This window comes from Camellia sinensis, chromosome 4, assembly GCF_055761805.1.
Source record: "Camellia sinensis isolate YWXY chromosome 4, ASM5576180v1, whole genome shotgun sequence".
In the NCBI taxonomy this organism is placed as follows: Eukaryota; Viridiplantae; Streptophyta; class Magnoliopsida; order Ericales; family Theaceae; genus Camellia; species Camellia sinensis.
In genome coordinates this window covers 209,503,647-209,647,825 of record NC_138964.1, presented here as the reverse complement: position 1 = coordinate 209,647,825, position 144,179 = coordinate 209,503,647, and the positions used below count along the sequence as shown (strand labels likewise).

General features: G+C 37.0%; 6 protein-coding genes across 13 annotated transcripts; 2 read left to right on the top strand and 4 right to left on the bottom strand.

Moving 5' to 3' along the window:
• Positions 1 to 7,280: 7,280 nt before the first annotated feature.
• Positions 7,281 to 25,299, bottom strand: LOC114276355 (GDSL esterase/lipase 7). The gene is made up of 5 exons (XM_028218148.2): positions 24,930 to 25,299; positions 23,802 to 23,923; positions 11,122 to 11,367; positions 8,401 to 8,656; positions 7,281 to 7,732 (listed from the first exon to the last, which is right to left on the bottom strand). Exons 1-5 carry the CDS (start codon positions 25,177 to 25,179, stop codon positions 7,518 to 7,520), a joined length of 1,089 nt encoding a protein of 362 aa, XP_028073949.2. The 5' UTR covers positions 25,180 to 25,299; the 3' UTR covers positions 7,281 to 7,517.
• Positions 25,300 to 53,857: 28,558 nt separating this feature from the next.
• LOC145823546 (uncharacterized) lies at positions 53,858 to 55,410 on the bottom strand. The gene is made up of 3 exons (XM_082923035.1): positions 54,815 to 55,410; positions 54,634 to 54,732; positions 53,858 to 54,425 (listed from the first exon to the last, which is right to left on the bottom strand). The coding sequence occupies exons 1-3, from the start codon at positions 55,223 to 55,225 to the stop codon at positions 54,009 to 54,011; spliced, it is 927 nt and encodes a 308-aa protein (XP_082779161.1). The 5' UTR covers positions 55,226 to 55,410; the 3' UTR covers positions 53,858 to 54,008.
• Positions 55,411 to 85,993: 30,583 nt separating this feature from the next.
• CRLK2 (Protein kinase superfamily protein) lies at positions 85,994 to 93,225 on the top strand. Of its 2 annotated transcripts, none has more exons than XM_028218149.2 (8): positions 85,994 to 86,260; positions 88,070 to 88,484; positions 90,246 to 90,399; positions 90,814 to 90,940; positions 91,225 to 91,310; positions 91,390 to 91,461; positions 92,353 to 92,556; positions 92,653 to 93,225. In XM_028218149.2, the coding sequence occupies exons 2-8, from the start codon at positions 88,159 to 88,161 to the stop codon at positions 92,947 to 92,949; spliced, it is 1,266 nt and encodes a 421-aa protein (XP_028073950.2). In that variant the 5' UTR covers positions 85,994 to 86,260; positions 88,070 to 88,158; the 3' UTR covers positions 92,950 to 93,225. The 2 variants fall into 2 exon arrangements, with proteins under 2 accessions (XP_028073950.2, XP_028073951.2); XM_028218150.2 differs by having other exon boundaries at positions 86,018 to 86,260; positions 88,093 to 88,484.
• Positions 93,226 to 93,991: 766 nt separating this feature from the next.
• Positions 93,992 to 97,441, bottom strand: LOC114276358 (phosphatidylinositol 4-kinase gamma 7). 3 transcript variants are annotated; one of them, XM_028218152.2, is made up of 2 exons: positions 97,205 to 97,441; positions 93,992 to 96,458 (listed from the first exon to the last, which is right to left on the bottom strand). In XM_028218152.2, exon 2 carries the CDS (start codon positions 96,180 to 96,182, stop codon positions 94,320 to 94,322), a length of 1,863 nt encoding a protein of 620 aa, XP_028073953.1. In that variant the 5' UTR covers positions 96,183 to 96,458; positions 97,205 to 97,441; the 3' UTR covers positions 93,992 to 94,319. The 3 variants fall into 3 exon arrangements, with proteins under 3 accessions (XP_028073953.1, XP_028073952.1, XP_082723567.1); XM_028218151.2 differs by having other exon boundaries at positions 93,992 to 96,467; positions 97,205 to 97,416; XM_082867441.1 differs by having other exon boundaries at positions 93,992 to 97,087; positions 97,205 to 97,333.
• A 1,966-nt stretch (positions 97,442 to 99,407) lies between these two features.
• On the top strand, positions 99,408 to 106,219 carry LOC114276370 (transcription factor BIM3). 4 transcript variants are annotated; one of them, XR_014328329.1, is made up of 9 exons: positions 99,408 to 99,730; positions 99,846 to 99,962; positions 100,042 to 100,138; positions 102,621 to 102,690; positions 102,791 to 102,886; positions 103,672 to 104,084; positions 104,886 to 105,015; positions 105,267 to 105,585; positions 105,687 to 106,219. XR_014328329.1 is itself a non-coding variant. In XM_082867440.1 (9 exons), exons 2-8 carry the CDS (start codon positions 99,872 to 99,874, stop codon positions 105,294 to 105,296), a joined length of 927 nt encoding a protein of 308 aa, XP_082723566.1. In that variant the 5' UTR covers positions 99,408 to 99,730; positions 99,846 to 99,871; the 3' UTR covers positions 105,297 to 105,324; positions 105,687 to 106,219. The 4 variants fall into 4 exon arrangements, 3 of the variants coding, with proteins under 3 accessions (XP_082723566.1, XP_028073974.2, XP_082723565.1); XM_082867440.1 differs by having other exon boundaries at positions 105,267 to 105,324; XM_028218173.2 differs by lacking the exon at positions 105,267 to 105,585.
• A 1,937-nt stretch (positions 106,220 to 108,156) lies between these two features.
• LOC114276359 (rhamnogalacturonan I rhamnosyltransferase 1) lies at positions 108,157 to 112,281 on the bottom strand. 2 transcript variants are annotated; one of them, XM_028218155.2, is made up of 9 exons: positions 111,931 to 112,281; positions 111,290 to 111,591; positions 110,687 to 110,754; positions 110,500 to 110,588; positions 110,204 to 110,369; positions 109,801 to 110,090; positions 109,498 to 109,702; positions 109,256 to 109,413; positions 108,157 to 108,698 (listed from the first exon to the last, which is right to left on the bottom strand). In XM_028218155.2, the coding sequence occupies exons 2-9, from the start codon at positions 111,543 to 111,545 to the stop codon at positions 108,470 to 108,472; spliced, it is 1,461 nt and encodes a 486-aa protein (XP_028073956.1). In that variant the 5' UTR covers positions 111,546 to 111,591; positions 111,931 to 112,281; the 3' UTR covers positions 108,157 to 108,469. The 2 variants fall into 2 exon arrangements, with proteins under 2 accessions (XP_028073956.1, XP_028073955.1); XM_028218154.2 differs by having other exon boundaries at positions 111,290 to 112,264.
• Positions 112,282 to 144,179: the final 31,898 nt, after the last annotated feature.

Here is a 144,179-nt window from a genome sequence, read left to right as displayed (position 1 = left end):
ATATATACAGTCCGAATATAAACAAATTCCTAATTAATTAACAAATTAACTAAGAAAGCTATAAAAACTGGCATGCAAGCCAGGGACTGTCTTGATTCCATTCTAGATGATGAATGATGCATGCCCGGGTTGCCTTTGCGCGGAAATCCATGACGATGCCCCAATTAGCCTCTGTTTGCACCTGTTCTTGAAATGCGTGCCAAGCCTCGGAAGACCGCCGATGCTTGATTTGCTGCAACGGAGAACAGGAAAGGGGCATAGCAATGTATTTTCACAAATGTATGCATGCCTCGATCCTCGTGCCACCAATCACGCATCTCGATGCATGATGGCCGAAGAGTCGAATTACACAATTTACTATGAAATGAATGCACATGAAAACACAACAAGACCTAACTCCATCATGGGTGATCCGGAGTGTCGGTGACTGGGAATTGAGACACGTTTCGTCACTCGGAGTACGAAACGCACCTCGTTTCCCGTGCCCGGGCTAACTCCTATCCCGAACACGATGCAATATGCATGACATGCATGAAATGCAACTAAGATACAATCCTAACATACACAATGTTATGGAATGGCATACACGCTGCACGAGGTAATACACAACCGAGCATGCACAATGCTATGGATGAAATGGCATACGCAATGCAATAATGGGCTTACACCAACATGAGAGAGCCTCAGCCACACTCACATAGGAGGCCATCAGATGAAAACAAGACAACTCGAAATGCATGCACGCGTGCACGCAAACCGAGGACCGACCCTCAGGCACCGAAATGCCACTCTAATGAGACATGGCAAAGACACGGAATATGATATGCAAACATGCAAAAATCAGTAGCAAAATGAGGGGCAAAACAGCCCCGAAACAAGGCGAAATGACACCCGATGCATGGAATTTCTCCCGAAATACAAAACTAGGTACATGATATGGCTTACAGCTATACAAAGCATGCATAATTGGTACATGGAATGAAAAGACAGAAGCAAGGCAGCCCCAAAATAAGCATTTTTACAGTTCAAAGAATGGCCAAACAGCAAGCACAAATGAGAGTTAGGCCAAGTTTGGCTAAACTAAAAAAGTGCACTTATTTCATCTTTTTATCTTTTTTGAGTCACATCAATCAACATCTCCTCTCTAATTTTTCTACACATAATACAAGAAAATTCAAAAAGTGCACTTATTTAGTCTTTCTAAACTTGGCCTAAATTATCATACAAAAATGGCTCCGCAAGGGAGGCAATGAAGCAAGTGGTAGATGCAAAACCCAAACAGAAAAAGACTCTTCTACAACACTGAAGAGGGACCAAAAATATGACTACTTACAGTTTATGGAAACCCCCAAAACAATATACAAGTATGCTCAAAATGCCATGCAAGGTAGGGCCCAAAAGAGGTCAAAACACAAAGTATACAAAACATTCATCAAAAAGTCAAAGACCCTTAATGAAACATGACAAGGGGGTCAAAATATGGCCACTTTCAGTTCGGACCAAGGTCCGAAAACAGAGACACAATAGGCTAATAAATCATGCAAAAATGGGGACCAAAGAGGGGTATAATGACAAGTGGCACATGGAGGTCCCAAACAGTAATGAGCCCTTCTTCAATGTTGAAGAAGGGCTCAAAATAAGCTCACTTACAGTTTACATCATGCTCCAAAACAGATCAGACATAGGCCAAAAATACTATGCAAGATTATGGCATACAAAGGGGTAATGAAGCAAGTGCAAGATGGGGACCTCAAATGACAAAATTCCCTTAATGAATCATGAAATAGAGCTCAAATAAAAGGTACTTTCAGTTTTGGTCGGAGCTCAAAACAGCAAGCAAAATAGCTAGAAAAATGTTACAAAATTAAGCTCAAAAAGAGGGAATTGACATTTACCCTTGAAGACCAACCCTTGGTTGCCTCTTGGCTTGAGAAGTGATGCCTCCTAGCTGCTGGAAAGCCCCCCAAGCTGCTGGAAATGGAGTAGTGGTGGTGATGCTAGGTGGTGATGAAGAAAAGGGTAGAACTTGGTTGTTTTAGCTTGAAAGAGAGAGATGGAGGGAGAATTGATGCAAGGCTCTCAAAACCAATTTTTTTCCAACCCTTGGACCAATGCTGGAGGCCAGTTATATAGACCAAAGAGGGGGAGAAATGGAGGGAAAAAGTGGGGGGAAAACAAGCCAAGTTTCCCCCCAAAAGTTGTCCCCCCCGGATACAGATTTTTTGGGGGAAAAAAGTATACAGCTGGAATGTACACACCCTGAGGATCATGGCCGGCCAACTTTTGGAGCTGCAGGTGGCCGGCCGGCCACCCCCCATGGCCGGCCGGCCAAGGGTCAAAAGGGCCAAGGTGAATTAATGGCCGGCCACCACAAATTTGTGTCCTCCCAGGTGCCCTCAACACAACCCTGTGGTTCAAAATTGTCAAATGTAAAACAAGAGAGAGAATAGGCCATTTTTAGGAAGGGTTCAAAAGGGTCAGGTGGAATTACTGGCCGGCCACCAACTTTTGGTGTCCTCCCATGTGTGTATAACACAAATATGTGGTTAGAAGTTCAAGAAAATGGTCCAAGGGTGGTCAACATTGGCTTGGAAGTGAGAAAAACGGGCGTTGGAGGGCGTCAGAGGAATATAACTGGTCGCTGAAACAATTGCTGGCCTCCCACCCTTCTACGGCCTTCCTGGTGATGAAACAGAGGTACCTGCCAAAAACGAACGAAAACCGATGCAAAACGAATGTTCGGGGGCCAGAACGCGCAGTTTGGGGCTCCGAAAATTGCCTATTAAGCACCAAAAGTGGCATTCGACCACGAAGTGGGTCTCTTAGACCTCAGTGTCCCTCAAAAGGGAATAAATAAGATGCATGCCAAAAACCGGAGCAAATAGAGGTGGTTAAGCGGTCCCGAACCGAGCCACACGGCCTGACGGCTCCGAAAAACCGGAAACCGAACTCCAAACGGGCAAAATGGCCTATGACCACAAAACGTAGCCTACGGCCACTGAGAGATAATCTACGAGACCTCTCCCTCCCTTCGCGAAGAGAAAACAGAGAAAACCGAGCCTGGTTCGCAAACCGAGGCAAAGCACAAAAGAGTCCGAAAGTCCGGAGGCAAGGCTCATGGCCAAGACTCTGAAACTTCTGAATGAGCACATTATGCAATATCACCAAGCGCTCAACTGGTGACGTCTAAGTCTCAAGGTCGGTCAAAAATGGGGTATCTACAGAGATACATCAAATGGATGTTAAAATAGTCTTTTTGAATGGCGAGTTAGATGAAGAAATCTATATGGACCAATCAGAAGGGTTTCAAGTTCTCGGCCAAGAGAAAAATGTTTGTAAACTTGTCAAATCCTTTTATGGATTAAAACAAGCTCCGATACAATGGCATGAAAAATTTGATCACGCCATGATTTCGGATGGCTTTAAGATAAATGAATGTGACAAATGCGTCTATGTTAAAAGCACAGATAAAGGCTATGTTATAATTTGTCTTTATTTGGATGACATACTTATTATTGGAAGCAATAATGACATAATTAAATCCACAAAGAAAATGTTGAACAAAATGTTTGACATGAAAGATCTAGGAGTAGCAGATGTAATTTTAGGAATAAAAATTATTAGAACATCTGAAGGATATGCTTTATCTCAGTCTCACTATGTTGAGAAGATTCTGAAGAAATTTGGAAAACATGACGTCCGTCCTACTAAAACACCTGTTGACATTAGTCTTTATTTGTCAAAAAATACAGTGTAGGCATATCACAATTAGAGTACTGTCGGATAATTAGAAGTTTGATGTACTTAATGAATTGCACTAGGCCAGATATAGCCTATGTTGTAAGCAAATTGAGTAGGTATACAAGTAATCCAAGGTCTGATCATTGGAAAGCAATAATTAGGGTACTTAGGTATCTAAGATATACCCAGAATTATGGCTTACATTATACCAAATATCCAGCAATACTTGAGGGGTACAACGATACAAATTGGATATCGGATACTAAAGACTCAAAATCCACTAGTAGATACGTCCTTACTATGGGAGGTGCTGCAGTCTCTTGGAAATCTTCCAAGCAGACATGCATAGCAAGGTTGACAATGAAATTTGATTTTATCGCATTAGATAAAACAAGAGAAGAAATAGAATGACTTCGTAATTTCTTAGAAGACAATTCAATGTGGCCTAAACCTGTGCCAACTATATGCATTCACTGTGATAGTGAAGCAACTATAGGACGACTACAGAATTATATGTATAACGATAAGTCTCGACACATTCGTCGAAGACATAATACCGTTAGACATTTGCTCTCATATGGAATAATTTCCATAGAATATGTAAAGTCAAGAGAGAATATTGCAGATCCATTGACTAAAGGGCTAACCAGAAAGCAAATGTACCATTTATCAAGAAGAATGAGATTAAAGCCTATTATTTAAAAGTCTCCATAATAGCAATCCAACCTAGTTGACTGGAGATTTCAAGATCTAGGTTCAAAAGGACAATCGAATTATGGATGACTTCACGTATCACTAAGGAGGTTTTCTCTTACCCATTTCTATGATAAGAAGAGTGATACCTACAACGTTTGTAGGATAAGCTTTGCTTTTAATAATTCTTATAGCTTGGACATCTAAGTGGGGTATGGTAGGATACTCTTAATAAGAAGTCACCTATATGTGTGTAAATTGGGCCGGTTCTGTGAGAATTGAGAAGGCTAAATTCTCTAAAGCACTCATGAATTATTAGGCGTTGTTCAGGGCTAAAATGAACACAACCGTAAGAACCAAACTGTGTCCGCAGATACACTATGCGTAGTCTATTGTCTTGGCTTACACAAACAGCTGAGCAACTCAGGGCATCGCGTCCACTGGTTAGATAGTAAGTTCGATAGGCTTTCACTAGAGGAGGTTCAAAGCCAAAAAATACTTATCTTGATGTGGTGTATCTTCTTAATGTACTCTTTCTTTGCCTGCATCTTGTTGCATGTCCGTTATAGTGAATTCCATTCATGTGGAGGATTGTTGGAAAATGACTTTTGTATAACTTTATTTTTTGGTAACTTTGAGCATTAATTAAGGTGAGACCCAAGCGTTATTTTTAACATTTCTAATTGGGTTCATGTTTAATGCCGCATAGTGAATAACATTGTGTATTTGGTTGCTCAAAACCATTTCCGGATGAATGAGAATTTAACGCGTGTTTTCGGGTTCGTGGAAATGGCTTTAGGTGGGTTTCCTACACATTTGTGAAATGTGTTTGTCCCACATTGGAAATGCTTATGGATTTGTATGGGTTTATATACTCTAGCTTGGGATACTTTGGATGGACCCCAAGGGGTACCCAAGTTTGTGGAAGGGTGAGGTTATGGATAAAATGGGCTAGACCCATTGGACCCAAAACAAAAACCACACACGCGCTCCGCCGTCTGTCCAAGTGGGCTGGTCTGGGCTAGGCTGGGCTTGGGCACGGGTGCGAGGTGTAAGGTTGGGTTGGGCTTGTCTGGCTCAATACTTATCTTTTTTGGCCAAAAACATTTGTAATTTATTTATTTATTTTTAATTTTGGTTTTCAAAATTCAAAATAAAATTGGTCCAGTTTTTTCCTTCACCCAAACAAATCCCTAACGGGTTCATATCCACCCGAATAGGTTCAAAAGGTTCAAAATAGGTTCATACCTATTAAATTCAAACTGAATCTGTCCAAACAGTTTCTATCTGTTTGGCACCTGTTCGATATAAGCCACCATTTCTCCTATAAATAGTTAGCCATCCAACATTCATTTCAATCGAAATTTTTTCAAAACTCTTTCCTTTCTTCTTCTGTTCATCCTCTTGTTGCTCATGCATCTGTTTACATTTAGTCTCTAGGAAAAGAAAGAGAAAGAGTTATAGCATAGTTTGGTTTGCAAGACTTGTTTTGTAATGCTGCAAATCAAGTAGTAGTCGTTGCATCATGGGAAGTAGACACTATTAATACTCGAAGCACCGGAGCGAGGGTGAAATCTACTTTAAGGAGATTGTGTCCAATACAAGCCTCAACGTTTAAAGTTTCTATAAACAATTAATTCAGAATTTAATTTATATAATTATTTTCTTAATTATATTTTTTATTATTTATTTTAATTATACATTTAATTTACATACACACGCCACTGTGGAAATGACAGGCAATTGCTTAAGTCTAGAGGCAGAGATATGGGTCATCTATAAAGGACTCACCATACTCTTCTCAAAAGGCACCAAAGATGTTTAAATAGAATCTGACTCTGAACAAGCTATCAATCAAATCTTGCATGGACCAGTTCAACTCTCTAATTTTCATATGAATCCAAAAAAAAAAAAGAAAAAAAAAATTGTCTAACAAAAACAAGGGGTGGTTATGTCCATATGAATAAAAAAATGAAGTCTTCAAAAACATCATAATTAATTTTTATTGTACCCTTACATTCCCCATACAAGACCAAGATATTAAAATTCATTTATTACTTTATTAACTTGTGCCCTTGAGGCCCATATTAACAAAAACTTTTTTTTATTAATAGGACTTGCTGATAATTATTCCTTTAACTAATATGTAATATGTTATCATTACATTACTAAATGATTCACAAACATTGTTGTGGCGTTTTGTATAAACAAATAAATTTGTATTTTTGTCTTTAATTTATTTCAAATCAATGCACCCACAATTGTGGCACATAATTTAAAAATATTATTTTATATGTTTTGTTTAAATATTCATTTGTATGAAATTTTTCATAACTAATTTAACAAATTATTTTTAGAGACATAACGCCAGTATATTCACCTCAATTTGTGCCCTATTTGAAACTAAAGTGGGCGGGGTGGCGACCTCATCTTAAGATAACGTCTAGACAATAAGACTGTAAGTGCACTTGAATCTTGTTGTATGTATCACACATGGTGTGAGTTGAAAAAAATCAGTGAAATTCATCTATTCACAACAAAAAATTAAAGTTTTAGAAACCAAAATTTAGAAATAAATTTATTTTTTAGGGACAAAATATTTTTGTTACGAAAAAGCCATAATTATATTTTTAATAACGAAAATTGAACATTAGTGATGAATTATTATCTTTTGGGGACTAATTTTTTTGTCAAAAGAAAAGAAAAAAATAAGAACGAGAACTCTAATAATTTATTTGAATGATTAAAGAAGTGAGAAATAGTAAGAAATGTTAAATAAAAAGACTCTCTTAAAAATCATTCTCACCAAAATTAGTGAGATTTGATAAGAAATCAAAATTACTATATAAATTTTTAAAAATATCTAAATTGCCCATCTAACTACAATACATTGAAAATAAAAATAGCACATACATCCTCTTTTCTTAATTGTTCATCCAAAAAAAAAAAAAAAGATACAATTATTATTTTTCTTTCCTCACCTAAATGACAGAAGAACAAAGAAAAATCATATTCTTACCATTTTTATTTCACACCTTGTTTACCAAATGGATTACAAATACTATATATATATATATATATCTTCAAATTTGTGTGAGCATTTTGAGATTTGTTGGAATGCAAACAGAGTCACCATTGAAACACTGTGATGCAATGACTGAATACACAGCTTCAGTAGGATGAAAACCATCCCAGAAGAAGTGTTCATTTGGGTTGGCGCATGGTGCTATCTCAGGGATGCATGCTGATGTCCCATTTAACCAGGTTGTGCAGCATGGATCACTTGTGTCTGTTAGCCCTAAGACAAGTATATAACAACCAAAATTTAGTAAATCTAGTTACTCAGAAAAAGCGACAATAAGTTTTATTGAGAATTTTAAAATGTGGCTCAGATTGAATTTGTGTATTGAGAAATTTATACATAGAATGAATCTGAATCAGAGGCGAATATTTCTAAGTTGAATTATAGGTAGATTTTTTGAATGTGTAGTATTAGTGATGAAAATTAGTATGACTTTTGTTAACTTAAAATGGCCAATTAGGAAGGATATGTGTGTATATATATTGGAGTAAAATACAAAATCATCCCTGATGTCTCCATGTTTGGTTGAGTTTTCAAAAGTATCGAAAAATGTCAACATCTAATGAGGTCTAGAATCAATCTGAATATTCTGAATTTCTTGATTGCTTAGAGAAGGGGAGGTAAATCTTAAATAGTACTGATGAAGCGTCATTTTTAATGCATCTAAATCTTTAATAAGCATGCATCACATCCATAGAAATTCAATGAATAAAAATAGACATCTTTAATGAGCAATCAAAAAGCTCGAAGAAGCCAAATCTACGTGAAAGACCTAACAGTTTATGATTGATTAGAACTTGAGTTCAAAACTCATCAAATTTTGAGGGGTGTTTCTATATTTTAATTTTCTTATTTTTTTTTCAAGTTAAAAAAATTAATTTTACCATAGGTAGAGGGATTTCTGATAGCGTCATAGGTGAGCCCGTAATCATGGCCAAGGATGAAAGCCGAGCCAGGGAGAGTAGATGTCAATTTGGATAGCACAGTAGCAAGTTGATCATTGAATAATGAAACAAGGTTGTTGATCTCTTCAACACACTGTCCATATTTGTGCATATATTGCCTTGAAATTGATGGTTGACACCCAATTGGTCCTATTTCAAATGTTATTACTTTTCTGGCTCCTAATTTGTATAGTCTCTGCAGGTAAAAAAATAAAAATCAAATCAAGTTAGTGTATTTCTTCAGAGAAAATCACTAACAAATTAGCAACAGATAAAGCATATTATACTAAAAAAGGTAATATCACTTTGGTCCATGGCCCTATATGATTCACAAATAAGGTGGAATAGGATTATTTTAGTTTGAGAAAAAAATTATTTTGTATTTTGAAGCATATTTTGTGATTTGAGATAACTTATTATGAAATTATTCAATCGTGCATACACGGGATAATTATATCTCAAAAAAAGTAGGATAACTTATTAGAAAAGATAAATTTTACACAAAATAACCAAAATTTTCTTATCAAAATAAATCATTTCTGAATAATTTAACTCTCCTTATACTATCCGTGATCCAAATAAGGTCTATGTTTGATGTAATAAAAGTCATATATAAGAGAGAAAGAGAGAGAGGTGTTAATTTAAGCTTTTTTTATCTGGTAAGTTAGGGAATTTTTCATGTAATCCATAGCTTTTTTATATGGTAAGATAGGAATTTTTTCAAAACAATCAAAATACCCTCATCGGAATAAGTCATCTTTGGATAAAATTTATATCTATATGGGAGAGAAAATGGGGGGAGGGGGGCTAACTTATTAGGGAAGGTTTTTTATAGGTGGACCATCATATAAGAATTTTATCAGTAGATAACTAAAATACAATTATTAGAATAACTCATTTTTGAATAATTTATTTCGTTTTATCTTACCTGCGAATCAAACAAGGATTATGTTGGTGCAAATCGAATATTTTAATATGAAAAATAATATTTTGTAAATAAAATATTATGTAAAAAATTATGTTTAAATAAAACAAATATAATAATAATAGTAGAACTTGGTAGATTTCATGTAAAGACAAAGAAATAGGGAGAAGGATGGAGAAGACGAGATATTTGTAATATTAAAATATGAGTAAATTATAAATACACTTTGAGATTTGCTTAAAATATAGATTGCCCTCTATGGTTTGAAAAATTATAAATACTCTCTTATTAGAATTTTTTATTTAACAGAATTAACTAAAAAAATAAAATTCATAATTGCTCTCCTATACAATAATAAAATTACCTAAATTATTAATTGAAACATATTTTTAACATCATTAAAAGCTGTTAATTGATTTGATGATTTATTAATAAAATGAACGATTTGTTATGAAATTAAAAACTTCAAATGGTGAAATATAATTTTCAAAACTATAAGAGACAATTCATATTTTAATCAAATTTCAAGAATGTATTTGTAATTTACCCTTAAAATAATAATCTTCAAGTAGATTGAATAGCCCTAGAATTGCCCGTGTTGCTTCTTCTTACCGACTTGGTGAAGTCGGTTAGCCCTCATTTGGCAATTGGGTTAATTTGATTTTTTTTTTCCTGGATTAAATTAGTTATAAAAAAATAAAATAATTTTAAAAATTAATAGCATAAAATGTCATATTTAAATCATAATTATTTTATTTTAATTTCTCATAAAAATTAAAAAAAGGTCAAAAAAATCAATCCAACCAATTTTTTTTAGCTCAGACTAAAATCGTAAAAAAAAAAAAAAATCAAAATGTTAAAAAATTAATCCAACTTTCCAGACGAAGCCATGTATTGATGTGGTCTCTTGTTGAGCAAATATGGAGTATGGAGCATGGAGCATGGAGCATGGGATTTAGGCCAAGTTTGGCATGAGGCAAAAAAGACAAAAAGTCAAAAAGTCACTATCCTATTTAAGTCACATCATCTTATTTAAGTCACATCACCTCTCTAACACATCACTTCAAACCCAACCCAAACCCAACCCATATTTCATAAAAAGTCAAAAAGTGCACTTATTTAGTCTTCCCAAACTAGGCCTTAGTGTCTCTCTCCGCCAATGATTTATATTTATTATGATTATTATTGTTTTGTGTTGTGTTTTAAAATAATTTGTAAGAGCTTTTTGTGGTAAAGTTTTGAATTTTACTTTCTATATAGATATGGTTTAATCAATATGATGTATTGTCGGGTTGGCTGTTGTATTCTAAAAAAGACAAGTCAGAGATGATCTGCTGCATCAGACGATTTTAAAGGATTTGCTAACCGTAGGATCTTAAATCAGTCAGAAATGATCTGCTGCATCAGATGATTTTGAAAGATTTGCCAACCAAAGGGACTTAAATCTCTTTAAATCTAATGAGATTATCGCGTTACAGTCCACTTTATAAAACTATTTATTTTTTATAACCATTATTATTTTAGTGATAGTGAATTATGCATAATCACATAATTTAATATGGTGGACAAAAGGGTAATACTCGTAGACGTAGGCTAAGTTAGTTGAATCATGTTAAATTTGGTGTCTATTCTGGCTCAATATTTTATTTTTGGTCCTAATTTAATTTAAATTTAATAAATACCTCAGCAATCATGTTTAATGTAATAAAAAGTCATTTAAGAGAGAGAGGGTTTACCTCAAGTTTTTGGGATAGAGATTGTGTGAGAAGTTGGGCAAAGGAGAGAGGAGAGTAAAGTCTGCTTGAATAGCTATTGGGTTGGAGGTAGTTGCCGCTGTAGTCGTTAGACCCTGTAGCTATGAGAAAGATTGACTTTGACAAGTACTCTAATAGCCCTTCTGTGTTTTTGAAGAGCTTTGGTAAATCCTCTCTAACTGTTTTTTCAAACAAATCAATTTGCTCATCCAAATTCAAGCATTTTCCCTGCAAACAAACAGCCCACAAGAATGGTATATAATTAAGAAGAGAATAAAGTTACACGTACTAATTAATATATTAATTAGTGTACTAATAAATAATATGACATAATTTTAAAATTTTTGTAATTTGTATGTTTTTTCAAACAAATCAATTTGCTCATCCAAATTTAAGCATTTTCCCTGCAAACAAACAGGCAACAACAATGGTATATACCATTAAGAAAAGAATAAAGTTATACACATCAATTGATATATTAATTAGTATACTAATGGATGATGCGGTATAATTTTAAAAGTTTTGAATGTGGTCTAAAATTTTGAAGTGACAATATCATAACATATGTTGGTATACTAATTGATATACCAATTGGTGCATGTAATACAAGGAAAATGTTTGAGGGCCACAATTTTTGTGGCCACAATGGCTCAAAACTGCCAAAATGACGTCATTTTGGGTGCAAAACATGCCAAAATGACGTCGTTTTGACAGTTTTGAGCCATTGTGGCCACAAAAATTGTAACCCTCTAGCGTTGTCGGTAATACAAATGTTAAGAAAATATTCATGTAAGGTCACTAATTTTGAATTATGGGCTTAATTAGTTATTGGCTTAATATGGATTTATAAACTTGTATCTAAAAAAATAGTAACCAACAAAAAATAAAAATTTGAAAAAGTCCAACCCCGCCTTCTTTATTTTTGACTTATATAAAATGTCGAGTGGATTATACTGTTCAATTTACTTAAAGGCCATGTTTGTTTGGGTGGACATGAGCTTGGGATTGGACTAATAGTCCAATAAAATTATTAATCCGATATTTGGTTAAACAATTGAAGTACGGATTAATTATTTTAAACTTGACTATTAGTTAAGATATGATACATAATCCAACGGATTCGTAGTCTTAGGACTATTAGTCATGGGAATGCTAATCCAGTCCGTCCAAACAAACATGGCCAAAATGTCGAATGGATTAGTAGCCTGTTAAGTCCATTTGAGAAAAGTTCACAATTTTCAAGTATAAAAAGCATGTCAAGTGATGATTGGCACCCATGATGATGTTAATATACCAAAGGATAGCAATCATACCTAAAAATGTCATTCTATTCTAGCAATTGCTACTATAAAAATTTAATATTCATAATTTCAGGGACTACAACTCGGCCAACCTTAACCGGGGTAACTTGAGCTCTATTTGCAAATTTGACAGTTTGGGCAGTATGATTTTAAACCTAATCATGATCTAAGTTAAAAATTTTCCACTCAAATTAAATTTGCTCATGTTCATTTATTTTTCTTTAATTCTATAGGTTCTTTAGTTAGGGATTTTAATCCTTGTAAAAAAAATATTGTAATATTATTTTGGACAAATTATACCTAAAGTCTCTCTTTTTTTTCAATATTTTTTTTGGGGTATTAATTTGGTCATATTTCTGTTTGGGATCTTCCAAATAAATCTATTCTTGTTTCAATTTTTTTAGTCTTTGGTGACTTTTTTAAAAACTATGTCAATTTTTTTTTTTTTTCTCTTCCATTCCTTTTGTATTGATGAATCTAAAAAATAATTTTTTTTGAAAAGTTTCAAAATAAAAAGAAAAATCCAAAATAAGCAACAAAAAAAAGAAAAAAGAGTTATTTTTTTGCTTATTTTTGTCTTTTCAAATTTTGAAAAATTTTCCAGTTTGTTCGTCGAGTAGAATCTAAAAACATAAAACTTTTTGAAATTTAAAAAAAAAAAAAAAAAAAAAGGAAGAAGAAGTTAATTAAAGACAAACACAAACCAACAATAAACCTACCAAAAAAGCAAACCCCGAACTATGAGTGGACAAACATTTGGCTAGGCTGGTAATATACAATACGAATATGCTTATCATCCCAAATCTGGCCCAGCTCGATATTGGGCCTAATCTTTCCATCTCAAGCTTTTAGTTTTAAGAATGTATAAATCTCAAAGATGTCCACTTAACTCAATATGAATTATTAATTTTTTTCCTCTTAAAAAACTATTAAATTATTTAAAATTTTTAATAATTATTTGAATTTAAATATTAATAAAACTCAATTATAAAATAAATATAACCATTCAAGAAGTGATTTAATTTCCCTTATATTTGTACTTTTCTTTATCATTTATTATTTTTTTAATTTATTTTATAACTAGCTAATATAAAAAATTAAAATTAATATTTTCTAGATGTGCAGCCAGGTCAAGTTGGGCTAAAACTCTTTATTTCAAACCAAACCAAACCAAACCAAGCCAAGCCAAGCCAAGTCTTAAGTTTTATTAAATGCGGTCAGTTATATGAATCATTCTTCTCTATTCGACTCTATCTAAGGTTATTTCATTAGTCAAATTAAAGAGGTTCATATCTCTATTTACTAAACTATCACATATCAATCTAGATCTACCTCTTCCCCTAACACTTCCATTTACTGTCACTGTATCGCATCTGTTCATTACTGCCTCTGTTGACCTCCGTTGTATATGAGCAAACCATCTCAATCTATTCTCTCTCAATTTATCTCTTATCGATACTACTCATAACTATTCTCGAATATACTCATTCTTAACTTTATCTTTTCTAGTCTTGCCACACATCCACCTTAGCATTCTTATCTCAACAACGCTCATCTTATGTACATGTTGTTTCTTGGTTGTCCAATATTCAGATCATACAGCTTCGCTTGTCTAAAAGCCGTTCTACAAAACTTCTTTTTTAGTCTAGTGGGTGCTTGTTTGTCGCACAATACCCTAGATGCACTCCTCCACTTAAGCCACCCCGCTTTAATTCTATGGACCGCATCCGCTTCAATCTCCCTAGTTGCTGTGATAATCGATCTTAAATAACAAAAATGTTCACTTTTAGGTAGTTTTTGGTTCTGAATCTTCACTTCTCCTTTGATTCCATTATTACTTTTACCAAAATTACACTCCATGTACTCTACCTTAGTTCTACTTATCCTAAATCCTTTAGATTCATGTGTTTCTCTACAAGTCTCCAACCTAGTGTTAACTCATTTTATAGTCTCAACTACTAACACGATATCATCTGCAAAAAGTATATACCATGGCATATCATCTTGAATATTTCTCATCAACTCATTTATAACTAAATCAAAAAGATAAGGATTTAATGTTGATCCTTGGTATAACCTTACAGTAATTGAAAATTCATTTTTTTCTCCAGCAGGTGATCTAATAGTGGTCACTACACCTTCATACATATCCCTAATCATGCTCTAGACCTATACCAAAAATTTCACTGGACTTATACTAGAAATTTCTCTGGCCCTATACCAGAGAATTTGAAGGACTTGCTAAAATTTCTCTACACCGATAACAAGTATAATCAGAATTTTTCTTCATAGAGAAATTTGTGTAAAATTTCACTATACCTATACCAGAGAAATTTCATTAGACCTATATCTAAAATTTCTCTGTTATGTTGATTTTCTTTGGTCATCACACACTTGCAATCTGAAATTTCACTAGACCTATATTTGAAATTTATCTGTCATGTTGATTTTCTTTGAAATTTCGTTGCAAATGTAATTAGAAAAATTTACTTACACGTTGATTTTCTCTAATAGATTTAATTTTCTCTAAAATTTATCTGCAAATGCAGTCAGAGAATATAATAACCCAAAAATTTAAATTGTCCCTTAAATTTTATATTCGTATTATTTAATTATAAATGAGAAAAACCCTCAATGTTTAATTAAAGATTCCGTAAAAGTAAAATAAAATATTGAATATTATGGGTGTATGAGATAAAGTGTAATTAAATTAGAGATTATATATTATCGAAATAAAAATGGTATATAATTAGTTTAAAATTTGGGCCACAATAGAATTGATCCTAAAGTTAAGTATTTTAGATAAATATTATTAGATAAGTATGAATTAATGGCAAGTGAATGGGACTTAGACACGCGGACAGCCTTGTGGCTTGTTGCCCACGGCTATCTCTCCACAAATTGGAGGTATTGCTCAGGATTGCTAAGAGGAAAGAGAAGGGAAATAAACTAAGAAAAGGAAAAAAAAAATAATGGAAGTCGTGAGGGTCTTTGGTAGTGGGAAGAAAGCATGAGGTATTAAAGTTAAGGTGAGTTATATTATACCTTGAGTCAACACAATATATTTTACTTATGTTTTGAATTACCATAATTTATTTTATACAATTTGTGTTTTATAAATTATATTAGCATTTTTAATTGGTGAACCTTATTTTATATAATAAGGAAAACCTATGGATATAACTGTTTATTAAAATGTATTTTGAGTAATTATTTTATTGGTACCACCACGGAAGTCCCATACCTTGGGAGACTTAAATAAGCATTGGCTCTCTGATTAGTCACTTTGTGACCCTCTGTCTGTCATGGATCCACTGACAATCTGATTTCTAGTGTGGAGCAAAGTGCTATACGAAACTAAGTGCTACACTATTGTGGGAGTCACCTCTAGAGTTCGTACGAGTCACCTCTTGAGTCCATACATCTGTTCTGTTCTGTACTGTGGTTGTGATTTCTGATGTGGAGCAAAGTGTTGTATGGAGCTAAGTGCTACACTACGATATGAGACACCTCTAAAATTCGTACGAGCCACCTCTTGAGTCCATACATCTGTTTTATTTTGTTCTGTACCGTGGTTATGGTTATTTTGTTTATATGATTTCTGTATATATGTCAAATGATTTCCGTATTATATACTCTGTATTTTAATATCAAGCCCTGTTTAGCTAATAATTATCCATGGTGAATTTTATGCCCTTATACTCATAGTATAATATTTCTCACTCTGCCATGTGCTTATCGTTGTTTACCAATTTTCAGGAAACAACGCAATTCAGAAATAATTTTTGGAGAGTCTTAAATGCGGAGCTGCAGAATAGACACACATAACACTTTCATAGTACTTATAATTCTAATTTTCATATGTAAATATTGGCCTTTTTAGTCAATAAATTTTGCTATAAAAATATAAACTCCAATGATTATTTTGGTACCATCACTTAAATATTTTTTCGCTCGTGTTTGGTAATTTATTTAAGAATTGGCTGGAGGTAATTTCAGTTATTGGCCATCACGATACTTAACCCTTGGGTACGCGGAGCGGGTCGTGACAGAGAAATTGACTTGCATATTGATTTTCTTTAACACATTTGGTTTTCTCTAAAATTTCTCTGCAAATGTAATCAAAAAAATTTACTTTCATGTCGATTTCTAACTCAGTGAAATTTTGTCAAATTTTTTTTTTCTTGAATTTCATATTTTATGGATCTTGGTTGATAGATTTGGACGAGAGCATTAAAAAAAATATAATTTTTGTTAAAAATGGACATTTAAATAAAAAATTATTGAATTTTTAAGTTTTAAAAAATTTCAAAAAGTGAAAAACGTAAGACTGAATGTAAAACACAATGATATTTGTAGCCTTTTGTCACTCTTTTCTTCTCCAACACTCACCAGATTATATCTTGAGGCACTCTATCATAAGTTTTCTCAAGATCGATAAAAATCATATGAATGTCTCTCTTTTTTTTTTCTCTTTTCTTTTTTTCCTTCTATATTTCTCTATCACTCTCCTCAAAAGATAGATCGCTTCCATTGCTGATCTACCAGGCATAAACCTAAATTAATTCTTTAACACCTCTGTTATATTTCGTAATTGACGTTCCATCACTTTTTCCCACTCTTTCATTATATATCACATTAGCTTGATTCCTCTATAAATGTTGCAATTCTGGACATATCCTTTATTCTTATAGATTGACACTAGAATACTCTTCCTCCGCTCCACTAGTATTTTCCTAGTCAACAGAATCTTGTTAAATAATTTAGTCAACCATGCAACCCCGTTCTTACCCAAACATTTCTAAGCTTCAATAAAAATATCATCGGTTTCTAAAGCCTTATTCAATTTCATCTTCTTAAGTTTAATCTCCACTTCAAAGTTCCTAATCCTATAATAGAACCTATAGTCTTGGTTTTCCTTATTGCTGCCTACTACCTCTCTTTTTGACCTATCTCTATATTCCTCATGTAACAACTTCTGAAAATAGTTTTCCCTCTTTAATCTCTTTATCCTTCACCAACACCTTAAAGTCCTCACTCTTGATATACTTAACTTGATTAAAATCTCTTATTCTTCTCTGTCTTATCTTAGTAAGTTTGTGTATCATCTTCTCTCTCTCTCTCTCTCTCTTTACTATCTAGTCTAGCGTATATGTCATTATAGGCTTTCAACTTGGTCTCCTTTACTACTTTTTGACCTTTATATTAACCAATCTGTAACTCTTAAGGTTTTTCTTAGTTCTATCATTCTACAACTTTTTAAGTAGTCTTTTTTCGTCTTTACTACAGTTTGAACCTCTTCTGTCCACTACCAGGTTTCCCAAGAGTTAGGTCCCTTTCCTTTTGACTCTCCAAGAACTACCCTTGAGATTCTCCTCATAAAATTGGGCATCGAGTTCCACATAGTGTTAGCATCATCTTCCAAGTCCCAAGTACCTTCTTTATCCATTCTATTCTTAAATATTTCTAATTTATCCCCTTTTAAGTCCCACTATCTTGTCTTACGACCCCCACTATCATTCTTAGCTTGGTATTGCCCTTTAAAATATAAATCTGATACCAAAATCCTATGTTGAGACATCAAATTCTCTTCAGGAATCACGTTATAGTCACTGCATTTTAAATAGTCCACTTTTCTTTATTCCAAACCCAATCCAAAAATTAATTGGTTTCAAAAAATTTGTCTAGCCTAGCCTTATAAGCTAAATATTTTTTCAAAATCCTAAAAATATCGAACTAGGCATGGTGGTTGGGCGGGCCATCGGGCTGATGGCCACCCCTATCCCAAACATCTTAATAAGTTTTGCTTAAGTTCTTAACAGATTGGTATCCTCACCATTATATGATTGTAATTGTAATAGAAATTTCCATTATCATCCAAGGGTTGTGAAATAATCATAAAAATTTATCACTATTTTAAATTTAGAAATAATTATTACAAACCTCTAGATAATGTAATGAAGATCTTTCATTACAATTGTAGAATGGAAAAGGTCACAATCCTTACTTTATGAGGTCATCAATTGTACTAAATTGACACAACATGAAAAATTAAGAAGCAAAATTGAAATCACTAAAATCAAATTACTATAAAAGACAAATTAAATAAACAATCAATATAATTTGTCTTATTGTTTTTAATGATCCCAATATCTATATATATAAGAATAGCTTTGGCCAAAGATGCTTGTATTTTTTTTCCCATTTTGCCCTTATCTGTTGATAATATTTACCAGTATTGCAGTACTAATTTCGATGAAGATTTTTTTTTCGTAATTATGCAAAATAACTTGATTAGTTATGAAATATAAATATTTTATTTTTGGAAATAGCTTCGGTCAAAGCGGCTTGTATTTTTTTTCCCATTTTGCCCTTTTTTTTGGTAATACTTACCAATATTGCTAGTACTAATTTAGATGAATGTTTTTTTCGTAGTTAATACAGAAAATTTTGGTCAATTATGAAACATGAATATTTTATTTTTAGATAAATTAAAAATACACTCATGAGATTTGCTCAAAATATGAATTTTTCTTACAATACTAGAAATTACAACTTCAACAAAAATAAATAAATAATTACTTTCTTATACAACAATAAAATTATCAAAATTATTCATTGAAAGATATTTTTTATATCATTAAAAACTATTAATTGACTTAATAATTTATTTATTTATGCTCTCATAAAAACTATTAATTGACCTAATCATTAAAAGTTAAGTTGTTTATGCTCTCATAAAAGAGAGTACACAAGTAATCAACTTAAATAATTTAATTAATTTATATTTTTTCATACAAATTTTTGCATTTTAACATTTGACTCGTACCCACAGATCATGTGATGAAAAAAAAAATTAAGAGTTGGGATTTTGTATAGTTATTTTCTTGGGAAATGCTATAATACACATCCCTTTAGAGGTGCATATTATATGCATCTTACCACACACACAAAAAAAAAAAGTAACTTTACCATAAAATTTCATAACATCAATCATAATATGCATAATTTCGCTACAAATTGGTGTAACAAAGAATATTATAACTAAGTCACAATTTTTTGCAATATCAAATACCAAATTTTGAATATTTTATTATGCTAATTTGTTGCGAAATTACTCTTTTTGTAGTTGATATTACAAATTTTTATAGTAAAGTTACACATTTTATGACACGATGCACATTTTGCAGTAAGTTACACTATAACATTTCTGCATTTTCTTTTAAAATGATTTTAGAGTGATTGTTTGTATGTGTATTATATTCTCAACTTTTGACTATAGGACGTTAAGCTTTGTAAAATTAAATATTAGTTATTCCAAAAATAAATAAATAAATAAAGCTCATGGCACATGTTATTACCCCTAAAAAGGAAGGAAAAAAAAAAAGAAAAGAAAAGTTACACATTAATATCTCGTGCAACTAACTTGTGCCTTGCATTGGGCTTGCTTTATTAATATTAGCGGCACATGATATGTGTGCAAATTAAAAAAAAGTTATATTATGTAATTTATATATATATATATATATATGTGTGTGAGGACATAATTTTTGAATGACAACACGTGGTCGAGGTGGCACTGAAGTGTTAGCCGAGGTGCCACGTGTCCTAGTCATGACGCCGAGATAATCTCAGTTAGGCTAAGGTTATCTCGAAAATACTGAAATTCAGGATAAGCGGATAAGGGACAAGAGTCCTAAATTGGGAGAGGACTTCAGTCTGGATAAAGATAAGACTCTTAGAAAGTTTATCCAATCTAACTGGGAGTCCAAGATTAGCATTGAGTTAGAAGGTGTTGGAGGTAGGCTTTTATTGGGATTATGACAGTGTTTTATTGGGATTATGACAGTGTTGGCTATAAAAGAGAGGCTCCCTCGTGGGTTTAAGGTATGCTTTTTGCATCCTGAATAGTGAGTTAAGCACTTTTGTTATATTTGAGAGATAATTGACTTGATCGTCGGGGTGCCCCGGGTGGACGAACCACCGCTGGAATATCTTCTTTCTGTGACAGGTCGTTCGAGTTTAATCTATTCTGTCAGCATTCTCTAGCTAAGCATTTGTTTGACAGTGTGATCAGAAATCGATTCACACAATATATATATATATTGTAATTTATATGTGTTTTTTTTAAGGGGAAGACATGGTTTTAAACGTTGTCCAAGTTATGAAAAACCAAAAGATGATGTATGGAGAAATTTTTTAAAACGTGTTTTGATATATACATATGCATACATTTCTGTATTTGATACTGTAAACTATATTGCTTGCTCCAGTATCCAGTTTAATGGTGCACTTTTTTTCGGCTCATTCTATCTTTTTTTTCTTTGGCATTACATTGTTTGGTTTTCTGTCTTCTTGCCAATATACAACTGTTTTTAGCAAAATTCTTTCTGAATCTTGTCATTTTAATGTAGGATATTTTTGTTGCTATCGGATTATTTGGAGATCATAGTCAGTCCATAGGCGGTAATGGTAAGCAAATTTACTTGCATATTCTGATTAAATACAAAACATAAACCAAAAAATAATAATAATAATAATTTTTTTTGACTAAATAATTACAAAATTTATACTTCAAAAATAAACAAACACTGATAGAATACTTACAGAAAAAAGCCAATTACATTTATAATTTCTAAATTAAAAATAAGTGGTAAAAAGTCATCACGTAGGCTATTAATTGAGTTGTTGATTACAATTTTTATGACACATCATAATAAAGTAATAAAATTTTTAAAAAAAATTGAGAAAAATTAAAAAAAAAGAGTTTTAGATAAAAAGAAATTTAAAAATTGAAAGAAGATTTTTTTTTTTTTTTTTATGATACTCAATCTGTATTTTATTTATGAATAATATAAAAATAAATTGCATGAAAAAAATTGTTAGGTTTTATTCTTGGCAACCCCGTTTGACAAAACTCCTTTCAGTTGTATTTATTTTCGCACTTTTATTTTAGTGAGGCTATGAGTGTTTAGATGCGAATCCAACCCGAATTGTGCCTTTTAGAGGAGTTTGTGATGCTAATGCTTTCAAGATTGCCACTTCGCTGATTATGACGGGGATCGAGCTGCCCGGTCAGCTCGCGGGGGTCGAGGGGGCAGCGCCCCTTGGCGGGTCCAGGGCAGTGCCACGGCGGGGTTGAGGGGCAGCGCCCCTGAAGCAAAATGCAAAAATGCATTCCAAGTTGCCTGTCCGCTCGAGCGGAGAATCCCTGGTTTCAGAAGTTTTGGTCGCCTGTAAAAGTACTGAGCTGTGTGATTTCGCGCTTGAGCGGGTTCTCTTGCACTCGAGCGGACCTCTGTTATATCACACGCATATTTTGCTGAAGCCGCTCGAGCAGGCTGTTGGGCGCTCGAGCGGAGATCACGGCACAGATTCTATAAATTCGCGTGTTGGGTCAGATTTTAGGATTACTACTCCAGATCTTCTTTTTGGGTTCTAGAGTTTATATCTGGGGATACTTTGTGAGTTTTCTTTGATGTTTTATTGAGTATTCAACTCATGGTTTAAAGAGAGTATATCAAAGGTTTTGTTTGCTATACAAAAGAGAGAGTTGTTCTTCGGTGGATTCTAAAGAATTCGAGCCTGAAGTTTTGGTGGATTCCGGGGTGGCTCATCGTAAAGACAATTCCGAGGTGAAGACGGGTTGGAAGAGGCACATAGAGGTTGGTTCAATTAGGCGTGGATTCGCTAGGTAATTGAGAGTATACCTGTGTAATTCCTTTAAATCTTCTTAGTGGATTGTTTTGTGGCTGTTGCCCGTGATTTTTTATCACAGTTGGAGGTATTCAATTGTGATTTTTTTCACGTAAAATCGTTGTGTCTCTTTATCTTGATTGTTTGATTGGGATTGTTATATTCTGCTTAAAATTGATATATAATCACAAATCAACATCTAAAAAATATCTAAATTTTTCAAAAATTATATATTTACTTGATGAATAATTGCTTCTAAAATTAACAAAACGGTTTACATTAAAAATGCAAACAATAATAATTTGATTAAGAAAATTAAAGTGAGTAACTTTAGTAAGGAAAGGACAATAGAAATGTGCAAACCTGTCAATGATTTGATGGGAAGGAAATTTTTGAAAAGTTTGTGAAACTGTGGAACAATAAAACGAAAGTGAGGGAATAGAATGTGTGGTGCAGGGGTAGGGTTGGAATGATGTAAAATAAAAGTACGGAAATAAAACGTGTAGGTGTGGGGATGAAGTATTTTAAAAAAACAAAATAGCCTCCGTTTGGGAAGTGGGTTGGCTTTTTGGCTTTTTGGTTTTTTTGGCTATTTTAGCCTGGGCTAAAAAGCTTGGTTTGGGAAGGGCTTTTTGGCTTTTTGACTTTTTGACTTTTTTTTTGTGAGAGAAGAGTGTAATGATTATGGGTTGGATGTGATGTTTTGTTTGTTGTGACTAAAATAGCCTGTTTTGTCTTTTGTGGCTATTTTAGCCCCAACCCACTTGCCAAACACCACCTAAATCTACTTGGACAATTAAATGAAAAAAGTTGTACGGTTAAATGAGAGAAGTTGTAGGTGTGAAGCAATAAAAGGTGAGGGTTCAAAACGTGACAGTTCAACAGTGCAAGTGTTTCTTCTTTTTTTTTTTTCTTTTTTTTTTTAATTATATAATTTCCAAGTGATAAAAGTTCCAAGAGACTATTTTAGAGCTTCGCTAAATAGTATATATATATATATATATGCACCTCTTTCAAGGGAAATGAGTTATAGGGAAATATTACATAAGGTATAACTTAATATTTTTGTATCATAATTAAAATTATGTTATAATCAATATCATACTAATTTATATATAATATCAAAATATGTATAATTAACTCATAACTAACATGACAATAGATTATATAAAAAAGATTACAAATGTCGTAACTATATATAGAGGTATGAAAGGGAAGGGAGTAATCTATGGCCTATTTTGGCAACACGGTTAAAAAGTCAATTTTTGGGCTTTTTAGTTTTTTTAAATTATATTATCTCTTTATTTTTTTGCATATTTTTTCAAAAAAAGCAAAAATTAATAAAAAATAAAAAATTAACTTTTAACATACTTCTCAAAAATAAGCCTTCTTAGAGCATCATTATCAAGCTCATTAGAGCCTTCTTTTGGCCATTTTATGATACAAAACTATAGAAATACACACCATCAAACTCAATTATTGGCTAACTATTTTAATTGAATATCAAACTACTAGTTACATGTAGTTAGAAAAAAGAGGTTAACAAATGAAATAAAGAATAGAAGGTTTGTTGAGAATGTATTTGAAAAAATGGTTGGTTAAAATTTAACCAAAAAAAAAAAAATTTAATTAAAACTTTGACTATTTTAATAGAAATGCTCTTACAGCAGAGGTTCCAGTTTCCGGAAGAATGCCGCAAGTGCTAGATGCATAATTCAATCCCGTCGACGTTTCCAATCGCCGGAAACTCAAGTACGGCGGAGACAATGGCAGCCCAAGAAACTCAGCTAAATAACCAAAAAATAAAATCAAAAGCATTAAAAAATAATAGATGCTGAATATAATTAATGATCAAGATAATTAACAATAGTAGCCCATTTGTTTTTTGCAAAAAAATAATTCAATCTCTCTCTCTCTCTCTGCAATTCAATTGTCATTGATATGTGAACAAATTATACCTGTGATCCTTGCAATTCCAATTGTATCAATTTTGTTCTTTTAATTTTTCATATTATGATAGTAATTTTTGTTAAAAAATAAAGCAAAATGAAAGAGAATTGACTATTTCAAATTAGACGTCGATATTTTATCACTTTTAGAACAGTGTATGAACTATTTTGCTTCTTCATTTCAGTTCAATTTCTAAAAAATCGTTATCAATTGAATTGAATTGACCAAATATAAAAAATTAAAAGATAAAGTTGATGCAATTAATATTATAAAAATCAAATTGACACAAGTTACAAGAATTACCAGTATAATTTGATGTTTGTTAATGTATAACATGGTAAGGCAAAGAATACCAAGAACTTAACCTATAACTCTGATACCATGTTATACGTTAACATGGTTGAAGTTTTAAGTAAACTAATAAACATTGCAATTTTTTTTTTCCATTTTAATGATGAAGAACTTTAACGGACACATTATATTATTTAGGTTAAACCCGAGTATTTTGTATTCCGTGAGAGTCAAACAAGGGTAATTATTCAGTAGTTTCGGAATATAGACACGTGGTATTCAATAATATTGTGATTGATGGAGAATGTGGATAGATGAGGTATTGTGTTGAATGACTGAGAAACATAAAAGGTATATTAAATGATAATTGATTAAGAAATATAAATACACGATTCTCCGAAAACATTGAATAATTTCCAGTCAAACATGGACTTCTGAAAATTATTCCATAATGGCTCATATGCTCAACTCCTCAATTGTTGGGGTAATTGTGAGTGCTCTGTCATTCATTTATGAGTGCAGTATTAAAATGAACATTGCATGGTTCCATACCTAAAAAATCAGCAACAGTTCTACCATTGGTGAATCTCCCGGTAGCTCCTCCGGGGAAATCAACACCGTAAGGCTTGAAGTTTGCCCTAGCTAAAGTTGGCAACAGATTGTTGTTGCCACTGTCCAGCAAAGAATCCCCAAAGACATAAAAAGCTGGTGCGAGTTGAGGATTTGAGTTCACTAAGGGAAGAAAATGAGAGAAAACAATCAAACAAAAGAGTACCAACATCATATGATTCTCCCCCCTCATCGTTTTTCCCTACAGTTTATTGACAAGAAAATTGAAGAGAATTGAGTTTGGATAAGTAGAAAATGGGGTAGGAAGGTTTCCTGAAAAAAGAGAGTCATGGGCATGAAGAAAACCAAAGGTTTGTTGAACTTAAATAATAAAGTTATACGCACCAATTAGTAAACGGATGATGTAATATAATTTTAGAGACTTTGCGTCTTTGTAATTTATATAATATTTTAGAGACTTTGCGTCTTTGTAATTTATATAATTGGTTGGGTTCATTAACATATGTTGGTATGCTAGTATACCAATTGGTGCGTGTAGCACTACTAAAACTTAAATGTACAATGACACATAAACAGAATATGTATGAAATATTTTAATACATATTTTAAAAAAACTGTAGAGCTTACATGACATCAGAAACATATACCAAACCAAACCAAGCCCTAAGTCCCATCAAATAAGGTCGGCTACATGAATCCTTCTTCTTCACGCGGCCCTATCAAAGGCCATATTATTAGTCAAATTAAGTAGATTCATATCTCTATTTATAACGCTAGTCAACGTTAATCTAAGCCTATCCCGTCCCCTAACACTTCCATCTACCGTTACAGTATCGCATCTCTTCACTACTGCCTCTGTTGGTCTCCGTTGAATATGACCAAACCATCTCAAACGATTCTCTCTCAACTTATCTTATATCGGTGCTACTCCTACCCATTCTCGAATACATTCATTTCTAATCCTGTCTTGTCTAGTCTTACCACACATCCACCGTAGCATCCTCATCTCAGCCACACTCATCTTATCTACATGTTGTTTCTTAGTTACCCAACACTCCGTCCCAAACAACATAGCTGGTCTAATAGCCGTTCTATAAAACTTACCTTTTAGTCTAGTGGGTATTCGTTTATCGCACAATACTTCAGACGCACTTCTCCACTTACACCATCTCGCCTTAATCCGATGGGCCATATCTGCATCAATCTCTTCCACTGTTGTGATAATCGACCCTAAATAACGAAAATATTCACTCTTAGACAGTTTTTGAAAAGTCAATTAAATAACATTTTTTGTCTTTTTAAAAAAAAATTTCTTCTTATTTTGGGATGTTTGCACATCTTGCAGGTATTAATTCTCTTGTTTGTGACCGCACACAAGATCATTGAAAGCTAATAACTATAAAGAAAACTCTTTTCATATAAAAAAATTTATATACAATACACCAAAATAAATATATTATTTTAAATAAAAATTATTTTCATAGGTTTTTAAAAAAATAAATAAATAATCCATATTAAGCCATATCATTTATACAGAAATTCTGTACACTTTCTAATTTCAATAACGCCACATATCAAGAAAATATATATTTATTTTATACTATTAACAATGGCTGCACTCACATACATTTTTTAAAAAAAGTTCTTTAAAAAAACATAATTAATGTGGTTATTTAATAGGGCTGGCCAGTTGGTACGAACACCTTGGAATTAATTCTCATATATATATATATATATATATATATATAATAAATTTAAGAAATTAAAATTTCTCAATACAAATTAATTCAATTTTAGAAAAAAAACAAATATTGAGGGCTTCCATTGATAAGCATGTCTTTGGCATGAAAATCTGATTTGACAAAAGAAAAATAATCAAAAAATGATAATAATAAATTGTTAAACATGTGCTCATATTAAAAAATAAAAATAAAAATATATATTCTATGTACAAGTGCGTGTAATAATGTATAATTGTTTAAAATTTTTGTGAATTCAAAAAAATAAAAATAAAAATCAACATTATAAAATGGGAATTGGGGTCATTGCTGTGCCTTTGGCACAGCAGTGAGTGTTGTACCTCATTTTGAGATTCATTATGGGTTTATTTTTATGATCTGAATCGTTTATTTTGTAAGATTTGTTGAGTACTTCATGACTATCAAAAATCATGTTAATCGGGTATAAAAAAACTATATGATCGAATTGTATATTTTTATACTATTTTTCAAAAGAAAAACTTCTTGTTTATTTTTTTGGTTATCAATCATATAGTTATTGATATCCGATTAATATAACTTTTCGTAAGCATGAAGTATTCAACAAACCCTACAACATAAACGGTTCAGATTATAAAAATAAATTCATAATGAAGCACAAAATGAAGCACAACAGTCACTGCTGTGCCTATAAAATGTGGGTGAGTTTTAGCATTAATTGCATGCAAAATTAGAAATACCTCACCATCAAGGTAGGACAGACCAAGGATACCTGGCCTTTTATTTATTTATTTTGTTTTGGAAATTATTATTATGATGGTTGTTAGGTATGTGCTTTAAAACCCAACAATTTGCCGTTGAAGTGGTTTTTTTTTTTTGGCTTTAACATTGAAGTGGTTAAGAACTCAAAATTTAAAGAACCCAATTATGTCCCCTGTTGTTCTTAAGGCCAAGTTTGGGAAAACTAAATAAGTGCATTTTTTGATTTTTTTTGTATTATGTGTAGAAAAAGTAGAGAGGAGATGTTGATTGATGTGACCTAAAAAAGATAAAAAGATGAAATAAGTGCACTTTTTTAAATTAGTCAAACTTGATCTAAATCATTTATTTTCGATCATTCAATATAAGTAGTAAGTCTCATTTTTTTTCCATCAATTATAACACACTTAAAACACTATGTGGTCGTGCCTCAGAATCACAAATTTCCTGGCATTTACGTCGTACTTGGGAACTCAATTTTTTTATTAGTTTTATTAATTTCTTAATTAATTTACATTTTTTTTTAACCTTTTTAGCTTTTTAGTCAAAAAAAAAATCAATAGTCAAATGAGCCCTTAAAATTGACCCCTCTAGTGCATAAATTATTGTGTGAGTAAGAAAGATCACGCCACATTGTATGAGTTAGGAAGATAACGTGATTATGTATGTATTTTTATTTTTCCACCATTTTCTTGATTTTAAGCTTATATAACTATTAGACCCCTTATTATTAGTTGCGCACGCCGCCAACATAAAATTTTCAAAATTACTCCCTGCAATGGTTTTACAAAATTATTATTCGAAAGGGACTCACCGAGTGGCCCATCATCCTTTATGGCATTATAAATAGAGGCTTTTCCCAAATTAATTAGGCCTAGGTACTAAATTATTTTCCAAACTAAGCTTAGTTTGGCCGAATTTTTCAAAATAAGCTGAAGTGTGTTTACAAAACACGCTTTCAGCATGTTTTTGGTTTAGGCGGACAAAATAAACAAAATCCTAAAAGCGTGGTTGGAAAACACAACTTTAAATAAGAAAATGTTGTTGTTGTTAGCGTTTTCAGCTTAAATAATAGCGCAATTTCTAACTATGCTTTTAACAGAAAGCGTGATTTCTAATCACGCTTTTAGCAAAAAGCCATTATAAAATGGCCCACCCTCCTTCATTTGCAACCACGCTTTTAAACACTTCTCTTTCTTTTCCCCCAAAACCTGAACCAATTCTCCCCCTCTCTGTTGCTCTCTGCTCTCTCTCTTTCTCTCTCTCTCTTTGTGGGTCGATCTCTGCTCTCTCTCTCTGGGTCACTCGCTCACTCTCTCTCTCTCTTTCTCTGTTAGAATTTTATTTATGTTAATTTTGTTTGTGAAAATGTTAATGTGGGTAAATAACAATGTGGGGTTTTGTGAATTCAAATTGAGGAAGTTTGGAAGATAGAATAGTTTGAATATAGTTCGGAAGATAGAATAGTTTTGTGAATTGAAATTGTTTTGTGAATTCAAATTGATACCAATGTGGGTAGAATAGGGTTCTGTGAATTGAAATTGCGGTTTTGAATTCATAGAACCCTAGCCCTAACCCAATTTTGTTAGGGCTAGGGTTTTGTGAATTCAAATTTTGGTTATTATATGCATTTGTGTTTGTTTGTGAATTCAAATTTTGATTAGTTATGAGTTGCACCAATCTCTGTGTTTGTTTGTGAATTCAATTTTTGTCTAGATAGGTCAATCTAGATAGAATCCATGTCCTAAAACCGTAGGAGACACAAATAAATTAAATTTTTTTGTTGCAAATAAAATTATGGATAAACCCAAAATGATATTTGTCATTTTCTTTTATCTTATATCTACTAGTTGGCTCCCCACGCAAGGAGTCGTGGTATAGTTTCAATATAAATATTTTTAAATTATGTTTGGTTTATGAATTTAAAAAGTGAAATGTAATTATATTTTATATTAATTTATTTATCTTCTGTTTTTCTCTTTGCAAATTAATAGCAATATGAACATAGCTATCTGTCATATTAGATGTAACTATATTTTCACATTTGTAGTAAAAAATAATATTTTTGATAACAAAATCAACAAAACTATAGAGAAGAGCACTATATTTACCTACTAATAGAAAAATAATTCATCTACGTAATTTCTCTGAATAACCTGCCAAGTCAAATTTAAAAAACTAAATTCAAATATCCGTGCAAACTTTCCTTATATGTATTTTGGGAAGAAACTGTATAGTTATAACATTATTATCGACAATAAGTATTCAATACGATCTTATCCGGATGTTATGTACAAACATATTAATGTTGATGATTTGATAATAATATGCATACCGTATACATCTTGTAACATACATTTAACCCAAAAAAATTTGGCAAAAAAAAAATGTTCACTATATCATTCCATGCCGTGACTTGTTTTTATAACATTATACATTATAGTAGAAATATAGTGAAGATTTGTTTACAAAAGATAAGAAGAAGAAGAAGTACTCTGTGTTAGTGTGATTATGTACAATGTGTATAGATACATTTTTGTTTTTCTTGATATACAATATTTTAATCTTTCATATTTTATACAGATGGAGGCAGAATACATTCTTTAATCTTATGGGTTGAAAACCAAGACCTGACTCCTATTTTTCAATTATTTATTCTTTTTAAATTGAAGAGCTATTAATAATTGCTTTTATAATATATGTATTTTTTAAATATATAATCTCTTACTAATTTTCTTTTATATATAAATATATATTTAGTTCTATAAATATTTTCTTAATCTTTTTATTGATTTGAACAAACTATCAACCTGATGTTCAAGTTTGTTTGGGACATGGATTCTGTGTTTGTTTGGTACAAATGGATTCAAGTTTGTAAGAGTCTCTAGCGTTGCGTTTGATTAAGCTTATCAAGTGTTAACCTGTTCAATTTTATGTTATCTATACATTTTTTGTATGTCATGGGAAAACAGAATTGGGTTAGGGCAAGGATTTTGTGAATTCAAATTGTGATTTTGAGAGGGGTAGAGCTAGGGTTCTGTGAATTCAAATTTGGAACATTGAATTAATAATAAGTAAAATTGTAATAGTATCTAAGCCATATCAAATTTGGAATTTTTTAAAAAAAAATCTTCAAATGCTAAGTTAAACATGGAATTTGATTCATATTTAATTAAAAAAAAACTATCTATTATATCTATAGTAATATGTATCTATCTATCTGTAAGAAAATAATCAGTTCCATTTTAGTAAATAATGATGACCATACTCTTTTTAAGAATCTACAAAAATAATTTAAATTTTGTACCAAAAAAAAAAAAATTATACTAGTAAATTATAAAATTATCCTTATGATAAATTATCGTTATTATTACATTTCATCGGAATGGCAGGCCACATCCAAATAATTCGGTCAAAAAATGAAATCTAGTTTATTCTATATCTAAAAGACTAGTTTTAGTATTATAAACAAAATAGTATTTAGTTAGTTTCATTTCTCTCCCAATCTCTCCACTCTAGAGATTCAAAATAGGTATTTATTCTCATTTCTCTCCTATTTGGTAATTCAAACAAGTGATTGAAATCTATTTCTCTCCATTTCATTTCTTTTCTCTCCAAATCACTGAAACCAAATTCCGATAAAAAAATACCCAACAACAGAGGTGTCAATACTAAACACAAGCCCAACAGAGATACAATACCCAATTAAAGTGCCTATAGCTATTAGGGCACAATCTTATGCAAAAGCATTCAAAATAAGTTGGGACATATAACTTCAAATAAAAGCTTATAATATTTGCATCGCTTATAATGTATTTTGACAATACTTTAACAATTGCTCTTGCTGAAATGAAAATTTCAAAATTAAAATTATTAAAATTATTATTGAGAGCAATTATGTTAGAAGAAAAATTAAATAGATTTACCATAATATTAATTGAGAAGGATATTAAAAAAATATATAAATATTATTTTAAAAAAAATATTAACTCCTATCTAAAAAAATCCCGGATTAACTAACACATAATAATCAAATTAAAATCCGAATAGAATCAAAATTTGAGATAACATATGCAAATTACATGTCAATTTTCTAGACTTTTCCTTCTTCTTTTCTTTTTTATTTATTTATTTATTTATTTTTTCACTTTTAGCCTTTAAAATTACTAATCTAAATCTGTATTAGCCAATATCGAAGCGTCAAGTATATTCTAGATTGCAAAAAAAAAACTAAAATAGCTAAGTTATTGTTCATGCTGTCCAGAACAACCCCCAAATAGCCCCCAAATAGTCCTACATCACGAAGTTATATCCTCAATTAGGCTTTAGTTAATTATGTACTAGCTAATCTAATTGTTAGAATGATCATTCATTATTAGTTGTTGCAAGTTGTTTCATTGATATATGGAACACATGGTACATTATTAGACTTTTATTTTTTAAGAATCTTACACCTGGTGAATGGTTTTGATTAAGAGTATCATGTTCTATGTTATTAAAACTATCTTTAAGGCAATTTATAATTTATTTTGTGACAAAATTTCTAATTGTACTAGACTTTGTAGTTATCTTTTAGTTTTGGGATTAAAAATACAAAAAACTTATTTTTAGTTCATTGGCATTATCATGAAAGTCACGTTGTAGAGCCTTAATGAATTTTGAAAATAGATTATCATCAATATTGCAACCATATGAAAATAGTAAGACACATTAGAAAGTTATGGGTGCCCCTATGAATGGTTTCGTGTCAATATTTGTATAGGGTTTTTAATGACATATTGTGAAGCCTATGAACTTAGCATCAAAAGGTCAAAATAGCATTAATTATTCTTCTTATTAAATTTTGGGAGATTTTTATGCTACCAAGATTTAGGGTCAACTTGAGTGCAAGAAATATCCAAAACAAATTATATGAAAAAGTCAAAGATTCTCACCTCTGCGATTCTTACCCCCCGCCGTGAATCTATACTCCATTCGATTTTTTCTCAATAAATGAAAGATAGACTAAGTGGAAAGGTTGTGTGTTTACCATCACTCCTTCAGTCCTTTATATAGTTGTTTGTCAACACTATTGCCATGTGGTCGTATTAATGTGACTTAGATGAGTTCTGAAATCTGGAGAAAAAACAAAGCATCTAAGTCGCGCTGCACAAACTCACATGCCATTAAAAGCCCACATATTTATGAGTTGCCATTGTAAGGAATAAACAACCAATGCTAAACACGCTTCACACAATTAGTACTTCAATCGTCACTCCAAGAATAAATGCGCGTGTGTTATAAATTGAGAGCAAATGTGGATTTTCTCATAATGTTGAAATTACTAAACATAACACTTCAAAAAAAACTTCTTAATGTACTTTTCCAAACGTTACAATCAATGTAACACACTAAATAGAACTTGTGAGTCAAGAACTTTATTTAAGTAATCGTTAATTGTAATCCAACAATAATTATTGATTTCTTAATTAAAATATGAGTTAAAAAAATTATTATGTTTTGGATATTTTTTGACTTTTTAAGTTCACGACGAGGAAGAGGAACGGGAAAGGGACTTGCAGGGGGTAGGAACTTTGAAAGAGGTGAGAGTTCACGCCGAGGAAGAGAAACGGGAAGGGGAAGTGGCGATGCTGAAGATGAAACACCATTTGCTTTGTTAGATGTCTCTTGTGCTTATCATGATAGGTTTGAGAAACGACATTTTGTTATGCCCAAATACTATCGAGATCCATGTGGTTTCGTGGAGGATCCATCTAACAATCAAACAATGAAAAACCTAAGCGATTCATGATTAGATCAAGATTTAATTGCTTCAATTCCCAACCAATTAAAATTCACAATCTAAATCATCAAGCACGTACGAAAGTGATTTAGATTATTGTGTCAAAAACAATGAATCGACACAAATGATTTTTTACATGGAAAAATCACAATTGAAGCACTTTCAATTGTGATAAAAAAAACTATGGGTGAAACGCCACAAATCAATCCACTACTGAAGAAAGAAAGATTACAAAGATACTAAACAAATTACTAGTACCGCTTCCAATTTGTCTTCAAATCTTCTATATGTCTTTCACTGCAACCTTCATTCGGAATTGATTAGCTTGATGTTGAATCCACAACATCTATTGTCGAATAAACGACTATACACAACATCAAACTCCTTTGATTACTCTGTGCTTGAATCTTCGAATTCCACCGAAGAAGAATACTCTCCAAGAAATATCTAACAAACTCCTTGACATGTGCTTATAAGAACATGAGTTCAATCTCAATCAAACATCAAGGAAAACCAAAAAAATATCCCCAAAAAAAAACCCTAAAAACCCTTAAAGAAGATCTAGGAAAAGTAACCCTAGAGTTGGAGCAATAAGTGGTTTTATAGAGGCTGAGATAGCGAGGTTTGCTCGAGCGTGGGAATAGATGCCCGAGTGGAGACTACATATCGCATGTTCCAAACCAGGGTTCACGCTCGAGCGGAAGATCCCTCTCTCAAGCGTAAAAACTCATCATTCAGTATTTTTGTAGACACGCAAAATACTATGAGAGTGTAAACTCCGCTCGAGCGCCACTTTGCCCGCTCGAGCGGGAAAACAAAAAACTGGAAAATTATAACTCTTGAGAGTATAAACTCCGCTCGAGCAGGAAGATAAAAAATTGAAAAATTATAACTCGATTTAAACTTAAGTTTGTCCATGGAATTTAACAACAAGTAGGGTCCTAACAATCTTTCCTTTTGTCAAATCTCGGACAAAACTGTTCTAAACAATTTTCCTAACAAACAACCTAAAACACAAACTAACTAAAACAATCAACAACCTCAAAAACAAAAAAACAAAACCACTATATAAAAAAAACCACAAGAACTGAATGCGACGACCATGAACCACACAAGTCTTGAACAATCCACCTGAAGAAACAACCACACAAACCAAAACTATGGAACTGGATAAATAGCCAAATATATATATATATATATATATATATATATATATATATATATATATGTATCTAAACAAAAGCAACTCAATATCCAAACTCCAAACATAAAACCCATCCATCTAGAAATAAGGCATGTATCAAGTATTTCTATCAAGTATGCATCAAGTATTTCTATCAAGTATCCTAACAAAGTATATTCTAAGCTAACATCCACTCCCCTTTTTTGTCCGGAAGAAAAAAAAACAGCAGAGAAAACAGGACAACAAAAAAACAAGAGATATGTCTGTGCAAAAAGAATACTAGCCAAAAAAAATATGTCTGTGCAACAAAGATCACTGAGATGGTGGTTATGAAGGGGACTACATCTGGAGAAGAGACAAGATCTGAGACAGATGAGTAGAGGACTGTGCAACAGACTCCTCAATACGCCTGGATGAGGCCTTCAACGAGGTGAACCAAGCATCAGCAGTAGTCTCTAGATCCATAAGCCTGACCTCAAAAATATCCATCCAACCCTCCAGACGATCAAAATGAGAGACAATGGACTGCTCGAAGTGATAGAGTTAGCCTCAGATAGTATAGACTAGAGGTAGCTATTCCCCCTCACCAGCAGCCTCACTGGCAGCAGCCGCATCAAACTTGCCTCCTCGGCCATAGCAACATCCCCTGCACCTGTACTTGAACTACCTATCCCGGTAGGGACCTCTCTAACATGAGACTGACTTTGGAAAACAGTCTTTTTGGTGAAACTCCGGGAAGGAGAAGCAAAGTCATCCTCGTCAAATGAGGGAACCTCAAACCTAGCGAGAAGCTGGTTAATGAGGCAACCATAAGGAAGGCCAAGGTTGTTACACTTAAATGCAGCAACCATCTTTTGAATGATCAAGGTGGCAAGGTCAATGGAGCGATGGTAAGCAATACAATAAAGGACAAGACCTTGTTCTTGGTTTATTTCTGAGCTATGGGTGGTCACAATAATGTTAGCACACACAATAAGATTGAGTAAGCGAAATTGGGGAAGGAGCTCATTTTGCTTGATCAATGAACTCGGGAGCCATGGACGAGATGTACCACATAAAACAGTGGCCACCTTATTAAAATCACAAGTGGGTCTTATAGGAAAATGATATAAAATAGGAAAGACTTTACTAATCCCTAAAAGCCCACGAATGAGGTCAGCAGTAGGGGTGAGCAACGGATATACCGATCCGCCAAAACTGACCGAACCGAACCGATCCGTCGCATTTTGGACGAATGAGTGTTGACGAGTGGACGGTTGCAGATTGATTTTCTCTAATCCGCCAATCTGGCAGACGGATAATGAATTTGAGATTCCTTTGGCCACAACCGAACCGCCAAACCGCGAGCACCTCTAGTAATTTATAAGACTTTGTGTTTTCAGTTTGTTTAAATATTCTGTTTGTGTTTTCAATTAAAAAAGAGTTTAAATATTCTATTGAAAAAAAGTTTTCAACTTGAATATCTTTTTTGAATTGAAAAAAATAAACGTATTATTTATTTATATTTTTTGGTTTTTAAATCTATCTCTAAAAATAATGAATAGAAAATATGATATATACTGGTTGGTTTTTGTTTTCAAAAACAGATATATATATACATGTAACAATACAGAGACATACAATCTCTACTACGGCTCTATTCATGGTTTTGGTGGCTTGAATTGCTTTTATATTTTAAGATTCACAGATTGTAATACTTTATGTAGATGAGGCATCCTATGATTGTAGTATGTGGATGACGCATGTAGTAAATGTGATATTCTAAAGTTTTAAAATTTTTTGCTTTGAATGAGGCATGCGGTGATTGTAATATTTTTTTAAGTCATTAACTGTAATACTACCTTCTTTTTTTTTTGAGAAAGTACACAAGTTGAATTATGTTGAAAATTTATAAAATTTTAAACCACCAAACCGGTTCGCATCCATCTGCCAAACCGCCAATCCGCCAATCCGCTCAATCCACATCCACTGGATTAAGGACGGATGCGGATTGATTTTCTCCAATCCGCCAATCTGGCAGACGGATGGCGGATTGGAGGTTCCATAGCCGTAACCGACCCACGCCCACCTCTAGTCAGTAGTAACTGTGATAGATTTAGACCAGACCCAAGTCTTGAATGAAAGATCAACATCATCAATACACGCCATATTACAGTAAAATTCCCTCACCCAATTAAGATTTTAAGGACCTGAGAAGGAAAGTACCAACTCCCCACCCAAAGGATCAAACAATGGACAAATATGGATGGATTCAAAAGTGTTTGGTAGAACATTTCGTTCAAGATGAACAGTCCGAAAAGGATAAGACTTTCTAAACAATTTGGCTTTATTAGCCGAGGGGAACCGATCGGTGTTAAAGAAGGGGCGAGAGGCAGTGGACTTCTTACACTTAGAAGAAAACATGACTCGGCCAAGAAGTTCCAAAAGAACAAACACAAATTCCCAACCCAAGACAATAATTAAAACCACAAAAAAAAAAAAAAAAAAAATACACATAAACAAAGCATTAGTAGTAAACTCAAATCTATCAACATTAAACAACCAAGAGTTGTATGAAATATATTGCAACCAAATAAACAAATAACTATGGAGAATAGAGAGACCATAACCAATATACCCAGATAGAACAAATAAATAAATAAAAACTAGAACTTAATGCATTGATATTCTTGAACACAACTCAATATTCCATAACAAGATTTAAAAACCAACAAGACTCAAACACTACGAACAAGGATGGAGTATGAACATGAGAGGAACAAGCTACAACCAAAAAAAAAAAACACATAACGAGAAGGAAATAGACAAAAGCTAAGAGATACTAACCTGAGACGACCAAGAAGTACAAGAATCACCAATAAACAGTCCAAGGAAAGACAAAACAAAGAGTCGCCAAGAAACCCTAGGCGAGAGAGATCGAATTTTGGGGAAAAATTGAACTAAAGAGTCAAGGGAATGAGTTTTATAACAAACTAGTCCGCTTGAGCATGGTATTTAACGCTTGAGCGTGAGCCAAAACATGCGTGGCTACGCTCGAGCAAGAAAATGGACGCTGGAGTGCCAAAAACGACCTTATAGAACTGAAAAACTCTGCAAAAAATGTTGGAAGAATGAAATCCACGCTCGAGCGTGAGAGTTTCCGCTCGAGTGGGGACAAAACAACTCTAAACCTCAAAACACTCTCTTTTTTTTTTTTTAACCAACTCAGCCAGAGAAGTGTGACCTGTAAAACAGAGGTGAGTATAATCGTAAGACTATGACACTGAGATGAGCTTATCCACAAACCATGAAGCCTGCAAACTTGCAAATTTTGAAATTATGAACCAAAAGAACATGAGCAAATTAGATAAAATTTAATCAATGATCATAAGCTACATGACAATGCATAACTCAAAAGCAAACATGACAGCTCACAAAAAGAATATGTGTGTGTGCAATCCTTGAGAGGCCATAAAGCTAGAGTTAATCCTCGTAGTGATCGGATGGCTGGACCTCCAGCAAGAGTAGCGAAGCAATCACAGAAAAAAGTCAAACCACTAGGAATCAAAGGGTATTTGTTGAGTAAGCGTGAAGGCTCCCCCTCAGTCAATGAGTCCCTTTTTATTTTTTATCATGAGACTTTTCTTTTTTGTGGGCACTCACTAGTGGCTTGCACGCTCAAGAGTATGGAGACCAAACCAGAGAAGCATGAAATCAGAAAGGATGGCCTAGTTGGTGCCTCTGAGGTAGCCTTTTCCTAATGCCCGGACTTCAATAAACTAAGGGGGGAACCGTGAAAGTAAAAAACGATGGTAGATGGTTAAGAGACTGAACATCACCCACGATATACCAGTACAGGTCAATTCCTCCAATAGTGTTAAAGATACACTGTTAGTGGTCCATAGAGAACTTTGATCACTTGTACGGAAACCCCTGTAACAGTTTATCTCAAGAATGTGTACAGAATGAGATCATGAAGTCAATGAGTATGAACATTCAGAATGAGCTATGAACAATAAAAAATGAAATCTAGCAAGTAGCATAAGAGGTGTTCATATTTTTCTAAATGCAAGGATGACAGAAATTAATGAGAATGAGATTATAGCATCCAAGTACACTAAAAAGGAATCGCTTACACTCCCTCCAGTAACAGATAACACCCCAGTAACTGAGCACTACACCTAAGGTCTTTCTAAGGAACTCAAACCTAAGAAGATTAAGGGGTTTTGTAAAAATATCAGCTTTTTGATGCTCATTGGGTACATGTTCAAGTACAACATGGCCTTCTTCCACTAACTCTCGGATAAAATGATAACGAATGTCAATGTGTTTGGTGTGAGAGTGTTGGATACGATTTTTAGAAATGTTAATGGCACTTGTGTTATCATAGAAAAGAGTGAGAGTGTTCTGGTTTATTTCATAATCGTGAAGCATTTGTGCACAACAACTCCCTACAGCAATGTACTCAGCCTCAACAGTCGAAAGAGAGATGGCATTTTTCTTTTTGCTATGCCAGACAACCAAATTATTCCCAAGATAAAAACACCCCCCAGATGTGCTCTTATGATCATTAGCACACCCTGCCTAGTCGATATCAGAAAAACCAGTGATTTCGGCTGTAGTGTCGGTCGAGAACCAAATCTCATACCCCGATGTCCCATTCACATACTTAATGATATGTTTGACAGCAATCAGATGAGACTCTTTAGGGCAGGCTTGGTAACGGGCACAAACATCTACACTAAATGCAATGTTAAGACGACTGGTAGTGAGGTACAAGAGACTCCCTATCATACTTCTATATAGGGTGGAATCAACATCAGTACCAGAGGAATCTTTAGAAAGGTAAAGACTGGTGCTCATGAGAGTGCAAGCATGTTTGGCCGTCTCAAGACCAAACTTAGAGACAAGGTTTTTGGCATACTTAGTCTGAGAAACAGACATACCCGAAGGAGACTGTTTAATTTGAAGACCTAAGTAAGACAATTCTCCCATCATGCTCATCTCAAACACATGTGTTATTGTAGACACCCCATTTTTGACCGACCTTAAGACTCAGACGTCACCGATTAAGCGCTTGGTGATGTTGCATAATGTGCTTGTTCAGAAGTTTCAGAGTCGCGGCTGTGAGCCCTACCTCCGGACTTCCAAACCCTTTTCTGCGCCTTGTCTCGGTTTGCGAACCAGACTCGGTTTTCTCCGTTTCTTTTCCTGAGGGGAGGGAGAGGTCCCGTAGACCATCTCTCAATGTCCGTAGGCTACATTTGGTGGCCGTAGGCCATTTTGCCCATTTCGGAGTCCGGTTCCCGGTTTTCGAAGCCGTCAGGCCGTGTGCCTCGGTTCGGGACCACCTAACCATCTCCGTTTGCTCTGATTTTTGGCATACATCCTATTTCATCCATTTTGAGGGACACTGAGGGCTGAGAAACCCACTTCGAGGTCAAATACAATTTTCGGTGCTTAACAGCCCATTTCCGGGACCCCGAACTGCGTGTTTTGGCTCCGGAATATTCGTTTTGCAACGGTTTTCGCTCATTTTTGGCAGGTACCTCTGTTTTATCACAGGGAAGGTCACTGAAGGGTGGGAGGCCAGCAATTGTTGCGACAGCCAGTTATCTCTCCTCCGGAGCCTCCCGGCGCCCGTTTTTCCAACTTCCGGGCTAATGTTGAATACCTTAGAGCTAGCGTTGCCAACTTTCGACCACATATCTGTGATCTACACATCAGAGAGGCCCCTAAAAGTTCATGGCCGGCCATTAAGGTCACCTGACCCTTTTGACCCCTTTCTTCCGGGCTAATGTTGAACCCCTTGGACCTTTTTTCTCGAACTTTGAACCACATATCTGTGATGTACACACCTGAGAGGCCCCTAAAAGTTCATGGCCGGCCAGTAAGTCAACTTGACCCTTTTGACCCCCTCTTTCCGAGCCATTGTTGAACCCCTTGGGCCCACTTTCTTGGATTTTCAATTACATGGTTGTGTTGTACACACATAGGGCTACCTCCCCAATACCTGGCCGGCCAGAAAATATGGTTGACCCTTTTGACCCCTAGCCGGCCGGCTAGGGGGTGTGGCCGGCCGGCCACCTCCGGCCAAAGTGAGCGGCCGGCCGTGCTCTCCTCACTGTGCCCCTTCCAGCTGTGAGGCAATATCCCCCAGATATTTTCTGTATCCGGGGGATATTTTGGGAGAGAGTTTTGCTCTCCTTTGCACCCCCCTTTTACACCCCCTTTCTTGACCTTATAACCAGCTGAGGACCTTCTTCTAGAGGGTTAGAAAATTTGATCTTAAGAACTCCATAGCCAACTCCATCTTCATCTTCTTCAATTCTTCAAAAACCCTAAGTCCATTAACCTCCATTCCTTCTATACCACCAAGCTCTACCACCACTATCTCATTTCCAGCAGCTAGGAAGGGTTCTTGAAGGCCAAAGGAGCAGCAAATCCATCCAAGAAGCAACCAAAGTCTAGATCTTCAAGGGTAAGTTCCACTTTGATCCTTTTGACCCTTTCCTTTGATCTATTTCTAAGCCTCATTTCTTTTTGGTTTCAAGCTTCGGTCCTAACTGAAAAGGACCATATTTTGAGCTCACCATCACTTCTCATTAAGGGCTCAACCTTGTTTGAGCTCTCCATAATATACTTGCTTCATTGACCATCTTGTATGTCATAGATTTGCATGCTATTTTTGACCCATGGGCAATTTATTTTCGAGCATGTTATAAACTGATATTAGGCTTATTTTGAGCCCCTCTTCAACATTGGAGAAGGGCTCAACATTGTTTGGTGTTTCCATATGTCACTTGTAGTTATATCCCCTATTTTAGCCCCATTTTTGCATAAATTAATAGCTCTCTTTGCTTCTGTTTTTGGACCTTGGTCCGAACTGAAAGTGGCCTTATTTTGGCCTATACTTCATGTTTCATTCACACTTTTTTTCTGTTTGGTGATTATTTTATACACTTCATGTTTTAGCACCTTTTGAGCCTTATTTTGCATCATATTTTTAGCATGTTTGTATACTGATTTTGAGGCTGCCATATACTGTAAATGTTCATATTTTTGGTCCATCTTCAGTGTTGTAGAAGGAAATTTTTCAGTTTGAGTTTTGCTTATACCACTTGCCTCTTTACCCCTCTTTTGGCCCCCATTCTTGCATGCTATGCTTCCCTTACCTGTGCTTGCTGTTTGGCCATGTTCATAACTACGAAAGTGCATCTTTTGGGACTGTCTAGCTTCTGTCTTTGCATCGCATGTCCATATTGTGTATGTTTGGCATAGCTATAGGCCATTTCGGGTGCCTAATGTTGCATTTCGGGACATTTCCTTGCATTTCATGTCATTTCGCTTCATTTCGGGGCTGTTTTCCCCCATATTTTAGTGCTGAAATTCCATTAGTAGGCTTGCATATCATTTTTGTCATATTTCATCACATTTTTGCATCGCCTCGGTTTGCGTGCCCGTGTGCGCGCACTTCGAGGCACCTTTTTTTTATCCGCCGGCATCTTATGTGAGTGTGGCTGAGGCTCACTCATGTTGGTGTAAGCCCATTTGTCATTTCCATGTCATTTTATCACTGTCTCGGTTTGCGCGCCCGTGTGCACGCATTTCGAGGCACTTCATTTTCTGCCATCGGCATCCGATGTGAGTGTGGCTGAGGCCCACTTCATGTTGGTATAAGCCCACTTGTCATTTCCATGCCATTTCATTGCATTTTATCATCGCCTCGGTTTGCGTGCCCGCGTGCACGCACTTCGAGGCACCTCATTTTCATAGCATTGAGTACGTTAGGATTATATCTTAGTTGCATTTCATGCATATCATGCATATTGCATCGTGTCCGGAATAGGAGTTAGCCCGGGCACGGGAAACGAGGTACATTTCGTACTCCGAGTGACGGAACGTGTCTCAATTCCCCAGTCACCGACACTCCGGATTATCCATGATGGAGTTAGGTTTTAGCTGTAGTTTCATGTGCATTCATCCTATATTGAGTTGTGCATTTCGACTCCTCGACCATCATGCCTCGGTATGCGTGATTGGTGGCACGAGGATCGAGACATGCATATATTTGTGCAAATACATTGCTATGCCCCTTTTCTGCTCTCTATTGCAGCAAAACGAGGAATCAGCAACTTTTTGGAACTTGGCACGCATTTCAAGAACAGGTGTAAACAGAGGCTAATCGGGGCATTCCGGTGGATTTCCGCGCAAGACAGTCCGGACATGCATCATCCACCAGAAGCAAGGCAGTCCCTGGCTTGCACGCCAGTTTATTTGCTTTCTAGTTAATTTATTAATTAGAATTTTGTAATATTTTTGGACTGTAATATTCTTTTATTTGGGGACTGTAATATTTGGACTGTATGTTTATTCGGACCCTCCGAGTGAGGGCACAACTGTAATAAGTGTGGGTGAGTGTGATGTATGTCTTCCAACCCCACGTCTTTCTCCCTTTTATTTATCCGCTTATGATGGTTAGATTAGGGCATATTTAAATTAGCATACAGTGTGACAGCATGTTTGCATCATTCATCTGTATTGCATGCACCGGGCTCGGCGCACCATACTAACTGCATCGTACTTTCAATTCCAAATTGAATACATGGTAGTTGTAGCATTTCATATACCATCTTAGAATAGCCGAGCCTGCCATAGTTGCATTTTTGTATGTGTTGCATTAGGCATTTCTGTATACTTAGGATTCATGCATAATTTCTAATGTAATTCTCTGTTTTGGCTTGGAGTACTCGGTAAGTTTTATGCTTTAGCATCCTTGCATGCGTGTGAGTGTTACCATGAATAGCATATTTACCATGAGGCTATGTGCTTATCTGATATAACTGCCTGAATGCCTGCGGATGAAGGTTGGGTTATCTGGATTGGAATGAATCATCAAAATGTTTAAAGCCTACCTGCGGGTAGCAAAACTTCCTTTAAAAGGCAAGCATGAAATGTTTTGTTCCAATTCGGGCGACCCGGTCTATACTTATATGCTGTGAGCATCACATAGTAACCTAGGCTAATAAACCGGGATAAGAACTCGCAATGTTTTCAAAAATTAGATATCATGGTTAGTAGAGGCCGGTCTATGACCGGGCGAGCGGGGGTGCTCACGAAGTGACCTTCCCCAATCGTACCCAAGTTCCCGAGCCGAGGCAACTTTGGTGATGACGGACGCGTGGCCTTTTGGCACCGAGTCAGGGTTTCCTAAATTTCCCAAAATAAAATATTTAGGTGGCGACTCTGTATCTGGCAAAGCAGTCCATGTTTGGCACTTCTTTCAAAAATCTGTTTTTCTCAAAAACGACTTGCCGGATTTGGACTCTTTGGTTCAGACTTAGAACCGTGACAACGAAAAGTCGAGTCCGAGCTGTAGCGAGGTCCCCCGCGGGCTTGTTACAGTTTCTGGCGACTCTGCTGGGGATTTAGAGAACTTGGCTCGAACTCATGATATCTGTTTTTGACTACACTTGTGTGTTTCTTTGCATTGCATTTGCATTGGTGCGCCTAGGACACCGTGTTTGCCATCTGCTATTCCTGAACGGTTTGCCGGAGGCTTGTCTTGTCAAGGCATGACCATAAGGCTGACCGGTTGTGGGCTCTGCCAGTATGGGAACACAAACCCCGGTTTTACCGGGGCACCCTTTTTGACCATTCGACCTAGTGCATATTCGGATCCATAGTGACTATTCCAAATTAGGACAGGTTGCTTACCCGTTTATAGGTTGTTTTGAAACCGCTGTGTGCATAGTGAAACCCTAGCTCCTGACAAAATAGGACAGGGAAACCCTACCCCAAACATAGGGGTGTTTTGGCTCTCACTTATCTGTTATGTGCTTTAGAGTGCGTCTCTACAGGAATGCATGTATCAGGTATATGAGTTTGGGCATCAGGCCTGCGGGCTTCAGTTCAAGTATCGGCAGTATCAGGCCTGCGGACATCAGATCAGTATATGAGTTTGAGTATCAAGCCTGCGGGCATCAGTTCAGTATTGACAGTATCAGGCCTACGGGCATCAGTTCAGCATTGTCAACATCAGGCCTGCGGGCATCAGTTTTCTATTACGGGTATCAGGCCTGCGGGCGTCAGCCAGTATTTGAGGAATATTTATCTGCGGATATCAGATTCTGTTTTAGGGAACAATGATACAGGGATGATAATCAGTGTTTGAGGACAGTGTATACTTCAGCTTATTGACTGTGTGTTGATTATGCCCGACTAGGTGTCTTGCATTTTATTTTAAGCTGTTATGCTGCCCGTTTATCTGTTTATTTATTTCCTTTTCGCTTTATTTATCTTTTGCTAGGTCAGTTTTAGCACGATTGCTTCCGACCCAACAGGCATTCCCCAAGCACCTTGGACGCGAGGTCGTCGACTCCACCGATCTGAGGATCTAATCGACGGACAGCCAGTGTTCCATTCTTTACCCCCTGTTACAAGAAGGAAACAAAGGAAGCGCAGTACATCTGAATTGAGAGCACCAGAACAGTGGTATCCCCCACCAGTGAACAGTTGGACTGAGATCCCCCTTAAGACGAATCTGTCAGTAGTTCAGACAAATCAAGACAGTATGGCGGCACCAACAGGAATTGAGGAGATGATGCGCCAAATGCAAGAAACTATGCAGGCCATGCAGCAAGATGCCGTTCGCCGGGATGAACTCGCTAAGCAACAATCTGAAATTATGACCCATCAGGCTGAGCTGATTACCAGACTGCAACAGCAGAATGAGGCATCTGCTTCGCAACAAGTCCCTCCCCCGGCAAGGCCCCCATTACCTGAGAAGGCTCCTGCCATTCATGACGTTCCTCCGAACACCCAGAATACCGTACCAACCATCCAGACTCTGCAAGAGGACACAAGTCTTCCAACGGGGCCAACTCCGCCCCCGATTCCACCACAACTGTCCAAGGTCCATACACCCAATCACCCGGACTCTCCATCCGAGCTCGAGGTTGATCAAACAGCTCTGAAATTGAGCAAACTGGAGAAGCTTTTCAAAAAATCCCAAGGGGCTAAGGCTATGCCGGATATCGGAGATGGATATACCGAGGAGGCCGTGACGCTCCCCGATAGATTCAAAATGCCACAAATAGACCGTTTTGACGGGACTGGTGACCCCATGGTTCATATCCGACTGTTTGCGGATGTCTTGCGGCCAATGGGCCTCACACGACAACAGAAGCTCTCATTATTCGGCCGAACCCTGTCGGGTGTGGCCTCCCATTGGTACGCAAGATTATCGGATGAGGTAAAGAAGAACTGGGATGAGATGGCCGAGGCCTTTGTCACACAATATTCCTATAATACTCAGATCGAGATCACAACTCGTGATCTTGAAACGACGAGGCAAGAGCCTAAGGAATCTTTCTCGGACTTTGTGGTCCGATGGAGGGCGAAGGCGTCAACAATGACTCTAAGACCCACAGACAGAGATCAAATCCGGATGATTGTGCGCAATCTCCACCCGAAGCTGATGCAAAGAATGATCGTAGTCCCCTTTCCTACTTTTGCAGATTTGCATGATATGGGGGTCCAAATTGAAGACGCTATGAGACAAGGTCTGTTTGACCAGGACAGAGAACAACCGAGGAGGACGTTCAATCGCAACAACAACGCAGGCCCGAGCGGCGCTGCAAACGCGAGAGCCTCGGAAGTCGGTATGGTCACCACCACTCCCCCTCCCCCTCCAAGACCCATGACTGCCACACCATTCTCCGGCGCGTCTGGAAGTAACTCACAAAACAGCCGATTCCAACCCCGAGGCCAAAGAACCTTTACTCCACTATACATGCCTCTGACCAAAGTTCTAGGAATACTGATCAGAAAGAATCATTTAAAACCCCTAGAACCAAAGCCATTACCAAATCCACTTCCCCCCTCATATGACCCGTCAAAATACTGTGCATACCACCAACAACACGGTCACGACACCGACCGTTGTTACAGACTACGTCATGAGATCCAAGATCTTATTGACAAACAGGTGATCGCACCTCCTGACCAACCCAATGTTACGACCAACCCTCTCCCATCACATAACCAAGCTCCTCCTCCCAAAAGAATTAACTTCATCCAGACTGGGGTCGTGTCTTACGATCCTAGCATCTATATTACGCCCACCCACCTACCCAAGCCGGAGGTGCTCCTCCCCGCTTGCACTGACCTTTTGTGCATGGTGGACGTCTCCAAAACCCAACCGGAGCCGGTGGTGGTGACCATCGAAGACAAGGCAGGGCAGATTTTGGGAGAGACCGAGTCTGTTAAATCTGGGACTGGGCAGAATTTTGCTGAGGGAGCTTATGATCCGAGCAGGCACATCCTATCAACGAGCCGAAGTGGGCTAATTGTAGAATTTCCCGAGACAGGAGAATTGTGCATGATCCGAGAGGATGGATCTAGGCTATGGGCAGATGAGCCGACAACCATAGAAGAGGACTTTGCTAACTTACAATTTCGCGATGATCAGGAGTTGGAGGACGCGTCCATTAACTGGAATGATTATGAGGGATCAGAGGAGGCCACTGGATGGCTTGAAGATCAACCGGATGCAGTGGGGGAAGCCCAATCAGAACAGAGCCCGGCAGAGGCAGAAATATCAGTTGTGGCCGGAACGGCCGAAAACCAAGTTGTACCACCGGAGAGCGCCGGTGTTAAGAATTCCGCTCAGGACATGGGCATTACGGATGTCGGAACTGTTGAACAAACAACTGTACTGACGCAGTTGGAACAAGGAAAGTTTGAGGAAGCTGAGAGAGCCAGAAAGGCGAAGGGCCCTGAGGGGACCGAAAGTGCTGTGTGCACAAAGACAGACAACGCTGCGAGCATTTGGACAGAGAGCACTGAAAGTGCGGGTAGATTGGAGCCAGACAGATGTCTGTTGGCTGCCAGCGGAATGTGGTGGGAAGATGACGATTTGTGTCTTGCCCACACCGATGAAGACTGGGGAAATGGCCAACCAGATGATACTTGGTATCTTGACGAAGTGGACCACATGACAAGAAGTGGGCGGTACTTCAAGCCCCCACACTTAGACCAACCCGAAGCATCTAGGAAAGACAGAGAAGCGGAGAGACAGAAAGAGAAGCAGATCGAGGATGAAGCTGTGCTGAAACAGTTAAAGAAAATACAAGCAGACATCTCTATCTGGGGACTGCTAATGGCATCACGAGTGCACAGGGAAGCTGTCCTATCTGCCATGGACAAGTCGAAACTTTCTATAGACACCACGCCTGAACAGCTGGTTGGGCTGGTTTTTCCGGGAGGAGGTTCCCCGGCATTAACTTTTTCAGACAAGGAGCTACCGCCTGAGGGCGCAAATCATAATAAGCCTCTCTACATCTCTGTGGAATGTAGAGATAAGTGGATACCGGTGGTACTTGTTGATACCGGGTCTGCGATTAACGTCTGCCCGACCAGAACGGCATATGCAATCGGGTTGAAGCCCGTAGATTTCGTCCCAACCACCCAAGTGATCAGGGCATATGACAATACCAGCAGAGAGGTGATGGGGACTGTTAAAATTCAAACTAAGGTTGGTCCAGGACAACACAGTATCGAATTTCATATCTTGGACGTTCCCGCAACCTTTAACTTACTTTTGGGGCGACCGTGGTTGCACCAGGTCAAAGCAGTCTCTTCCACTCTTCATCAAATGCTGAAATACCCTCACGGGAAAGGGGTAGCAATCGTTTTTGGAAATTCATCGATCCACCCCCCGCCGGAGGTGTCTACACCCGTCTTGGAGATCGAACACGGCACGGAGGATGTGTTTTTGTCGGGGTTCACTTTGGCCGAAGCTCAAGTAGTGCAGAATGTCATGGCTGCGAATGAAGGCATGTATGTTAGTGCACAATCCATATACCTCATGAACAAGCTGAAGCATACCCCTGGGATGGGATTAGGGAGAAGCGGCCGGAAGGGCGTCTCAGTATTGGCCGAAGTGCCACACAACCCCCACGCCTTTGGACTGGGTTATCTGCCCACCAAGGAGGATTGGGTGAGAAAAGGGAAAGAAATGGCCGGAAGGGCCAAAGCAAAGAAGGCCGGGAAGCCATTTGATTTAATGCACAGGCCCATCTGGGGTACCCTAAACGGACGTTTCGTCCGGGAGGGGGAAGATTTTCCATTCTGCGGCTTCCCGGAGCCATGGCTAAACGCGAAGGGGGAGCGCGTGCCTGGTTTTGAAATCTTCTTCGACATACAACTATCTGGGGATGAAGTTGCCGAAGCGCAGACAGACCCACCAATTGAGGTTGAAAAATGTGAGGCAGTGGATCCTGAGAGCACAGAGCTTGAAATGGGGGTAGCACTGGCGAGTCTACTATCAGATCCTCCGATCGGCCAAGAGTGCTTGGGGGATAACTCTTCGGTTTCTGTGATTGGAGATGAAATAGCTGCGGGCTTTCCAGCGTCGATCTTGGATGCATCTATCGCACCTTCTCTCATCTGGCAATATGAAGAAGGCTTTTTATCTAGCAGTTCCGGGTCAGGTAGTGAGCCGGAATCTGATTCTACCGAATCTTCTGCGTCGGAATCAGATTCCAGCTCGACTGAGTCTGAGTCCGGTATTCCTGGGGGTAATAACCCGGATACCACAGTCCTGTCTAAGTCGTCTTTTTCATTTTCTTTTGAGTCTGTTGTAACAGAAGAATCTGACGGCTTGGAAGTATTTAATGAGAATGATGTGGATGTGGTTTCTGAGTATTTTTCTGTGCCTTTAATTTATTGCTTAAATCAGGATTTTCAAAATTTTGATGAAAATAGTGAGGAAGAAATTCCTCCAGTTTTGCAACGATTAATCGATCAAGAGCAAGAAAGATTTGTTAAACCTTTAATCGATGAAATCACTTCTGTGAATATTGGTACTGAGAAAGACCCGCGGCTGGTCCAGATCGGGTCCACGTTGTCTTCAGAGGAGCGCGAGCGCTTAGTCGCTTTATTAAAGGATTTCAAAGATGTTTTCGCGTGGTCCTATGAGGACATGCCTGGAATCGATCCTGAGATTGTACAGCACCGGATCCCTCTTGATCCAGAGGCCCGCCCTGTCAAACAGAAACTCAGAAGGATTCGCCCGGATTGGGCCCTCAAGATTAAGGAAGAGGTCACCAAACAAATTGACGCAGGGTTCCTGTTGGTGTCTGAGTATCCAACTTGGTTGGCCAACATAGTTCCGGTGCCAAAGAAGGACGGCAGAATTCGGGTCTGTGTAGACTTCAGGGATTTGAACAAGGCCAGTCCGAAGGACGACTTCCCCTTGCCGCACATCGATGAATTGGTGGATTTCACGGCAGGACACGCCTTGCTTTCGTTTATGGATGGTTTCTCAGGCTATAACCAGATAGTAATGGCACCCGAAGACCGAGAGAAGACTGCGTTCACTACCCCGTGGGGGACATATTGTTATCGAGTGATGCCATTCGGTTTGAAAAATGCTGGAGCTACGTATCAACGGGCAGCAACTACAATATTACATGATATGATCCATAAGGAGGTCGAAGTGTACGTGGACGACATGATTGTCAAGTCCAAAGATAGAGAGGGCCACTACACCGCCTTACAAAAATTCTTTCAAAGGATCAAAGAGTTTCGGCTGCGACTGAACCCCCAGAAATGCACGTTTGGTGTTACAGCAGGGAAGATGTTAGGGTTTCTGATCACACAAAGGGGCATCGAGGTCGACCCTTCCAAAATCAAGGCCATCTTAGAAATGCCACCACCAAAGACTGAAAAGGAGGTGCGAGGCTTTCTGGGTAAAGTGCAATTCATAAGGCGGTTTATTTCTAAACTAACCTTGACTTGTGAACCACTTTTTGGTCTCCTGAAGAAAGGAAAGAAATTCCAATGGGACGGCCGATGTCAAGCAGCTTTTGAGCAGATCAAAGAGTACCTACAGAACCCACCCGTGTTGTCACCGCCAGAGCCGGGGAGACCGTTGATACTATACCTTTCAGTAACTGAGACCACCATGGGTTGCATGCTTGCGCAGGAATCAGAAGACAAAGTAGAAAGAGCCATCTACTATCTGAGCAAAAAGATGTTGGATTACGAGACCCGCTATACACCGCTAGAGAAGGCTTGTTTGGCCTTGGTATGGGCAACCAGGAAGCTGCGGCACTACCTGTTAGCCCACTCTGTAATGTTGGTTTCGCGTTTGGATCCCATCAAATATCTTTTCGAGAAACCAGCACTTACAGGTAGGCTAGCTCGATGGCTGCTGTTGCTCTCCGAATTTGATTTGAAGTATGTAACGCGCAAGTCAGTAAAAGGCAGAGCGGTAGCGGAGTTCCTTGCCGACCACCCGGTTGAGGGGGATGAAGCGGTTGAGTATCTATTCCCAGATGAAGCCATTCTGCACGTTGAAGATGAAACCTGGACAATGTACTTTGACGGAGCGTCAAACCAGTATGGGTATGGGATAGGGGTGTTGCTGATAGCGCCTGATGATTCCCGTATTCCTTTAGCATTCAAGCTCCGGTTCAAAGTTTCCAACAATGAAGCAGAGTATGAGGCATGTATTGCTGGCCTGGAAGCGGCCCTGGAACTAGGGGCAAGACGAGTGGACGTCATTGGGGACTCGAACCTTGTTGTGTCTCAAGCAAAAGGAGATTGGAAGGTCAAAGAGGAAAGGATGATAATCTACCACCAAACCTTGGATTTGTTAATTCCTCGGTTTGAGAAGCTAAATTTCACCCACCTCGTAAGAGAGAACAACAGGTTTGCAGATTCATTAGCAACTCTATCTTCTATGATAGACATCCCGTCCGGAGTCCGGATGCGTCCAGTTATTATCGATCAGAAGTTTGCGCCGGCATATGAGTCGATTTCCGCCATAGATGAGGTTCAAGACGGCAACCCCTGGTATTATGACATCTGGAACTTCTTGGAAAAGGAGGCATATCCACCGGGGGCAAATGCCAAGGATAAGAGGGCTGTCCGAAGAATGGCTGCTCAGTTCATTATCTGCGGGAAAAATTTATACAAAAGGGGCCATCTGGGAATGCATAAGCTCTGTGTAGAAGCTGAAGAGTCAAAACGCCTGATGGAAGCCATCCACGGGGGGGAGTGCGGTGCACACATGAATGGAGTAATGCTGGCCAGAAAGATCCTCAGACAGGGCTACTACTGGTCAACCATGGAGGAGGATTGCATTGGTTTTGTTCGGCGATGCCACAAATGTCAAATTCATGCAAATCGCATGAACATCCCACCGTCAAAACTATATAACATGACTTCGCCGTGGCCTTTTTCAGTCTGGGGAATTGATGTGATCGGAGCTGTTACCCCGAAGGGGTCAAACGGGCATGAGTTTATCCTGGTAGCGATAGATTACTTTACAAAGTGGGTCGAGGCCCAATCATACGCAGTGTTGAAGGCATCGCATGTCGCAAAGTTCATCAGGAACAATATCATCTGTCGCTACGGGGTGCCAAACGAGGTAATTTCAGATAATGGTTCCCATTTCAAGAAAGAAGTAATAGACTTGTTGGAGAAATACAATGTGGCTTTTCATAAGTCATCTACATACAGGCCGCAAACCAACGGAGCAGTTGAGGCCGCCAACAAGAACATCAAGCATATACTACAGAAGATGGTGGAAACCTATCGAGATTGGCCAGACAAGCTGCCATTTGCTTTGTGGGGTTACAGGACTTCAATCAGAACTTCTACTGGAGCAACTCCATATTCATTGGTCTATGGAATGGAGGCTGTTCTACCCATTGAGATTGAGGTTCCATCGTTACGAGTATTGGCTGAATGCCAGATAGCCGAAGCAGATTGGCAGCAAAGCAGATTCGAAGAACTCATGCTCTTTGATGAAAGAAGACTGAAAGCACTGTACCACATCCAAGGCTATCAACGCAGAATCGCTCGGGCTTTCAACAAAAAGGTTAAGTCCAGGAATCTGAAAGAGGGAGATTTGGTGCTTAAAGACAACCGAGCTCCCATCCACGACCCAAGGGGCAAGTTCAAACCCAATTGGACTGGTCCTTATATCATCAAAGCTATCTGGTCAGGTGGAGCTGTGGTTCTGATGGATCTAGATGGCTTGGAGTTCTCACAACCGATCAATATGGACAAGTTGAAGAAATACTATCCTTGAGAGGCTCGCTAGGCCGAAAACCCGAAAGGGCGACCTAGGCAAGATTCAGAGCACAAAAAATTAGAAAATATGAAAACTGAGCTCGCAAGGTTGAAAACCCGCAAAGGGCGGCCTTGGCAAAAGTTAGAGCGCAAAAGGAGAGTGAAAATACTCGAGCGAACCTAAGCCTGAACTACGTAAGACTTGATTCCCATCTTTGGGATACGTAGGCAGCTTCGTCTTGAAGTTCAGTCATAAACTTTTCCCCGATCAACTTTGTCCAATTCGATCATCTCAGTCATCTTTATCTATCAGCGTTTACCGTGATCTCCGGTACAGTGTTGTTCAAACTAGGGGCAACTTTCCGTTGCCGCGACGGTGCAGAGTTATTCAGACAAGGGGCAACTTTCCGTTGCTTTGGAGTGCCGCATTGTTCTTCAGACTAGGGGCAACTTTCCAGTTGCAAGGATCTGGGGTTGTGTATCTCAGTGACAGATTTTCGGCATGCCCAGTTCTGATCCACATCGAAAATGGTTTTGAAAAGTTTTAATAAAAGTTGACTTTGTTCAAATCAATCTTTTTATGACTTAGACCATTTTTGGACCAAAAGTGGAAAATTTTCAGTACCATAACTTTCAATTTCATTGATTTCAAAATAGAGTTCTCCTGCTCTTGCATTACAATCGAGGTTGCTTATTTTAGTACAGTCATAAAGAAAACTTGAAAATACTAATAAGCAATAAAATTGGGGCATAGTTGAATCAAGTATCTCTGTGTCCCCCTCCAGAGCTGGACGGGATATCTGATGCCAAGCTGGGCCCAACTTGTACCTCCTTTTTTTTGAGCCAATCCACATATTCATCTAACAAAGCGCAACTGAAGGTTGAAACAGGGGCCAGAAACTCTCTAGTCCTCCATGCCGTGGCATATCTCTGGCCGGCCAGCTCCCATGGATGACCGGCAATGTTGCAGTGTGTCCCCTCGGCCTTGTCTTGCTCTTCGAAGGAGAACTCCAAGCATTTCCATGCAACGGGAAACTCAAAGGCCTTCATCCCGGATGCGTTCCGATGCCCAGATCGTCAGAAGTACACCTTTTGTTTTTGAGCTTTTTGCTTATCGAGTTGTTGTACTTTGTTTATCGAGTTGTTTGTCGAGCGGACGTGTTTTGTGTTTTGAGTCCTTGCTCTCTGTTTAAGCAAATTTTGTTAAAGTCTTGTTTGTTTGCATTGTTGCTTTTTGCTTATCGAGTTGTAAACTTGCTAAAGATTCTGTTATATCTTAGTAAGTTGGGTTGTTTAGTTTGTTGCGTCGGTTCACTACCTGATTTGGTGATTACAATACGCATTACCATTCAAATTCATTTCTTGTGCAAAACAAATTGATGCGATACGATACTAAAAGTTCAAAATACAAACACCTTTTCAAAAGCTATTTCATTTCATCATGCTTTACAACAAATAAAGGTACAAGTTTTACAAAAGACAAAACTGCCTAACAATGAGCAAAAGTGCTACAAACTACTAGTAAAAGAAAAATAAAGCAGGAAATAGCAACATCAAAATCCTCGGGAACGGGAACGAGAAGCCCGCCTGGTCCTCTTTTGTGGAACAACCTCCACACCATCATCAGAGTCGGAGCTGTCGTCCTCAGGATCCTCCTCAGCCTCGCCTCTGTTCCCCGAGCCAAAACCGGAGCCTCCCTCCTCGACAGATGTCTCGAACTGACGGTCGGTAGCCTCCTCCTCCTCCTCCTCATCAGACTCCACCTCCACAACATGAGCCCTGCGTCTGCGGACAGGCCCCCCTCGAGCTCCTCGAAATGGCCTAGATGGCCCGGCTCCTCGGGAAGGCCGAGATGACCCCTCCCCCTGATGAGGCCCGGATGGCCCAGCTCCCTGATAAGGCCCAGATGGCCCAGCTCCCCAATGAGGCCCAGGTGGCCTGGTCTGTGGCTGACCGGACCATGAAGGCATCTGAAAACAAAGAGCTCAATTCAAATACATCAGTCCGAATATATACATCAGATGCAGATACAAGCAAAAGCTACGTAAAGTGGGTGCATGTAAATACAGTGTACAAGTGAGGTGCGTGTCAGGTGTGCTCTACACAAGTAGTCTATCGATGCAGTAGAAATCAGCATGTCATCAGAAGTATGATAAATGCCAAAAAACTGAAGGGTACCTGGATGCCCGCAACAGACAACTGTGCCTCCCTGCGTAGGACCATACCCTCGAGTGTGGCCACCAGCTCAACCATCTCCTCCATGTACCCTCGCGATGGCTACAAAAATGAGTTCATAATCATCAGTGAACAAATGAGTATTTAAACATCTGAAATGATGAATGACGAAAGTGGAGCGTACCGGCGGTGAGTCCGGATCAATGGCATATCGATCACTGGGCATCCGAGGCTCTAGTGGAACTGGAATCGGAGAGCTAGTCCCATACTGCCACGCCATCAACTCAGTAGGCATATCTGGCCATCCCAGATGAGGATGAATCGACGGGTTCGGAGGAAACGGTCTACTCCCACCTCTAGATGCGCCAGCCCTGCTAGAAGAAGGGATGTCTGTAGCCCGAGCCTGAGCCTGAGCCTGATCCGAGGATGACGTACCGGCAGGTCTCATCATCGGAATACGAGCCTCTGTCAATGGAGGCATCAAATATATGTGACGATAGGTGGCGTAGTCCCCCTCCGCAACATATAACAAAGCATCGCTGCCTAGCATGGCGCCGACTACCTCTGAGTAAGAGAGCCCGTCAGCGGTCCGCATACTAGCCGGAGGTACCGCGGGAACATCCTGGGAAAGATACCCTCGTACCTGGCACAGAAAGCGCTCCCCCAGGAACCAGACTCTGCCGACTGGCCCTTCGAGCAGGACCCTATACCGGGAGATGCCTGATGCTCCGGTATACTGAAGTAAGAGATCATCACCCAGAGGTGCCCAAGGCTGCCAAGTAATCTGCGGATGATAAATGTATAAACCAATCAGAGAACGAGAATATACAGAGCAAATCAAAGATGAAAATGAAAAGGACTGAAACTTCTGAAGTACCTCTGAGTGTCGCACGGTGTCGAAGTACTGTCGCAGGCGAACCAAGGTCTCTCGAGGCCTCGCCCGGTGCGGGCCCTCAAATATCAATGAATATGGGGTCACGGGAATCCCCACCACCTCCAGCACTGGGGCTAACGATGGGAAATATACATAAGCCCATAACTGAGAAGAGCAGTGCAGAATGTAAATGCGAAATGCTGAGAGCAAGATGCAGACTGTAAAAGTACGATGTGTGTGCAATGTACAAGTAATGAAGAGCAGAAATGTAAATCGAGGGGACAGAAAGTACCTCCCAAGCTCTCCAGTAGCCGCCAAGCAAATCACCCCGCCCGCGGGAGGTCGCGCTCATGTAAAAGTAGAGGGTAGCCAGGCCAGCGCCACCCCAATCATATCTACTGACCTGTGATAGGTCAACCAGAGCGCTCAACAGGTATAGCCCAATGGTGTTCCCTCTGTCGGCGAACAGGGTAGTCCCGAAGAGGAACATCAGGAAGCCACGAGTATACTGCTCTGTCTCCTCAGGAGTCTCGGGCATCATCTCAGCCCGCCGAAAATGGGAGGAAAACCAAGTATAGCGGACTCTCCCAGAGACCCTGTCAACAGGTGGGCGAGCCCCCAACAAATACATCCAGGCGGCCTCCCACTCGCCCATATCCTCATCGTATGGGATGGCCCAACCTCCGACATCAAGGCCGGTCAATACCGCAAAGTCAAAAGGGGTCATGGTCATGTCCCCGGTAGCAGAAAAATGGAAGGAATTGGTGGTGTCCCACCATCTCTCTACTAGGGCTGCCATCAAGGTCCTCCTAGCAGGACAGCGTGACAACCCGGCGCAGAAGGGCCCAAACCCTGCCAAGTCTACCAAACCCCTGACGCCCTCCGGGAGCTCAGCATACCAATCCCGCGCCATGGTAGAACCATATCCTCGCACACTGCGGGAGCCACCCTGCATTCAGAATGAATATATGTGTCAATAATGAAGTAAATGGGCTGTGTGCCAATAAGATGAAATGGGCTGTGTGCCGACGAAGTAAAATAAACTACATGCAAATTCTATCTACCTGGGCTGCGTGTTCAGAGAATTTGAATTTTGGGCTGCGTGTTCAACTTTCAGTTAATTTGTGGGCTGCGTGTTCACTATCTACCTGGGCTGCGTGTTCAGAGAATTTGAATTTTGGGCTGCGTGTTCAACTTTCAGTTAATTTGTGGGCTGCGTGTTCACTATCTACCTGGGCTGCGTGTTCAGAGAATTTGAATTTTGGGCTGCGTGTTCAACTTTCAGTTAATTTGTGGGCTGCGTGTTCACTATCTACCTGGGCTGCGTGTTCAGAGAATTTGAATTTTGGGCTGCGTGTTCAACTTTCAGTTAAATTGTGGGCTGCGTGTTCACTATCTACCTGGGCTGCGTGTTCAGAGAATTTGAATTTTGGGCTGCGTGTTCAACTTTCAGTTAATTTGTGGGCTGCGTGTTCACTATCTACCTGGGCTGCGTGTTCAGAGAATTTGAATTTTGGGCTGCGTGTTCAACTTTCAGTTAATTTGTGGGCTGCGTGTTCACTATCTACCTGGGCTGCGTGTTCAGAGAATTTGAATTTTGGGCTGCGTGTTCAACTTTCAGTTAATTTGTGGGCTGCGTGTTCACTATCTACCTGGGCTGCGTGTTCAGAGAATTTGAATTTTGGGCTGCGTGTTCAACTTTCAGTTAAATTGTGGGCTGCGTGTTCACTATCTACCTGGGCTGCGTGTTCAGAGAATTTGAATTTTGGGCTGCGTGTTCAACTTTCAGTTAATTTGTGGGCTGCGTGTTCACTATCTACCTGGGCTGCGTGTTCAGAGAATTTGAATTTTGGGCTGCGTGTTCAACTTTCAGTTAAATTGTGGGCTGCGTGTTCACTATCTACCTGAGCTGCGTGTTCAGAGAATTTGAATTTTGGGCTGCGTGTTCAACTTTCAGTTAATTTGTGGGCTGCGTGTTCACTATCTACCTGGGCTGCGTGTTCAGAGAATTTGAATTTTGGGCTGCGTGTTCAACTTTCAGTTAAATTGTGGGCTGCGTGTTCACTATCTACCTGGGCTGCGTGTTCAGAGAATTTGAATTTTGGGCTGCGTGTTCAACTTTCAGTTAAATTGTGGGCTGCGTGTTCACTACCTACCTGGGCTGCGTGTTCAGAGAATTTGAATTTTGGGCTGCGTGTTCAGTTTTCAGTTAATTTGTGGGCTGCGTGTTCACTATCTACCTGGGCTGCGTGTTCAGAGAATTTGAATTTTGGGCTGTGTGTTCAACTTTCATTTAAAGTGTGGGCTGTGTGTTCACTTTTGAATTCGGGCTGTGTGTTCGACAAATCGGTGTCTGAACCGTGTGTTTCAATGTGGGCTGTGTGTTCGCAATTAATTAATGAGCCGAACGTTCAAAAATTTCAAGTGTTGAAACTACATGTTCAAAGATGTAAGGAAAGTACTATGTCACAAGCTAATCGTTTAAACATGGCAAGGACGCAAAATGTAAAATACAGAAGATGAGGCAAATACCTCTCGGGCCTCGTGAGAGAGATGCTGCTCCGGCTCTCTGAGAAGCAGATCTGCAGGTGCTCTCTCGTCGAAACTGGTAAAATGACGGAAAACGGCACGAGGGAGGGCATGCACTGGTGGACGATACCTCCCGGGAATAAAAGGTCGAGTCCTCGGAGGAAGAGTCATAGGATCGAAATCATCCCCAACGCCCAAAAAACCTCCACCGTGAGAAGAAGTACCCGCCATTTTCAAGAATCTGCAAAAGGGGAGCAAAAATGAACAAAATGCGCAAAAATTGGAAAAAGTCAACAAAAGTCAACTCTCGGGAAATAAAAAGTCAACAAAAGTCAACTCCCGAGAAAATATTCTGAATTTTAAGATGAACTTACCTCAAGTGTTGAAAATGCAAAAAGAAGCTCCGAAGCCGGAATTTAATCGCTCCAAAGTGTTTAAAACTAAGTGTTTTTACGAAAACAATTTGCGCGAGGCGTTGGAAAACGCGCGTAAAACTCAAAACTGGAGAGAAAAGTGTTGAAAGAGGCAAGGAATGAAATGGGGTTCGGCTGCTATTTATAGACTTCAAGCCTTGGATGACATGCATGCAAAAAGGAGGCAAAAAGACGAAAATACCCCTGGGAAAAGGGCACGGCCGGCCGGCCTCTAAAAATAGCTGGCCAGCCATCTGCTTTTTGCAGAAATGGCCGGCCAGCCATTAGTTTTTTTAGAAAACGGTTGGACACTCCCCCTTGGGAAGATAAACGGCCGGCCATGCTCCCCACATACTCACCTAGCTCTCTGCAAATTTTGAGGAAGATCGGAGTTCCCGGGACCTGAAAAAGTTCAAGAAACGTACACTTCCGGTCGCAAAATTGCTCCGTCCGGACTTCGGTTTCAAGTTCTGATGTGTGTTTCATCATCATCCATCGAAATCAACGTGTATCCTTTTTTGAATGGGTTATAACCTTTCAGAGAAGTGGATCAGAGGTCGTGATCAAGTTACCTTCGCCGAAACACGCGTTTCCGTACTCGTTGTTTCATGACAAATGAACACCCTGTTTCATGCTCGTTTTGTACTATCTCGCATTCTCATAGACATACTCGCATTGTCATGTACATTTCTCGATATTTGTATACCTCTGTGTTTGAGCATGCGTCGTCACACATATCTCATTCTTGCATTACGATGCATCCACTCACCAGCACTGCGTGTGTCAAACTTTCGGAATCACATTGAATATATGTTGTTAGCATATTGTGCTTGTTGCAATTTCTCTCTCTTGCAGGCACGATATTGTATGTACGGTTCAATTGAGACTGGTGCGATCAGACGAATCGCGCAGGTATCGTATCTTCTCCGTGTGAGACGTGGCGAGGATTGAATAATCCTCCACATTCTTAACTGCATGAAATGTAGTTATTGCTTTGCATTCCTGCTTAGAACTGTTGCATCTATTTGCGAATACTTGCTTCATTACAGCATGCTGCATTTGCATGATCTTTGGGTTACCTTCGGCTTCTCGCATGTCATTTGCATTTTGCCCCCTGCCTGCGGGCATGCCTGCGGGCACATCTTTTTCTATCTTGTATGTTTGTCTGAGTCTTCGGCCTTGTCAAAAATGGGTCGTCTCTAGGCTTTGACATTCACTCCCGTCACTTGTGACTTCCGAGTTCTGTCAAAGAGGGGCAACTGTAGACACCCCATTTTTGACCGACCTTAAGACTCAGACGTCACCGATTAAGCGCTTGGTGATGTTGCATAATGTGCTTGTTCAGAAGTTTCAGAGTCGCGGCTGTGAGCCCTACCTCCGGACTTCCAAACCCTTTTCTGCGCCTTGTCTCGGTTTGCGAACCAGACTCGGTTTTCTCCGTTTCTTTTCCTGAGGGGAGGGAGAGGTCCCGTAGACCATCTCTCAATGTCCGTAGGCTACATTTGGTGGCCGTAGGCCATTTTGCCCATTTCGGAGTCCGGTTCCCGGTTTTCGAAGCCGTCAGGCCGTGTGCCTCGGTTCGGGACCACCTAACCATCTCCGTTTGCTCTGATTTTTGGCATACATCCTATTTCATCCATTTTGAGGGACACTGAGGGCTGAGAAACCCACTTCGAGGTCAAATACAATTTTCGGTGCTTAACAGCCCATTTCCGGGACCCCGAACTGCGTGTTTTGGCTCCGGAATATTCGTTTTGCAACGGTTTTCGCTCATTTTTGGCAGGTACCTCTGTTTTATCACAGGGAAGGTCACTGAAGGGTGGGAGGCCAGCAATTGTTGCGACAGCCAGTTATCTCTCCTCCGGAGCCTCCCGGCGCCCGTTTTTCCAACTTCCGGGCTAATGTTGAATACCTTAGAGCTAGCGTTGCCAACTTTCGACCACATATCTGTGATCTACACATCAGAGAGGCCCCTAAAAGTTCATGGCCGGCCATTAAGGTCACCTGACCCTTTTGACCCCTTTCTTCCGGGCTAATGTTGAACCCCTTGGACCTTTTTTCTCGAACTTTGAACCACATATCTGTGATGTACACACCTGAGAGGCCCCTAAAAGTTCATGGCCGGCCAGTAAGTCAACTTGACCCTTTTGACCCCCTCTTTCCGAGCCATTGTTGAACCCCTTGGGCCCACTTTCTTGGATTTTCAATTACATGGTTGTGTTGTACACACATAGGGCTACCTCCCCAATACCTGGCCGGCCAGAAAATATGGTTGACCCTTTTGACCCCTAGCCGGCCGGCTAGGGGGTGTGGCCGGCCGGCCACCTCCGGCCAAAGTGAGCGGCCGGCCGTGCTCTCCTCACTGTGCCCCTTCCAGCTGTGAGGCAATATCCCCCAGATATTTTCTGTATCCGGGGGATATTTTGGGAGAGAGTTTTGCTCTCCTTTGCACCCCCCTTTTACACCCCCTTTCTTGACCTTATAACCAGCTGAGGACCTTCTTCTAGAGGGTTAGAAAATTTGATCTTAAGAACTCCATAGCCAACTCCATCTTCATCTTCTTCAATTCTTCAAAAACCCTAAGTCCATTAACCTCCATTCCTTCTATACCACCAAGCTCTACCACCACTATCTCATTTCCAGCAGCTAGGAAGGGTTCTTGAAGGCCAAAGGAGCAGCAAATCCATCCAAGAAGCAACCAAAGTCTAGATCTTCAAGGGTAAGTTCCACTTTGATCCTTTTGACCCTTTCCTTTGATCTATTTCTAAGCCTCATTTCTTTTTGGTTTCAAGCTTCGGTCCTAACTGAAAAGGACCATATTTTGAGCTCACCATCACTTCTCATTAAGGGCTCAACCTTGTTTGAGCTCTCCATAATATACTTGCTTCATTGACCATCTTGTATGTCATAGATTTGCATGCTATTTTTGACCCATGGGCAATTTATTTTCGAGCATGTTATAAACTGATATTAGGCTTATTTTGAGCCCCTCTTCAACATTGGAGAAGGGCTCAACATTGTTTGGTGTTTCCATATGTCACTTGTAGTTATATCCCCTATTTTAGCCCCATTTTTGCATAAATTAATAGCTCTCTTTGCTTCTGTTTTTGGACCTTGGTCCGAACTGAAAGTGGCCTTATTTTGGCCTATACTTCATGTTTCATTCACACTTTTTTTCTGTTTGGTGATTATTTTATACACTTCATGTTTTAGCACCTTTTGAGCCTTATTTTGCATCATATTTTTAGCATGTTTGTATACTGATTTTGAGGCTGCCATATACTGTAAATGTTCATATTTTTGGTCCATCTTCAGTGTTGTAGAAGGAAATTTTTCAGTTTGAGTTTTGCTTATACCACTTGCCTCTTTACCCCTCTTTTGGCCCCCATTCTTGCATGCTATGCTTCCCTTACCTGTGCTTGCTGTTTGGCCATGTTCATAACTACGAAAGTGCATCTTTTGGGACTGTCTAGCTTCTGTCTTTGCATCGCATGTCCATATTGTGTATGTTTGGCATAGCTATAGGCCATTTCGGGTGCCTAATGTTGCATTTCGGGACATTTCCTTGCATTTCATGTCATTTCGCTTCATTTCGGGGCTGTTTTCCCCCATATTTTAGTGCTGAAATTCCATTAGTAGGCTTGCATATCATTTTTGTCATATTTCATCACATTTTTGCATCGCCTCGGTTTGCGTGCCCGTGTGCGCGCACTTCGAGGCACCTTTTTTTTATCCGCCGGCATCTTATGTGAGTGTGGCTGAGGCTCACTCATGTTGGTGTAAGCCCATTTGTCATTTCCATGTCATTTTATCACTGTCTCGGTTTGCGCGCCCGTGTGCACGCATTTCGAGGCACTTCATTTTCTGCCATCGGCATCCGATGTGAGTGTGGCTGAGGCCCACTTCATGTTGGTATAAGCCCACTTGTCATTTCCATGCCATTTCATTGCATTTTATCATCGCCTCGGTTTGCGTGCCCGCGTGCACGCACTTCGAGGCACCTCATTTTCATAGCATTGAGTACGTTAGGATTATATCTTAGTTGCATTTCATGCATATCATGCATATTGCATCGTGTCCGGAATAGGAGTTAGCCCGGGCACGGGAAACGAGGTACATTTCGTACTCCGAGTGACGGAACGTGTCTCAATTCCCCAGTCACCGACACTCCGGATTATCCATGATGGAGTTAGGTTTTAGCTGTAGTTTCATGTGCATTCATCCTATATTGAGTTGTGCATTTCGACTCCTCGACCATCATGCCTCGGTATGCGTGATTGGTGGCACGAGGATCGAGACATGCATATATTTGTGCAAATACATTGCTATGCCCCTTTTCTGCTCTCTATTGCAGCAAAACGAGGAATCAGCAACTTTTTGGAACTTGGCACGCATTTCAAGAACAGGTGTAAACAGAGGCTAATCGGGGCATTCCGGTGGATTTCCGCGCAAGACAGTCCGGACATGCATCATCCACCAGAAGCAAGGCAGTCCCTGGCTTGCACGCCAGTTTATTTGCTTTCTAGTTAATTTATTAATTAGAATTTTGTAATATTTTTGGACTGTAATATTCTTTTATTTGGGGACTGTAATATTTGGACTGTATGTTTATTCGGACCCTCCGAGTGAGGGCACAACTGTAATAAGTGTGGGTGAGTGTGATGTATGTCTTCCAACCCCACGTCTTTCTCCATTTTATTTATCCGCTTATGATGGTTAGATTAGGGCATATTTAAATTAGCATACAGTGTGACAGCATGTTTGCATCATTCATCTGTATTGCATGCACCGGGCTCGGCGCACCATACTAACTGCATCGTACTTTCAATTCCAAATTGAATACATGGTAGTTGTAGCATTTCATATACCATCTTAGAATAGCCGAGCCTGCCATAGTTGCATTTTTGTATGTGTTGCATTAGGCATTTCTGTATACTTAGGATTCATGCATAATTTCTAATGTAATTCTCTGTTTTGGCTTGGAGTACTCGGTAAGTTTTATGCTTTAGCATCCTTGCATGCGTGTGAGTGTTACCATGAATAGCATATTTACCATGAGGCTATGTGCTTATCTGATATAACTGCCTGAATGCCTGCGGATGAAGGTTGGGTTATCTGGATTGGAATGAATCATCAAAATGTTTAAAGCCTACCTGCGGGTAGCAAAACTTCCTTTAAAAGGCAAGCATGAAATGTTTTGTTCCAATTCGGGCGACCCGGTCTATACTTATATGCTGTGAGCATCACATAGTAACCTAGGCTAATAAACCGGGATAAGAACTCGCAATGTTTTCAAAAATTAGATATCATGGTTAGTAGAGGCCGGTCTATGACCGGGCGAGCGGGGGTGCTCACGAAGTGACCTTCCCCAATCGTACCCAAGTTCCCGAGCCGAGGCAACTTTGGTGATGACGGACGCGTGGCCTTTTGGCACCGAGTCAGGGTTTCCTAAATTTCCCAAAATAAAATATTTAGGTGGCGACTCTGTATCTGGCAAAGCAGTCCATGTTTGGCACTTCTTTCAAAAATCTGTTTTTCTCAAAAACGACTTGCCGGATTTGGACTCTTTGGTTCAGACTTAGAACCGTGACAACGAAAAGTCGAGTCCGAGCTGTAGCGAGGTCCCCCGCGGGCTTGTTACAGTTATGCAATCCGAAAAGTATTTAATAAGATGATCAGTAGTGGATCCAAACACAACATCATCAACATAAATCTAAGCAATAAGAATATGAGACTTAATATGTTTCACAAATAAAGTCTTGTCCACACTACCCCTTTGAAAATCATTATCAAGAAGGAAGGTAGTAAGTCTATCATACCAAGCTCGAGGGGATTGTTTCAACCCATACAAAGCTTTGTCTAACTTGTAGACATGGTTTGGACATTTAGGGTCCTCAAACCCTTTCGGTTGCTCAACATAAGCCTCTTCTTTCAAGTACCCATTCAGAAAGGCACTTTTCACATCCATTTGAAACAGTTTAAAACCAAGAAAGCATGCAACACCAAGTAAAATACAAATAGATTCGAGACGTGTAACTGGGCCAAACGTCTCATCATAGTCAACACCCTTTACTTGTTTGTAGTCTTGAGCAACCAACCTAGTTTTATTTCTAACCACAGTACCATTCTCATCAGATTTATTATTAAAGATCCACTTGGTACCTATCACATTTATGTCTCTAGGTCTGGGAACAAGAGTCCGAACATTGTTACGTTCAAATTGACCTAATTCTTCATGCATAGCATTGACCCAACTATCATCTAGTAAGGCCTCTTTTATATTCTTAGGTTTAATTAATGAAACATAACACATCTGAGATACCTCATCCCGAATTTGTCTTTGGGTTTTCATTCGATCTGAGACACTTCCAATCACTTGTTAAGCTGGATGATTCAGTTCCACCCTTGTTGATGGTTTGAACTCAGGACTTGTGGTGACAGTAGCATCAGAAGTGGTGTCTCTCTGTGCACTCTTTGGACTTTGACTTACTTGAGAAGTTGGTGTTGTCTCAACTTCTAGTGCTTGGACCTCAGTTTCTCTTTGACTTTGTGGTTCAGTATCCATAATTTCTTTCTCATTTGTTGCTGAAGTAGGAGAACCTGTGTCATCTATAACCACATTGATCGATTCCATTAAAGATGAAGTTCGCAGGTTATAGACACGAAAAGCCCTACTAGTGGTTGAATATCCTAGAAAAATACATTCATCACTTCGGGAGTCAAATTTGCCCAAGAGCTCTCTATCTTTGAAGATGTAACACTTACTCTCAAAGGTTTTAAAGTATTTTACATTGGGTTTCAATCCTTTCCACAATTCATATGGAGTTTGTAAAGTGTTGGGCCTTAAATATACACGATTTATGACATAAACAACAGTATTTAGGGCTTCAACCCAAAACTTTGGAGGAACTTTCTTACTAGCCATCTCTTGAACAACCTTGTTCTTCCTCTCAACAATTTCTATTTTGTTGTGGAGTAATAAGAGCAGAAAATTGATGCTTAATTCTATGCATATCACAAAAATCAAAAAACGAACTGTTTTGAAACTCGCGACCATGATCAGTTTGAATTCTTATGATATTCTCAATAGAAATATCCTGTTCATATTGGATTTTAAGGACTAAGGTCTGGAAAGCATCACATGTATCAAATTTTTCTCTTAAAAAATTTACCCATGAAAAACGAGTAAAATAAGCAACAGTTAAAAAAATGTATCTTTTACCTCTAATGCTTTCAGTGCGAGTAGGTCCCATTAGATCCATATGAACCAATTCAAGAGGACGTTTGGTTATAAAGCTGTTCACCTTTTTATGAGGGGCACGGGTTTGCTTTCCAAGTTGACATGGTTCACACACATGGTTCAGATTCTTACCCAGTTTAGGTACGCCTCTCACAAGCTTTTTGTTGGCTATCTTAGTTAGGTCTTTGAAATTCATGTAATCTAATCTTTGATGCTACAAATCAATGTTACTTATGATGGCTAAGTGGCAAGTAAGATCATTAGTGGTAACAATCCTGTAACAACTATTAGATGTGCGAACCCCATGCATGACAGTATTTCCCTTTTTTATCCAAAATTTCACATTTATTTTTTGAAAACAATACTTCATGGTGGGAATCACACATTTGACTGATGCTCAAAAGATTTGTTTTAAGGCCATCAACAAGTAATGCATTTTCAAACTTGGGAAGACTCGCCACACTTATAGAGCCTTACCAATGACTCTAGAAGTGCTATCATCTCCAAAGGTAACAATTCCACCTTCATATTTTTCAAGGGAGTTGAAGTAGGATTTGTCACCTGACATGTGACGAGAGCACCCATTATCAAGGTACCACATGTGTGAGTCACGTGCTTTTAGAGCAGTGTGAACAACTAAACAAGTCAAGTCATATTTTCTCACCCATATCTTTTTGGTCTTAACAAAATTAGAACTGGCGGTCTTGGTAAATGTCTTAGCATTGTGAACACCCTCATGTATCTTGATGTTCCGCCTAGACATGTAAGGTTGTCTCCTAACCCAAAAAGTATTAGAATTTCTACCCTTTTGAGACACCTTACTAAACAATTCAAAGCAATAAGGACGAATGTGGCCATACCTACCACAATGATGACAAACAAAAACAGGTTTTACCTCCATTTTGTTGATTTTATCCTTATTAGGCAGATGAAGAGAGGGATCACCCTGGTGCACCTTCAGCTTTTCCTTTTCTTGAGTCTTCAGGTCATGAGATGTAGAGGCATGTCCCTTGTGAGCTGTCGCATTACCATAGCATAGACCACTTTTGTCACAACCCATTTGTTGAGACCCGAGGATGTCTTCTAATGACTTGGAACCTTTGTTTCACATGGCAATTGTGACTCTAGCAATTCTGAGTTCTTCATCTTTATGACAAACCATGTCTTCCAATGTAGCTTGTGACATCTTAAGGCTTTCAATCTTCTCTTCATATGTGGCATATATTTTTAGAAGTTCATTCCTTTCGGTCTCACAAGATAGAAGTTTCCCACATAGGTCTTGCCTATCATTAGAGATCTTGATGACATTCTGCTTTGCTGTTGCAATTTCTCCTTTTAGCTTGACATTTTCGCTCTCACATGCTTTGAGCTTGAGAGTGAGTATGTCATTGATCTTGGACAGATTTAAAGATTCATCGTAAAGCTTTTCCTAAGCTTGTTATAGATCATTACCATCAATCTCATCATTGTCTTATGATGTTTCATCATCTTCTTTTTGCTCCTTTTTCTTCTGGACCTCATCCAGTCGAGCCATTAAGGCAAGAAATGTGATAGATGGTGGTGAAGATGGCTCTCATCTTTCATAAAATTGACTCAGAATGTCCCATGCATCTTAGGCCTTTGTGCAGTGAGCAACCCGTTGATGTTCTCCATCAGTAATTACTTCACGAATAGTAATCAGAACTCTCTAATTGCTCAGATTGTCAGTACTTTCAACATCCTCTTCAACAGCTTGCCAGCCTTCAGGGTTGAAAGCTCTCAAAAACGTCCTCATTCTGATATTCCAATACAAGTTATTACTCCCATCAAAGGTAGAAGCACAGTGAAGATTTTGACCACGAGCAAATTCTACTGGCTTCAGAGGAGGTTGAGTGAAAGTGGACCAGAATGCCATGAAAGCACTTTCCCCGTCTTCAATGAATTCAGTTTCTTTAAGTTCTTGCTCTGACCTGCTTTCATCATCCCAAGTCACTGTATTGAATTTATTTCGATTCTTTTTCGATGGACATTCAAGAGCAATATGTCTAAAACCTTGACATTCATAACACTTGACCCCTTGCCCCTTTACAATCTTTTTTTCAGTTTTTGGAGCAAGTTTTGGTGGAAAATTTTTGAATTTATCATTACTCTTGTCTTTTGAACTAGGGTCTCTGAAATTTGACTTCTTTTTCTTTAAATTTTTTTGAACTATTTAGTAAACATAGCCGTCATCTCGGACTCTAGATCAAACATAGTCTCAGGAGTTTTTGCAATCTCATGAGCACTAGTGAAAGCCACACTATCTTTTTGTTTTTTCTTAGAAATCTGGTGGGCTTTATAAGTTTGTAAGTTTCCAACCAATTGATCAAGCTTGAGGGTATCAACATTTTGAGCCTTCTCAATAGCTGTCACTTTTGATTGGAACCTCTCGGCTAAAGACCTTAAAATTTTTCCAACCACCTTGGCTTCAGGGATTTTTTCACCGAGTGTAAAATAGAAATTCATGATGTCACTAAGTTTAGCATAGAAATCATTAAACGTCTCATCATCACACATAAAAAGGGTTTCAAAGGCAAAGGTGAGGTGTTGAAATTTTGACCATTTAACAGAAGTAGTACCCTCGTGAATCGTTTCAAGAATGTCCCAAGCCTCTTTTGCTACCTGATACATGCAGATACGACGAAACTCTTCAGGTGTGAAGGAGCAAAAAAAGGAATTAAGAGCCTTACTGTTCCAACTCGAGTTTTGATAATCGAATGTGTCCCATTTATCAAGGAGTTTGGGAATGTCAACACCATTAATGGTGACAATAGGTTCACTTCACTTATAGATCACATAGTGCCAAACTTTCTCATTGATAGATTTTAAAAGCGCTCTCATACAAGCTTTCCAATAAGAATAGTTTGTACCATCAAGTAACGGAGGTCTATGGGTCGAGTTACCTTCGCGAATTGAATCCATATCACCAATTACACAAAATCACACTCCTATAGTTTTGATAAAAACAAAGAGTGACCTGCTCTGATATTAATTGAAAAATCTTAGTGATTCGTGATTAGATCAAGATTTAATTGTTTCAATTCCCAACCAATTAAAACTCACAATCTAAATCATCAAGCATGTACGAAAGTGATTTAGATTGTTGTTTCAAAAACACTGAATCGACAGAAATGGTTTTTTACGTGGAAAAATAACAATTAAAGCACCTTCAATTGTGATAAAAAAAACTACGGGCGAAACGCTACAAATCAATCCACTACTGAAGAAAGAAAGATTATAAAGATACTAAACAAATTTCCAGAACCGCTTCCAATTTGTCTTCAAATCTTCTATATGTCTTTCACTGCAACCTTCATTTGGAATTGATTAGCTTGATGTTGAATCCACAACATCTATTGTCGAATAAACGACTACACACAGCATCAAACTCCTTTGATTACTCTGTGCTTGAATCTTCGGATTCCACCAAAGAAGAATACTCTCCAAGAAAGATCAAACAAACTCCTTGATGTGTGCTTATAAGAACATGAGTTCAATCTCAATCAAACATCAAGAAAAACCAGAAAAATATCCCCAAAAGAAAACCCTAAAAACCCTTTAAGAAGATCAAGGAAAAGTAACTTTAGAGTTGGAGCAACAAGTGGTTTTATAGAGGCTGAGATCGCGAGGTCCGCTCGAGCGGGGACTCTATATCGCATGTTCCAAACCAGGGTTCACACTCGAGTGGAAGATCCCTCGCTCGAGCGTAAAAACTCATCACTCAGTATTTTTGCAGACACACAAAATACTATGAGAGTGTAAACTCAGCTCGAGCGCCACTTTGCCCGCTCGAGCGAGAAGACAAAAAACTAGAAAATTACAACTTGATTTAAACTTAAGTTTGTCTATGGAATTTAACAACAGGTAGGGTCCTAACAAACAGGATATGGTTTAGCAGATGCTAAACTTTTGAAGTGGCCCTCATTATTTATAGAGCGAGTGCAAATGGAAAGATTATGTCGGGAAAATCGACTGAAGGTGCCGAAAGCACGTTTAGTAGAGATCCAAAAGGAAGAGCCAGATAATGTTGATCGACTATGTGAAAGACTTCGACGTGAGATTTCTCAAATGCGTCGTAGGTCAGCCCACGATATGAAACTTTCTATATTTAAGTCGAATGCCAAGAAAAACGGAACAGCACCAAATGCTGAAGCTATCAAGGCTATCAAGGAGGATCCTGCACTTCTCTTTGACCTTGAGCTCTCAGATTGTTCGGACTTTGAGATTGCTGATTTGAGTGAGGATTAGGCGTCTATCTATCTACTAAATTATATTAGGTTATCCATAATTATGTATTATGTGCGTTAAAATAACTATTTCGAAAATGAGTTTGAGAAAGGTTTGTCTAATATTTGTCTATGTAACTATTAAGTATTGTACTCGTCGCTTATTTTATATATTGTATTATGTTGAATGTTTCCACAAATTATTTTTGTGGGATACTTATGTTTGAACTAGTTACGTCGTTTTGAAGTGTTATAAGTGTTATAGTCATACATTTATTTTGTTTCCCTGTTCGTAGTAGTAATTAGCAAATTAGATACTTTGTATATGCTGTGTGAAGTATTATTTAAATATTTCTTGGCAACAAATATTTAAGGGAACAACAAATATTTAGTTTGGAAAATTCCACGACAGTAGGCTTAGTTTGGGAAACAAATTAGTATAGAGGCTTAGTTTGGGAAAAGCCCCGAGAAAATCTGTCTGAAACTGTGCGAAATGTTCTCTGGGAAGAGTGCGTGTCTCGAGGCCATTATTTTTTTCTTCTTTTTAATTTTTAATTTTTAATTTGTTGTTTTTATTTTTGTCCATCATCGATCTCTTTTAAATTATATTTGAATTGTAAATTTAAATAAACAAAATAATAAGGTAAATTAAGCAAATATTTAATTTATATTTTTTTATATTCTTTTTTACTTTTATATTTTTAAAGTCATAAGCGGTGATCATTGATTTAATGGTAAAATCTTAATCCAATAATCTTTGAGAATATAAGTTTAAGTCTCGAGACAATCATTTTGTGTACTATGTCAAAGGTTAGTTGTGAATTTACTAAATGTTTCACATTGGTGTGAAACCCACATGGAACCCACATGATGTGGGTCCCAGACCCATATAAGACATTAGATAGAACATTTGGTAAAATATTTGGAGTCTAGCATTTTTTTTCCCTCTTTCCTCTCCCAAACACACATTAATGTTAGGTGTGTACCTAATCTTTTATCTCTTTTTTCTATGTTTACTTATTAATATATACTATTAAATTATGTGTGTATTCAATTTTTTCTCTTCTAAAAACACAGTAAGATGTACTATTTAAACATTGTTTTTCTTTTTATTTAAATTTATAATATAACACATTATGCGAGTACCAACTGGTACTGTTTGGCTACTCAAAAAGTTTTTCAGGTTTTGGAATTTTTCAACAAAAGGAATACATTTAGGTAGAAAAAAGAGGAAAAAAAAAATATTAACACATGGTGGATATAAGTGTGTTTATAGTGGGTTATAAATGAAAAATTGTAGAGGTGTAAGTATTATTTATACCCCTCCATGTGTTGATTGTTTTTTCTCTAACTCTTACTTGTATATAGTTCTCCTGTTCAATAATAGTGTGCCAATGTCAGAATTGTGTCATTAATCATTTTACTTTTACTTTCATTTATTTGCAAGACGTATAGTCACACATCTGATTTAGACAACAAAAATGATTGAGAACTTTAACTTTCGAGCTCTAGGAGGAGCTTTAATGGTGAGACGCACCATGTGATATGATGTTTATGCTTGCTTATTTGTGGTTTTCTTTTTATTTTTTTAAGCCACATCATTAGAGTTTAAATCTGAACTCTAGTTTTAGAGCTCTTAATCACTACGTTTTAAACAACTTATGCTGTTTTTTTTAAAAAAATTATGTATAAATTATTTATATAAATATCAAATTGATCTGATAATCGTATATATAATTTTATCACTTTTTTTTTTAAATAATGGATGAGAAACATAATTTTAAAATTAGATAATTTATTTTTAAATATTAAAATAATAAAATTTGGTAGCTAAGATTGTTTATCAATATGATATTTTATATGAATAATTTATATATAGAGATCCAAAAAATGACTGAGTGAATTATAGAATGTGGATTGAAGAGAAATCAATCAAAATAATAATAATAATAATAATAAACAGTTTTTTACCAATTTCAAATATTTCTTTATAAGCGTGATTATAAAGCACGCTTTCTGTTAATAGCAAATATTTTTTTAAAAGCGTGGTTAGACATCACGCTTTCTGTTAAAAATGTGTTTCCAAATCGCGCTATTACTTAAACTTGAAAACACTAATAGTAACAGCGTTTTCTTAATTAAAGTCGTGTTTTCTAAACACGTTCTTGTGATTTTATTTATTTTGTCTGCCTGGGCCAGAAACATGCCGAAAGCGTGTTTTGTAAACACGCTTCAGTTTATTCTGGGAAACTCAGCCAAACTAAGCTTAGTTTGGGAAATTAACTTAGGCCTAGTTTGGAAAGACTAAATAAGTGCACTTTTTGACTTTTTTTGTATTATGTGTAAAAAAAGTAGAGAGGAGATATTGATTGATGTGACCCAAAAAAGATAAAAAGATGAAATAAGTACACTTTTTTCTTTGTAGCCAAACTTGGCCTTAGTACCTAGGCCTAGTTTGGAAAAAGCCTCTCATAAATAAATAAGAAGCAGCCTGAGTGGGCCAAAATTTGAAAATCCAAAGTTTTTTTAGGGCCCAAATTCTGGTATTTTAACCATCCTCAAAAGTTATGCTAAAAAAGGGGATTCTATTTACACCAAAAAAATCATTAAGTACTCTCAAGTATACCTTGTTTAATTATTTAAAATTTTATTTTAATGTCATTACACCCTATTATTTTTTTCCAAATTACCCTCAACGTGAACCCAAATAATAAATAAACTAAAAAAATCAAATTATTTCAAAAGCTTTTCAATACAAAAAATAATTTTCAAATACAGAAAAAAAAAATCAAACTTATAAGCATATAAGTATTATAAATACAGAACAAACCAAACTTTTACATAAACATTATAAAATTTTTCAATACAGAAAAAAAAAACTTTTATATTGTAAATTATCCACAAGAATATTCGTAGAAAAGTAAAAACCAAATTTATAAGCACATAAACATCCAACACTAATAAGAAAAAGTAGTTCTCAAATAATGTGCTATTTAAATGAAAAAAAAAAAAACTCCAAGAATAAGTTATTGTTAATTTAACTACTGGGTTCTTTAATTTTTGTTAAAAAAACGATATAGAAAATAATTGATAGTAAGTACTCTACAAAAATTGTGAAACCCCTTTATATGAATATTTACCTCCTTTTTGATGGGTTGCTTCAAAAAACTGTTTTGATTATTACTTTCATTCATTATTTGATTTTGTTCAAACTTTCTTCTAAGGTTTAGGGTTTCAAAATAATAAAAAACAATGATGTTGATGATAATGGTGAGTTTTGGTAGGGTGGATTGGAGTTTTGGAGGGGGGAGGAGGAGAAAGAAGAAGAAGAAATAATTTGGGAAAGAAGATAAAAAAATTTGAATAGGAATAGCTGATTAGGATATATCATGAGAAAAAAAAATTATTTTAGAATTTAATATATGTTGTCTTATTAGTAAATTCATATTAAGATATAATAAGATATAATAAGAATTAAAATTTATGAATTTAAATTACGCATACTGAGACATATTTTGAATTCAAATATAATCCCCCAAAAACATATTTTGAATTCAAATATAATCCCCCAAAAGGGCCTCAGAGTAATTAGAAATCAAAACCAACCTTAGGCCCAAAATTTCAGCCTGAAAAAGCTCAACCCTTCACATTCAAGGCCCATGTCATTAGCCCATGATGGTATCTACAAGTTTGACATCACTTTATAATAGCAAATCAAGCACTTTTCTAAAGAAAAATTGCAGCAGAAGTTTCTAGTTTTTCTTTTCAGATTATCAATTAAAATAAAATGAAATTTGAATTCTAGTCTGATTACTTAAAGTTTATTTTTAATTTCTTCTAATTTTTAATTATCAGCGTAGAATATACATCAAACAAGCCTAAAATCGTATTGAATTCAAATTTAAATCCTATCAATTATGATAAAATAAAATAAAATTTGCATTCTAGTCTGATTACCTAAAGTTGATGTAACAGGCTATGGTAGCTCTGCTCCCTTTGCGATGACGAGTTATAGACCACATTAGCAAGTCAACTGCCACATCTTTTCTTGACTAAGTCACCACACATATATAGCGATATATAGAAATAGTAATGTTATAAATTCAAAAAAATTATTTAGAAATATCAATAGAAAAATGAGATATAAATTTATTTTTTAAATCACATGGTAAAACAATAATTAGTTAACAATTAAAGAAGACATGAAAAAAGAGAGTCGTTTTAAATAATCTAAAGAATTATTATATTATTAGATTTAAAAAGTAATTCTAATTTTTGGGTTAGAATTACACTATTCATATTAATATGTGATTCAAATTCATTTTATATAGTATGAATCTTATAATATACACTTTCAATCTCTATCACGTGTTATTATTTTTGATACAAATCCGCAACCCAAAGTTTGAATCCCTCAATTTTCGGATATATAAAACAGCAATAAAGAGCATACGAGAATAACGATAATATTGAAATCAATTGACAAATGCATATCGCAATTTGTGTCATGTTCATTGGTGTGTTTTGAAAAGTTAATAAAAAGTTAATTTTTGACATTTTATCAAGTTTTTTGATTTTTTTGGAAGTGGTTTGGAAAGTTGATAAAAAATTGATTTTTTTTATTTTTGATTTAATATTTTTTAAAAGTGTCACATCACACCAAAATGACCAAAATATCCTTAATTTTTAATTTTTGAATTAATTAATTAAAATGTTCCAAAGAATAATTTGATAAATTTGAGTGTTGCTTTTTTGGATGTTCCCAAATGGTGGTTCAGCTTTTTTTTGACACTTCCAACGTTAAGCCAAATGCATAAAAGACGCTGCATTTTTTATAATTTCCCAAAACGGCACATTATAAATAGATGTATAATTATTCGTGCGTTTGCTTCTTGTCACTTACATGACACGGCATATGATATTATTTTGAGGCCTAGGAGTAGTTCAATTTCAATAATTTTATCAAGCATTAGTAATGGCTAAAGATTGTTTTGTAGGGTAAATTATAAATATACTTTTTAAAATTTGTTTAAAATATTAATTATTTTTTATGATTTGAAAAATTACAAATACTTTATTGTTATAATTTTTTATTTAACATAATTAATTAAAAAAAAATAAAACTCATAATTACTCTCTTATACAATAATAAAATTACTTAAATTATTAATTAAAATATATTTCTAACATTATTAAAAATTATTAATTAACTTGATAATTTATTAATAAAAAAAGTGATTGGTTATGAAATTAAAAATCTTAAAGATGAAATGTAATTTTCAGAACTATAAGATGCGATTTGTATTTTAATTAAATTTCAAGAGATATATTTATAATTTATGTTGGAGGTGTATTCTATTGACAATATTTACTAAGAATGGGGCACCTTATAATAAAAGTCAACTTTACTATAAGTAAAGTAATTATAAATATTAAACTTAAAGTAATTATAAATATAAATAAGTATTATATCAAATTGACCACCCTATGGGAGAAACATAAACAACACTATAAATATCAAACTCCGTTTATACGCGTAATTCAAAATCTCGAGCTCGGCTCATTTGAAACTTATTTGAGTTCAGCTCGTTTAATGAGTTAAATTTTTAAACTTGTTTATTAATCAAACCAAGCTTGAGTTATCCTAAACTTGACTTAATAAGGCTTGTGAATATAAAGAAAATAAATTAATATTTATTTTTAATAATATATCAAATAAATTTTTATTAATTAATTATTTTATTTTATTTATATTTGGTATTTATGTAAATTTACATACTTGATTGATGAAATTTATTATTAATATAAGTATTTTTTGTATATTTTGTTCACAATCTTTTATTTGTTTTATCTTAATAAATAAATAATTTTTTTATTGCAAGTTTAATCTCGGCTCATTTATGTAAATGAGTTGACTCAAGCCGAGTTTGAATTTCTCAAATATTTAACGAGTCAAGCTTAAACTCGATTATTTAAAATCGACTTGAGTTCGACTAATTCTGAATAAGTAAGGGTTGGTTTGAGATGTTCTAAAAAAGTACACTTTTTGACTTATTGACTTATATGGGTTAAGTTGATGTGATTTAAATAAGATGATGTGACTTAAATAAGATAGTGACATTTTAACTTTTTATATTATTTAGGTTATGCCAAACTTGACCTACGTCTAAAATCTCAAAAGTTTAGATCTGTTGGGCTCATTTATAACTCTACTTAAGCTTCACACTACAACGTGATGCTACACAATCATTACACTAGCTAAAGGTCCTGGTTCACCAGAACACACTGAAACTCTTTGTTTGACAGGTAAGTTGAGTTTAAGCAGGGATTTAAAAAAAAAAAAAAAAAAAAGATAAAATATGTTAAATAAATTAATAAAATAAAATATCACATCTAAATCATAATTATTTTATATTTTTTCTTAACAAAAAAAAAATAAAAAAGTCCAAATATTCTTCACAAACGAAATTAATTTAGTCAGACTAAATTAATCAAGAAATCAAAGTGTAAAACTAAAATAGCTCTTCCCAAATTAATCCTAATTTTATATTAAAATCTTTCCGAGTGAACTTTGAATTTTTGGAAGGTTTGGACTTTGGTGTTTGAATTTATAAAAAAACATTAAATGTTTGATTATATTAATCTGTCAACATTTTCATTGAGTGTAAAAATGGAATAAATAAAAGTAGGAACAAGTTACATTTTATACGAATTGGTTTAAGCTAATTAATTTGTCTTAAGTGTATTTAGTTTCACTAAAATTTTAACAATTGAATGGCTCATCCATGTCTATTATATAGCGCAAAACAAAAAATAAATCTTTGCGAAACAGTTAATTAACTTGAATCGAACTACCATGAACAATTCAATCTGGTTCTATGATGATTGGGATTTTGATTATTTACTAATCACAATCTTTCAATCTCTATACTCTCACATGGAACCGGACACGATTATGGCCCTGTTTGGTAGAGCTGTGGAAAAGTGCTTATAGCTTATGCCTAAACAGCTTATAGCTTATAACTTTCAGCTTAAGCTGATTTCTAGCTTATTCTTAAAGCATCTCCTGCCCCACTCAAAGAATAAGCTGTTTTCTGACTTCCACAAAGCTATAAGTTATAAGCTATAAGCTAAACCAAACACATCAAAATAGCTTAAATTAAGCTGAAAGCTGAAATAAGCTGAAATTAAGCTGTACCAAACAGGGCCTATGATCAGTTTGATTATTATTAAAGAATCAAATTCAAAACCTATTGATAATAAGTAGATATATCTCACAGATATGTTAGTTAAGTTTAAGGCTCTGTTTGTTTAGGGTTATGGGGAGGGGATTGAGATTGATAGTGAGGTGGGCCTACTACATGTTTGATTTACTAATCCTATTAAATTAGTGTCGTATTCACTATCCAATTGGATTAATATCCATTGAATTAATAATCTCACCCCTACCCCATTACTAATAATCCTACAAATTTGTTGGATTAATTATCCATTGGATTATTAATCCTAAATCAAAATGTTAAAACAAACATAGGATAATTGGGCCCACGGATTAATAATCTTAATCCCATGCTCCAATCCACCCAATCAAACATGGGGTATTTGTTTTGAGAGATGGGGATAGGACTCATAATCCCTTGGTATTAGTAAAGGCCTTGGAAGGGGGATTGGGATGGAGAAAGTAGAGACAGTATTAGAAAAATAATGAGGGAATTAGAAATTTTTTTATTTTTTTTATATTGGAAATTTTTTTAAAAATATTAATGTTTAATTTTTTATATTTTTTATTTGTTTTATTATTTTATATAAAAATAATTTAACAATTCCTACAATAACAACTATCATCAAAATAAACACAATTTTACTTAATCCCCTCACTAGTAATCTCCTCACTAACAATCTCCTCTATTTTATCTCTAAAAATAAACGATGCCTAAATATTTTAGAAAGACGATATAAGACAAATTTAATACTCTCGTATACATATAACTTGAACAACATATGAATGTGACGTAGAAATAAAAGTGGAGACTTTTTGGCTGCGTTTGGTAAGACTTTTTAATCATTATTTGAGAATATAAATTTTATTTTGAGTTTGTGTTGTTTGAAATTATAATTTGAGTGTAAAAAATTTTTGGTTATGATTTTTGAATAGAGTGTTGAATTGAGTTTTGAAAATTTGATTTGACATGTGAAGTAAGAAAATTTGTTTGGTTATGAGTTTTGGAAAGAGTTTTCAAAACTTAATTCAAATTGTTATAACTCATAACAAAACACACTACTTTTACACTATTAAAAATTCTGATCAACACTCATAACCAAACTTTTTTTAAAATTCAATTAAAAAAATTTATTATTAACAGAAAATAACATTAATCAAATTTTTAATTGAAAATACTACAAAAGAAATAATTTTTTTTCAAAATAAATATTCAAAAAATATAAATCATAAATACTTAAATAATTTAAATAATCTAAAAAATTTAATAAGTAAAAAATTAAAATAAAAAGGGGGATGCACCAATAAATCCCAAATTAATAACTTATGCACTGTTTAGTCCTAAAAGTTTTCTTATAGACTGAAAGGTCCCATCACAATGTTAATAACATCAGATACAATGTTAATAACATCAGAGTCATGTTACAAACATTGGATTTCAAACATCTAATGTTCATCAAATTTCAATAATGTTTGAAAATATAGGATGAAAAACATCTAATGTTCATCAGATTTCAATAAATTTTGAAATTATAGAATGAAACATCAGATCATTTACATCATTCACATCATGTTGATGTAAAAATAGGACTAAATGGAGCATAAGAAAACTTTTAGGACTAAATGGTTCAACCTTTCAAAAACTAGGACTTATGGGTAAATTTTCCAAATAAATATTCAAAAATTTTAAATAATTTTAAATTTTAATATTTTAAATTTAAAAACAACTCTACACTCAAATCGTAACTAAACACATAAAACAAAACTTAATTACAAAATTATTTTTAAAACTCATAACCAAATCCATAACTCTAAACTCTATAATACTTTTGCAACTCTACACTCAAATCGTAACCAAATACATAATAAAAAAATTAAAATATTTAAAAATATTTTTATAAAATAGAGTTTGAATTTATTTTTATAAAATATTTTAAAATTTAAAAAATTAAAATCGTAATATTTAAAAATTAAAATATTTAAAAATATTCAAAAAATTAAAAAATTAAAAAAAATCGTAACATATTTAAATATTAAAATATTTAAAATCTTAACGAAATTAAAATATTTTTAAAATATTTAAAAAATTAAAATATTGATTTGAATTGAGTTTTGAAAAGAGTTTTGAATTATGTGTTTGGTTATCAATTTTGAAAAGTAATGATTATATTTTGAATTAAGTTTTAAAAAATGGGTATAGAATTATGATTTGAAAGCTCAAAACAAACAGCACATTCGAATCAATGGGTGAAACTATAATTTGAAAACCTTATCAAATGAGTTTTTTTGTTTTTTTTGGGCCCACTAAAGACTACTCAAGTCTAATAATTTTTTATTTACTTTAAAACTCAATCAAATCCTATACACCATTGGACTAATAAAAAACAAGAAGAAGAAGAAAAAAATTGTTGAACATATTGGACTAAAGTAACCTGTCCACTTTGGGCTCCTGTTTTTTTCGGTAGATGTAATAAGATATATTTTATATTTCCCTAATTTTTAATTGGAAAGTGAAAGCTTCAAAGTTGATATATATGAATTAAGTGGGATTTGTAAAGCATTGAAATATAAACCAAACGAACAACAATATACTCATATATTAAAGATCCCATTGTTAGAAAATTAGTACCAAATTATATGAAATATATAATTTCAAATTATGCAAACGATTTTTGGATAAAATCAAAACTGAAATAAATTCACATAATAACATGATAAAATTTACAGTACATAAATTGATAAAACCTGATCAAATCGAGTGTGTGACACTCTCTCCGTAAGACAGATTCGTCCTCCCACCGGTGTTTAGGATTTAATGGACGTCTATCTCTTAGGATACAACGATCAATGTCTTACACTAGCAGCACTACTATTGCAAACCTAGCGAATTTCGCAGTGCATGTACTCTCTTTATAGAAAAATTAGACTAAGGAAATATGAAGAATAAATGCAAAGTGAAGAAGAAAATGACAATTCTATATTCAAATTGAAGTGAGGGAGATAGAATTTATAAACTTATATGTGACTCTTCAGAAAGGTTGTGACCCTTCAAAAGAACACAACCTTCTATCTCAAGAGACACAACCATTGGAGTAAATTTTAATTCAAATCTTCCAATAATCCCCCACATAAATGAAATTTATGGAAAGGACATGCAACAACATGCAGACAAAGAGAAAGTACATTAAGGAAATACCTTACATTGGGATAGGCTGCTTTCAGCTTTGAACCTTCTCTAGTAAAAGTCTATTAGACTTACTAGCTAATCAGTGGACGTGATGTCTTGAACTGTTCATCCGTTTATGTAAGCTAAGACAATAGAATTCACACAGAATATCACCAAACACAGCTTAGTTCTCACGGTTGTGCATGTTTTGGCCTTGGGCAAGTCCTGGTGTTTCATGAGTACTTTAGAGAATTTAGCCTTTTCAATTCTCATAGAAACGACCCCTTCACACTCATGTAGGTGATCCTTATTTCGAGTCTTTTAAATACTCCTCTTGAAAGATACCTCTTTAGGTTTTTTAAGATATAAGTGATTATTAAAAGCATAGCTTACCCTAAATCCCTTACATACAATACATGTTGCAGATATCACTCTCATCATAAGAATGGATAGGAGATAGACTCCTTTAGTGATTTCTGGCGAGCCACACATAACTTAGTAGTCCCTTTGAACTTAATTCTTGGGATCTCTAGTTATCTAAGTAGGGTTACCATTATGATGACTCTGATGTAATAGGTTTTAATCACATTCCCTTCGATGAATTTTCCCTCATTTGCTCTCTGGTCAAACTTTTTGTTTAGCGACTTCTATTTTTTCGTTTGACCTTCTCAGTTATATATCATTAGTGGATCCATTATATTATCCTTAGACAATATTCACAACTAAAAGCAAATGTCCTACGGTATTAAGTCTTTGATTACATCGAGACTTATCGTTACTCTATGTCACTCCCATTTTCAAATTTAAATAATAAACATAGAGTTGTTCCTTAGGAGTTAATGAAACCATTTTTGTTTCTACTCCAACTTTGTCCTATAGAATTGAGATTCTTTGTGGACCTATTATTGGAACCGTTACTTTGGTAAAATCCTCCAAGCACCCCCACATTTTAGGCATTCCAAGGAAACTTAATTTCTCTTGTTGGTATATAATAAATACACCCCCAGAATTCTAATTTTTATAATTAAAATCATAATCTGATTTAAAAAATCTAGAATTGCAAACTGCATATCCATCACCATAATGAGACTGCCCCATGTCATCTAATTCTTCACAATGTTCCACCACCAGAAGTTCCAAGATAATTATCTGGAGCCACTGCTACTTCAGTTGAAGCAATATTAGGCATGTCCCCATTAGAATAATCCAACAAAAGGGAGCTGAAGCCATTGATATAAGACTTTTCAATTCTATCTTTTTCATCAGCATTCATGAAGAGAAGCTCCTCCTCATTTTTGAAATTCATTAGTGTATTGGACAACTCTACCAAATAATCATTTGGCCTAAAAGTTGAATTCTTTGAGTTGTCACATGGCATTTGATCTTTCTACTTGCAATCCATGTGGACAACATCATATCCTGAAGTATTGGCCTTATCCATATTGCTATCTTTAGGAAGGGCAAATGTATCCTCCGTGTCATGTTCATTCACTCTCAGGTGAACATCAAGAATAGTAAGGGCGGAAACACCCTCACATGTTCTCCAGATTGGCATCGGGGGCAGTGGAGAAGCATACCCCGAGTTGTGTAATGAAGCGCCACAATCTGAAATTGGTGAATTAAATATCTGGCTTCCTCTAAATTCGGAGTACAAATTTTCCCCATTACCAATGCTTTCAAACATGTTAGAGACTGGCACTTTTGGTTGACCTAATTCCTCAAAACCAGAACAACTCATAGCAAGAGGGCCATTCTCTCCAATAGTACAAGGAATTTGTTCAAGCATATTAATGTGCGCCATGCCAAGATCCTCTTCAACTGCTCTAAATTCTGGAAAGAAACAACATGTTATATCAAGATTTGAGTCCTCTAATCCAAAATTATTTGAGATTGGATCTCCAAGAATAGAATTTGCAGAAGCATGTTGATCTCCATTTCCAACAATGGATTCAAAGGCTTTAACACATCACTGGCCAAACAGTGCATCGCTCTTATTAAGTACATCAACCTGCCAAAAAATAAAAACTGAACCAATTACAGCATGCAAAATGTAATGAAGAGCGACAAAGAAGCAGTGGACTCAATCTCCGAGTGGCGTTCCGAAACTCGTAGTTGAACCTCTGTCGAGTCTGAGTGAATACGCGGGCGTCCCATCCTCCATGAACAACCCGAAATTCCTCTCCAACGCCGGCCCTAGCTTCATGTTCTTATTAAACATATACACATTCATCTTCTTTACGTTTCTTATGCTCTGCTTTTATTACATCGGAATCATTGGGTTTTCGATCTGGTAGTGTTGATAGCTTTGGAGCAAGAACATAACAAATTTTCAAAGAAACGTCAACTTGTCTTGGAAATGAGTAAAATGTGTTCCATCAAACTTGTCCAGTTTCACGAACTCTTGATTTATCACCTTAAAATTGTTAGAACAGCAGGTCAAAAGAAAAACATAATCAACCAAAATGTGACTTTGAGGCGTGTTGCAGACACTTTCTTTAAGGTGATAATTGCCCCCACTCAAAAGAGTTTGCTTTATGAGAGAACACAACCTTTAGTTTATTTTTTCAGAATTTGAAAATTCTGAAAACATGTCTTTCAACTTGAAATGGTGCCTTTAGAATTTGAATTCCTATTAGTAACTGCCTGCAACTATAAGTAATAACCACTTAAAGAGTTATAATCCAGTGTATCACCATATGATCTTGATCATATATAAATACTGATATTCTTATGCATACAGGTATCTCTCAATTTAAACCTGCAAATGGTGTAAGCATTTCAAAATTCTAATGAATTCTTTGGTGTCTGAAGATTAAATCAAGAGTCATATTTATTGGTACCAGAAAAACTACAAACAAGAGAACATCCAATTTCAGCAAAAGTTCACCAGTATAGTTAATTGCACTTTTACATCCATGTGCACAATCCTGGCCTTCATGAACAATTTACAAAAACAAATTGTAAACATTTGCTAGAAATTGCAACACTTCTTATGTTCACATAAGTGAAGTTCCTGTGGTGTCCGTGTTATTCGAACCCTTTATACATGATCAGTAATTTGTCTTAAGATTGTTAAAAAAATAGTACCAAATTATATGAAAAATATAATTTAAAATTATGCAAATGATTTTTGGGCAAAACAAAAACTGAAATAAATCCACACAATGTGATAAAACTTATAGTTCATAAATCGATAAAATCTGATCGAGTTGAGTGTGTGACACTCTCTCCTTAAGATAGATTCGTCCTCCCACCGGTGCTCAGGATTTAATGGACATCTATCTCCTAGGATACAACGATCAATGTCTTGTACTAGCAGCACTAATATTGTAAGCCTAGCGAACATCACAGTGCATGTACTCTTTTACAGGAAAATTAGACTCAGGAAATATGAAGAGTAAATGCAAAGTGAAGAAGAAAATGACAATTCTATATTTAAATTGAAGTGAGGGAGATGAAATTTATAGACTTATATGTGACTCTTCAGAAATGTTGTGACCCTTCAAAAGGACACACCCTTTCATTTCAAGAGACACAACCATTGGAGTAAATTTTAATTCAAATTTTCCAACACTCGTACGATCCCTTGCCATGTGCGTCGTCGTCTTTCGGTCCAGCCAATGGGATTGATGTTATTTATTTTTTAAAATTACAATGATTTCTCATAAAATTTTAAAAAATATAAGTTTTACAATTTTAATATAAAGCAAATGCTAATAAATATCTCATGGGCATTGTTTAATATTGAAAGTGTGTCAAAAGTCTCTCAAAAATATGTAAAAATGTAATATATATATATATATATATATTGATTTCAGTAAAAATATATTGAATTTAATAAAAATTGTCTTATATTTTTTAATTTGTTTTCTTTTATTTATGTCCTAAGGACACTTATTAACATGACCCTTAATATATAACAGAGCAATTGTAACAAAATGATATAAACTCAAAATAACTACAAAAATGTAAAAGTACATGATTAAATTGTATAATCTAATGAATGAATTACTTGTACTTTTATAACATTACAATTATTTTAATTTGATACCATTTTTTTTGCAATTTCCCCTAATATAATTACAATTACCTTTCTTAATAAAATTAAATCCATCCAAACTAATAAATATTGTACGACAAAATTAGAATAAACAAAATATATATACATTTCAAATAAAAGAGATGAAAATAATTTATTATTTATATAACTTATTAATTATTGATGAAAAAAATTAAATGGGATGTGAATTAAAAATTTTATAATAGCTTAACGTAATTATGTTAAAATAGTAAATTTTAGGGAAAATTAGTCTAAGGTCTCTCTCCCACTTTTAATAATGGAAGAGATCCACAATATTATTTTATGATGTCTAAAGTCCTTCAATCCCAAGCTCATATATCACAGAGAAATTTAAGAAGAAACGAAAGGGCTTCAAAAACTGAGTTTGGTCCCTCTCTGCTCTCTCTCTCTCTCCTACATCAATCCCAAACCCTAGCTTCTTCCTTCATCCTCGTGAGCTTTCTCAGAGCCATCAAACCTTGTTCTTGCTCAAACGCGTCCAGACTTTTGAGCTTCACAACGAACTCTTCGTCCTCAGAGATCGAATTAGGGTTTAGCGTTTCATCAGCAGCGATCTCTGATAAAATTTTGGCTCAAATTCCAGGTTGAACGGAAGCAGCCGCAGCAGCTGCCACCTATTGTTGGTTCATGGGGAAGATAAAAACAGCTGGTCCATGCATAAGTATATATTTTTCAAATCCGACATTGCAGAGAGAGAGAGAGTTGATCAGAAGCTTGCTGCTATGGTTGCGCGTGGTGTTAAGGTTGGTGTTGGTCGATGCTTCGCAGTGGTGCTGGCTCGGTGCCGAGGGAGAGAGAGTTGTTTGTCCATAGCTTCTAATGGTACAGATGTTTTTGCTGGTGTTGCTGGATATTCTCCTATGTGATGTTGGTACTGAGGATCACCTCTTGTGGCATCCTGATTGCAACACAAACACATATATATCACAAGTGATCAGGATCTTTTAATTTCCTACCGCAAAGCTGATTCAGATGATCTATTATCAGAAAGAAATGGTAAATCACGATCACCCGAACTGAATTTTTTCTGGGTTGAAACTGGAGAAATTCTCTGATTTTTGAACTAAATTTTCTTTGGGTTGGTTCAGAGAAATTCTTTGGTTTCGAGCTGGAACCTGGAATGCTTAATTTCTTTGGAGAGAATTTCTCTAGAAAATGCCAGAGAAATTCCCATAATTTGCTTGACATCAAGAGTGAAGGCAAGCAAAGCAACAAATCACAGAGTTATTTGTGAGAAAATTCAACCCTAGAGAAAATTCAAAACATAGAAAATCAAAAAAATTTCTCTAATTTGAAATTTTTCTGAATCAAATTGAGGGATCTTAGACATTATAAAAATATTAAATATCCTTTATATTATAAAGCCTTGGGAACCTAAAAAAAAAATCCATTAAAATTTATTATAATTTGAAAAAGTTAGTATAATTTATCAAAAATGATTTGGACCACTAAAAAAGGACCTCTAATGCATCTCTAATTTGTCTTTTTCTTCCCTCTTTTTTGTCTTTTACTTTACTATTTTTTTTATTTTTTTATTTCTTATTTTTTTTAAGGTGAACTCTAATTAGAGTTCCGCAGCATGACCCATAATTTATTTATTGAATTCATTATTTTTACTTTTATGGTAGGCCTACAAAATAAATACTCATTCTTGTGCTCTGCCATGTCGAAGCCCACTCAAAACCGTGTGCTTTTTCTCAGTCTTTTCTATTGCAGCGAAAGCGTCCACTCTCTCTCTCTCTCTCACCGTTTCTTAAATCAAACAGTTCACAGAACTTTCTTTCTGATCTTCCTTTAACCAACGAAACAGCTCCGATATACGCAGAAATTAAGTATCAAAGTCGTTGCTTTCACAATTGATAAGGTATGGGATGTTGATCCAGATTCATTGCCTCATGCGTCTTTTTTTTACTTTTCAATTTATTTATTTTTTTTGGGATTCTTTGTGTGCTCTTAGTGGTTTACATTCTTGGGCTTATATTAGTTTTTTTGTGAATCCCATTTGTGTTGATTGATTGATTAGCCGATCATTAAGGTCCATTTTGTGCTAGTTTGTTTTTAATTTTTTTTGCTTCATCTTGCTCTTTTGTTGGTTTTGATTTCTGGTACTTGGATCTTCTTGTTCTCTTTGTGGGTTTAGCTTTATGGGTTTAGTCATTACAGAGTTTTAAGGAGGCCCTTTTGATCCTATTGAGAGATGGGTGTTAATTGAAAGGTTCTTGGCTGTTTGCTTATTATTGACTTTTATTGTTTTTGTTGTTCTTTAAGGTTTTTTGGGAGGGTACACATGTTGTAAAAATGGAATTTTTAGGCTGTGTTTGGATCAAGGATTTGTGGAGGGAAAAGAAAAGGGGAGGTTTGTTTCACTTTCCCTTCATTTGTCCAATCCCTCCACAAGTCTCCCCTGAAATCCTTTTCCGAACACAGCCTTAAGAACCCTTCTGATTTCATTGGCTGCCATGTTGATCAGTGACACCTAGTGGGTTTTGAAGACCAGAAAGGTCCTGATAAGTTGTTTTGAATGCAATTGAAAACTTTGTAGTCTAGGAATGGGCTATGGGTGTCCCAAAGTGAACCAAATCAAATTGAGAAGAAATAACGAGTGATGAAATAAAGAACTCTATTGATACTATTGCCTTCTCTATTTAAATCCTCATTAATAATTACATATTGTAGGCTATGTAAAGTGTAGAACCTAAGTACCTCCTCAAGTATGATAACTTCATGGTAATTCTTATAAAGGCTAGAAAGATTATTATGCGAGTAAGGGTCTCTACAAGTGTTAAGGGACAAAGTTGGTGTGTCATCACAGTGTGGTCTAGACTTTGTGATGGTCCATGCTAGGAGCTTGGAACGTGGGAATCATGTGGATTGATGGTTAGGAGAAAAGGGATCGTCAAGGCATTGACAATGTATTTGCCTTGACATATATCAAGATGAATACATCGCTTTGTCTTGACCTTCTTGTTGTGAGTGGTGGACTTATCCCGAAATCTTCAGGATGATAAGGGCTTGTCATCTAATCACTTTTGGAGTCCTATCCTACTCAAAGTGGGAAACCTATCAAATGTGTGAAATTTCCTTTCATGGGCTCTTCAACTCCAATGGGATGGACTGGACATCCTTTTGTCGTTCGTGACATTTTTTGTTGAAAAAATTATGAAACAGAAATGCAAGCTAACATTCACTGTTGATGCTCATGTACCAGAAACTTTTGAAATGCCTTTCAAACTCTGAAATAAATTGTAGAGCCTTTTTCTACTTTCGATTTGCCTCTCTCTGGCGCAAGCTTGGGATTTGAGTGGTTTCCTTCATATATTATTTATTAAAAAAGAAAAATAATAACTTGAAGGAATACAATTGTTTTCTGATGCCTTCATAGAGAATTGTTTGTTTGGTTCCAATTTGTTCTATCATTAATTCACCTTTTTTACTAGGTATCAATTAAATGTTAATTTGTATAGTATTTTTGAACAGCACTAGCAGCATCCTCTCCCACACGTTGTTAGGTGGGATTATGCTAACTTTACATAATTATCACTGGCAGTTGAAACAGTTATACAGAAAATTCTGATTGTAACCATATCCAACCACAATGTCATATTTTCATCGAGAAGTTATCGGCACTGTTTATATTTTACAGAGTTTTTTTTTTTTTTTTTTTACTTCACAGTGTCTCTGCTCATTTTGTGACAGCAAGTGAGCCTGTAGCATTTTCCTCCAAGATGTTCTCATTGCCTGATTCTCAAAAAAGACCAAAGAATGGTTCCAAAAGGTGATTTGGTTATTATTGGCATATCTGTTGGTCTGGCTCTTGGCCTTTTTATAGCAGCCCTTGTGTTTTTTGGCATACGGTGGTACAAAAAACGTGCTCATCTGCGACAATGTGCAAATGACCGTAGTGCAACAACTCTTCCGATACGCACAAATGGCCTAGGTACAAGCATTGATTATAGTGCTTCTATCTCAAATTCTATTGCAGACAAGGGATCAGATTTCCTTGCCAAAAATTCTCAGCCCTCGTGGTGGAGTCACCGTAGTAAAGATCGGTTTGCTTCAGCATCTGGCATACCAAGATACTCTTTCAAGTATGTCATTTCCTACACTTCTATTCTTTTTGGACGGTATATTGGACTCTAATTATTTATTGCACTTGTAAAATCTTCTTCCTTTCCTTGATAGTTCCTTGGACATTCTAGATGTTAGGACAGATTTGACAAATTTTACTTGCTCACTTGAGAACTAAAATATAGAAAAAGGCCAAATATATATATGCGATGAATAGGAGAAGAAAGGAGAGGGAAACACAATGGCGACAACCTTTTCTCAACTCAATAGCTCATTAATTCCAAAACTAAATATTACAATGTCAAAAGCCTAATATATATAGGCCACAAAACCCTAATTTAATTAGGATCTAGCCTAATATCTAACTAAATAATAATAATAATAATAATAAACTAGTAATGTGACCAAAAAGTATTCAGACCCACAAGCTTCACCTTGGGTTTCCAAATCTAGTAATGGGTTTCCAACCAGGTTAGGATTGAGCCATCAGTGTGATGATATGTAGCATCTGCAGTATTACCCTTTCACACCATTTGTTTGTTTTTATTGTTGGCTTTTACTTTTGTGAAAGTAATGACCGCCATTGACCAAAAGAAAGTAGGCAATAACTGGTTCTCTCAAGAGTCAAGAACCTATCTCTTAATTAGTATTTTGAGCTGAACAAGATTCTGGAAAGAATATCATGTATGATTTAGTTTGTGTTATTTTTCCATGTATCCTTTGGTTATGGTGTATTAACATCCTCTTAGTCTTTGTGCAATCCTAGATCATGTTGACTACTATATGGCTTTGATCACCCAACCCCCCCCCCCCCCCCCCCCCCCCAAAAATAAAAAAATAAATAAAAAAATAAATAAAATAAAATTGTTGACTACTATGTGCTAACATGGCTGCAAGCTCTCAATTTTCTCATTTATTGGAAAATTGTTGTCCACTGTCCAGCAAGGTTCCCATTTCCATCATGATCGGTTAACTGTACTCAATGTTTATAGAGTTAATTCACATTTACATAAAATTTAGTTCAATGTTGATCTTTCATTCTATTTCGTAGTTATTCTCAAAATGGAAACTGGAAGGACATTGTTGATTTTGTTCCTCATACATTGGATCTCAAACTCGGAACAGGACTTCAAGATGACCCCTTAGATGTGAACCCTGCCATGGATGTGTTAGAGCCTAAACATAAGTAAAAATGTAAATAGTTTTTCTTCTTCTAAAAATCAGAAATGTATGATAAAGTTGAAATTGTCATTCTGGTACTACTCTCAGTTACCTTGGGCACCTTTGGTGTTTAACTGGAGACGTGCCTGCCACTTTGCTTTATGCTGTGACAAATTCACCTCAAAATGACTCCTCAACTCAAAACTAGTTTAACGTGTAGAATATCTTGTACTCATAGCTACATGGATGTGCATATATATAGATATACAAAGGGATGGCAGACATGAAAGCAATCAAGCTTAGTAGGAGACTTGAACCCAGTCCTAGTGAATAACACCCCTACAGACTTTACCAAGCTAATCATCTATTAATAGATGATCTACAGGAAGTTTATTGTTGTTTGTATAACTCTAGGTATGTATGCTATGTGTTCATCCCTGCTTCCACCTATTCACCTAAAATCAATTGTTGTTAGGGAGGGCTTCAGCTTTGTATTTAAACTTGTGTTCATGGCAGTTAGTCTGCATCACTTAAAAGGGTGGATTGCTTGGTCCCATAACCTAACATTATGAACTACAAAGAATGCTAAAGCCTTAATCTAATCCCTTGTGCGTTCCCAGGGACGTTCAGAAAGCTACACAAAACTTCACAACTATTTTGGGAGAGGGATCTTTTGGTCCAGTGTGTAAAGCTACTATGGCTACTGGTGAAGTAGTTGCCGTGAAGGTTCTTGCTTCTGATTCAAAACAGGGAGAGAAAGAGTTTCAAACAGAGGTAAGGGCTGAATTAAATCATGTTTACAAGGAAGCATAGCTCTTTACTTATAGATCCCTCCTGATATATCTTGCTAGTTGGGCAAGTGTAAGTATCATAAGCATATGATGCATTATTTTCTGGACATAAGTAAGTATGTGCTTACAAAGGTGTCAAGTTCATCATGCCCAAAGGTCGTCAAAATTGTGTCTATGAAGGATATTTTTGAAAAAAATGTCCCACAAATTTGGAAAAGAGGAAATGAATGCATAATTAAGGATTCAATGAGCCACATCGAATGCCTTCTTTTGGGCCATCCATGACTCGCTCTAATCATTTTTCAGATTTGTAGTTGTTGTCTGATGATAGGTTTTAAAATGGCTACGTGATGTGCACTACTTTGAGTCAATTTATTGCGGCCCCGTCTTTTTGCAGGTATCTCTACTAGGTAGGCTGCATCACCGTAATCTGGTGAATTTGGTTGGATACTGTGTAGATAAAGGCCAACACATGTTAATTTATGAGTTCATGAGTAACGGAAGCCTGGCGAACCTTCTATATAGTAAGTCCGTGAGTCCCTTTTTATTTTTATTTTTATCATGAGATACATGATCACGTGTACCCATTTGTACTTTTGGAGATATGAGTTTATGGATGCATGTGGATGAACAAAAATCTTCTACTACTATAAACAGCGGCTTTATAGGGTATAAGCTAAAAAACAAAAATAGCGAATTATAGTTAGATTTAATTGTCATCTGATCTCTCTGATAATAAAGGGACTATTGTGGTGTTTTCTCTGATATCAAATCAAATAAAGGATTATCCTGCTGGATTTTCACTTAGGTCAAGAGGAGCTGGTATTGAGTTGGGAAGAACGGCTTCAAATAGCTCTTGATATTTCACATGGAATTGAGTATCTTCATGACGGGGTATGTTAGCTGGTCTAATGACTTTTTAACTGCGAATTATCATTTTTTACTTCTTTCTGTATAAAAATTTCTGGAACAGGCAGTCCCACCCGTCATACATAGGGATTTGAAGTCAGCGAACATATTGCTAGACAGATCGATGAGAGCCAAGGTAAGTCAAGGGGATGAAGATTTTATTTATTTATCTTATATTATTTATAAACCATTTCATAGTTGATAATATGAGAATGCATTATCAAAATTAAGATAAAAAGGAATTATTGCCAAGATTTGCTTGGCATGTCATGAACATTTTAAGTGGCACTATGTAGAACATTAATAACTATTCAATTTGATACAAAAGAAAGTCTGATATTATTTATATGAAAATCGAGACCTGGTTTCTTTGTGTTGATAATGGATATCTGCATATGCATGCTTGCAGGAATTATTGTTAATGGTAAGGTTTTCTTTACTTTTTAGGGTTGTTCACAGATTGGATGGTCTGGTTTTAAGATAGACATGGGACTAAACCCTGTTCCTTATGGTTCCAAACAATCTGGAACCAGAACCGAAGTGTAGACACCAGTTTGGTTCTACAACTTCAGGTAATTTTATTCTAGAAAATCCCAATTATCAAAAGAAGATCAATTAATTATAACATAACATAGAAACAACTAGAATTTAATTGATTGCCACAGAAATAATGGTTATATAATTTATAAATTTATCAGTGTGAAGGTTAGTGCATGTGATGGTTAAGTTAAAAAATCTAAACTCAATTTTTTCTTTCCACACTATATACTTTTTAGTTACTAAAATTAGTATAAGAATAGGGAACAGTTTGGTTTGGTTGTCTTTTGAGCCTTAATCCATGAACCAGATCATAGTCAATGGTCTCAATTATTTAGAACTGAAGCCAAACCATCTTCTAAAAAATCCAAACCAAATCATATGGTTTGGACCAGACCAGTTTACCGGTTCTACTGAATTTTTTTATGCACCCCTAGTTATTCTCTCTATTTCTTCTGTTTATCTTGATTTTCACCTCCCATCTTATTAGGTTGCTGATTTTGGACTGTCGAAAGAAGAGGCCTTCGATGGCCACAAATCAGGCATTAAAGGAACATACGGCTACATAGATCCTGCTTACATATCCACAAACAAGTTCACGATGAAGAGTGACATATACAGTTTTGGCATTATCCTTTTTGAACTCATCACAGCCATCCACCCTCATCAAAACTTGATGGAATATGTCAATCTTGTAAGTCTTTTTCGCTCTTCATAGCAGAGTCGATCCTTCCAGTGAACTTTGAGTTTTCTATTGAAAAGTTTTATTATTGTTATTGTTGTTTCTAAGGCGGCTATGAGCCCAGATGGTGTGGATGAAATTCTTGACGAGCGACTTGTGGGAGAGTATAACATTGTAGAAGTGAGAGGCCTAGCTAGCATTGCCCACAAATGCTTGCACAAAACACCCAGAAGGCGGCCTTCGATTGGAGAAGTTTCGCAGGCCATATTGAAGATAAAACAGAGGCGACTTGCCAAAGAAGATACCATGTCTTTTGCAGGAGAAGATCTTTCACGTATGATAAGCCGGATAGAGCTTCAACAAGTGGAGCTGAGTAAGATGGCCAGCATAAAAATAACTGCATGACATTGTTTTTAATCTCGCTCAACCTTTACCTTTCCCCTTCGAGTACATGAAATATAGAGGAACGAATCATGTTTCACCACACACACACACACACACACACACACACACACAGAGATTTGCTCCTTCAAGGCAATTGTTGTAACAGCCCCATCATAGGTCAGTCTGAGCCTGTTCTGGATCAGTACATTGTATGACTAGCAAATGTTAAATGTAAGCACCTCAGCAACACCATATACCCAGTCATGAATCCAATATCAACGGGAAAAAGTTTTTGTTTGTGATAGTGTAAATTTATTGCTACATGTGGTTGCTAGTTGGGACTTATTTCAAACAGATTCAATTGATTAAACATGTACCAAAATAATTGAACAGTGAATTGCAGCAAAATGAACAATCTGCAACCACCAAGTGTCATCAGTCTCAAGAGAATTGGATATATCATTCAAAGCAAACTCTCATGTTTTGCATAAATATAATATAAAATGTACATAAGAGTTTCCTGGCTTCCAGTCTTCCATCTCTTTGGATTTTATTCAACTGGCATGCTTTAGACAGTTAACACACACACACACATCTATACTATATATTAAGTAAAAGGGAGTTTTTAACTTCAAGCCTTGTGGGAGCTCCAATCTCCCAATTTAAATTTCCTAATTTTTTTATTTTTTAAAAAAAAAGTTTAGCATTTATTAACTTCTACCAACTCTCAAGTCTTACCTTTATAATAACACTTTAATGCATTAAGAACAAGTGTTAAAAAAATTCTTGAAATCCAACACATGAATTCCTTGAAAAGTCCCAACATATATAATTATTATTCTTTATAATAACACTTTAATATATTAAGAACAAGTATTAAAAAAATTTCTTGAAAAGTCCAACACATATAATTATTATCAAAATATTAAACTTTAATATAATATAGTAATAAAAAAAAGACATTTAATTCTTTAAAAAGTCCAACACATATTATTATTATCAAAATAATAAACTTTAATATAATATAAAAAAGAAAAAAAAGAAGACATTTAAAAAATATATATTTAAAAATCACAATTCACATATATAGATAATTGTAAACAAAATCCGTGCATAACACGGGTGATATGCTAGTATATATATATATATATATATGACAAAGGAGAGCATAGTTCTCACCTCCATCACCTAATTACCAGAGATTTGATCATTCGACAAGATTTATATTTACAGAAAATCACTTCCAAACGCAACCCATCTTGGAAACCAAACCTATGAAACAAGCCTACCGCTACTGGCAATTTTGAGGTACCAGTGACTTGTAGTCTTATTCTTTCTATCTTTTTTTGGGGTTAATTCTTCTTCTGCTTTCCTTTCTTCACGTTTTGCACTCAAAACCGGCATGAAGTTCCAAGCCTCTGTCTCTGCCTCTGATTCACATTCCCTAGTTTACGATTAGTGAAAGCTGGGTACAGAAGCTTCTGAAAAATCTCAAGAAACAGTGACCACTCTCTTTCGTTCATATCTACCAGCTTCACAAAACTTGCGCCTGCAGGTGACTGCTCATTCACACTCCTGTTTCCAGATGACATACCAGGCAAATAACTGCCATTTGATGCTGCACCCTGATGTCGCCAACTCTGCTCACCAAGGCTAACATTTCTTAGGGACATGGAAAGCTTCGAAATTGCCGGTACCTGGCCCAAGGGTTTCTCGTCCCACTCACTCTCTGCCTCTTCTTCCCGCTCCTCCCCCTCAATGTTCTCCACCAGTTTAGAAAGCATGTTTTGACTATTACCACCTTCAAACCCAAAACAAAATGGTGGTTTAGCAGTCAATCCTACTTCTAAATTTTTTGTTAAATCCAATTCATCGACCTCCATATCAAATTGAAAGTCTTCCTGATGCACCAGCTTCTCAAAATACCATGCCTCACTATCCTCTAACAGCTTCCTTGCCTTGATGCATATGACCTCAAGCTCGCTCGGCTCTTCTTCATGACCTGGAAACTCCCTACTCATCATCTCACCAATCTCTGCAAGACACAGACCGAAAACCGCTGCTTCCTTGAGAAAAGTTGTGCAAAGAACCAAGACCCGTAGGCATGCCTCTCGAATCATTGGTAGCTCCATTCTTAGCATTTCAGAATCCCGAACAGGATCAAGATGGCCTATGTACTTGAGTTCATCCTCTGAGAAAGGAATTGATGCCTGTGGCCAATGGATCCATTCAAAGTACGGGTCCTCCAAGCTCTCTGGAAGGCAAAGGCCATGGTCAATAGGAATGAGCTCCACCTGACCAAACCTCCCCACCCCATCAAGCTTCTTGACCAGAAGATTTCCTGCGTGCCTGTCTGTATTTAAAATACGAACATCTAATATCCCAATCCTATGTACAGCAGCCACAGGGAAGCTAGAAGTCCCATGATCGCTAGCATCAAAATCATGAAGAATGAACCGCTGGAATGATGCGATCTTGCTGACCTGCATCATACTCTGATGCTTATCTGCATTTACTGCATCGTTGACATTAAAGATGGGGTGTGTAATCTTTACAAGGGCGGTGGGAGGCACATTGGCAAAATTATCATAATCAAGAAGGTAAGCGGCAACTTCTCTAAAACCTGTCTCCCCAACTCGCACGGATCGTTTCAGCCCTGGTTGACCAAGTGCTTTTCCTACAAAACCTTTTGGGTTGTTTGGGGCAAAAGGCTCCTCATCTGTTGGCTTCACAATAGCAACATTCTCACCATCGCAATTTCTGAAATAATAAGCACCTCCGAGCCCACTACGGACAGGGATTGGGTCAATGCCATTCTCTATTGCCTTAACTACATCCCGAACCAATTCTTTTGCCATGGAAAATTGACTTGAGCACCCTAATATCTCAACCAGACCACTCTGATCTCCTTGCTGAAGATCATTGCCAATAGGAGACAGACACGGGGTAGATGAGCTTCTGTGCAAGAAATTCCTAGCAAGAAGAAGTGGGCAGTCGTTTCCCACAGTGCTGAGGTCATTTTTTAACACCATATCCCCATATATCAATGAGCTCTCCTCAGTGGGGACATTCAGAGCAAGCTGCAATCTCTTTTTCACTGTTTGGGCATTGTCACTCCTGTCTAATTCGATTCCCAAAACACAACCAGTTTCAGTTTGAACAAAAACACGTCTTTTCCTGGGAGGTTTTCCTTCCATCCTCTTATTCCCAAGGTACTCACGACTCGGGGGTGTTTTGAAGGAAGCAACTGCCATCTGGGTTTGTCTAGGGCTATCCAAATCAGGACACGTGAAAGGAAGCGTAAAAGTGGAATATTTCAACGCCGGCAGGAGAGGCAGCGCCAGTAGAGAGGTTCTCTCTCAGGCAGATGCCAAACTCAATTGCTGGCACCAATTGAAAGAGACAGAAAAATGTTGCCCAAACAATCATAATCAACCCAGGGGATCAAATTGTCTAGTAATTCTCACATTGTAAAGGTATGATGAGGTAGAGAGTGGAACGTAGCAAAATTGCTAGACCCTGGAAGCCACCTGATAATGCTGATAATAAGAACTAACTAAGATCATTATTCAATACGAGAAACTGATTTACTGGAAAAATAATAATAATTTAAAATGGATGAAAGAAAAAAGTTACAAATCTTAGAAGAGTTTGAAGGCAAGTTTAGTGCTATAAACGAGATTCATCATTCGATTTGTGATTTAAAAACAATGGTCATGAACACAAGAAACATGCCACTTGGCCAATTCATCAATCTATATCTCTTAACCCTTGCAATCAATGGAACCAAATAACTTCCTCAAGACTAGAGTTTTCAATTTTATTTTATTTTTATTTTTGAAAATTTGGAAACTAGCTCCATAATAAACATCAAAAAATTATATTTTTGATTTGTCAAAAATAATTTCCTCCCCAAGAAAAGAGAAAACCAAATTAAAATAATGATTTTCTTTATTTATTTATTATTTTTTTCACCAAACTAATTTTTGAAAAAAAATCAGAAGCCAAGCATCCTTGGATCAAACTTAGATTAATGACAATAAAGTCATTTACTGAAGCAAACTCATGAAAAACAAAATTAATATCTAGACCCTAACTCTAAAGCAATTCACATAACATGATTGAGAAACAGGAATTCATTATGAATCAACCACATAATCTGCAAAACCAATACAAAAATAAAAATAATTCTGGGAACTGAGAGGGTAAAGTGAAGTAATTGACAGTTTGTTTAGATGATTCATTGTTCGAAATCGGAGGCAAGAATCGAACTCACCGGACATTGGAAGATCCGGCGGTGGCAAGGGCTGCCGCCGGCGAAGGCGGGGGATGGACGGTGGAGCGTCGAAGTCCCGATGGATCCAACGGCTGAGATTCGATTGGGGGTTTGCTTTTAGTTGTTCTCTAACTGTGATCGCGTGCGGAGTGGCGTATATATATGTGTATGTGTCTCTCTCTCTCCCGCTTTCGGAGATTCTCTAACTTCCCGCGTGAGAAGCGGAAGGACAAAAAAATAAATGCAACTGAGTTAGGATCCAGTACAATGTGGGATACATGAAATTAATCAGACATCCAGATCTAGCCACGCGTTGTCATATGATCCGTAAAGTCCACCTGATGCTTTTGCTTCGCAGTGATTTCTGATTAAGAACTTGTACAGTGACACTGGGCAGGTGTATCAAGAATGTTATGATTGGTGAAAAGAATAGGAGCTTGGCAGTTCGTGATTGGTGGAAGGAAGGACATTTGTTTCCCTTGCACCACCTAATAATTTTTCATAGATAAACAGTGGTCTGATATCTAGCCACGTGTTGTGATGTGCACAGTTTGGGCCCACTGATGGTGATTTTTTACTCATGGTCTTACAATGCAACGTGGGGTATTTGGGAAGAGGTTAAAAAAATCCGTTTTTTTTTATTTTTTAACTTTTTTTAATCAAAAGAAAGTTAATTTTTTTAGTTAAAAAATTTCAGTTTTTTTTGTCAAAAAAAAGTCATCAAAATATCAAAAATTCAATTTTTTACCAACTTTATAAAGCACCACCATATAAATAGTATATTTTTAACAAAATAAAATTTAATAAATATTAAGTTGAATTTTACTTTACAATTTAATATATCTATTTCTATTTATTTATATTTATACCCTTACAAATTAAGATAATCACAATAGTTACTTTTATGGACCAATCTATTTTTTTCATAAATAATTTATTCTTTATAATCTGAAAAATAAATTATTCCAATTATCAAGTTTGGCCACAAATAGGTTCTATAAGTTTAAACAATACTATCAATGACTGGAGATAAATTGAACTTTTATGCAGGCACAACTTTGAGGCGAAGCCCACAAAGCAACTATTTGGGCCTCTCAAAAATAATTTAAAAGAAGGCCCAAAACTAGTAACCTTTTGTACTACTCCATAAAATAAAATAAAAAATCTCACATAAAGCTATTATAAAAAAATAAAAAATAAAAAAAATTGCTTATAAAAGGAACCAATCTTAATTTAAAAGGCCCACCAAATTAAAAAGAAAATTTTTAAAGGCACAAAATTGTGGAACTCAAATTTATATTTTAAAAACATTTGAGACTTGAACCAAACATTTGTTTTAGCTGTTGTTGGGATTTTTTGTTCTTTGCTTGTAGAAACATTTTGGACTTTGATCTTTTTCATTCCGCGTATGTAATGGAGGATTTTTATTATATATTTAATGGCTATAAAATATACAAGTTCACTTTGTAGATTTACTTTCTAAACTCATTAATGTGCGAATGATTGATAGATGATTAGACAAGATATGATATAGAAATTTAGCTTAGATATTTTATTACGCTGTTCTATCATTAGATTTGAAAAGTGAATTTAGTTTTTGAATTTATTAATTTAATTTGTGATGGTTGGGGGGATACATAATATTTTGATCATAATTGTTTTTTAATAAATAAAAGATAGTTAAATTTCGTTGAATCGACTTTGGTGTCCAAGAGTTTGAAGGCTTTTCTTTTTGAAAGTGCCAAGACTTGAAACTTTAACGTTGGATTTAAAAGATAAAGTTGTTACCATTATCAATCGAGGAAGGCTCGAATCCACCTATTTATTTGAATCACTGATAATTTGAACATGTCTGTTAGATTGGAATTCTAGAATAAAAGAGAATATATGACTTTTCCTATTCTAGTGTAAGTTCTTGCTTGGTATATATCATTTCACATTGAGTTGGTTTACCCCGTGCCTTAAGAAGATTGTTGCCACTCCTTCTCTGACTTGAAGAGGTTTGCAAGGTCTTAAATACAATACCCTTTCATCTACTTATAAAGAAAATCATAGTCACGCCTTTATATGACAGATTAAATAATAATAAAGTCAATTATAATTTAATTTCAATTAAAATTGACGTATCTTAAGTTTGAAAATTTTGATGACAGGCTAATTGCAAAAAATCTCAAAATTGGTCTATTCGAATTTTGCTGGATTTGAGGGATTCCAAGTTACAAGAATCTTAAGAATAACACACATATTATGCTATTTATTATTGATTTTATTTTTAGTTGAATTTGTTATAATTTACCCAAATAAAAAAGAACCGAAATATAAAATGGAGAAATTTCACCGATTGGGATAGCAGCCTATGAAGCGTCACTGAGCATGCGCACATTAGCATGGATAGTCACTAGGGCTTAAAATTTTTTGTTTTTATCCCCCAACGGAGAAATTAGGGACGGAGCACCGATCGCCGGTATCTATCTCCGATCACTACCAACACCTCCTCCATCTCTGTCTCTCTCTGTGATCATACAAGTTAGTTTCTCTCTCTCTCTCTCTCTATATATATATATATATATATACACGCTTGTATGTGTCTATTCTTGCTCTCATTGTTTTAATTATGAAGTTTGGTGCTTGAAAATTGCAGGAAATCGGGGTCGGAGCTCCGGCGAAATGGTGATAGGTGTGAAGAGTCACCACGAAGACGAAGAAGAGGATGATGAGGAACTCGTTCGGAGGACAACAGATGGCTGTTCCCAGAAAGGTTCGTCAAGGCTAATAGTTTTTTTTTTTTTTTTTCTACTGCGAATATTTGCAAATTTTCTGAATTTGGTGATGAACAGTAAAAGTAGATGGGAAGACCACTGATCAGAAGGCGAATTCGCTTCGCTCGAAGCATTCTGAGACAGAACAACGTAGGAGGAGCAAGATTAATGAGAGGCAAGTAAAAAAGTCTTTTCGTTTTTCTGGGTTATTGTGAGTTTACATGAATTTTTAGTTTGGTGTACCCAATGCTTTTGTTTCTGTAGAAATTGAATGATGAATGGCTTTTGTAAATTTCGAAGAGTATGGTTATGCTTCTTGATTTTGATTTTGATTTAAAAATATATATGTTGTTTGATGATGTTTGGGGTTCGAGCTCCTTTTTTTTAAATAACGGTTATAGGGGTGTTTTGAAAAAACTCAAAATATGAGACATAAACATGTATTTTAGGAAAATTCAAAATGAGACATAAACACCATGAGAAGCTTTTACTTTATAATGGAAAATGTTTGAGGGTCACAATTTTTGTGGCCACAATGGCTCAAAACTGTCAAAACGACGTCGTTTTGGGTGCAAAACATGCCAAAACGACGTCGTTTTGGCAGTTTTGAGCCATTGTGGCTACAAAAATTGTGGCCCTCTAACATTGTTGTAGTATATAGATTATACCTCAGAGCTGTGGCACACCGCACTTGGTGTTCCCTTTTTTGGAATTTTCGTTTTGGCAATTTTGAGCCATTGTGGCTACAAAAATTGTGGCCCTCTAGCATTGTTGTAGTATATAGATTATACCTCAGAGCTGTGGCACACCGCACTTGGTGTTCCCTTTTTTGGAATTTTCTGAATGATTTGCAGATTGTGTTTGGGTTTGCTTGGCTGCTGGGAAAACCCATACTCGATTGATGGACTACGATTTCCCCTTTCCTCTCAAGGAAATTGTAACCCTAAAATATTGGAGAAGTTTCTGTTCCTCCCACACAAGATCTGGTAGCATAAAAGTTTTCATAATTTGGATTTTGATGGGTTTGGTGTTGATTGCTAGTGAGTGATTGGAAGAGAGGTAGTGATTTATGGGGCATGTGCATTATGTTTGATAGGTCTTTCATATCTCTGTCAGGAGGAGTTTTGTTTGGATGTGTGTAAATCTCTTTGTGGAGGTTGGTAACGGATTATGAGCTTGTGCTATTGTGTAATAGAGGCTTGAGAGGAGGTGCCTGTTCAAGTTTGAAAATATGGGGTTACCAATGGGTTTTTTTTTTTTAGGTAGGGTTCGGGATTGGTGTCAGCTTGTTGAGGATATTGGGACTGTTGGCTCCCTGTTTTTTATTATGGCAATGTAGCCAAAGCTTTTTAAAGAAGACTTGAGAATGTAGCATAGTGAGGAGTTTACACTCATAATATAACGTTAAACCCCCAACATCTTATATCCGTGCCCAACAATTGCCAGCTCCTACTGTAATCAACTCATTAAATTTAGTAGTGTTAAATATAAATTCATAAAGATACGGCACCAGTTGTACTATACGAAAGAAATATCATAAGGCAATATGTACGAGAAGCTATAAATCTTTGTTATAAAACATAATTTGATAACTGTATTGAGTCCACATTTAGTAGTTTAATAAGGAAACTTTTTTTTGTTTAATTTATGGTGATTCCAGATGAGCTGGATCTCCATCACTTATTTGGATTCAAATCATGTTTCCTTACAATTTTGGTTTCCATGTTGGTACTTTGTTATTTCTACTAGTTTTTGTCTAGCAAGTGCCATTTTTATACTAGTGTTTTAACTATTGCATATTTCTTTATTTATAATAGAAGTCTGATGTTCCGGTCTTTTTGACTCATCACTTACTTAGAGGTTGCTAAGAACGATTTATAGTGGTCCTCACAATATACATGTTGGATTTACTTGGCTGGAATAGTGTGGACAATATACATGTTGGATTTACATCGGTATGGTAGAAAGGTGTTTGGTTGGAGTGTTGCATCAACAATGGTAGGATCACTGATGTTGATTTAGGTTGTGAGAGAAGCCACATTGGCACTTAATTCAATAGAAAGATCTTATATTGAGTTAGGTTAAATGTGATTTGTGTAGCAAACATCAAATGGTTTCTTAAGGCTTTTCTTAGTTGAGTAATTGATGCTCACAATCTGTTGATGAGGTAGTAGCAAAGCAGCTAAAAAATATTATCAAGTTTATACATGAATTTTGAATTAGGGAAGATGGCTTTATGTTTGACAATGTGTTGCAATGACAACCAATAAAGACAACTAAAGCACTTTATAAACATCTCTGTAGGTTGACTGTTGAAAAATTTGTACTTCTCCTAGTTAATCTTTTCTGTGCCAAAATTTGGTCCTTTTCTTCTTTTAATAATCAAAATATAACTTTGGGAAAGCATAACATATGCTGCATATTAATGAATGTAATGGAGTGATGCTTGCATCAACGGTGCTAGTCTTCAATTCCTAACACTCCCAGACACTCAACCTAGCCTACTAACCCATTATAACACAAAAGATCAATAAATGGAACCCAAGATTTGCCTCACTCTATTTTCCAAAGAATGATTGAATACTTCTTGCTCTTTTGTGCAATATCTGTGAACTTAGGTGTGCTTGGAGTTGATAAGTTTTTCATCTTGGATTCAGATTTCAGACTTTGAGGGATCTCATACCTCAAAATGATCAAAGGAGAGATAAAGCTTCATTTTTATTAGAGGTGCACAATTTCTTTGAATAGCTTGTATTGTATTTTTTATTGGGTTCAATTCACTTCATTTCAAAAATTGAGTTGAAGTGTGGTTATTTTATATGCACAGGTTATACAGTACATCCAATTTCTGCAGGAGAAGTTACAGCTATATGAAGGGCCATACCAAAGTTGGGGTCAGGAGCCCTCAAAGTTAATTCCCTGGGTAATACCATAACATGATATGTTTGTCTGCCTATTTAGATGTGTGTTATAATGTGGAACACTTGTATGCTTTGGCATGCCATCACTACTTTGTTTTTGTTTAGTGTTCTTGTAGTGTTTGATGCTGTTAAAAGGAGCTTTAAGTTTTGATTGATGCGCTTTGCCTTAGCCTCGCCTTGAGGAGAGCCTCAATAACGCTTTTTCAAATTTTGAATATAGATAGGTGCCTCCCATCTTCATTATTTTAAGATATAAGTACTTTTGTGGCCATTGCTATGTACATTTAAGATGTCACATATTTTTATTATGCAGAATATTGACATTTAAGATATCCTACTACGACATCCCTTTTCTTATTTATAGTGTTATTTCTAGTGAACTAATTATTTAGGGTAACTACTTCTTGTTAAATGTAATCATAGAACCTTGATCATATTCTTCTGAATTTTATACATGTTTGGAATGCATTTCTATTGCTTGTCAACTGTATTATGGAGTACTTTTGAACCTTGTATGTTAGAGTCTATTATGTTGATATAGGTATTGTTTAGATCTTTCAAGGGATTTCACTCCCTCCTCATTCTAAGTTTGTATTTTTTGTATTTATCAAAAAAAAAATTGTATTGTTTGTCGTAATTATTTGAGCAAAAAGAATAATAAGGTAGGGCATTTATATTGTTTATCCTGTGTCAAAGGTTTTTTTGGTTGTAATAGGTTCTGTATTAATCTTGTTTTACTTTTCTCTGAAGGAAACTTAGAACTCGTCTCTCATGTGTTTGCAAACAGAGAAATAGTGGTGGTCCTGTAGAAAGTTTTATTGATCAATCTGAACTCACAAGGAATGGGTCTGGTCAGGAGGATAATATTGTTGTCACACCATCCATGCTCACTAATGCACATAACTCAGTAGAATCAGTTTTGGAGGTTGCTGCATACAAGGTAATGGATCATCCACCTTTGGCAGCAAACCAAGCAATTCCAACTCATATACCATTGCAGTCTAGTGTTCTTGGGGATGTGCCTACCCAACCTCATCAGGCATCCGTCTCTGATTCTGAGCACTTGGCTTCCCAGTCCCAATCCCAGTTTTGGCAGTCTAGACCATGTACAACTGAGAGTGCTGTTCCAAGCTATACTCATGAACAGGAGATGAAATTTGAAAGTGATGAAGCGAACATTTCAAATGCCTATTCTCAGGGGTGAGCATTTGCTTGAAGTTTCTTATGGTTCCTGTTAAAACAATTTATAAGTTTGGTTGTTAATATGTGAAATGAATATGTTATCCTCAAAACATGTATGCTGGGCTATGATTTGCAATTCCCTACTGATGCCTTAGGCATGACATATGCTTTTTTTCGTAAAAAAACTGATGTAGTGGACTTACCACCTTTTGATGATTGGTGATAGATGCAACTTAGTTTGTTCGTCTTTTTACATTTATAGTAAGTTTACTTGCCCTTGATTTTCTGTAGAAGCCATACCTTGGGTGCTTGCATTATTGTGATACTAGTTTGAAAATCTTTGGAAGTGGGTACATGTAAGCATCATTTGTTATAAAAATATGGTCCATGGATGTTAGTTAGCCTTCTTCTATTTTATTTGTATTGTCTCCAGCAGTTATGATTCTCGTATTAACACCACTGGCTTTAGATATTGAGTCTTATATGACCTGGATGGCAACTTACTTATGTAGAAAATTGTTTGATTTGATTACTAGATCCACATTTTTTGAAGGAGATTAATGTGATCATTATATGTTTGTAGAAGGGGAGGATATTCTCTCTTCTCGATTTATGATATTCATTTCTTATTTAAGGCTTATGCAATGATGGTGGTTTGGATTATTTGGGCATGTAGTGCCCTATATGTTTTGGATGATATTCCTCTTGTTTATTATAGTAAGAATATATGACATTCTATCCCATTTGAGTACAGGAATTCCCTAGAACAATTTTTTTGCAAATATTCTTCTCATTTGCTGGAATCTTTTTGTTGAATAGGTTGTTGAATACATTGACTCGAGCGCTGCAATCTTCAGGAGTTGATTTGTCACAGGCAAGCATCTCAGTGCAACTTGATGTTGGAAAACGAGCAAATACTGCACTGACTGCTACATTGTTCAGTGTAAAGGTATCTCTAAAATCTTCTATTCATTTCCCCCTCTCTTTGTTTTTATTACTACCCAAGTCAAGCTGATTAGACATGAGAAGTCACTTATGCTTTGGCCATTTGTCTGCTTGGGAGAAAAATAAATGCATTTATTTATACATGTGTTTGTATTGATTTATATTTAGGCTCCATTTGTTTTGATGTAAACCTATTTTAGATCAGTAAAATTTTTCACACTTTGACCTCCCACCCACTTTATCTCGATCTTGCAGAACTCGGACCACTTTCCTGCTGGCCCATGACGCTCCATTGCTCCCTCTCTCACACATCGTATATGCCACAACCAAAGTTTTTGATTTGAAAGTCAAAAATAACTTACTGATTTGAAATCTGCAAGTTATTTTTCAGCCACTTGATACGAATATTTTACAGAAAAAATGTTCTCCCAACTTATTATGCAAACAAACACAGGAAAATGAGAAAAACATTTTATGGAAAAACAAACGGAGCCTTACTCTGATCAATAAATGCCATCACTTAAGGCTCAAGAGTGGTGCAATGGAATACAATCAAAGCATTTTATAATTTAGAGTAAGAATGCACACCAACACTTTAGTATATGTTTAGATTTTATTCAGAGACTTTTTTTAAAAAAAATAAAAATTGTTATTAATATTTTATTGTGCATACAGGATCATCAAAACCGAATCCCTGGCGGTCAATCAAGGGCTGTGTATGGGTTTGGGACAAGATGTGATGACTGTACTCAAGCTCCGAAAAGACTCAGGACGGAACGCATCTAGGATGGCATAGCACCCCCTTCCCCCCAACTCTCTTCTGCTATTTTCCCCCATTTCATTAATTTTCTACAAAAAAAAAAAAAGGGCAAAAAGAAAAAGAGAGTATGGGAATGTTTATGCCATGTCATGTGATGATCCACAGACAAATAATTGTACATGTTTATGTGCTTCAATTTTCACATATGCGTGAACTTTTCTTTTCCGAGATGAAGCTGTTACATATTATCTCTTCATTTTCTCTCGAGAGGCTTCCATGTGAACATTGAGAAGCTGGTTTTTGTTCCAAATCTGTTTTTCTCGAATGTTAACTTTCTTTCGCTCTTCATGAAATGTAAAATTACTGTGAGTGTATTACGTTTTACAATTCCCGAAATAGTGAATACCTTGGATCTCATTTCTAGGGATCATTTGGAACTCTTGTTCAAGAAGGTTGTGTTTATTTTTATACCCTCAAAACCAGCCAATTCATTTATTGGGATCTCAGTTTCTTCAATTTTGTTCTTCGGAAAACGTCTGAGAACCCGGTTTTGATTTTGTTCAGGGTGCAGTATCAAATTACTTTTTTTTGTTAACATGGGTATCAAAATTACTTTGGAAATATTTCAGTGTTCAGTTTTGTTTCATCGAAAACACTTCACCAAGAATGGAGAATATGGTACCAGCTTGTGAATTTTGTGCGTAGCAAAAACATCAGCATGGCATCACTAAGATGTTTACAATCACACTTGGGAGTGACGTAGTCTGAAAGAGACTCTAAAACAATCATTATAAATTTTTCTAGTAATAGAAGCAAGGAATTGTGTGTTTTTTGATATGCATATATATATATATATATATATATGTATTGGGTGAGTGCGTGAGTGCTTTGAATTGTGATGAATCACAACACCATCACTTTGGGCACTGAAATTGTGGCCGCAGAAAGTCCCGATTGACGTGCGTTTGAGTGGTGCAATTCTACCATCAATTGAAGCCATATCCCCCCAAACCCATGTTCATAGAAATTGGCTTCTTCTTGGGTCTTTATCTCACACACACACAAAATAATAATTAAATATTAAATATAAAAAATAAATAAATAATTAAGAACCTTTCTTAGATTGATTAGGGGTTCAGAATTGAAAATTATTCGGTGCACTTCATGGGATTGATATCACATATCAATTACTGAATGTCATATCTTTTACTGTCTCTCTAATTCTCAACATAAAGTAGTAGACTCACTATCTCTATGAATCACAATTTTTTTAAGCACCACTTAGCCATATCCCAATAAGCATAGAATAACCTATCGTTCAATAGGGTCTATTCCACTTTTTGGTGGATTCATCTTATAATTTGCATAGTTCATTATATAAAATTTGTTGGGTAAATCATCTATGAAAAAAAATTAAATTGATCAAATATCAATAGTTAATTATTAAGACAAATATGATCTGATTATATAGTTAAAAAAATTCAATCAATTTAATTTTTTTTACATGATAATTTTCTCAATAAACCATACAAGATCACCGGTTCAAGTGGAAAAACACCTCATCTTTCTTGGATCACTAAACTGACTCCTCCTTGGATCAATCATCTCTGGTCTCCCCCTTTTCTTCTCTATCTCTGAAAAAATATATTTGAATGGAAGCCATGGAATTGCAATTGCAAAGACGTGTGTTTTGGTGAGTCGTCTGAATGATTAGTTGAATAGAATATAATATCATTTTGTTCTCAAGTACTAGGCATTATGTGCAATTATTTTAGAATCATATGATTATTATACCTACTTTTTATTTATTTATTTATTTTATGTGGATCATGGAGTTACGATGTACAATACAGAATCATATATACGAATTGTAAAAAAAAAAAAAAAAACATGGTACAGATCAGATTCCTAGAATTTGCTTCGAATGAAACTTAACATCGTTTGTTTCTGCCAAAATCAAACCAGCTGGAATTAGCCAAGTCTATACATATACATATACATATTATATATGACGATGATTTGGTAAGCAATTCAAGTGTTCTGCACATGCAATCTCTTCTCAGACATTGCATAGACTATATTACAAATCTAATGTTCAAGAATCAAACCATGCTAGGCACGTCCCACCTAGCAGTAGGAGCACCAAGATTGGGACATGTTGCAGTTTTGGTGCTCGAACTGCTCGGTCCAGTTCAAAACCTAGCTAGAGACGAGCCAAGTTCAATAATTTTTAGCATATCATGACATATTGCTTTTATACCACATTCAACATTCATAATCAGAACAAATACTCGCTTTAGCACGCAATCATGCAAAAACATGCACATAATTCGACAGAGACCAACATAACATCACAATATGTAAAATCTGAGAGGGACTAATCAATGAAAAACCCCTCATCCAGGGAAAAAAAAAATTCTATTTCCATTACTCTGTTTACTTTGTAATTGATCCAACATTTGCCAGTCTTTTTCTCTATACATAATCTCATTATTCAGTAAATATTGTGAAAACGCTTCTAAAAGTAAGCAATAAAAAAAAAAAAAAACACTTTAAAGTGTTCCCACAATCCAGTTCAATAAACATGACACAGTCGTTGTCCAATTCTAAACCTTGTGTAAATGACTACTAGACCATTGACTGTTAAGATATACACACTTGAGCAGTGTATGATCATGTAGTACTACTTCTCACCTAGTCATTCGAACTGTTGCAAACACTCGTGTGGATTCGCATAAAAATAATCTTCTTCTTTAGGCCTCTCTGAAATCACAACTCGTTTCTTTGGCCTTCCCATACGATCTTTGTGAGCTTCCTTCACAATGTAGGAAAATTCATCCCAGCTCAATAATCCATTATGGTGTTGATCTATCAAATCAACAAGAAGCTTCCTGTCTAATTGAATAGTCTTCTTGAACTCTAAATATCTGGAAGATATCGAAAAACACTATCTCAGATTAAATGAATCAATTTAATGAGAAAGATGAGAAAATGAAATAACACTAGCTATTTGTATATTGAAAATGAACAATTAGGCATCCGGAATTCAGTTAATTAAATTGTCCCCAACCTCACCAAAGACAACATAGTTTAGATCATGTTTGTCAAATCGTGAATTGTTTTGCTTAAATAGAGAATCCTGATTCATAGCAAATTGTTTCATGCATTACACAAACAGATTTGAATGATAGTGAATCGTAGTGCATCATATGGTTTACTCAATTTAAGATCCAAGAGCACGAATCAAATCGAGAATTGTAAGATTCTAACAGCCATGGTTTAGATATATTCTATGGGAACAAAAAGTGCAGGATTGATGGATGTAGCTATAATCTAAAATTTTTAATTTCTTTTGCTCATGCAAAAGAGAGAGAATCAAGTGTGTGTGTGGGGGGGGGGGGGGGGGGGGGGAGAAGAGGAAATACCTGTTTGGAAAATAATAATACGTGATAAAAGGAACAAAATATTAGCAGCAATATGATACCTGCGATGGCCTTCTACAACTTTAGCCATATTCCCATCATATGTTGGAACAAATATATCACTCTCCAATGATACAAGATAATCAAGTGCTGCCATCTGGGATGAGTGGTTCTTGAAAAACTGCAACTCTGAGGGTCCCAGTAAGGTCTCCTTTTTCACCTGTTTCCATAAAACCATGGTAAATTGGGCTAAAAGCTTTCCAAGAAAATTGTGGAAAGGTAACAGCTGATTCCATCTACTAACCACATTGGAAAATGAAGCTCTCAAACTTGCCAATCTCCTTTCTCCACCATAAATTTCTCCAGCAGCAATGTAAATTCGAACATTAGAATCAATACCCAGTGCTCTTAATGTCAAAGAGGTTTCCTCAGGTGTCAAAGGACACAAACCTTCTTTCCGTCTGAGGTTAGAATCAATAATTTTTTCCTTCCACCATGGGTAAGCGTATCTAATGATTGTGTGATTTGCAATATCAATAAGACATTGACCAATGAAACACAAGCTTCTGCACAAACTATTTTCTTTATCAAATTAACGAAATATTACCTCATGTTTGTCAATTCGTCAACCTCATCATCTCTGCAACCATGAGTGCAGCCAGAGAAAGCCAACATATCCATTTCATATCTGAGATGGAGTACAAGAAAAGAGCCATTCTCTCTTAGAATCCTGACAATCCTTCTACCCAATTCCTCTATCTGGGAAGTGAATCTCAGAGCGCTGTAATTTACTCTACACCGCAACTTCTGAATCTCTAATGGGAGCCCATTATTAGCGAGTCGAGCATCGGTTTTATTCAAATGCACAACCTTATATTTTTTCACTAGACGAAGAATCTAAAACAAACATTTCAAAAGTCAATCACACCATTATGTACATTTCAAAAGTCAATCACACCATTATGTGTGGAAGTTGTAACAATGAAGGGAATTGAATCAAGAAAACTAACTTGATGATGATAGTAGGAAATGTCAGACCAACTAACAGGTGGCAATGAGTAGTACATTCCTAGCTTAACTCTCATCTTGAGCCTTGGTGGTAGCTCTTTCAATATCCTAACCTCATCCCTCAAGGATTTAATAAAATGGTCAACGTCAAATATGTCCTGGAACTCACTACCACGTTAAAAAAAAATTCTTTAACAGCTGTGAAGAACAATCAGAATTTAGAAAGCACACAGAATGAGATATCCATGCTGCTATTTCAAGTTCAAGAAGTAAATATGGAGAAAGTAACTACGCCAACCTCGGATCGTTCCAAAAGGAGGTTTTATCAAGCTCTGGGACAATAAGGGTAACATTTAGATATCTGGCTATAGCAACCATGTCACATATCTGAAGATAAGATGCAGAAGTTAGTGCAAAAAAACAGGTGAGAAGAGAAAATAAATGTGTAATGGCATCAAATATGACAAAGATAACTGCCAACTTACAGCTGCTCGCATTTGGTTAAGTCCCCCATTGCAAGAAACCATAAGATAGCCGTTATTCTTATAAATTCCTGCAAAAAAGATATATGATACCAATGGACAGCTTAGAAAAGAATAGAACCAATTACAGCTTAAAAAGAGAAGAACTGAAAAAAAAAAAATCAAACACATGCATGCATCAAGTCAATTTCTTTTAGCTAATTAAAGAAATTGGTTCTCATTAGAAAAAACGAGCTAGGAAACAATCCATAAAGAGTAGCAGTATTCTACAAGGTAATAAAATTTTCATAAAAATTGCATCCTTGTGCACAAAGGAAGCCAACACTGCAAGAGAACCAACAGAAATTAAATCCAAAAACAAGAAAAAGCAATGGAAATGGAGTGAGTAACAAAAATTCCAAGAAAGCAAAATTAAGCTCTAAGATACCAATTGCATTCCTATGATTTCCCAAAACCAAACACTGCAAACGTACAGATTCTATCTAACAGATAATTGATATGTATTGTATGCAAAATTAAGTACAAGTATTGCTCACAAGACTAAGTACTCTAATCTGAAAAGATCAAAAGACAACAAAGACAAAGTTTACAAGCCTTGTAACTCACTTTTTGGTGGAAGATGGACTGGGGGTGGCACAAAATCCAATTTGTCGTCGGAAGACATTTCTGAAGGACTAAAACATGAAGGAAAACCCTTCAACAAAGTCGGCCCCGAAATATCATCCCATCTCACTAAATAAAGAGCAATAGTCCACAACAATAGCATCTTCATTCCCCAAATAATCAAAAGCTTCATTGTAGCCCGAGAAACCATCAATTTCGACTTGGCTACCTTGAATTCACCCAAAAACTTCATGCCCATCTTGAGCTTTCCCTCCCTCTCTTCCCTACCATCACAATGCTCTAATCTACGCATTGTCACACCAATCAATTTAGTCTCAAATTCCAAGAAATCAAAACCCTTGAATTCAATGGTGAATTTGACACAGAAGACAATGATAAACTAAACTAAATAGACTCACAAATATGTTAGTATTTGATATACTAGTAACTACTCTGTGAGTTTAATGCTGATCCAAAAAATTAAATGCTTTTTATCTTTTACGCAAAATAAGAAGAATCTCTAAAACTAATTACCATACACAAATGGCATTGAAAACAGTAATTAATATATATCCACAAAAGGACTAAAATAATCAAACACAACCCACAAAAAATCAAAACGCATGAATTTCAATTACACCCACCACAATGCTTAGTAAATCTTTTGAGACAACAAAAGAAAGAAATCCCAGTTCTCTCGCGCACAATAAACCAAAGTAAATGATTTTCTCTCACTCCAAACAGATTTCTCTCTCTGCCTCTCTCTGTCTCTCTCTATACTTTTGCTAGAAAAACTTCGACATTGTTTCACCCATTAACAGTACTCAAAAGCTGCTCAAACCCTTTGGTTTTCAGACCAGATTCCGGCGAATGTCGCCGGAAAAAAGGTGCGAAGTCGCCGGAAAAAGCAGACGAGTGAAAAGTCGTGCTTTAATGGGTTAATATATAGATAGAGATTAGAAGGAGAAAGTGAAAGAGGAGGAATTATCCTCTGGAATTTCAATTAAGTGTTTTTTTGAGTTAAAATACTTACAAAAAGATAAAAGTTAAAAACTAATAACATAGAATATTATATTTAAATTATGTTTTTTTTTTCATAAAAAATTAAAAAATTCATTATAAATTAGACTTTTAACGACAAATTAAAATAATAAAAAAAATTAAAAAAGTCAAACGTAAATTCACTTGCGCGTTCCAATTCTATTGCCTGTTAATATATAAGAAAAATATATAAGAAAATAATTAATATTATATAATTAATAGAATTATAAGACCATATATTATATACGGGACGAATGTGTGATAATTTTTGTAGAGAGAGAAAAAAAAATAAAGCAGAATTGCCTGTAATTACGGCGTCGGTGTTGCATCATTTTTCATTTTAACCGTGTCGAATATTTACCACATATAAGATTCTTGCTCATATTAGTAACCATTTTTTATTATAATTTTTTATTCTATTCTTATCTTTTGATTGAAAATTTAGCTAAATATTTCTATTCAACTTTGAGTAGTAGGAGAAATTTATAATTATTTTTTTTAATATTAGATAAGATCACTCACATCCTTTATTTCAATTTTATTTTTAAAAAAAGTGTCAATTTTATCCTCACTCTTCTCTTTTATCTCTCTACTAGGAAGAGTTAGATTGGATTTTTTTGACTATTTTAGCCACAAAAGATAAAATAGACTATTTTAGTCACAAAAAATAAAACATCACATTCAACCCATAATCATTACATTATTCTTTAAAAAAAAAAGCCAAAAAACTAAAAAGTCAAAAAATCTTTTCCAAACCAAGCTTTTTAGCCCAGACTAAAATAGCCCAAAAAATTAAAAAATTAAAAAGTCAACCCACTTCCCAAACTAACCCTAAGTCTCTCATCTTATTTTACATATTTGGGTCTCTCTCTTCTCTCTCTCATCTATTTCTTTGATCTCTCTCTTCCTAGAACTCAAATCCACACCATCTCCTAATTTTAATAATAATACCTAAGGTCTTAAATTTTTTTTTTAAAAATGGGTGAAATTTTTTTTGGATAAGAATGTAATTAATAAAATTGTTTGGTAAGAAATATGAATTATTGTTTTAAAAAATATATATTTTTTCATTTTTATCTATCGTCGATATGGACAGATAGGTAAATTAAGTAGATAAATAAATGATACGTGGACAAATAGAGAATGGCACATGGACATATAAGTGGATAGATATATAGATAGATAGGGGTAATTTATTGTCCCAAAAGTATTGAAATTGAATTTATGGCCTAGTGTTCTAAATTTTAATTGGTCCAGCTTGTCGATCAAGGCTGGACCCGTCCAGTCCGGCCCATGGGGTCCATTTTTTGGGTCCGTTTTGATAATATGAATCGTTCAATGTGTAGAACTTGTCGAATATTATATGCCTATAAAAAATCACGTTAATCGGATATCAATAGCTATGTGATCAAATCAGTTTTGTATAAAAAAAATGGACGGTGAAAAAATTAACGATTGATAAAAAACTGTTTTGTTCACATAGCTATCGATATCCGATCAACGTGATTTTTCACAAGCATATAGTACTCAACGAGTTTTACACATTAAACGATTCAGACTATCAAAACGAAACCCGTAGTGAGCCTCACAAACCCAACAACACGGTCCAGTCCGATCTTGGACCGGACCAAAGCCACTGCCATTTTAACCTATGTGGTTAGTCTGTTTCGTCAGAATCTCAGTACCTTACTAGGAGTCAGTGATTCGAATGTCTCTATTTACATGTCAATATTATTTCTTATATATTTATTGGGGTCTCTCTCTCATTTTATGTGCTGTGTTTAATTGTCATTTTAATCCATAAAAATTTTGTAATATTGTTTATGAATGAATCAAAAAGGGGAAAAAAAATTCAAAATTTAGATAGAACTTTATTTTAGGAATATTAAAAAATAATTATATGAAATTATATTTCTCACCTACAAAATTAAACTTAAATTATATTTTATTCTTTTATATTTTAATTTTCACTCAAATTTTAACACTATTATCAAATTACTCTTACACAAGTCTATATATATTGCTTAGATTTTAATTTCAAATTTTAAATTTTGATAATTTTTTTTTTTTTCTCCATCTATATTGAACTGGTTGATTATTATAACATATCTATCATGTGTATGTGCTGTCTAATATTATGTAAAGCACACAACTCACTAATATGAATAATTTCATAGATTATCAAAATATCCACAATGACATTATACGTTTTTTAAATATTTATCTTACTTAACCGTTATTATAAAAATAAAAATAAAAAGTAAATTTATTAAATCAATACTCCACTCTTACCCACAATTGAACTTCTAGTTACCATTGAAAATAAGAGGTCATGTAAAAGTTGAAAAAGTGAAAAACATACCACATATTTTTCCAACCAAAAAGACAAAATAAATCCAATCTACAAAAATAAAAATAAAAAAGGCAAAACAAACAAACAAAAACAAAAACCAAAACAAAAATAAAAATGTTTTTTCTTTACTGTGGTTAAAAACAAAACAAAAAAACACAGTGAATCGGATGACGTAGTTATGATGAGATTGGTACATGTGGCATGATGGTAGATGCGTTTCGTTGGTAAGCGGCACTTTGAAAGAAGCTAAAAAAAAAAAAAAGCAAACTTTTTAATTTTTTAATTTTTTTTAGTTAAAAAAAGTCAGTTTTTTTAACTAAAGAAACTAGTTTTTTTGTTAAAAAAATAACTAAAAAAAAAAAAAAGTTAAAAAATCAACTTTTTAAAAATAACTAAAAGTTGAAACAATTTTTTGATTTTTTTTCAAAAAGATGTGTAAAAAATAAAGAAAAAAATAAAATTTTGACTTTTTGATATAAGTTATAAATTTTTTAATTTTTTTAATAAGTTTTTAACTTTTAAGATAAAACAAGCACTTGCCAAACAAGACCAATACATTTTTATTCAAATAATATACTTTTTAATATTTTCATATATTTTCAAAATACATTTGATATATTTCCTATTTCCTAACATTAACATGCCTAAGAAGCCCTTGTTAGTATTTCTCTTTGTTTTTTGAAAAATGTTATAAGTTCTAAATTTTCTACCAAATGAATGACTAAATATCTCACATAAATTTTTTTATCATTCATTTAATAAAAAAATTTGATATTTCTAACATTATCCTCGATTTTTTGAGTTAGTTTAACTTTAATGTGGTTTAATTGCTGACTGGTATAAGAAATGTCAATAGTATTAAAGATGGAAAGTAAATGGCCTTTTTGGAAGTTTGTGAAAGTGGACCAGTAAGTATGGTATTTTATTTATTTTTATTTATTTATTTGGAAAATTTCAATATATTTTGTATTTAATTATTTGGTATAATTTAGGGAGTTTTTTTGATAAATCTATTTTCTAAGAGCTTTATTCCATCCAACCCATATTCTTTTTGACTATTCCATTAAGTCTAATTTGAGATAAGAAGACCAAAATATCCTTTTCATCTACTTATGTTCCATTTAGTTCACATTATTTTCTTATGTTTCAATAAGTCCTATGGGTGACATAATTACCAAAATACTCTTAATGTGAATGTTCACACCGTCAATGTAAATGTTCATATCGTCAATGTGTAAGGGTCCGGCCCATGTCGATCCTCGTGGGTGCCCGGAAAAATTCGAGCCTGGCCGGGCCTGCCCACAGGCCCAAAAAATAGGCCCAGCCCGGCCCGGTCCGTTGATAATATGAATATTCACATTGACAAGTTAACATTCACATTGATAGGAGTGTAAAATTGGCCTGTGGCCCGTGGGCGGCCCGAAACCAGCCCGCTGCCCGGAGCGGGCCCGGGTAGGCCCGTTCACAATGTGAATATTCACATTGACATATTAACATTAACATTAACATTGACAATAGTGCAAAATTGGCCCGTGACCCGTGGGCAGCCCGAAGCCGGGGTCCTGGTCGGGCCCGACCCGGCCCGTTGACAATGTGAATATTCACATTGACATGTTAACATTCACATTGATAGGAGTGTAAAATTAGCCCGCGCCTTGTGACCGGTCCGAAAGCCGCCCGCGACTCGTGAGCTGCCCTGGACGGGCCCGGCCCGACCCGTTGATAATGTAAATATTCACATTGACATGTTAACATTCACATTGAAAAGAGTATAAAATTAGTCCGCGCCTCGTGGCTGCCCGAAACTAGCCCACCACGGCCCGTGAACGGCCCGGGGCGAGCCCAGCCCGGCCTGTTAACAATGTGAATATTCACATTGACATGTTAACATTCACATTGATAAGAGTGTAAAATTGACTCGCTCCCATGGGCAGCCCGAGACGAGCCCGGTCCGGCCCGTTGACAATGTAAATATTCACATTGACATATTAACATTCACATTGATAGAAGTGTAAAATTGGCCCGTGGCCCGTGGGCGGCCCGAAGCCCGCCCGCTGCCCAGGGCGGGCCCAGCCCGGCTCATTGACAATGTGAATATTCACATTGACATATTAACATTAACATTGATAAGAGTGTAAAATTGGCCCGTGACCCGTGGGCAGCCTGAAGTCCAGCCCCGGGCCGGGGCGTGCCCAACCCGTTGACAACGTGAATATTCACATTGACATGGTAACATTCACATTGATAAGAGTGTAACATTAACCCGTGCCCCGTGGTTGTCCGAAACACGCCCACGGCCCGTGGGCGGTCCGAGGCAGGCTCGGCCCGGCCTGTTGACAATGTCAATATTCACATTGACATGTTAACATTCACATTGATAAGAGTGTAAAATTGACTCGCGTTCCATGGACGGCCCGGGTTTGGGTCCAGGCCTACCCCGGGCCGCGGGCGAGCTTCGGGCAACGGACAAATTTTACACTCCTATCAATGTTAATGTTAACATGTCAATGTGAATATTCACATTGTCACGGGTCGGGCCAAGCCCGCCTCTGGCTGCGGTCGGGTTTCGGGCCAATTTTACACTCCTATCAATGTGAATGTTAACATGTCAATGTGAATATTCACATTGCCAACGGGCCGGGTCCACCCCGGCCCGAGGTCGGGCTTCGGGCTGCCCACGGGTCACGGGCCAATTGTACACACTTATCAATGTGAATGTTAACATGTCAATGTGAATATTCACATTGTCAATAAGCCGGACCGGGCCCGCCCCAGGCCACCCACGGGCCGTGGGCGGGTTTCAGGCAGCCATGGGGCGCGGGCTAATTTTACACTCCTATCAATGTGCATGTTAACATGTCAATGTGAATATTCACATTGTCAACGGGCCAGTTCGGGCTGGGCCCGCCCCGGGCCGCAGGCGGACTTTTGGTCGTCCATGGGCCGCGGGCTAATTTTACACTCTTATCAATGTGAATGTTAACATGTCAATGTGAATATTCATATTATCAACGGGCCAAGCCGGGTCGGGCCCGCCCCGGGCCCCGGGCGAACTTTTGGCCGTCCATGGGCCGCAGGCCAATTTTATACTCTTATCAATGTGAATGTTAACATGTCAATGTGAATATTCACATTGTCAACGGGCCGGACCGGGCCCGCCCCGAGCCGCCCATGGGCCGCGGGCGGGTTTCGCGCCACTACGGGACGGGGCCCAATTTTACACTCCTATTAATGTGAATGTTAACATGTCAATATGAATATTCACATTGTCAACGGGCCGGGCCGGGTTGGGCCCGCCCTGGGCTGCTGTTCAGTTTTATACTCTTATCAATGTGAATGTTAACATGTTAATGTGAACATTCACATTGTCAACAGGTCAGGCCGGGGCCGCCCACGGCTGTGGGCGGGTTTCGGGCAGCCACGAGGCGCGGGCTAATTTTACACTTCTATCAATGTGAATGTTAACATGTCAATGTGAATATTCACATTGTCAACGAGCCGGGCTGGGCTCGCCCCGGGCTGCGGGCGGGCTTTTGGCCGCCCCATAGGCCGTGGCCCAATTTTATACTTTTATCAATGTGAATGTTAACATGTCAATGTGAATATTCACATAGTCAACGGGCCGGGCCCGCCCTGGCTCGCGAGCGGGTTTCGGGCCGCCTACGGGTAATTTTACATTCCTACCAATGTGAATTTTAAAATATGAATGTTTACATCATTAAATTGCTAATCGTTCAAAAAATATTTATAAGGGTATCAAAATTAAGTATCAAAATTAAATATAAGGGCATAAGTGTCCAAGAAAATAGTATAAATCAAGAAAATGGACTTTATGGAATAAAATTATACATACATGGGACTAAATGGATTAAAAAATTTCTTCATGGACTTCTTGGGTTAAAACGCTTCTAAATTGGACTTTTCAATAAAAATCCCTATAATTTATTATAAGTTAAAAAAATAATAACCATAAAGTAGAAATTTAAAAAAATTATACTAAGTTTGGAATAGACTTTCAGAACATAAAAATATATATATACAAACAATTCGGATAAACTGTACCAAGCAATCCATTCATCATTTTAACCATTTTTTCAGATTAAAAAAACAAATTTTTTTTTTTATTTAAAACTTATTTTTTCAAGCCCTTTGCATCTAATAGCAAGAAATACCACTGAATCTAATAGCCAATAATTCTTATTCATATATTTTAGGTTAAAATTTTATATTGACATATTTCTCATCAGATGATGACACTTTTGGCATATATCTATTATATTTTGATTTGATAATTTGCTAATAACCAAATGACATTCACTTGAAAATTACACGATTTTTTTTTTTGGTAGTTATTTTTAGCTTTGTCAAGAATTATATGTTCATTTAAATTAATACATACCATTTTTTGCTATCGCATTTCATATTAGTTGTTTTTTCTTTTCCTTCTAACATTTTTATTTACAATAAATCAAAATGCAAAAAATATATATATATATATAATTTAAAATTTACCAAATTTTTTAGGAAAAAAATTGATTAACAAATAATCAATAAATTGTCTTTTTCATTGTGTGATAATAGAGTGGGAAATGAATAATTACTGGTTGATCATGTAAAATTTAGTGGTCTCTCAAAATTGGTCCACAATCCACATCTTAGTGGTGATGACCCATTAGCAAACTCTTAATTGTGAGTTTGAAATAAAGCGATAATAATATATTTAATTGCACTCATCGATTCCACCTTGAATTGAAATAAACTTCTCATCTGTTTTTTCGTACAATAGTCTTGCATTAGTCAAACCTAAATAACATTTTATTTTATTAAAATAATGAAATTGTTGAACTTTCAATTCCTTTTATTATTTTCTTTTCTTGCACTTGTGATAACTCTTTTTCATTATTTATTTTAACAATTAGGAGAAGATTGTTTATAAATATTAAGGGAATTATTTACTGAATTACATCAAATTGAATAATCAATTATGTGTGAAAGCTTAACAACCCAGACCACCAGCAAACCCAACGCCAATAAAGAAATGACCCGATAATAATAATAGAGGAAGAATTCCTCTGTGACCTCTTTAGTTGAAAATATATAGGAGTGAGAGAAGTTTAACAGATTAGGCAAGGTTATTGGCTTCTTTAGAGTGCTGACTTATAAATTGTAAAATTTTTAAAATTTTTTCTTTTCCTTCAAATAATATCAAAACAAGCATATCATTCGTATTATGCGTGGAATAAAATAATATATTATTTAATAAAAATATAATAATTATATTTAATTTTTTTATATTTTGTAAAATAAAAGTTAAATGAAAGCTACTCAATTGAGATTTTTTTAATTATTTAAATTTAAGAAAATTAAAAAATTAGTATGAGATATTGATCATAAGACTTCTCACTAAAAATCTCATTTTATTCATATAAATGGGAGTATAAAATTCACTTTATGTAAGTAAAGCAATTCACTTTTCCTTCGTTTCTCGATATGGGATTATAAAATAAAAGTTAAATGAAAGTTAGTTAATAAAAATTTTCTTAATTGTTTAAAAGTTAACAATTGTTTGGGCGGAAAGTTTATTTCGAATCAAGTAATCTTAACCGTTTAATCTTTAATTAGGTCAATCTTTAATTTATTTCGAATCAAACAAATTTAACTAATATATTTTGATAAAACCGTTGAAATTGCAATTAAATCAGCAAATCAGTCAAACCTAAAACAGTTCACCCTATCGGTTAGGTCAAAGGACCAACCAACTTAAACAAAAATTAATTAATTAAAACTTTTAAATTTTATTTTAATTTCAAAATTTAAACTGTTTGAACTAAAATATACACAATACTACAATATTAAATGGGAGTATAAGGTTTATATACCGAAACAACTCATTTTTTCCTTCTTATCATGATGTGAGATTTTAAAATAAAAGTTAACAGTTGTTTGGACGAAAAGTTCATTTCTAATCAAGCAATCTCAATCATTCAATTTTAATAAGGTCAATCTTATCTTATTTCAAATCAAACAAATCTAAGCAATATATTTTGATAAAACAGTTAAAATCATTATTATACCAGTGAATCAGTCAAATCGAAAACGATTCAGCTTAATCGGCTAAGTCAAAAAATCAATCAATTTATAACAAAATTAATTAATTAAAACCTTTAAATTTTATTTTAAAATTTAAACCATCTTGAACTGAAACATGCACATACTATAATATCAAATGAGAATATAAGATTTACTTTATGTAAGTGAAACAACTAACTTTTTCTTTCTTTTTTCGATGTGGAATTGTAATTATTTTAAAGTTAAATATTATGAGAGTTTCAAAATCTCATATGAAATTATCTTTAAAATCAAAAGGTCTATATGAGATTGTAAAATTAAAGTTAAATGGAAGCTAACCAATAGAGATTTTCTTAATTGTTTAGAATTAAGAAAATCAAAAAAAAGTTGGTGTTGATTATAGGGTTTCTCAGTAAAAATCTTCTTTTGCTTATATAAATTGGAGCATAAGATTCACTTTATATAAGTGAAACAATTCAAATTTTCCTGCTTTTCCTGACGCGGGATTGTAAAATAAAAGTTAAATGGAAATTAACCAATGGAGATTTTTTTAATTGTTTAAAATTAAGAAATTTCAATAATTTGGGGTCTTTTGGGAAGTGGGTTATAATCTACTTCCAAGATTATAACCCACTTCCTTCTCTCACAAAAAAGTGATTATAATCAACTTTATATAAGTTGGAGCATAAGATTCATTTTATGTGAATGAAACAATTCAATTTTTTCTTGATTTGGGATTGTAAAATAAAAGGTAAATGAAAGCAAGTCAATGAGAATTTTTTTAATTATTTAAAATTAAGAAAATTCAATAATTTTAGAATGAGATTTTGAAGTTTCTAGAAGGTTTCTCCCTTAAAACCCCATTTATAAGATTCATTTTATACAAGTAAAATAACTCTTTTTTTTTTTTTCTTTTCTCAATGTGAGATTGTAACACTTTATATAAGTGAAACAACTCATTTTTTTCTTTCTTTTCTCAATGTGGGATTGTTATTATTTTAAAGTTAAATATTATGAGAGTTTAAAATCTCATACAAAATTATTTTTAAAATCAAAACGTCTATGTGGGATTGTAAAATAAAAGTTAAATGAAAACTAGTCAATGAAGATTTTCTTAATTATTTAAAATTAAGAAAATAAAAATAAAAAATGAGTATGAGATATTAATCATAGGATTTCTCACTAAAAATCTCATTTTACTTACATAAATGGGAGTATAAAATTCACTTTACGTAAGTGAAACAATTCACTTCTTTTTTTTTTTTCCCCGACGTGGGATTGTAAAATAAAAGATAAATGAAAGTTCAGTCAACGAGAATTTTCTTAATTTTTTAAAATTAAGAAAATTCAATAATTTTAGAATAAGAGTTTGGGGCTCCTAGAAGGTTTCTCCATAAAAATCTCATTTTCCTTATATAATATATAGATAGATAGTGAAACAAATTTTGCTTTTCTTCTTCTCGTGATGTGAGATTATAAAATAAATCATAAACTAATTAGAGTTTTATTTTTATATGGTTCAATGGAAGTTAGCCAATGGAACTTAGTTTTAATTGTTTAAAATTAATAAAATCAGTATGAGAAATCGTGATTAAACCGGTGAATCGGTCAAACCTAAAATGGTTTAGCCTAATCGGTTAGGTCAAATGACCAATCAACTTATACAAAAATTAATTAATTAAAAATTTTAAATGTTATTTTAATTTTAAAATTTAAACTGCAATTGAAATATACACAATACTGCACTATTAAAATTCACTCTATATAAGTGAAATAACTCACTTTTTTTTTTTCTTTTTCCGATGTGAGATTATAAAATAAAAGTTAATAATTATTCGAATCAAACCAATCTAATTAATATATTTTGATAAAATCGCTGTTAAACCAACAAATCAATTAAATAAAAAATGATTTAGCCTAATCGGCTAAGTCATAATTAATTAATTAAAACTTTTAAAATTTAAACTATATTGAATTAAAACATGCACAACACTGCAATATTAAATAGGATGGAAATATAAGATAAGATTCACTTTATATGAATAAAATAATTCGTTTTTTTCTTTCTTTTTTTGATGTGGGATTATCAAATAAAAACTGTCCAACGGAGATTTTTTTAATAGTTTAAAATTAAGAAATTAAGAAAATTAGTGTGAGATATTGAAATTCTCACAAGGTTCCTCATTAAATAAGATGGAAGTATAAGATTCTCTTTATATGAGTAAAACAACTCATTTTTTTCCTTTTTTTTTCCTGATGTAGGATTATCAAATAAAAGCTAACTAATGGAGATTTTCTTGATTATTTAAAATTAAGAAAACCAAGAAAATTAGTATAAGATATTGAAACTCTCACAAGGCTTCTCACTAAAAACACCATTTTCCTTATATAATATATAGATTATCATTGTAAAAATATTTGTCCTTCAAGACTTTCTCACTCCGCCATTTGTCCAATGTGCTTTATTCGTGGTCATCTCCCATTGGAGGAGAATGGTCATTCTGCCTAACACTCAGGTATAGGTCTGTCTTATTTTTCTCATTAGTGGTCATCTCTCATTGGAGGAGGACGACTACAGTGCCTGACACTCAGATGCAGGTCTGTCATGTGTGCGTCTTGTCCCTCTACACCTCCATGTCTCCACGTTTTGTTCAGACAAAGGGAGATGAGTAGAGTTGTTTGTCTCTTGTGAGCCCAAGAAAGATCTTCAATGAACTGGCCTTCTTTAAGTTAGTCTACTCCAGAGTGGTTGTCCAACCAGGAGGTCCAACATGTTGCTTGGCCCACTTCAGAGTGGCTATTTGTCCAACATGTTGCTCTTTTTGTTTCAAATTAGGCCGAGCTACCTTGATTGCCTTGATCGAGAGCAAGTGATTGGTCACTAGGTCGAGCCCTTAGCTCCCCTCTTGGTGCAGGTCCGGTTTTGAGCCGAACACCAAGACTTAGTTAATTTTATCACACTTCACTTTTAAAATTTTCTTTTACAAAGTGATTTTGAAACAAATAAAAATATTATAGAATTCAATTTTCATAAAAAATTTTGCCTTAATTTTTTTTTTTAACTAATCAAACCTAGTCAATTTTTTTAATAGATGAGAATTCTATTCAATTTTTTTCCTAACTAAATCTAGTCAACTAATCAAACCTGTTAATGGAAAATAGGGTTGATGTTGTGCCAAACACCCATGTTGTGAGACTCGTGGTAGTATGTCCCAGGTTATTTGGATAATCTGAACTGTTCATATTGTAGGATTCGTAAACTATATCATTCATAAAAAGAAAAATCAAATTAATCAAACATACATAGCCCCATAATCAAGCCCTAATTATTTAAAAAATTATTAAAATCATACTAATCGTTTATTTTTCTAAAAACGAAATGCGGTCCTATTATGTCCAACTAATATATTTTTTTCATAAATTATCTACTCAATAAATCCTAGAATATAAACAATTCAAATACTTAAAATAAGGGTAAATTATAATTTAACCCCCTGTAGTTTGCCTAAAAAACACGGAGCCCCCCTATAGTTTCATTTGTAACACTTAAACCCCTATACTTCATACCAGAGTGTAATTTCTGACTGACGTAACAGAAATTTTAAAAAGTCATAAATACCCCTAGATATTTTATAAGAACATGTCCAGAGAAAAAAAAAAAATAAGGCGAGACAGAATTGTGCCCGTGTTATCATGCACACTGGCAAAACAAGGAAATCTCACCTCTCTCTCTCTCTCTCTCTCTCTCTCTCTCAGTACCTTCTCCCCCAGGGAGGTATTTTAAAGCATTCCTTGCACAGAACATTGCAACTGTAATGCCGACACAATTACATTTTAAGAGAAGCCATATGCTCTACAAGCATCAACTCCAAGTTTGAGCATGGAAAAAAATCTTATTACTAGTTGGAAACATTTTTCCTCAGAAAATGTTTGTAGGCCTTTATTTATCAAGTATACAGTTTTTTCTCTATGTTATGTCACATGGGGGAAGTAAAGATAGCAGAGCCCAAAATACCACACCCAAATGGCTATATAGCTTCAAGCTGAAACAGTCATATTATTTACTTTTATACATTGCAATGATGTACTGCTATGCCCTATCCTAATTACAAATATTCCTACAAATTTTGACTCACAACTATAACGAAATAATTCTAAATAACGGTAAATTTTCATTGCGGCTAAAATTACAACAATTTTTCAAAGAAATGAATTAACTGGAAAGAAAGTGAGCAAAAATTAAATGGAATATCCACTAAAAGTAGACTTTTGCAGAGCTAAAATAGACATAACATGTACGAATAGGAACATATGAGAAGCATTTGTAGGGCTGTTTATGTCTGAGAGAGTGCAAATCACCACTGAAACAGTACTCCATCACTACGCAAGAGTAATTGAAGGCTTCAAACTTGGTGTAGAGCGTTGGCACGAAAGGGTGGTCCAGTGTCACGACCCAAACCCGCCCCTGTAGGTTAGGCATCGTAACCGGCCAGTAATCCGTAGATTACCAAAGGCCTCTGAACAGATAAACATATAATAAGGGGCTGTGGAAGCAAATATATAATATAGCGATCCCGGTTGTACTTTTACTGTTCTGTTGTATTTCAGACTCGGTTCCGTGGAGTTGGTAGTTGTATCTATCTTGTTGCCATCCTTTAATTCCATTTGTTTGAGTTTTAGGATGTGTTGGGCATGTTTCGAACAGGTGGGTTGAACCTTGGTCTAAAATCTTGTTGCCAGGTTTTTGGTCGTTCCGCTCGAGCGGGCCTTGTTGCGCTCGAGCGGATATTGCACACTCCTAGTATTTCGTGTCCCTGCAAAACTTCTGCAGGTGTGATTTTTACGCTCGAGCGGGTTTCTTTACGCTCGAGCGGTCGCGCTTGAGTGGGTACTCTGGCGCTCGAGCGGGTAGTACTTTTTGGTGTAAGTTCTAGAAGGGGAAAATCCACGCTCCAGCGGATTGGTTTTCGCGCTCGAGCGGATGTACTTTATTCTTGTGTCTTGGCGCTCGAGCGGGCCTTCTTGCGCTTGAGCGTACCTAGTTTTTTGTTCTTGACACTCTAGCGTTGTGTTCTCCGCTCGAGCGGGAATGTCGTATATCAGTTGGCAGCTGGGCATTTTAAAATCACTTTTTACATTCTCTCTCTCTCTCTTACTTTCTAAAAAGATATTTTGAGAGCTCCTCTCTCTAGAAACTCCCTTCTCTCTAGGGTTTGATCTAGTTAGAGTGTCTCACTATCCTCCGGCCTTTGTAAAAAGTGTATGGATCGTCGAGGGCTCTATTTTGATTCATGGATCTTTGAGTTTGGAGCATTTTGGTTTTCTTCAACTTTCCCGTTTGAGCTCTAACTTCGAGGTAGGGATATCCTACTCCTTCTCATGAGTTTTGTCTTTGAATTTTAGCATTTTGATGAGTTGGGGGTTGTTGGGTAATTTTGAGAAAGTTTGGGCCTTTGTGTAATTTTACAAAAGTTGGGGTTTTGTTTATATAAATTTATATGCATGTTTGGCATAGAGAAATGAGATCAATATTGGATTATTAGTGAAAATGGAACCTTAGGGTTGTGATGTTAATTATGAGAAATACTCTAATTACATTGATAAATTAATTGGGATAATTAATTTGAAGAAAAGAGGAATTAAGTTGAGAATGTTGGAATTGGATGTGTATGGGATTAAAGGGTGTAGTAGATTTGTTCATCGCTCACCTAGTTGAAATGTTGATTATATGTCCATTTGGTGCATTTATTTTCAGTATAGAAATAACTGCTTTGGGCTATCGGTGGAGGATAGTCTTGATTGTTGTAGACACTGCATGATGATTAGGCAAACTAAAACTAATCGATTGAGTATGCTATTGAATATAGCGACTGGAATAATACATTAATTCTATATATTGATTGATTGTATATGATCTATGTTTATATACATGTGTTGTGTGGGAGGAGATAGAGGGTGTATTTCACGGTTTAGGGGAAGATAGGGGATGGACCTCTAAACCGGATTTTGTGTGACATTGATACAGCGCTACAATGTGTATCAAGTGTTGGTTATGGAAGTGTTTGAATTGATTTGATATAGCACTAAAATGTATATCGTTATCAATTGTAAAGTATAGAAGTGATTCTATGTTATGTTAATATAGCACCGAAATGTGTATCTTTCGCAAAGTGTGGGAATGGTTTATGTATTATTGATACAGCATTAAAATGTGTATCCTTCATGAATTTTGAAAGTGTTTTAAAGATGAGTCTAAATCTCATTAAGTTATTTGGCTAGGTGTTGAGCCTTGTTTTCAAACTCAAAGTTGGAAAAGATATGGGAAATGAAACGTAACATGGACTTAATGTCATGAAGTCGGAATGTGATATATGTGGATGTATCTGTGTTGACCATCTATCAACTGCTAATCTTTTAGTCATTGTTCATGGCTGGCTTAGTGTATTTCTACTGGGCTGTGGCTCACCTCCAAGGACATAGCTTGGGAGGCTAGAGGCAGACAAACCTTTTTTTTTGTCGTTTGCTTTCTTTTGATGTATTACATGTAAATTCAAGCCAAGGGCTTAATATGTATTGAGTTAGCACTCTTCTCTTTGTAACCAAGTGTTAACTTGGAAAACTGTAAGCCCGTAGGGCATTTGCTTTTGTTGTTAACATGTAATACTTTTGTAAGAACTACTCAGATTAATGGAAAGATGGTTGGTTTCTTTGTATCAATGCATGTCTAAAGTGATGGGTTTTATGTATTTTTTTGAGGGCGTTACATATAAAATAGACAAGGTCCAATGAGCTGTGGTAATGTACATAAGACAGTAGATGTCAAAACTTATATATATATATATATATATATATGCACAAGCGTGTCAATCGGAGGACCTCAATATTTACAAAACATTTACATAAGTGGAATTCCCAAGACCTGACTTTACAAACATTCAGAAACTAGCATAAGTACAAAAACAGTCATGCAACTAGACTTCGATCGAAACCTCCTCGGGAGGCACAATAGTTGGCTGACAAAAACAGAAATGAAGGCCATTAACTCTGACCCTAGTTGCACGCTGGTTCACCTACATACATAATATAAACTGTGAGCTAAAATCCAGTGAATAATAACAGAGTAAAGGATTTAATGAATGATATCCATCACCGAGTTAGAAATCAGATTCTTATAAAAAAAACAGAGTCTTACGCATATTCAGATTCCAAATCAAAAACAAACTTATAATCGTTTTCATAATCAGATTTTGCATCTAGTCACATGTGGTACATCCCTTAGCGTTAACAAATCCGATGGCCCATAAAGGGACAGCCTTGAAGGCATTCTGATGACTCATGTGCACAGAGACGTTTCTGATGACCCATAAAGGGACCTGATGACCTATAAAGGGGCGCATATCATATGATGCTAAGGATGCCACGAATAACTTTCAGAATTTTGGACAACCATTCATTCATTTCAAACATAGCATGGCATTTCAGAGAATTAATTACTTCGTATCATAATATTCAGAAAATGCTTAACATTAAACATAACTATACAAAGTTATTACTCACAGATGATTGGTAGTCCTAATTAGATGGTAAGGCGGCCCTTCACTTGTTCTGAGGCGCGTGATCTACATGAACACACATACGAACACACACTTGAAATACACGTTCGAATTGTACATAACTTATGCCGTTTGCTCTTAGTGTGTTTCTAAACCTTAATCCTCATTATGGAGTCTTAAACATGGCCTAGAAATGCTTAGGATGGAATGAGGATGCAAGAATGCGTTGGAAAACATTTCTTAAGATTTGCTGAAAATAAGGTCCACGCTTGAGTGTAAATTTCCTCGCTCGAGCGTTCTGTGAACTCATGAAAAAGTACTGGATGCATGATTTTCACGCTCGACAGGCGCTCGACCAACGCTCGAGCGTGAGACTCAGATCCTCACTGGAGCGTAGGTTCCCCCGCTCGAGCAGACTGTAAAACCCACAAACTTCTGGGTATATGCATTTCACGCTCGAGCGTATACTTCCACACTCGAGCGGAGTGCACGTACTCAGAGTTCACGTTCCAACGTAAAGTCCCACGCTCGAGCGTGGATCAAATTTCTGGAAATTCCAGATTTGATCACCAAGCTCAAATTCGACCTTTGAAGCATCAAACTTAATTTTATGGGCCCAAAACTTTGGAAAACACTTAATAACTCATAGAACAACATGTTTAAAAGATCATTTCAAGAAATCATGGCCCAAAAGGATATCAATTTTGCACAAACTCAACTTAAATTCAAAATCAATTTATGAACATCACATACAAGTACATTTTTTAGCTAAGGCTCTTCAAAACATGATCAAATGCTACCAAATCACATGAAACTCATTGTGTTTCCAAAATTAGAATAGACTCAACATATGCATGAAAGGATTCTTGAAATAAATCTCTAAAATGCCATGAAACATGCATGCATGCATGAATTCATTCTTAATTCCCAACCTTTAATTCAATTCACATGTTAATTCGCCTACATAACTGATTTCAAGCATTAATCAACTAAATTACAAGGCTAGAGACTAACATTCTTACCTAAAGTTCTCAATTCCTTATGGTTAGAGATGTTCTTGAGCAAACCACCAAGGTCTCCTAGCAATTTCTCCTAATCCTCAAGCTTGATCCCAATTCCTTCCCTCTCTCACTCTCTCCCACGTTTTCTTCCTCTCAAAGCTCAAGTGTGATTAAGAATGACTAAAGGAGGTGAGTGGGGCTCAATTAGCCTAATAAGTGGTAATGACTCTCAAATAAACAAATGTCATTATTTTAATCAAATTTAATCGTTCCGAACCGAATTTTAATTAAATCTACCATAAAATTCTATAAACTCTAACTAGTACATACATCAAGTCAATTTCTGATTCGAATGCCGATAAGGCTTTCAATTCGTAACCGAAACTAAATCGTGAACAGATCTCTCTACGCTTAACAGATATAAACACAACAATGCAACACACACACATGTGTAGACGTCCCCGAACGCCCCGGGAGGGATGGCTCCCCCGTTCCGTTCGCATTGGGCTCACTACAGTTCGGACTCTCAAATTGTCACGGTTCTAAATCTGAACCAAAGAGTCCAAATCCGGCAAATCGTTTTGAGAAAACAGATTTTGAAAGAAGTGCCAAACATGGACTGCTTTGCCAGATACAGAGTCGCCACCTAAATGTTTTATTTTGGGGAAATTTAGGAAATCCTGACTCGTTTGCCTAAGGCCAAGTGTCCGTCATCACCAAAGTTGCCTCAGCTCGGGAACTTGGGTACGATTGGGGAAGGTCACTTCGTGAGCACTCCCGCTCGCCCGATCAAAGATCGGTCTCTACTAACCATGATATCTATTTTTGAAAACATTATGCGTTCTTATTCCGGTTATCAGCCTAGATTTACTATGTGATGCGCACAGCATACAAGTATAGACTGGATCGTCTGAATTGGGACAAAACATCTCGTGTTTGTTTATTTGAAAGTGGTTTGCTACTCGCAAGTAGGCTTAAAATACAGATTTTGCCACCCTTGGGTGGGCTTAGAAAACATAGTTTTGCCACTATCTAGTGGGCTTAAAACTCACAATTGATGAATTGTTCCAATCCAAATAACCCAACCTTTACCCACAAGCATTCAGACAGTTATATCACATAAGCATATAGCCTCATGGTAAGCATGCTAGTCATGACAGTCACTCACACGCATGCAAGGATGCTAAAGCATAAAACTTATCGAGTACTCCAAGCCAAAACAGAAGCTAATTAGAAATCCATGCATGATCTTAATTATACAGAAATGCCTAATGCAACACATGCAAAAGTGCAACTATAGTAGGCTCGGCTATTCTAAACATGACATATGAAATACTACAGCTAACATGTATTCAACTTGGAATTGAAAATACAATGCAGTTAGTATGATGCGCCGAGCCCGGTGCATGCAAAACAGATGAATGAATGCAAACATGCTGTCATACTGTATGCTAATTGAAACATGCCCTAATCTAACCATCATAAGCGAGTAAATAAAAGGGAGAAAGACGTGGAGTTGGAAGACATACATCACACACACGCACACTTATTACAACATTGCCCTCGCGCAGAGGGTCTGAATAAATAATATACAGCCCCAAATGAATAATTACAGTCCAAATATGTACAAAACCCTAGGTAGTTAACAAATTAAATTAGGAAAGCAATAAATTGGCATGCAAGCCAGGGACTGCCTCAAATCTGCTTCGGATGATGAATGATGCATGCTCGGGTTGCCTTGTGCGGAGAATCCCTCGCAATGTCCCGGTTTGTCTCTGTTTGTAATTGTTCCTGGAATGCGTGTCAAGCTCCGGAAGGCTGTCGATTTGATTTTTTGCAACAGAGCGCAACAAAGGGGCATGGCAAAATATTTTCACATATGTATACATGACTACTCTTCAGGGAGTGTAGTCCTTGATCCTCGTGCCACTAATCACGCATATCGATGCATGATGGCCGAGGAGTCGATTTGCGCGGCTTAATATGAAATGAATGCACATATAAACACATCAAGACCTAAACTCCATCATGGATAATCCGGAGTGTCGTTGACTGGGAATTGAGACACGTTTCGTCATTCGAAGTACGAAACGTCCCTCGTTTCCCGTGCTCGGGCTAACTCCTATTCCAAACACAATGCAATATGCATGACATGCATGAATGCAATTCTAACATGCAACCTAGCATACACAATGCTATGAAATGGCATACACGATGCACGAGGTAACATGGCATACACAATGCGCTAACATACAACCTAGCATGCACAATGCTATGAAATGAAATGGCATACACAATGCACAATGGACTTACACCAACATAAGTGGACCTCAACCACACTCACATCAGTAGCCATGACATGAAAAATGAGACTCTCGAAATACGTGCACGCATGTACGCAAACCGATGACCGAACCTAAGGCATCAAATACCACTCTACCAAAGCATGGCAAGGCATGGAATATGGTATGAAAACATGCGAATTTTAGCGCTGAAATATGCTACAAAACAGCCCCGAAACATGGAAACATGGCACCCGATGCATGGAATGAAACCCGAAATTCGAAACTAGGCACATAGAATGACTTACAGCTATACAAAGCATGCATTATTTGATCATGAAGAATGAAGACAGATACAAGACAGTCCCAAAACATGCATATTTCCAGTTTATAACAAGTCTCAAAAATGAACACAAATAGGGCTAATCTATCATGCAAAAATGCCCCCAAAATAGAGATTAAACACAAAGGGACAGCAGATGGCCCCAAATGGCAAAGAGCCCTTAAAAAAAGTTGAAGAGGGACTCAAAAAAGGGCACTTTACATTTTACATCAAGCCACGAAAATAATCACAAATAAGGCCAAACTACTATGCAAGAAAAGGCCTAAAAGAGGGGTAAAGAGACAAGTGGCAGCTGCTGTTCTCAAACAGAGGAGAGCCTATCAAAAATATTGAATAGGGGTTCAAAACAAGATATTTCATAGTTTATGGCAAGGTCCAAAACAGCTCACAAATAGGCCTAAAATACTATGCGAAAATTGGCCTAAAAGAGAGATAAAGAAGCAAGTGATAGCAGGAGGCCTCAAATAGAGGAGAGCCCTTCAACAATGTTGAAGAGAGACTCAAAAAAATTTATTTTACAGTTTATGAAAAAGTCCAAAACAGCTCACAAACAAGCCTAACATATCATGCAAGAAAAAGGCCTACAAGAGAGTTGAAGAGGCAAGTGGTAGTAGGAGACCTCAAACAGCAAGAGGTCCTTGATCAAACATGAAAAGGAGCTCAAAATATGGCTATTTATAGTTTGGGTCAGAGCCCAAAAATGCTTTCAAGAAAGGCTTATGAATGAAGCAAGAAAAGACTAGTTTAGGGGAAAAGAAGAACTCACCCTTGAAGAGCAGCAAACTAGCAGCTTTTAGACCAAATTTGTGAGCTTCCAACCTCTTCAAATGTAATCCAAAGTGCTGGAATAGAGTGTAGAGGTGTGGTGCTATGGGTTGTAGGGTAAAAGTGGCCAAGAAATTAGGGTTTTGGAGTTTGGATGAGAGAGATATGGAAGTTGTATGTATAATGCCCTAACCAAGTTTTGTAACCTTCCAAAATGCAGTTGGGGGTGCTGGTTATATAGGCAAAGGAATGGAGGAAAGGAGGGGAAAATCAAATTCAAATTTCCCCCCCAAAAGACCCCCCATCGGATACAGGATCTGGGGGGAAACAAAGGGTGCAGCTGTAAGTAACCAGGTGAGAGGATCACGGCCGGCCAGGTTCAGAAGGTTCAGGGGGCCGGCCGACCACCTCCCATGGCCGGCCGACCAAGGGTCAAAAAGGTCCAGCCCAATTACTGGTCGGCCACCTATAAAAGGTGGCCTCCCATGTGTGCACAACACAACTATGTGGTTGAAACCCAGAAAAAGTGAAACAGGAGAGAGAAAAGACCATTTTTTAGAGGGGGTCAAAAGGGTCAGGCACAATTACTAGTCGGCCACCAAATATTGGTGGCCTCCCAGGCGTGTACATTACAAATATGGGGTTTAGGATTCAAGAAAGTGGCCCCGGGGTGGTCAACATTGGCTTTCAAGTGAGGAAAATGGGCGTCGGAGAGCGATGAAGAAATAAAGCTGGCTTTTCAGAACAATTGCTGGCCTCCCACCCTCCTACAAGCTTCCTAACTATGAAAATAAGGTCTCTACCAAAAATGAACCAAAACAGAGGTTCGGGGACCGAAACGCGCAGCCCGGGGTCCCGAAAATGGGCTGTTAAGCACCGGAGGTTGCGTTCGACCACGAAGTTGGTCTCTCGGGTCACAGTGTTCCTTAAAAGGGAGGAAATAAGGTGTATGCCAAAAACCGGAGCAAATGGAGGTGGTTAGGCGGTCCGAACCGAGGCATAGGGCCGTCGGCTCTGAAAAACTGGAAACCGGGCTCCAAACGGGAAAAATGGCCTACGACCACGAGACATAGCCTACGGCCACTGAGAGATGATCTACGAGACCTCTCCCTCCCTTCGGGAAGAGAAAACAGAGAAAACGGAGCCTGGTTCGCAAATCGAGGCAAGGCACGAAAGAGTCTGGAAGTCCAGAGGCAAGGCTTGCAGCCGGGACTCTGAAATTTCTGGACGAGCACAATATGCAATACCACCAAGCGCTCAATCAGTGACATTTGAGTCTTAAGGTCGGTCAAAAATGGGGTGTCAATAGTTGCCCCTCTTTGACAGAACTCGGAAGTCATAAGTGACGGGAGTGAATGTCAAAACCCAGAGACGACCCATTTTTGACAAGGCCGAAGACTCAGACAAACAGGCAAGACAAATAGAGATATGCCCGCAGGCAGGGGCAAAATGCAACCGACAATGCAAGAAGCCGAAGGTAACTCAAGGATCATGCGAATGCAGCAAGCTGTAATGAAGCACATATTCACAATAGATGCAATCAGTTTTAAGCAAGAATGCAAAGCAACAACTACATTTCATGCAGTTAAGAATGCGGAGAATTATTCAATTCTCGCCACGTCTCACACGGAGAAGATACAATACCTGCGCGGTTCGTCTGATCGCACTAGCCTCCAATGAACCGTACATACAATATCGTGCCTGCAAAAGAAAGAAACTCGACAAGCACAACATAATCAGCAACACATGTTCAAAGCGATATTGAATGCAGACAATCGCGGCGTTGATAGAAAAGTGCATCGCAATGCGAGGAGTAACGCGTGTGACAACGCGGGTTAAGCACGAGGATTTGACAACACCTGTGAAACGTGCACAATAGTATGAGTGGTGTGCATGAGAATGCCAGTGACGTGCATAACAATGCAGAATAAATGTGAATTCGAATGCGAATTTGTCGTAAAACGACGAGCAAAGAAATGCGAGGTTTCGATGAGGGTGGCTCAATTACGACCTCCGGTTTACCTCCCGGAGGGGTTGCAACATGTTCGAAAAGGATACATCTCACTTTTGACGAGTAACGATGAAAAACGCATCGAAAGTTGGAGTTGAGGTTCCGGTAGAGCGATTTTGCGACGGAAAGTGCACTTCTCTTGTACTTTTTCAGGTCTCGGGGACTCCAATCCTTCCCAAAATTTGCAGAGAGCTTGGTGGGCACTTGGGGAACACCACCGACCTGGTCTCGTCCCAGGGAGAGGCCACCGACCAGCATTTTGCAAAGGGGGTGGTCGGCCTGCCACAAAAGGTGGTCGGCCGACCCCCTAGCCCAAATCCGGGGCAGTTCGGTCATTTCGCTCTCATTTCTTTAAATACACTCGGCCAAAGCCTCATTCCTCACAACCTCAGCTCCGAAAACACTTTCTCTACCTTCCTAGACCATTTTCCTCTTCAGATCTGAGCTCTATACGCGTTTTCCAACGCCCCACGCAAGTTGTTTTCGCGAAATCTTTCAGCTTTCATCACTTTGGACCGATTAAATTTTGATTTCGGTGCTTTTTTTTCTCATTTTCACCACTTGAGGTAAGTTTGTCTCAACATTTGGAAGATTTCCTCGGGGGTTGACTTTTGTTGACTTTTTCATTTCCCGAGAGTTGACTTTTGTTGACTTTTTTCCAATTTTGGCTCATTTTGCTCATTTTTGCAGATTTTCTGAAATGGCCGGTCATTTTCCTCACGGTGGAGGTCCTCCGGGTGCCGGGGATGATCCCGATATTATGGCTCTGCCTCCGAGGGTCCGACCTTTCATACCTGAGAGGTACGCCCCTCGAGCACATATCCTTCCACGGGCTATTTTTTATCACTTCACTGATTTTGATGATCGAGCGCTTGGGGATCTGCTTTTGCGAGAGCCAGAGTCTCACCTCTCTCACGAGGCACGGGAGGTATTTACTTCGCCTTTTTTACATTTCTGCAACATATTCCGCATTTTTGTACGTTTCATGCCTCTTTTTATGCATATCTGCTCTTTTTAGCACGTAGCTTGTTCCGACGCTTAGCCCATGATAGAGTATTCTGTTTGCGTTTTAAACGCTTGAATTTCTGATCACGTAGCCCATAACCTGTTGGTGAACACACAGCACACATATATGTTGACAGTTGAACACACAGCCCAAATTTTGAATTTCTGAACACGCGGCCCAAGTTGAAGGTGAGCACACAGCACACACTTGTTGGGAGTAGAACACACAGCCCAAACTCTGAATTTCTGAACACGCAGCCCAAGTTGAAGGTGAACACACAGCACACACTTATTGAGAGTAGAACACACAGCCCAAACTCTGAATTTCTGAACACGCAGCCCAAGTTGAAGGTGAACACACAGCACACACTTATTGAGAGTAGAACACACAGCCCAAACTCTGAATTTCTGAACACGCAGCCCAAGTTGAAGGTGAACACACAGCACACACTTGTTGAGAGTAGAACACACAGCCCAAACTCTGAATTTCTGAACACGCAACCCAAGTTGAAGGTGAACACACAACACACATTTGTTGAGAGTAGAACACACAGCCCAAACTCTGAATTTCTGAACACGTAGTCCAAGTTGAAGGTGAGCACACAACACACACTTATTGAGAGTAGAACACACAGCCCAAACTCTGAATTTCTGAACACGTAACCCAAGTTAAAGGTGAACACACAGCACACACTTGTTGAGAGTAGAACACACAGCCCAAACTCTGAATTTCTGAACACACAGCCCAAACATTTTGAATTCTGAACACGCGGCTCATTGCTGAGGTGGACACATAGTCCTCATTGATTGAGAGTCGAACACGCAGCCCGAACACTTGAATTCTGATTTGATTTTGCATATAGCTTATACATTTCATTTGCACGCAGCTTGTATATCTCATTTGCACGCAGCTTGTTTATTTCATTCTGAAATTGAATATATGTATTCACCGTGAATGCAGGTGTCCTCCCGTGTTACACGAGGATACGGCTCCATTATTGCGAGAGATTGGTACGCGGAACTCCCAGAGGCCGTCCGCGATTGGGTTGATCTAGTAGGATTCGGGCCCTTCTGTGCCGGGATATCTCGTTATCCAGCTAGCAGGACGTTGATGGGGGCCCTGGTGGAGAGGTGGTGGGACACCACCAACTCCTTTCATTTCTCATCTGCCGGGGATATGACCATGACCTCATTTGACTTTACCGTATTGACCGGCCTTGACGTGGGAGGCTGGGCGATCCCATATGACGAGGATATGGGCCAGTGGGAGGCCGGTTGGATCTACTTACTGGGAGCTCGTCCATCGGTCGACCGATCCTCGGGTCGAGTCCGGTACACTTGGTTTTCTTCACATTTTAGGCATACTGAGCCCGAGACTCTGGAGGAGAGTACACAGTATGCCCGCAGGTTTCTGATGTTCATCTTCGGGACTACTCTGTTCTCCGACAGGGGGAACACCGTTGGGCTATATCTGCTGGGTGCCCTGGCAGACCTCACACAGGTTAGTCGTTATGATTGGGGTGGCGCCAGCTTGGCTACCCTCTATTGCTATATGAGCGCGACCTCCCGTGGACGGGGGAACATAGTTGGCGGCTACTGGAGAGCCTGGGAGGTACCTTCTGCCCTCTTGATTTACATTTCTGCTTTTCAATGCATGTATATTGCACACACGGCACACTTTATACTCTGTCCTGACATCCTGCACTCAGCATTCTGTATTCTGATGGCTTCTGCCTCGTTTTTTGCAGTTATGGGTTTTCGCATATTTTCCCGTACTAGCGCCAGAGCTGGAGGTGGAGGCGCCCCTTGTGACCCCTTACTCGCTTGTTTTCGAGGGCCAGTACCGGCCGCGGCCTCGGGAGACTCTTCTCTTCCTTCGGCAGTACTTCGACACGGTGCGGCCGTCAGAGGTAATCCAAAACTCCCAATTCCCAATGTTTTCATCTTTGGTTTATTCTGTACATCTACGGTTTTTGATCAGCCTATGCCTTGGTTACCCGCAAATTACCTGGCAGCCTTGGTTGCCTTTGGGTGGGGACCTTCGATTTCAGTTTGCCGGAGGATGGGGCTCTTCTCGATATAGGATCTTGTTCGAGGGGCCAGTTGGTAGGGCCTGGTTCCTGGGGGAACGCTTCCTTCGTCAGACTATGGGCTTTCCTGAGCCAAGTGTTCCCTCAGCACCTCCGGACGATATGCGGCTCGCTGATAGGCTTACTCCCGAGGGTGTCATTGACGCTAGACTGGGCACTAATGCACTGCTGCATATAGAGGATGGGAAGTACGCGACCTACCGTCACACCTACTTGATGCCTCCGTTGACAGGTGTCCGTACTCCCTCGAGGAGGTCTATTGACATGCCGTCTTTGAGTCGAGCTCGAGCTGCAGGCGCCCCTTCTACTAGCAAGGCCGGTACATCGAGAGAAAGGGTTGGACTGGTCCCCCCGATTCCTCCGACTCATCATCATGCCGGATGGCCAGACATGCCGACCGAGTTGACAAGATGGCGATACGGGACCTCTTACCCGATTCCAATAGAGCCTTCCATGCCTGATCATCGATATGTCATTGATCCCGACTCACCGCCGGTATGCCCCACTGCTTTCTATCATTCAAATACTTAGACATTTTTTTATTCATTAATGATTTGAGTTTGTATCTGCAGCCACCCAGAGAGTACATGGATGGGGTGATCGGATTAGTGGCCTCACTCGAGGGCATGGTCTTGCGGAGAGAGGCGCAGCTGTCCATCATGGGTTTCCAGGTACTCTTTAGTTTTCTCATATTTATCGTACTTCTGACGACATGTTAACCTTGAACATTTTACTGCTTTGATTAATTGTATGTGTAGAGCACATCTGACACACCACATTCATATACCGTATCCGCATGCACTCTCATTTCATGTAGTTTGCTTGCATCTGTATCTGATATACACATTTTGAGCTGATGTATTCAAATTGTACTTTTTATTTTCAGATGCCTCCAGTATATCCGCCACAGACCGGGCCATCTCGACCTTCTCGGGGAGCCGGGCCATCTCGGCCTTCTCGCGAGGCCGGGAGAGGGGAGTCGTCCCGCAGACGCAGGGCACTCATCGTAGAGGAAGAGCCCGATAAGGACGAGGAGGAGGAGGAGGCTACAGATCGTCAGTCAGAAACCTCTGCTAACAGAGATGAGGGTTCCGACCCTGGTTCTGGGAGTGGAGAGGAGGCTGAGGAGGATCCTGAGGATGACAATTTCGACTCAGATGGTGTCGGTGGCGCAGAGCCTGTTCCGCAGAAGAGGACGAAGAGGGCCTCTTATTCCTGCTCTTGAGAGCATTGGTGCAGCTGTTTCCTGCTTTATTTATCTTTTTTTACTAGTAGTTGTAGCACATTGTACATTATTAGGTAGTTTTATTTTCTATAAAACTTGTACCTTTGTTGTAAAATGTTGTAACAAAGGAAGCATGATGGAATGAAACAGCTTTTTTGAAAAAGTGTTGTACTTTATGTTCTCAGCATCGCATCGCATCATTTTGCAAATAAAGAGATTTGAACGGTAAATGTGCATTGTGTATGTGCCAAGTCAGGTAGCGAACCGACACGACAAACTAAATAACCTAATCTTACTGACAAAAACCTTAGCAAGTTTACAACTCGATAAGCAAAACACAACAAAATTGATAAACAAAGAGTAACAACTCAAATGTACAAGACTCGGCGACTCGATTAAACAAGACTCGGTACACGAAATAGCTCGACCAACAAAACGACAACTCGATAAGCAAAACAACAACTCGATAAAGCAAGATTTAACAACAACTCTATAAACAAAGTGTATTTCGGACGATTTGGGCGACGAAACGCATCCGAAACAGAGAGAAATTGAGGCTTTTGACACTCCCGAGGTGTGGAAGTGCTAGGAACTTTCTTCTGGAGAGTAAAACAGGGCCAAATACGCAGATTGCAGCATGGCCGGCCACTTTTGGGAGCTGGCCGACCAGTTTTTTGCATTTGAGAGGGGGAGAGGTGGCCGGCCTGCTAGAAAAGGTGGCCGGCCGGCCACTTAGTTCAGCCACCACCAAATTTTCGACACGTGTCCCCCCGAATAGTGCCTTATCCTCTTTAAAAGTCCTAGCTCCGTGGCTCATTTATTTCATCTCAGTTTTGCACCAAAATGGAAGCGTTTCGCGTCGAAAATCTCACAGCTTGGATTGCTTCTTTAGATGGCTCGGAAAAGTTGAACTTCCAGGGCTTTGGCTTGGATTGCTTCAAGCTTTGATGGAATCCGAAAGTTGTAAAGAGATCTTGCCTCAGTTTCGCTTTGGTCATGCCCAAGCTTTAGGGCGGATGTGTGGACTCACCACGCATGACGCTCGGTCTCTGATCTGTAACGGGGAACTGGACATCCTCAGATTGATTTATCGTTTTTCTGACGTCGGTGACCGTGGCGACCATCATTGGCAAGGTTTCCGACAACATGCCCTTTGCTTGTGTATGCTATCTCACTTTCTGCTTGTGTCGGGCTTTGGTGGATCTAGCATTCGCCTGATTGAAGTTGCTCAAGGTTTGAAGGATGGAAAGAGTTGTATTGCGATGACACTGGCTGAGACGTTGATGGGCTTGGATGCTTTCCATCGCCGGGAAATGACCAGATTTGCGGGGAGCCCACTACTGCTGCAGGTAATGTTTCCCACCCAATCTCACATATATAATGCTCACATCACTCGGCCCTCAGGCTCGATTTTTTTTCACAACACCCTTGTCTTACTTTTCTCTCACCGTACATCTCTCTATTCTTCATTCTCTCATTTTTCATCCCTCTCCAGGTATGGTTGATGGATAAATTGCAGGTTGTGGACTCTTGCCCAGCCTACTCAGCTCGCGGCTACTTCTTCCGACAATGCCTAGTTGATGCCCTTGATGAGGGATGGTGGTTCAACTGGATTTGCAATCTGTCTGCAGATCACATCGCTTGGCGCTGCCCTTGGCTCAATCTCCTGGCAATGAGCTATAGCATGTCTCGGCAGACTGGGATCCAATTGATTGGTCTGACTCACTGTGTATTCTACTTTCCGTTCCGGTTCCAACACCAGTTTGGTCATGATCAGACTTGCCCGCTAGTGGGGATAGAGTATCCGGCTGCCTTCCCAGTTCGAGGTGCACAGCTTGCCCGATATGCCACAGCATGGAGGACGAGAGAACTCCTGGCCCCCGCTCCCACTTTCAGTTATACTTTGTCTAACGAGTGCTTGGATTGGCTCAATGAAGAGGCACAGATTGGGCCCAGCTCGGTATCAGAAGCTTCGACCAGCTCTAGGAGGAGGCCCAGGGACACCTAACTTGACTATGCCCCGGATTTATCGCTTTATTAGTACTTTCAAGTTTTCTTCATGAATGTAATAAAAAGCAACTTCAATTGTATGCAAGAGCAGAAGAACTCTGTATTGAAATCAATGAAATTGAAGGTTGTGGTACTGAAAATTTTCTGCTTTGGTCCAAAAATGGTCTTAGTTGTAGAAAGATTAATTTGAACAAAGTCAACTTTTATTAAAACTTTTCAAAACCATTTTCGATATGGATCAGAACTGGACACTCTTGAGATCTGTCACTGAGATGCACAACTCTGGATCCCTGCAACTGGAAAGTTGCCACTAGTCTGAAGAGTACCGCGGCACTGCATGGCAACGGAAAGTTGTCCCTAGTCTGAATAGCACTGCACCGGAGATTCAAATGGAAGCTGATAAACAAAGATGACTGAGACGATCAAATAGACAAAGTTGATCGGGGAAAAGTTTATAGCTGAACTTCAGGATGAAGTTGCTTACATATCCCGGAGATGGGAATCAAGCCTTACGTAGTTCAGGCTTAGGTTTACTTGAGTATTTTCACTCTCCTTTTACGCTCTAACTTTTTCCAAGGTCGCCCTTTGCGGGTTTTCAACCTTGTGAGCTCAGTTTTTATGTTTTCCAATTTTTTTGTGCTCTAACTTTTGCCTAGGTCGCCATTTCGGGTTTTCGGCCTAGCGAGCCTCTCAGGGGTAATATTTCTTCAACTTGTCCATGTTGATCGATTGTGAAAATTCTAGGCCATCTAGGTCCATCAGAACCACAGCTCCACCTGACCAGATAGCTTTAATGATGTAGGGACCAGTCCAATTGGGTCTGAACTTGCCCCTTGGGTCGTGAATGGGAGCTCGGTTGTCCTTGAGCACCAAATCTCCTTCCCTTAGATTCCTGGACTTAACTTTCTTGTTGAAAGCCCGGGCAATTCTGCGCTGATAGCCTTGAACATGGTATAGTGCTTTCAGTCTTCTCTCATCAAAGAGCATGAGTTCCTCAAACCTGCTCTGCTGCCAATATGCTTCGGCTATTTGACACTCAGCCAATACTCGTAATGACGGAACCTCAATCTCGATAGGTAGAATGGCCTCCATCCCATAAACCAATGAATATCGAGTCGCTCCGGTAGAAGTTCTAATTGACGTCCGGTAGCCCCACAGAGCAAATGGCAGCTTATCTGGCCAATCCCGGTAGGTTTCCACCATCTTCTGCAGTATGTGTTTGATATTCTTATTGGCGGCCTCGACCGCTCCGTTGGTTTGCGGCCGGTATGTGGATGACTTGTGAAAAGCCACGTTGTATTTTTCCAACAAGTCAATTACTTCCTTCTTAAAGTGGGAACCATTATCTAAAATGACCTCGTTTGGGACCCCGTAGCGGCAGATGATGTTGTTTTTGATAAATTTTGCAACGTGCGACGCCTTCAACACTGCATACGATTGGGCCTCGACCCACTTCGTGAAATAATCTATCCCGACCAGGATGAACTCATGCCCATTCGACCCCTTCGGAGTGACAGCCCCGATCACATCGATTCCCCAAACTGAAAATGGCCATGGCGAAGTCATGTTGTATAGCTTCGACGGCGGGATATTCACGCAGTTTGCATGAATCTGACACTTGTGGCATCGCTGAACAAAACTGATACAATCCTCCTCCATGGTGGACCAGTAGTAACCCTGTTTGAGGATCTTCCGTGCTAGCATTACTCCGTTCATATGCACACCGCATTCTCCTCCATGGATGGCCTCCATCAGGCGCTTCGATTCCTCGGCTTCAACACACAGCTTATGCATTCCCAGATGACCTCTCTTATACAGCCTACCCCCACAGATGATGAACTGAACGGCCATTCTTCTGATTGCCCTTTTGTCCTTGGCATTTACCTCTGGCGGATATGCTTCCTTCTCCAAGAAATTCCAAATGTCATAATACCAGGGGTTTTCGTCCTGAACCTCATCTATAGCAGCGATCGACTCATAGGCTGGCGCAAATTTCTGGTCAATGACGACTGGACGCATCTGGATTCCAAACGGGATGTCTATCATGGAAGATAGAGTTGCTAAGGAATCTGCGAACCTGTTGTTCTCTCTTGGAAGATGAGCAGATTTTAGCTTTTCAAACCGAGGAATTAACAAGTCCAAGGCCTGGTGATACATCATCATCTTTTCCTCTTTGACTTTCCAGTCTCCTTTTGCTTGAGACACAACAAGGTTTGAATCCCCGATGACGTCCAACCGTCTTGCCCCTAGTTCCAGGGCTGCTTCTAGACCGGCAATGCATGCCTCATATTCTGCTTCGTTGTTCGAGACTTTGAACCGGAGTTTGAAGGCTAGAGGGATACGGGAATTGTCGGGTGCTATTAGTAACACTCCTATCCCATACCCGTACTGATTTGACGCTCCATCAAAGTACATCGTCCAATACTCGTTGTCGATGTGTAAAATGGCTTCATCTAGGAATAAGTATTCAACTGCTTCACCTCCTTCCACTGGATGATCGGCTAAGAATTCTGCTACTGCTCTTCCCTTGACTGACTTGCGTGTCACATATTTCAGGTCGAATTCGGAGAGCAACAACAACTAACGAGCTAGCCTACCCGTAAGTGCCGGTTTCTCGAAAAGATATTTGATGGGATCGAGTCGTGAAACCAACATTACGGAGTGAGCTAACAGGTAGTGCCGCAGTTTCCTGGTAGCCCATACCAAAGCTAAGCAAACCTTCTCCAACGGCGTATAGCGAGTCTCATACTCTAGCATCTTCTTGCTCAGATAGTAGATGGCTCTCTCCACCTTGTCCTCTGACTCTTGTGCGAGCATACAGCCTATTGTGGTCTCGGTCACTGAAAAGTACAATATCAACGGTCTTCCCGGCTCTGGCGGTGACAACACGGGCGGGTTCTGTAAATATTCCTTGATCTGTTCAAAAGAAGCTTGGCATCGGCCGTCCCATTGGAATTTCTTGCCTTTCTTCAGGAGACCAAAAAGTGGTTCACAAGTCAAGGTTAATTTTGAGATAAACCGTCTTATGAATTGCACTTTACCCAGAAAGCCTCGCACCTCCTTTTCAGTCCTTGGTGGTGGCATTTCTAAGATGGCCTTGATCTTTGAAGGGTCGACCTCGATGCCCCTTTGTGTAATCAGAAAT

Bases quoted from the DNA above. Each gene is read 5' to 3' on its own strand.
- CRLK2 (XM_028218149.2), top strand. From the start codon at position 88,159: ATGGTTCCAAAAGGTGATTTGGTTATTATTGGCATATCTGTTGGTCTG. The intron at 90,941-91,224 runs GTAAGTCCGTGA...ATTTTCACTTAG, and splicing joins CCTGGCGAACCTTCTATATA to GTCAAGAGGAGCTGGTATTG. The intron at 91,462-92,352 runs GTAAGTCAAGGG...CCATCTTATTAG, and splicing joins ACAGATCGATGAGAGCCAAG to GTTGCTGATTTTGGACTGTC.
- LOC114276370 (XM_028218173.2), top strand. From the start codon at position 99,872: ATGGTGATAGGTGTGAAGAGTCACCACGAAGACGAAGAAGAGGATGAT. The intron at 102,691-102,790 runs GTGCACAATTTC...TTATATGCACAG, and splicing joins AAGCTTCATTTTTATTAGAG to GTTATACAGTACATCCAATT. The intron at 104,085-104,885 runs GTGAGCATTTGC...TTTGTTGAATAG, and splicing joins TCAAATGCCTATTCTCAGGG to GTTGTTGAATACATTGACTC.
- LOC114276359 (XM_028218154.2), bottom strand. From the start codon at position 111,599: ATGCGTAGATTAGAGCATTGTGATGGTAGGGAAGAGAGGGAGGGAAAG. The intron at 110,755-111,289 runs GTGAGTTACAAG...TCTTTTTTGCAG, and splicing joins AGTCCATCTTCCACCAAAAA to GAATTTATAAGAATAACGGC. The intron at 110,370-110,499 runs GTTGGCGTAGTT...TTAACGTGGTAG, and splicing joins TCCTTTTGGAACGATCCGAG to TGAGTTCCAGGACATATTTG.
- LOC145823546 (XM_082923035.1), bottom strand. From the start codon at position 55,225: ATGCGGACCGCTGACGGGCTCTCTTACTCAGAGGTAGTCGGCGCCATG. The intron at 54,733-54,814 runs GTACGCTCCACT...TCATTTTTGTAG, and splicing joins TTGATCCGGACTCACCGCCG to CCATCGCGAGGGTACATGGA. The intron at 54,426-54,633 runs GTACCCTTCAGT...CTTTGTTTTCAG, and splicing joins TGTCTGTTGCGGGCATCCAG to ATGCCTTCATGGTCCGGTCA.
- LOC114276358 (XM_028218152.2), bottom strand. From the start codon at position 96,182: ATGGCAGTTGCTTCCTTCAAAACACCCCCGAGTCGTGAGTACCTTGGG.
- LOC114276355 (XM_028218148.2), bottom strand. From the start codon at position 25,179: ATGAGGGGGGAGAATCATATGATGTTGGTACTCTTTTGTTTGATTGTT. The intron at 23,924-24,929 runs GTATGGAACCAT...TTGGTTATTTAG, and splicing joins AACTGTTGCTGATTTTTTAG to CTGAGTTTCTTGGGCTGCCA. The intron at 11,368-23,801 runs GTAAGAGCATTT...GTTTGTTTGCAG, and splicing joins CGGAAACTGGAACCTCTGCT to GGAAAATGCTTGAATTTGGA.